The sequence below is a fragment of the Lepidochelys kempii genome, chromosome 11 (assembly GCF_965140265.1).
Source record: "Lepidochelys kempii isolate rLepKem1 chromosome 11, rLepKem1.hap2, whole genome shotgun sequence".
Taxonomy (NCBI): domain Eukaryota; kingdom Metazoa; phylum Chordata; order Testudines; family Cheloniidae; genus Lepidochelys; species Lepidochelys kempii.
This window is the reverse complement of record NC_133266.1, coordinates 4180961-4282023: the sequence shown is the minus strand read 5'-3', so window position 1 is coordinate 4282023 and position 101063 is coordinate 4180961. Positions and strand designations below refer to the sequence as shown.

At 45.7% G+C, this 101063-nt stretch overlaps 3 protein-coding genes across 8 annotated transcripts in view; all 3 read left to right on the top strand.

The window, feature by feature from the left end:
• Positions 1-3195: 3195 nt before the first annotated feature.
• Positions 3196-66660, top strand: SMARCAL1 (SNF2 related chromatin remodeling annealing helicase 1). Of its 5 annotated transcripts, none has more exons than XM_073305002.1 (17): positions 3196-3314; positions 4821-5813; positions 7926-7976; positions 10353-10613; positions 11689-11739; positions 16979-17162; positions 19511-19661; positions 23750-23908; positions 25900-25965; positions 36149-36289; positions 45961-46179; positions 47617-47687; positions 50035-50137; positions 51251-51433; positions 57733-57833; positions 65373-65469; positions 66360-66660. In XM_073305002.1, exons 2-17 carry the CDS (start codon positions 4910-4912, stop codon positions 66567-66569), a joined length of 2952 nt encoding a protein of 983 aa, XP_073161103.1. In that variant the 5' UTR covers positions 3196-3314; positions 4821-4909; the 3' UTR covers positions 66570-66660. The 5 variants fall into 5 exon arrangements, with proteins under 5 accessions (XP_073161103.1, XP_073161100.1, XP_073161104.1 ...); XM_073304999.1 differs by having other exon boundaries at positions 66336-66660; XM_073305000.1 differs by lacking the exon at positions 3196-3314 and adding an exon at positions 3323-3439 and having other exon boundaries at positions 66336-66660.
• Positions 66661-77180: 10520 nt separating this feature from the next.
• On the top strand, positions 77181-83887 carry RPL37A (ribosomal protein L37a). Its single transcript, XM_073305004.1, has 4 exons — positions 77181-77404; positions 78963-79091; positions 81867-81949; positions 83727-83887. The coding sequence occupies exons 1-4, from the start codon at positions 77402-77404 to the stop codon at positions 83788-83790; spliced, it is 279 nt and encodes a 92-aa protein (XP_073161105.1). The 5' UTR covers positions 77181-77401; the 3' UTR covers positions 83791-83887.
• An 8227-nt stretch (positions 83888-92114) lies between these two features.
• LOC140895247 (uncharacterized) overlaps positions 92115-101063 on the top strand; it is a 10066-nt gene continuing 1117 nt past the window's right edge. The window contains exons 1-5 of one of the 2 annotated variants that reach the window (XM_073304684.1): positions 92115-92450; positions 94384-94466; positions 95426-95526; positions 95867-96016; positions 99882-100051. In XM_073304684.1, coding sequence (XP_073160785.1) covers positions 94392-94466; positions 95426-95526; positions 95867-96016; positions 99882-100051 — 496 coding nt within the window. In that variant the 5' untranslated portion in view covers positions 92115-92450; positions 94384-94391. Of the gene's footprint in view, positions 92451-93440; positions 93670-94383; positions 94467-95425; positions 95527-95866; positions 96017-99881; positions 100052-101063 lie in introns of those variants that run through there. The other variant, XM_073304685.1, reaches the window with a different exon arrangement.

Genomic DNA, 101063 nt, shown 5'->3' with positions numbered 1-101063 from the left:
GCTCTATGCCCCCACCACAGCCCTGGGGAGAGACTTTTCCGGGGCCCCCAAATTGGTCAGGGCCCCTGGGCACGGGCTCCACTGGCCCATGCAGTAATCCGCCACTGAGTAACAAGGAGAACTGGCTTACACCAAGATGGCAGTCATTGTGGAGGCAGAGAGCAATGACCCGGCACACAAAGAATGTTCACAGAAAGCTGCAGACGAAGGCAGTACATTTCTTTATTTTTACACGGATAACCTTAAGGGTGCTGGAACTCATAAATCTCGAGTCTTGCATACAGTGCTGGGCATCTGGCCATGCTAGAGAGACAAAGCGGAGGGAATTCAGAGAAAGTGACTAAGGAACCCAAGGGAACAGAGTTAGGAAAGATGGATCTAAGCCACTAAGTTCAGATCCAAATCACAATCCTACCTTTCTCAACTGCACATGCAAACACAGTGGATCATGGGCCCCAAGCTCAGCATTGTGGGATAGGGCAGTGGGCATGGGGGGAAGGGGCTAAGACTCCATTTAGTGTAGTTCCCATGTTGTATGCCCATATTAGTCCTGCTAAGAGGACACAACACTGGCTATTCAGTATTGGCATCCCCACTCAATCCAGTCCTCCAACAGGAACTGCTTCACTGGGTTCTCATGTATAATTAATACAGTGAAATAATGTTTCTCTACTTTTTCACACCAGGGATCCTTTATTCAACATCCAATGTTTTTCCAACTTCCTTACATTTGCTTTCCATGGTTCTAAGGTCAGAAGGGACCGTTGTGATCATCTAGTCTGCCCTCCTGCATAGCACAGTCCATTAATTCCCTGAATTAATTCCTGTTTGAACTGCTTCAGCGCTTCACGCTGGGATACAGACTCCCTTATACTTTCTCTTCTCCAGTGTGAGTTTCTCTGTGTCCTTCCCTTCCCTTCCCTTCCCGCACTGTTCTCTCTCCTTACCATGCACCTTGGCAAATATGTCATTCAGCCTCAGGTATAGCCTCAGTGCTATAAAAGTAAGAGTTAAAAATGTGTCAGGGATCACAGTGCTAACACCAAATAACTTGTGTGTGTGTCCAGGCTGATTTCCCACTCTGGCACTTTGAGTGCAGAAGGTCGGGGTCCGCAAGGATTCTAAAAATTAATAAAAAGAAAAGGAGTACTTGTGGCACCTTAGAGACTAACCAATTTATTTGAGCATGAGCTTTCGTTTTCACTTCCTATGAAGTGAGCTGTAGCTCACGAAAGCTCATGCTCAAATAAATTGGTTAGTCTCTAAGGTGCCACAAGTACTCCTTTTCTTTTTGCGAATACAGACTAACACGGCTGTTACTCTGAAACCTAAAAATTAATACTGGCCACTCCAGGCTTGAATTAAATCCCAAGGTTACAGCTTTTCTCTGACCTTGGATGGATAAATGCTGCTATCACCCAAGGGCCAAACCCCCTTGAGAACCCAGGAAGGCGCACTTGGGAATTCCTTCGTGTGGGGTACCCTCAAGCCCTTTCACACACACACACGCCCCGGGGGAAGAGCTGAGAGAAAAAGACAAAGGAAATCAGCTGTTGCCACCAGCTAATTAAACAACGTGCACAAACCTCTTAGGACACAAATTCAATCCTGTTTTTAAAAAAGGTAAATTTTATTAAAAACAAAAAGAAAATACATCTGAAAACTCAGGCTATTGATAGATCTTTTTTTAAAAAAACACTTACAAGAATTAAGCACCAAAAATAACTTTCTTGAGGTCCAGCTTAAAAGTTACATGCAAAACAAAAGCACCTGGGGTTAGCACAAAGGAGTCCACAAGCCATAAAGAAATAAAAGGGATAAACCTAATTGCATCCGATGAAGTGAGCTGTAGCTCACGAAAGCTTATGCTCAAATAAATTGGTTAGTCTCTAAGGTGCCACAAGTACTCCTTTTCTTTTTGCGAATACAGACTAACACGGCTGTTACTCTGAAACCTGCTTCTTCCTAGACATTTTCTGATCTACTTACATATCTGGGGTTATAAATGAGTAATTTCTAGTATGATTCTGATGATTTTTGCATAGCTGGCTCCAAGCTTCTTACAGCATAGTCTTTGCCCTGTTTGCCTCTCCCCAGAGAACAACAACAGACAGACATAAGGGGAGTCTTTGTTTTAATTTAAAAAAAGTTCTAGCCTTCCCATTGGCTTTTTTTGGCCAGGTGCCCACTCACTTCCTTTTACCTATGCATAGCAACGAGACTTTTTAACCCTTTACAGGTAAAGCAAGTAGAGAACAGCTACTAAGAGGGATTTTATAGCTAATTGGCTGGCTGGGTGTCTGTAAAAGGGAGCTAGCTATCCCTCCACCTTTCATTTATCACAGTGTGTTTGGAGAGGCTGACAGAGGGTGCTTGACCTGGAAGTGCCAGGAGTGGGGGAGCGAGGTTTTCTTTGCTTTAGACTGTAATTTGCAGCGTTGTCCTAGCTGTGTTGGTCCTAGCATATGAGACAAGGTAGGTGAGGTAACATCTTTTACTGGATCAACTTCTGCTGGGTGAAAGAGACACGCTTTTGAGCTACACAGAGCTCTTCTTCAGGTCCTCTGGTGAGGCCTTGGATGAGGCTGGCTGCCAGAGAGCTGGGGGTGTGCTCCCGAAAAAAACCTGAGAAAAGCTCTGGGTGTAGCTTGAGAGCTTGCCTCTCTCACCAGCAGAAGCTGGTCCAATAAGAGAGATTACCTCCCCCACCTTGTCTCTTAGATTGTAACAATATTTCCAAAGCCTTGTGACCCACTGATTGCCTTTCCTTCCCCCTGCCCCCCCCCCCCCGAAATGTTGATACGATCTAAGAGACAAGGCGGGGGAGGTCAGATATTACTCTCATTTTTGCATTAGGGTGGGGTGGACATTACACACAATTCGCAGGGTGAGGAAGGCACCTCCCATGCTGTCATTACCAGCTACACACTATTCATGCTATTATTAATTATATTATATGGGTGAAACTGAGGCATGGAGGGAGATGATGCCACGTGGCCACACGGTCAATGGCAGAGCCAGCTGGAGAACCCAGGCGTCCTGCTGCCTCTCCCCCGCCCAGGGTGTAAACTTAACCACTAGACTACGGCTCGTGAGGTGGGCTTCGGGAGACTACATCTCCCGCGGTGCAACGGGACCACAATTCCCAGCATGCAGCGCGCGCGCTCCGCCGGCTAATCTCCCCCTCCCGGGGGGGGGGCGCTGCCTGCTGGGAGTTGTAGTCCGGACAGATGCGCACTCCTGCGGGGCGGGCTCCGCCTGTCGCCCTGCGTTGGGAGCGGGCGGGAGCGGCCCGCGGGGCTGCGTGCGCGCAGGTACCAGGGCGGCGGCCGCCGCCGGGGGGAGGGGGCGCGTGGCTCCCGTCGGCCACGTGACGCCGGGGCCCTCGAGGGAGCCCGGCTCCGGGAGGGGCGGCGCTGAGCCGAGCCCCCGTAGCTGGGTGAGCCCTAGTAGTTGGGGGGGGGGCGGAGGGGGTGAGCCCCAGTTGCTGGGGGGGCAGAGCCCCAGTTGCTGGGGGGGTGGAGGGGGGTGAGCCCCAGTACCTGGGGGGGCAGAGCCCCAGTTGCTTGGTGGGGGGGCGGAGGGGGTGAGCCCCAGTACCTGTGGGGGCAGAGCCCCAGTTGCTGGGGGGTGAGCCCCAGTACCTGGGGGGGTGAGCCCTAGTATCTGGGAGGGGCAGGGGGGAGCCCCGGTTTCTGGGGGGGTGAGCCACAGTACCTGGGGGGGCAGAGCCCCAGTTGCTTGGAGGGGGCGGAGGGGGTGAGCCCCAGTTGCTGGGGGGGCAGAGCCCCAGTTGTTGGGGGGGACAGAGGGGGGTGAGCCCCAGTTGCTGGGGGGACAGAGGGGGGTGAGCCCCAGTACCTGGGGGGGCAGAGCCCCAGTACCTGGGGGGGCAGAGCCCCAGTTGCTGGGGGGTGAGCCCCAGTACCTGGGGGGGCAGAGCCCCAGTATCTGGGAGGGGCAGGGGGGAGCCCCGGTTTCTGGGGGGGTGAGCCACAGTACCTAGGGAGGGCAGAGGGGGATGAGCCCCAGTAGCTGGGAGAGGTGGAGGGTGAGCCCCGGCATCCAGGAGGGGTGGGGGAGTGAGCCCCAGTATCTGGGAGAGGGTGGGGTGAATGAGCCGTCGTCACCTTTGAATTTCTCAGAGGAAGGGGCTGAATTGCTACCTGTAGCTATGGGAATGCCATTGGTGCTGGAAGTGTAAATTTCCCAAGGCAGGAGGTGAGCCCTTGCCGTGCGCCATGGATTATGGGGCTCAATTTGAGTTTGCCACTTGCTGCAAGAGACTGAGCCAGAAGGATAACGTTTGGTCATACAATACTTTCCCACCCCCACCCCCCTCTCCCTTAGGAGTCAAGGCCCTTGATTTCCAGGCTAGTTGCATGGATGAGGGATTTCTTCAGTCATTTTTTCTGACTGCATCCACGTCGGGCTGGCCTGATGTTGTTCAGAGCCCTATGGGAGGTCGTGTGCAAGGGCTCAGTTGTATTTCAGGATATGCACAAATCTTGGTGGGGTTGAGGGAAGACTTTGGTAGTTGGCGTATGTGGGGTGTTTTGTTCTTTTTTTTTTTTTTTTAAACAAGGAGGTGTAGGGTGCAGGGACCCCAAAGGCGAGTGTCTCTATGGTTGCCCACTTTGCATATGGCTTAAGTCTAGCCCTGAGTCCATGCTGTTGCCTTACTTTTATTTTAGGTATTTGTACTGCACCAGTCACTCTGGTGTCTAGGTGCCAGTGGCACCATTTCATCAATAAAAAACAAATGCCTTCCATGCATATGGTTAAAATTTACCAGAACCTTGGTCTTGTGTTTTATTTAGGTTCGCCTCCAGTCCTGTAAAAGGAACAGTTGGCTTCCTCACTAGTATTCAACACACAGGATTCAGGACTATCATTTTAATTGTGGAAGATGTCATCTGGCCTTACGGAAGAACAGAAAAGAAAAATTGAGGAGAACAGACAAAAGGCCTTGGCTAGAAGAGCAGAGAGACTAGCAGCCCAGCAAGGAGGGCCTGATGGGCTCACTAGCCAACAATCCAACCAGCAGAATCCAAGCTATCAAAGAAACCTGGAGCATCAGTGTATGAAACAAGAAAACAATCATGTTAGGTTCATTAACCAACACCAGCAGACACCCAACAGCCATGTGGCGCAGAAGAGCTATGTTCATAAAGGATATAATCACTTTAACGCACCCCAGCAGATGGCTGGTTCATGTGGCGTGCAACAGGAGAATTGTTCAGAGGGCTCAAAGCAAGATTCGTGGAGTCAAATGTGCAGCACTAAACAGTCCCTCTCGATACTCCAGAATTCTTTGAGTCCCCATCAACATTATTCAGGTTCTGAGCAACCCAAGTACCACGCAACATTCAAAAAACCTACAGAACCTTCTCATCCTAGATTAACTGCTAAGGAGCACCCTGATGATGTTAAACGTTTACAAAATCTGAACAGATCTGCCAGTGGACATGTTGGCATGAAATACATGCCATCACCGAGCAGTGCTACCTTGAGTGATTCTGAAATGTCAACAAATGCAGGGAAACCAACCTGTGGGCCCTTCCCCCAAAAGGATAGCATCTCACAGTTTTGTGGCACTATGCGGCCACCCACTCCGTTGAAGGAGGGTAAGATGCAAAAGGTGGCCAGTTCTAGTGGTGTAGGCTCTAACTTGGAAATATTTTGTCATAGAAAAGTACCCAGTGTTATCAAAGGAAGGTGCGTGAAGCACAGTGAAGACCGATTCCAGGTTGAAGTAGGCTACAATGCAGAACTCATCGCTGTGTTTAAGAGCATACCTAGCAAAAGATATGGTAAGAAAACGTATAACAATTTATAATAATTTCTTAAGGTTGGTTTATGCCCCTGTTCTTAAGAAAAATCAGTATATCAGTCTCTTTAAGGAACTGTACAAAAATCACCTTACCCGTCACGGAAATGCAGCTGTTTGCAGGGGTGGAATATGGCAATGATGTTGTATATAGCTTTTAGGGGTGATGTGAAAAGTAAGGCAGTTGAAACTGCAGAAGAATTCAGGGAATAAATAACTCAGACTGGAATTTAGCCAAGATAATCTCCATTAACCACCCCTCCCCTTGTATTGAAAGTGTCCTGAGATGTTTTGTGACTTCAGGCAGTCAGAACTAGAGTTGGTTGGAAGCTGGGTTTTCCACCTTGCAAAAAAATTTGAGCTTTTGGAAAAAAATAATCCTGATTTGTGAATTTTTTTTTAAATTTTTCACAAAATGAAATATTTTTAAAATTGAGTAAATCAAAATGTTTAATTTCAGTAAATTTTGAAATGTGTTGATGTTGATCTTTTTAAAAAAATATATTAAAAAAAGTACATTTTGTAATGAAAAATCACTTTGAAACAAAAAAAATCAAAGCTTTTCATTCTAAAAATGTCAAAACGTTTTTCCATTTGTTTCAAAATGAAATTTCATTTAATTTTCTATGATCGTGGAAAAAATGATTTTTGTCAAAATGGTACTTTTTTTTTGACAAAAAAAAAATTCCTGCCAGTTTTAGTCAGAACATTTGAGGGGGGGAAACAGTATTTGGAAATTGGTATTGGAGAAATGGTCAGTTAATTTCAGTTGCTCTTAGACAGTTGGTTGACTCATAGTCTTTAAGACCAGAAGAGACCATCATGATAATCTTGTCTGACCACCTTCACATCACAGACCACAAAACTTCAACCACCCACTCCTGAAATAGGCCCATAACTTCTGACTGAGGTACTGAAGACCTCAAATCTCAATGTCAAGACTTCAAGTTACAGAGAATTTACCATTTACTCTAGTTCAAACCAGTAAGTGACTCATGCCCTGTGCTGCAGTGGAGGGTGAAAATCCTCTGGGGTTTCTGGCAATCTGACTTGGTGAAAATTCCTTCCCGATCCCAAATATGGCAATCAGTCAGCCCTGAGCATTTGAGACCCACCAGCCAGACACCTGTGAAAGCATTCTCTGTAGTAATTCAGAGCCCTCCCCATCTAGTGCCACATCTCCGGCCACTGGAGATATTTGCTAATAGCAGTCACTCATGGACCATATGCCATTGTAGGCAACGTCATTATACTATCCCCTCCGTAAAGCTATCTAGCTCAGTCTTGAAACAAGTTAGTTTTTTTGCCCCCACTAGTCCTTTTGGAAAGCTGTTACAGAACTTCATTCCTCTGATGGTTAGAAACCTGCATCTAAGACTATGTCTACACTGCACTTTCGTCAGTAAAACTTTTGTCAATCGGGGGGTGAAAAAAATACCCGCCGACCGACAAAAGTGTTACCAACGAGTGCGGGTGTACACAGCGCATTGTTAGCAGGAGACACTCTCCTGCTGACAAAGTTACCTCCCCTTGTTGGGGTGTTTTTATTTTGTCAGCAGGAGACCTCTCTCCTGCCGACAAAGTGCAGCTACACCGCGTGCCTTACAGCAACACGGCCGTAGCAGCACACCTGTGTGGATGTAGACAGCCTAATTTGAAGCCTAAACTTGTTGATGGCCCATGTATATCCATTTGTTCTTGTGCTCACATTGGCCCTTAACTCAAGTCTGTAGTCAGCACCAGTTTAACCCTGTGGTCTCCAGCCATCCTAGTGTCCTCCAGGTTCTCCTTCTTAACATCCAAGGGCGTGCACAAATATTTGTACCACCATTATTTGCAAAATCCATTGTCCTTTTCAGCGCTGTGATTTACTTCCACACTCCTCTCATATTTGTGCGGATGTTTGTTTTACTATCCTACTGCTAAGTTTTTCTGTATTTCCAGCTGCCCTGCAGTTGTAATAACAATGCACAGTGCTTTTGACAGGTACTTCTGAAGTGTCTGCATAAACAGACCAGATTCTCTTTAATTACTAAGCCTTTAACAGCACTGTTTGTTTCTGTTCCCAAATGACTCAAATTCTGTCCAATTTCAGATCCTGCTATGAAGATTTGGAATTTTAGTTTAGAAGACTACAGAAGTCTCAGTAAGTAAGCAGACCTGTGGAGTGATATGCAGGATCAAAGTCTCTATCTCATCTTTGCATGATTATTGTTGGCTGTGTTATTGCTTGGAGTAACGACGGGGCAGCACTGTTCAAACAGAAAACCCATTCTTCAGGCATGGGGCATTTGAGGGTCTGCTGTGAATCTGTGAACTTAGTTAGATTTAACTGGGTTTCTAGGTGTAATCTAAATGCTAAGTATATGCTTTCTCCACTCACTAACTGCATGTTTCAGGGGCGAACAAACCACAGTATATGGCTGAGTTCATGCATGTAGTTCATATGGGTTCATGCAGAGAAAGTGAAAACATTCCAGAAGTGCAGGCTGGCTAATACTTTACTGAATGATTTACTCTGATGCCATCTTTTGAAACAGTAAACTGTGTGTAGGTTTCATGAAGCTGTTTCTTTTCCTCTTTTTTGGGAGTGTGGGAAGTGAAATGGCATGATCTTCTTGGCTTTGTGAGGTTGCTATTGTGGTTGCCTCAGAATTTGGAATATCAGGGGATGGTTTTCTTCATTGTGGACTGGAGAAAATTTGAGATGGTTGCAGCCATGCATTCCAGGTGGGCTTTTCAAAAGCACACAGTCTTGATCCAACTCTCCTTTCCTTGAAGTCAGTGGTAAAACTGCTGTTGATTTCAATGGGAGCAGATTTAGGCCAATGCTTTGGAAAAGTCCACCTTTCAGGCCTAATTTTAACCTCCCATGCAGATTGCTGTATATTTAAGCGCTGACAGGTGGCTCTCTTATAATCATAGAATATTAGGGTTGAAGGAACCTCAGGAGGTCATCTAGTCTAACCCCCTGCTCAAAGCAGGACCAATCCTCAACTAAATCATCCCAGCCAGGGCTTTGTCAAGCCTGACCTTAAAAACCTCTATGGATGGAGATTCCACCACCTCCCTAGGTAACCTGTTCCAGTGCTTCACCACCCTCCTAGTGAAAAAGATTTTCCTAATATCCAACCTCTTGTGTATCTTATACCGCGTAAGCAGAGTCCTAGCCCTGCACAGCTTACAGTCTAAATAGACCATTTTAAAATAGCATGTCATCTTTTTTTAAAATGTCTTGTCAAATTATCCTGAAGCGTGAGCTTATGGTAGAAGGCACCTAGTGAAAAGCAGCTGCTGGCATCCCTATCAGTAGATGGTTACCAAAGACAATCCTGAGTGTTTCATACACTATGATTAAATGGACTCTGTAGACTTGAAATCTAGGCAGTTTTTTAAAGACTAGTTCAAAAAATAGTGGCAGGTTCTGTACCTTTCCCTGCCAGTTTCTGTGGTTTTACAGTTACACTTTCCTGTACTTTTTTAAAAAAAGTTTCTATCTTTCATTGTTTGTGAAAGACCCTATCAAATAGGGGAAACAAAGTGTACACAAAATGAACAGAGAGGTTTTCCCCCCTAATTTCTTTAAAGCAGGGGCGGGTTATAGCTATATTAGATATAAAAAATCAGATAAAAATGAAAGTTTCCATACAGGCTTTAATTGAAAGACTTGCTTTTCATTTGTTAGATGCTTCTTCTGAAATTCTCCTTTTGGGATGAAATTTCACATGCTTGCATTCAGTTTGGAGGTGGCTTAGTATTATTTTATTTTTTAAAGTTAAATTGGATTAAAATCCATTTTGTCTGTTTGGAATTATTGGTGGGAGGAGGAGAGTCAGGGGGGCAAAATCTACTTTTCCAGCTTAAAAATGCCCTCAAACCTTAAGGCTTTTGTAGCTCGTCAATAGCTCAGAATGTCGGAGAAGGAAGCTTTACTGTTGTCATAATTCAACTCACACAGGGATGGCCTCCGAGTTTGTAAGATTGGGGCGGGGGGAACCTGCTGTAAGCAACAGAGATGTGGCGTCTGAGCATGCTCAGTGATCCTCCATCAAGAATTTAATGGTGCCTAAGGAAATTTTGCCCCCTACGTCAGGTAGTGACATTACACAGGAGGCAGAGAGATTTCAGATCACGCTCCCTGGCGGCTTAGAGGGAACCTGGGCAGGGCTGGTGCAGCTTGTGTGCTGGATTCTCTACCTCTCCATTGCCAGCTCTGCTGCTCTTCTGTTACCATTGTCTGCTCTAAGGTGGGAGAGTAGGTTCACCCTGCTGCTGCACCTCACCTCAGCTCCCTGATCCTTGCTCTGTACGGGAAACAGGGCTAGCTGTCCCCTTTTGCCCTCAAGAGGAATGAGGCCTGTTCTGCTGATCTCCTTTCCCTCCTCGTCCCAAAGAATCCTGCACCTTTTGTCTGGGTTCAGTTTGGCTCCTGCTCTTTCTGTCCTTCGGGGAATTGAAGTTTTCATGGTCTGCCCATTTTTCATTTATTCTTTCCCATAAAGCCATTATTTTCCCCCCGCAGTGGAAGCAGTGAAGCCGCTTTCCTCAGTGACTTTGGTACCATTTGAAGAGATGGATGCAGCTGGCCCAGCCACGTGTTCACAGTCTGTCGGCAGCGGGCCCAGCTTGAAATCCTTCTTAAAGACGTGCAGCGGCTGGAAGAAACCCTCTGCCACCGTCCGGGGGAAGTGTGTTCTGATCTCACGCTCCCGGTTTGAGGTTGAGATTGGGTATGCTGCAGAAATTATTGAGGTGTTTAAACAGATGAATTCCAGGAATTATGGTGAGTCTCTGGTTTAATTGCTGCATTAATGTGATGGCATTGTTGGTGCTGGCTATATTCATGAACGCTTATAAAGTGCTTTGGGATTGAAAGATAAAAGGTTTGAAAGACAAAAGCAAATATGCTCTGGACACACTGGAAGGAGAAGATCTGTATCAGGGAGGGTTTTGGTATATGTTGTAATAATGCTGGGCTGCTTAAACATTGTGCCCACTGCTTTGCTCTGTGGCAGCATGAATGACTCCCCATTTTGTTCAGAGACAAATTCCAAAGACCGTATTTCAGTGCTGGATGTGCTGAATTTGACCATTGGTGCCCAACCTCTGCATCTCCGCACCTAATTTGTCATAGAAAATGACAGACCAAGTCAATGTGGAAATGTACATGATCTTCCTAGGTAATGAACTAAAATTGGTTGAGTTCACCCAGCCATGCTAATGTTTAGGAGGAGTTCTTATAGCACTCTTAGAACTACAAAGGTAGTTAAATATGCCCATCTTCACTTTACAGACAGGCAAACTGAAGGACAAAGAGGTGAAGTGACTTGCCCAATGTCATGGCAGGCCAGTGACAGAGCAGGGAACAGAACCCAGGCCTCTTGACTCACAAGCCTGTGCCCAGTCTGCTGCATCATGCTGCCTGCTTGCAGCAGATCAGCTTTTTACTCACTCTTGACTTACAGGAAGATGCAACTGCTGTCAGAACAGAAGGCCGAGTTTGGCCTTAGTGTTGCACTTCGGGCACCCATGAATGAGGCAGCCCTGCAACTAGCTATTACTCTCTGAAAGTCAGCTGGGGTCTAATTGCCCATGTACTTTGCTGAGAACATATGCTCCCTTCCTCAAAACCATTTGGTTAGCATGAGATAGGAAGGTTTTAAAAAATAAATAAATAAATAAATAAAAGATGGCTGGCCAAGGTGGAAACTGTTTCAAAGCAGTTGTGAAATGGAGAGAATATTGAATGCTGCTGTCGCTGTTCGTTTATGGAAGAGTCAGGTGGTGCTGCGTTGTTTTTTTTTGTTAAACATCGTTTCTGACAACATTTGATTATTTTATTATTGTGACTGTTACAGACATGAAGACCAGAAAATGGAGTTTCCTACTGGAGGACTATGCAAGGCTAAGTGAGAAGCTGCATTTTCCTTGTGGGGTCTATTCTCTTGGGACGGTGACCCATTCAGGGCCCCATTGTACGAGGTGCTGCACAAAGGCATATGAAGATGTGATCTCTGCCAGGAGTAGAATTTCTATTGTTTTTATTTCATATATTTTTAGTGTGTGTGATGATAATTATGAAAGTGAATTAATAATGGCGGGGGGGGGGGTTTCTACAGTAACTTCTTCTCAGTTCTAGAGTGAACTAAACAGCGGAGGGAGAATGGCTTCTCTCACTGTCTCCCTCCTTCCCCTGATCTGTAGGCAAGCTCCAATAAGGGCTGCTGGCCCTTCATGTCCATCTCTGCAGAATTCTGGATCACTAGATCTGTACAGTTGCACTCTTGGATATGTTTCCACAGCAAAGTAAAACCTGCGGCTTGCCCGTGCCAGCCGAGTCGGGCTGCGGGGCTATTTTGTTAGTCTGTAGACTTCTGGGTTCAGGCTGGAGCCCAAGCTCTGGGACGCTCTCACCCCACAGGGTCCTAGAGCTTGGCTACCAGCCCAAGCCCAGAAGTCTGCACAGCAAAGAAACAGGCCCGTAGCCCGAGCCCAAGTCAGCTAGCACAGGCCAGCCGTGGGTGTCTAGTTGCTGTGTAGAAATACCTTAGTGTCTTCTACCCTGGCCTGTCCCTAGTTCCCCACCCTCCTCCCTTGTGCTGGCCTATTCTGCAGCTGGCACACAGTCACCCCCAACCTGTGGTGAACAAGGGATTTGCATGCATGAGTGCTCTGCCCACACCCCTGCCAGTAGTCCATTGCAGGACTTAAATATTGTGAAGAATATCATGCTGGTGACTTTCACCTTCTAAGTTTTTCAGATCAAGTTTGCTCAGTTTATAAGTGAACTGATGACTTTCCTAACTGCCAGCGTCAGAACCATAGTCTGTGTGTTGACTGTCAAGGTGGTTTTGTCCAGCTTAAGATGGTACGGCTAGAAATAAAGCCTCTGTAATCGGAACTCAGCCAACAGGTTTGTAGTTGATGTACAAGGCAGACTAGAGTCCAGGTTGCTCTCCTGTGGCTGTGTTGACTGCTGGGCAAATGAGTCCCGGCTTGTTTCAATAAAGTGATCAGACTGAGTCAGCAGGCTCCCACAGAGCTGTCACGTCCTGCATGTTTTCATATTCCTCTGAAAAGCCCAAATGCTAAGATGATGGGCACTTAAAATTTTTTGAGTAAAATATGTTGAGTGAGAGAGCATCATTCTTCTACTTATAAGTACGCTCCAGGCGTAGTCTATAGCCATAACATTCACTTCTGGGCACAATCAGACATGCAGTCTCCTCTCCCTTTGTACCCATGTGTGGTGTTGACAAAATTCTGACCCACACAGCAGGGTGTAAAATTGTATTTCTTTTAAAAGATGGATACGCTTTGCAAAAAGCGCTCTCACAGCAGTGTGCTCCCAGCACGTCTGCTTCTTAGTTCTGTGTGTTTCGTTAATGTCTGGAAAGTACTTTGAAGATGAAAAGCAGTGCAGAAGCACTCAGTGTTATAATTATTACTTATCATTCCATTCTACTTGCTTTGGGCCCTCATACTTCCTGAAATATGAGTTAGAGCAGGATAAGCTTTAGAAGGAAATTGGAAGATGCCCTATAATGGTGCTATAACACTGTTGTGGAGGATTGTACAGTCATGGTCCAAAATCCTGCAGCTTAATGCTAGTCCAGTACTGTACACCATTACTATGGGTTAATGGAGCATTTTTAATAATTGAGTGCCTTTATACTCTAGTGATGAGTGCGTTAGGAATACTAATAGTAATCAAGGAGCTGGAAGCCAGGACACCGGATGTAGCGTTAGAGGAGAGGCTGCTTTATGATGGTGAAGAGGCAAAAGATTTTTGGGTGAGCAAGCCTACATTCTGAAACAACAATATAAAGACCCTAACAGGACAGGAGAATGGAGTTACACAGTGGAGGCTAGTTGAGGATGCACAGCATCTTGCAGTATAGGGCCTGTGCAAAGGGCATGATCTTGTCGGGTGACGAGCAGTTCCTGCTCAATGCTGAGTTTGCTCAGTCTTTTCAGTTGGCTGGCTTTTCTGAGGGTTGAGGGCTTGCACTGCCTTGGAAGAAGCATTCCGTATCTTGCAGGGCCAGAACCAGGTCCAAGGAAAGGGATAAAGGGTCCTGTAGGTGGTGTCCTAGGAGGACACTTGTGAGGGGTTTGCAGCCCTCTCATATTGCACCTGTCGAGAAGCTCTGTCCCTCTTCACTTACCCCAGCAAAAAAATAAAATATGGCTTGGTGCCTGTGCCTTATCTTCTGCAATGATTTCCTTTTGTCAGGAACTGTTCCGAGGGGTTAATATCTATTTGCCCAGTTACTCAGTCATCTTTAGGTAAAAGGTCACTTCTGTAAAAAATGACTCTTGGATGAATCATGCTGGCTGCAGACGCATCCTAATGATTTTTCTAGCTTTTCTGTAGAACAATAGCGTCAGAATGATCATGTAGGAAATTGTAGCAATTATAGTAACACAATAAGTAAGTCTGTGAGTTTAATAACAGGCTTTTGATATACTTAGGGGGGAGAGATTTCCCACTATTGAAAGAGTATAGAGTAAACTGGAGAGCTGAGGAAATTCAGACCATCACACAAGCACAAACTGAAATCCTTTCAAGTAAGGGTTTTTTTACTTGTGTAGGAGGAATCCAGTTTGCTCCTCTGCTCTAGAGAGAACTGAAACTAAGATAAAAATCCACAGTCTGGAGGCCTGTTTGGTGCCCACACAGTTGTAATACATAAAATCAGTGAGCACAAATTTAAATTTGAGTAGCTCTGTATGTTTGTACAGCTGGAAGTGTTCTATATTCCCCCAATTTCCTATTTTAGTGGTTTAAAAATAGAGGTGCTTCCAGAAATAATGGGGGGCAGTGCGTGCATTGCATGCATGCTTGGTATAGCGCCGTGTGGGGGTATGCGCGCGTGTGTTGGGTATAATGCAGAAATGCGTTTTGATTTCTCTACGTAGTCAAAAAAAAAACAACTGTGAAGAAAAATCAGTTTAAAATGTGTGCTAGCCAGATTAGAGCAGGAAATCGTGTTAATATTATTAATTCTTAATCATTTTCTCTTGGAGTAAAAAGTGTTTTTCACTTTGCTTTTATGAGGGAAAGGGAATGGAGGGGTGTGAAATAAGGGTATCTGAAAATTGAATGTTATGAAATTTTGACCACCGACTTGTGACTTTAAAAGATTAAACCCCAGATTTTTTGCACCAGGGGTATGTGGGAACTTGTTACAGCATCGGATAAAGGCTTGTGCTGCATATCATTGCAAATTGATGTATGGATGAAGGATATAAATGTTCTGATGTTTAGTGATAGTTTCATAGCAGAGAGTAAAATCCGGTACAGCTTCCCTAAGGATATGGTATGTCCATGCATTAAAGGATGTTTTTAAAAGCCTTTGAATGTTGCTTGAACTAGGCTTCAAAGCACAGTCCTAGCCTAATGTAATTACCACGTCTTCCGTGAAGTAGTTACAAAACAAAGTCATGGGCAAGTTCAAAAAGTGTATAATTGGCAAATCTCTTTCCCCAATCCTGAAACCCGCCTAGAACCACCCATCCTTTGTTATATCAAGCCCTATCTTATTTGAAAACAGGATTACTATTTATTAATTATTATTTAATACATGCAGCGTGGTAGTACCCAGAGGCCCTAGTCAGATAGCCAATGTGCTTGGTGCTGTACAAACATATACAGTATGAAGACAGTTCCTGCCCCAGAAAAGTTAAGATGAGTGACGCACGATGGAGGGCAGACACAATCCCATTATATGCAGCTGTTATGCAGGGATACATTGACAAGGAAAGATTTTAGGCTGGGAATGTGACTCTGTTCAGACAATAGCGATTCAAACCAGTTCTGCTCAGATAATCGAGGAGGAACTTTCTGCAGAGGGACACACCGGGGGTCTGCTACTTCAGAGTTCTGAAGCAGAACGAGATCAAAACCTCAGTTCTACGGTGCTTACAGGGACTCTGCTAGTCAGTGTCAAGGTTCCTTCCCCACTCTGAACGCTAGAGTACAGATGTGAGGACCTGCATGAAAACCTCCTAAGCTTACTTTTACCAGCTTAGGTTAAAACTTCCCCAAGGTACAAGCTGTTTTACCCTTTGCCCTTGGACTTTCGCTGCCACCACCAAACGTCTAACACCAGTATTATTATTATTAGGAAAGAGTTTGTTTGGAAATGTCTTTCAACCCAAAATCCTCCCAAATCTTACCCCCTTTTTTCTGGGGAAGGTTTGATAAAAATCCCCACCAATTTGCATAGGTGACCACAGACCCAAACCCTTGGATCTTAAGAACAACTAAAAAAGCATTCAGTTTCTTAAAAGAAGAATTTTAATAGAAGAAAAAGTAAAAAAGAATCACCTCTGTAAAATCAGGATGGTAAATACCTTACAGGGTAATTAGATTCAAAACATAGAGAATCCCTCTAGGCAAAACCTTAAGTTACAAAAAGACACAAAGGCAGGAATATCCATTCCATTCAGCACAGCTTATTTTCTCAGCCATTTAAACAAACAGAATCTAACGCATATCTAGCTAGATTACTTACTAAGTTCTAAGACTCCATTCCTGTTCTGTCCCCAGCAAAAGCATCACACAGACAGACCCAGACCCTTTGTTTCTCCCCGCTCCAGCTTTGCAAGTATCTTGTCTCCTCATTGTTCATTGTGGTCAGGTGCCAGTGAGGTTATCCTAGCTTCTTAACCCTTTACAGATGAAAGGGTTTTTCCTCTGGCCAGGAGAGATTTTAAAGGTGTTTACCCTTCCCTTTATATTTATGACAGTCAGTAATAAAAATAAGGATTTGAACAAGGTGCTGTACGTTGCCTGTGGGGTAATCTGTGCCCTGGCTGATCAGATACATTATTAAAAACTTCCTGTTCACACGGGACCGGGGACCTGTGCTAGCAGCGGTTGTCATGGGAAAACAGGGTCAAGCAGCACTGTGCTTGGCAGCTATGTCTGCATGTGTGGGTAGCTAACAGCCCCGGGTTTGAAAACAGATTTTCGGTAACATAGTTGGGCCATCCCTATTGGATCAGGCAAGACTTTCTTGAGCTGTTTCAGGACAAGCGTAGTATCCTAATGCTGGTGGGACCAAAATGTCCCCCTGCTGCTAGTGTATATTCCACATGTGAACCCCATTCAGCTAACAGGTTGCTGTTTATTCTTTTCAGTGGAAGCTGTACAGCGCCTTTCGACGGTAGAGGTGGAACCGCTGCCCAAGCCAGTAATACAAGCCTTTGGTCCTCAGTTTGACGAGCCCGCCTTTCATGTCTCAGACATTCCCGAAGCTGACCTTTCAGCGGTGGATTCCAAAATTGTGATGAGCCTCATGCCCTTTCAGAGAGAAGGCGTGAAGTAGGTCCCATTCATATACCATGAAGAGCTTGGTCTGTGTCTATGGTTTGGCATTTCCCATCAGTGCGGTGTTTGCATTTTTTAATAAGACCCATCAGAGATGGGTTTGTATCCAAATTTCACCAAAGGGGTGCTGGGCTTTGGTACAGACTCAATTTGTCTTTGAATAGAAGGGTAATGAATCCCATTACACAGGTCTACCCAGTATGTATCCAGAATTTCTCAGGATGACTTGGGAAGGAAATCGCCTTTACCAGGGCACGTGATAGTGTGAAATATTTCCAAGTCATGTAAATCTGTCCCTTCGGTACATCTTTGGTTTTGCATCTCCCCGGGTATGTGCACATGCATCATTTGCTTTTCTCATAAATTCAGCTTGTGTGCCCAAGTGCATTAGCTGACGTTTCTTTCTTTTTTTTTTTTTTTTTTTTTTTTTACAAGCTGCAGACATGTGCAGGGCAGCAAAACTGAATCCAAGGAAGATTTAAAACAACTGATTATTTGTGGAGGGAGCAACTATATAAAAAAATTTTTTTTTCTCATTTGTGGTCACTATTTATTAGCAATCTCAAGCAGCAAAATGTCACAGCTAAATCCCCAGCCCCTGATATTAGCATGGGGCTATTAGTAATGGTTTTCTAGTCTGATCAGGGTAAACTCTGAAAGAACAGGTGAGTGTTTAGTAGTATCATGGAAAGAGCAGATTCAAACATCTCTAATGGTCTGATTCAACCCCAGCAAAATCAAAGTAATTCAGAAGCAGGGCTGAAATGGTTTCTTTAACCAGTCTGTTTTGTCACAGTACTGCAGTACCCTGGCATCTGTACATCCTAAGACTGCATATTTGTTGCTCAGTCTCATTAATGCCAATGGAAGTGACCCATACACACTGAATGGAGAATTTTCAGGTCAGCACCTTCTGTAATACCTAGTACAATCAAATGGCCCATGACCAAGGCTTCATTTTAATTTTTGGTTCGAGGTGTGGTGCAGTGATGGAATAAAATGAACATCTTAATCATTGCAAAAAGAAAAGGCGTACTTGTGGCACCTTAGAGACTAACCAATTTATTGGGGGCCAATAATTAGGCAGGCAAAAAAAGATTTTGAAGAACTACTAGCAAAAGACACACAAACTAACAGCAAAAAAAGTTTCAGTGTATCCGCAGCAGGAAGCCTGCCGAACAATCGGTGGGGCCACTGGATGAGCGAAGTGCTAAAGGAGCACTCAAAGAAGACAAAGCCATTGCAGAGAAGCCAAATGAATTCTTTGGCTGTTATCCAAGATGGTCAGGGATGCAACCCCATGCTCTGGGTGTTCCTAAGTTTCTGAGGGCCAGAAGCTGGGACTGGATTACAAGGGATGGATCGCTTGCTAAATTGCCCAGTTCTGTTTATTCCCTCTGAAGCATCTGGCACTGACCATTGTCGGATGGCAGGATAGTGGGCTAGATGGAGTGTTGGTCTGACCCTCTATGGCCATTCTTACGTTCAACATGATCTCAGTGTTTCCATAAAAGTGCAATTCTGAAGTGAAAAGCATTGATGTAAAAAACCTGTCTGTGTGTATTCAGAGCCCTGTCTACTGATTTTAGTGACAAAAATAAGTTTCTTACACCTGCAGACCCAGCACAGCTAGACTGTGTGAGTGGGATTTCATTCCGCCTTCTGCACCCTCAGTTACATTGCTTACTAAGTTCCAGTCAGTTAAACCTGTGGAAATCCATTGGAGACAATGGAACTGCCCGGCTGTCATTGGAAGTAGAATTAGAAGGCAGTGTGGCTGCACAGATGTTGCTGGAGGTCTCATTTGGACTGCAGAGCCTTTACTGCTGGTGGTGATGCTGGAGAAGGAGAAACCTCAGCTTGACTCAGACTGAGTTTTCAGGAGCTGGGTGGAATGAATTGGTTGGTCAGTCCAGTTCCCACTGCACAAATGTTGGGCTCACAAAAGTCACCATGACAGTTAGTCTCAACTGCCCCCCTTTGTTGTCTCAGCAGAGAGAGACAAAGGGTTGCACAGACTGGACTGGACTATCTGCTTGTCCTGGAGATGGTCCTTGCCAGTCAGGTAGAGGCATCTTGGCAGGACTGCACAGGGAAGCTTGTGCTGCATTGTCTGCACTGTGCCAGTTGAGGGGCTAAACAGAGGGCTTCTGTCTGCCGGATTGTCAGGTCGCCACTATAACGTACTTTAAAAATAAAACCAAAGGGGCTGCAAAGGAAGCCTTCTGCTGTTTCCCTTCCCTCTTCTTTGGAAATGAGCGTCTCAGACTGGGGAGGGATTGTGCTAACCTTGGCTGGGAAGATGGGGAAAGGAGTAACCCTTCTGCTTTGTGTCCTTTCAGTTTTGCCATCTCCAGAGAAGGCCGTTTGCTTCTTGCAGATGACATGGGCTTGGGGAAGACTATCCAGGCTATCTGTATTGCTGCATATTACCGAAAGGAGTGGCCGTTGCTGGTGGTAACACCTTCCTCAGTGAGATTTACCTGGGCAGAGGTATTGTATGTTTAAATAGAACTTTTAGGGGCTCACCTGTGAGGTTTTTTTGTATGGATTCTATGAGGGATAGCAAAACTGCCATCCAGTTAGAAAAATAAGGGGGAAAAATAGGAAGAGATGAGGTTCTCTTATCCCCTGTAATTGCAAAGAAGCTGATCATATGACACATGCTTGCCTGAGTCTAATGGATGATCCTCATTCCATGTTCCAGAGAAAGGTTAGGAAAAAAGATCTTTGACAAAAGGGCCTTGAAGGAAAAATTCCTCTCCGACCCCATATATGGTAGTTGGTTTAACCTTGTGCATGTGAACCAGAATCACTGTAGTTAAGCATCTTAATTTCATTAATGCCCAAAACACCATTGGTATCCATGCAATTGTCTGCTTCTTCTGAAACCTACCAAGATGGGTTCTGTCAGTGTATCAGCTGCTACAGAATTCCAGATACGGAAATTCTGCTCTGTATGTCTGCAGTTCCCACTGACCTCCGCAAGCATGGCCAGTGCCTTTTTCAGGGCAAAATTTGACCCATCAGCTTTAATCTACAAAACCCTCAAAATTCTTTATCATCATTTCCCTGCGCTGTTGTGTGGACACCCAGGAGTGATTCAAGGGCCGTGCGCTTGATTAGCAGAGCTGCACACATCTGGCAGCGTGTGTTCAGGTGTTCTTCCCCCCCGCCGCTTTGCAGCCACGTTGCTCCTGTAGCTGCTCCCAGGACCCTCCTGCTGGCTGTGCAGAGTTGGGGGAGCGGGGTGCTGATGTCAGGGTGTCCCCCCACCCACCCCACTGCCCCTGTACCTCCTCTCCACAGAGCAGGGAAGAGGGGACAAGGCTCAGGACTCGGAGCAGGAGAGAACTGCTGTGGTCTGAGGTCTGAACGAGCCGTCCGGGTGGTGAGTGAGTGCCTTAAAGAGACTTTCCCAGCAGCCAGCTCACACAGTCTCGCATTCGCACTCTGTCTCTCCGCCTTCCTCTTGCCCGTGTACCCCATCTCTGCAGAGTGGGGGAGGGGAGACAGGGCTCAGGGGCAGGAGAGCATTCAGTGAGCGCCTTAAAGAGACAGTGCACGGTGTCTCTCAGAAACTTCCCCAGCAGCGCCTGCCCCCCCCCGCCCACACACACGTTTTGTTGTTGTTACTTCTTGGTACTTCCTGCAATGCACATATATTCTCTGTAATTTTATTCTTTCAAAGTGTGCTGTTTTAGTTTTTTGATTAGTCTATGCATTTCAGAATTATTATTTCTCTCTTACACTTAAATTTAATTCTTGGAGTAGTGAGTTCGAAAACACCTAACCTGTCCTGGCTGGAGTAATTATCCCGATGATAACTTTTAAAAAATTTATATTTAGGTTTTTTGTTTCTACTGGCGGCACACGTCCGCACATTACCTCGGTGCACATAATGAAATTTATTGAGCACATGGATGGAAAAAATTAGAGGGAACATTGGTCAGGACCTGGAGATGGGTGCTCTCAGGGATTGGAAATACACATAATTGAAAGAAAGCAGGGCTGCAGGGCCTGTCCTCAGAGAGCAATTACTGTGCAATTAAACAGCCTGTGCTAGCAAGATGATTTTGTGGCATACTTTTCTTAACTGTGAAATGTTCATTAATGCTGGGAGAAAGTGAGGAGTAGAAGCGCTCATGCCTTTAGGCTAATAAGTTTCATGCCTGACTTGGTGGGGTTCTTTTCTCAGCAGTTCACTATGCTGACAGCTGTAGAGTAAATTGGTTGGATTTTGTTGTATGGTGGGACCTTCGTACCACAACAATTTGTTCTCTTTTTCCCCTGCCATTGGTATAACAAAGCACCGGGCACTCAGCCAAGCTACAGAAGACACATCTAGATTTTCACCTGGGTTGTGAATGAGGGAGTAAAATTACTTATATTTGGGATACGGAGGAGGAGACAGCAGTGGCATCCTTCAGAGGCTGGTGAAGATCTGGGCCAACATTTTAAAAAGTAGCTATTGATTTATCTCAAATTTTGGGTGCCCAGCTTGGAATGTTTTTGGTCCTGATTTTCAGTTGCACTTGCAACTCTAATCCTGTTCTGGATAGGCTCTTATGCTGCACGTGTCACCGGGGTATCTAAGCACCTTCTGGTCGTGTATTGACGTGTCACATGTTTTTTGCTTTCTCATCTATTCCTCAAAGGGAGAAGTGTGCGCCGTGGAACGTTTTATTATTGTAGATTTAAAAAAAAACAAAAATCCAGGTAGCTGTGTGTATATGTTAGAGACGGCAAGGTCAAAGAAATTCACCTTGCACTTTGAGTGGAAGGTGTTGAGTTTTGCGGTGGCCCTTAGTTCCTGTGGAAGTTTATTTCATAGTCTCAGACCAGCCCCCTAGCGAGCTCTGTCTGTGGCAAAGATCGCTTTACCCTTTATTATAGAGAGTTTCACTGTGCCAGAGAAGTGCAGTGGCTGACCATGGTCTTTGTCCCAGAGCTTTAGGCTCTTTTAGGTGGCACTCGATGGGCTGAATCCTTTGGAGTAAGGACTGAGACCTTGAATTTGAGTTGAAATTCTGTGGGGAAACCAGTGTAAGAACAGGTTTGATATGCTTGCAGAAGCCGGTGTTGCTGTGGAGACTGCTGCAGTGGTCTGTAATAGTTGCAACTTCCAGAGCGCCAAAAGCTTCATGCCCTAATCTGTCACATCACTGTAGTCCAGCTGAGAGGTGACAAAGGCGTAAATAACTGAGGCCAGGTTGGGACAGAGTTTCGTAGCCAACTAGAAATGATAAAAAGGGTTACTCATGGATGCTGCTATGAGAGTGCTCATTGTCTACAAGGAATCTAGGAGCCATCTAAACCACAGATTGAATTAACCAGTTGCGTGTTTGTGAACCTTCAACCAAAGGAAACTGCCCTGTGCCTACCATGCTTTCCCCTGCCCATCAGCATTACCCCTGTCTTGCTCAAGTTCAGCTTCAGGCAGCTGCTCTTCATCCATGGGCTGATCTCATCCAAGCACTAGGCTCTCTTGGTGGTAGTGGTGTGGTTATATGTGGTAAAGATAGGTAGAATTGTGTGTCATTCTCTTACCGTTGACACTAGAATCCATGTCATCTGCCCAGTTCACACAGTGGTTTTATGTAGCTGTGTAGTAGGACCCGTGAGAGAATTGATCCTTGTGGGACTGCACAAGTGAGGGGTCTAGAAACATGATTTTCCCATTGTTACTCTTTGGCTGCATCCCTGCAGGAAGGACTCAAACCATGTTAGCGCATCGCCCAGATCTCCGCCACTTCTTTCAGGAGAGGCAGCAGTATCTCGTGGTCAACAGTACTGAATGCTGCAGGGAGACTAAAGTAATTGAAATAAATGGGAACCTTCATTGCTCGGCACCCGAAAAAAAATCTCTCTCAAATTGGCCACCCAGAATCAGTGGCCCCTTTTTGAATATTTATCTGCTGGTTTTCATGATGAAATGTGAGCACACGTATTTCAGTTGCCACCATAGAGCAGCAGTCAGTAGCTCCGTTAGGCTGGTTCTTAGAAGGGAAAACAGACCTTTAAAAGACCTGGAGAAATTGTGCTTCGTCTGTATCATGGTGCAAAGTTTTATAAACCTTCCTGCGGTGTAAAATATTTTCTGCTTGTAAGTCCCTGGCTTTCACAGCTTCATGTTTACTGTTGGTGTGGGCGGAATAACAGTGAATCTCTCTACTAAGAGTGGCCATGCTACTCCGTTGCTGCTCTGGCTTTTGGGCACAACTAGGAACCTTGGGAGACAATCACGTTCATTTCTGATTGCAGCCAGAGTTCTTGCTGAGTAAGAAGCAAAGAGAAAGTAGGCTTAGATCTTTCTGGTGGAGGGAGTGTGGTGTAGTTCCCAGAGCATGGGACTCCACTTCTGATGCCTGCTCTTCCAGTTACTTGGTGCGTGGTCCTGGGCCAGTCACTTAAACATTATTAGGCCCATTCTCAAGTTGGTAAAACTGAAGCACAAACTGGTTATTTCCAAAGATGTGGTTATGAGGTTCCATTATAGCTTGAGAAGGTCTTTGGGATCCTCAGAGGAAAGAAACTAGAGATGTTCAGCATCCTATTAATCACTTCTTCTCCTTTCTCAGGCATTTCATAGGTGGCTTCCCTCCCTGAGCCCAGAGGGCACCAATGTCATACTGACAGGCAAAGACAACCTGTCAGCAAAACTGATAAACATAATCAGTTTCGACCTCCTCAGCAAGATGGATAAGCAGCTCAAAGACACTTTCCAAGTTGTCATTATTGTAAGTAGCACCCCTAGTTATTTAAATGGGATTAGGAGGCACATACATGCTGGATTCTCCTGGGTTGTTAACAGGCATTTCTTGTAGTGACTGGATGCTCTACACAGCAAGTTGTATATCCTTCTATATTCAACCATGTGTTGGCTCCAGGGCAATCTCCAACTGTCACTAGTACATGTAGATATATATGGGGAGGGTTCCTGAAACCTTTTCAGATAAGGTTTGCTGCTCCCCTGCTCTGTACTACTTATCCTCCTCTCCAGCTCCTGAGACCCTGATTCTTCCCTGCTGGATGTGAGCAGCTCTCATTGACTGTAAGGGGAAGATAGATGTTTCCTGTAGCTGGAGAATAGAGTTCCAGAAATGCTCTGTTGGCAGATCAATGGGATTGTGTTTTGCCCAAAGAATGCCATAGTGAAAGTGTTTTGAGGAAGGGCCATGCCTTTGACTGGTTTTCATAGAATTTTACCATTGGTGACATTATCTGCGTATCCAGTAAACCAAAAAAACCCTCTTGAAATAATGTTCAGAGTCTGGTCTAAAGCATCAAAATGCAGCATAATCAAAATCAAGGTTGACACTACACGCTTCAGTTGGACTGTTTCATTGCAAGTGTGTGTTTTGCTTTTTGTGTGTGTGCAATTTCTATGATCTCTTTACTTTCATTGATGGCTCTATAATCTGTAATTTTTAGATACCATAAGGATAACCATTATAGAAAACCCTTAGGTAGACTTCAGCTCTATTCCAGTTAATTAAAATAAATAAGTGTGTGTGTGTATATATATGTATATATATGTATGTTTAATGGGACCCTTTTAGAACTCATTGCTTCAAATCCAGCTTAGATCAATAGTAACCAAAAAGTCATTACACTTTGATGTCTGTTATCTTATGTGAAATTAAGTGTTCTCAGCCTGGTTTCCAGTGAACAAATGTTTCTGTCACAAACAGCATCATGACTGCTGTTGTTGGCAGTGTCAGCAGAGACGATGAGAACAGACTGGGTGCTGGAGACTGAACTTTTCTCTCACCTCTGTTGATTTCGTAAGGGTCCAGGCTGAGACATAGTGTCAGGATGGAGGAAACTCACATTGTCACTTCTTGTCTGGGGATAGAGGATCTCTGACTCTAGAGCAATCAGTCCGGTACCTTTCATCTGCACTAAATTGGCAGATATTTTATTTATGCATGTGTGTGTGCAGATTCAAATCCTGGCTATGTCCTGTGGATCAAAATGGCCCCACTGAGTGTTTAGCCTCCCTGCTTTTTTATTTCTAGTCCTCCTCTGCTGTCATAATAACATTACCTTATTGCTAACCAGGACTGTGAAGGCTGTGCCTTGCAAGCTAAGTGGTGTATCGTCCTCTCTACGCGTGGCTGCTCACTCATCCACACACGTCAAGATGAGAATGTACCCTTTGAGGGTGCCAATTTCCTCAGCGTCTTTAAGTTCTGCCTAACTACAACAAAGGAAAGGTAGCCTATTCTGCGAGTGATGTGTCTCAGTCGGGAGGTTATTATCCACCTGGAGAGCCCTAACAGCAAAACAGTTGGTTCCTAATTAGATTTCCGTACTTCTGGATGCTTTTCATTAACCCCTTCATTTTAGGGAGGAGGCACTGCATGGGGCTCCCCATGAGTTTTGCATTTAAAGAAAGGACACACAGTAGCAAATGAAGATCAGTGGTGGAAATTCTTTGCCTCTTTTCATTTCTTCTCTCCACTTGCTTGCTTGACTATGATCATTCATGATTCATGTCTTAATGTTTTTCCCCCCATTCCTGTTAATTTGCAGGCAGTCCTACCCGCTTTATGATGGTTTCACATTCAGAATATGATGTTGGCCAGCCCAGAGACTGAAATCTGCCTGGGGATGATAGGCTTGAAGTATTATGCAGCATGGGATGCTGGGAATTTGTTCTTTATCCCAGAGTTGAGCTATGACTTAGGGCTTAGCTCTATTCATTTTCTTGCCTGTTTTGTTTCAGGATGAATCTCATTTCCTAAAAAACACAAAAACTGCACGATGCCGAGCTGCAATGCCTCTTCTTAAGGTGTGTATTCTGTATGCCAAGCTTTCATCAACTTCCTCCTAGAGACTCCTAGCGGTATTGCTTTTGTATACCTGACGTAGGAACCAACAGCCAAGTTCTGTTACAGGGGCAGGATAAATCCAAGTAACTTCTTTGATCCCAAGGTAGTTACTTTGGGCTTATACCAGTGTAACTAAGAGCAGAATTTGTCCCCAGATCTCAACTGCATGTGTGCATGCACATGACTGGCAGCAGGGTCTAATGGAAAAAGCTCAGGAGTTCCCAATTTCTAATCCCAGTATTACTACTGACTTGCTTCGTGGCCTTGTCTCAGTTTCCCCATCTGGAAAATGGGGATAACAATATTTCATCCCCAGGGTGTAGTAAGAATGTATTAACATCTGTACTGTGTATTTAATGAGGCAAGCACCATGTAAGCACTTAACATTTATTACATGCAATAACTTGGGGCTCTTAAGTACTTCTATACTCCAATATTGTTTATTCTAGGCTCCTTCTTCCCTGGCTTTGTGCTAGGACCCTATGTCCCAACACTGCTTACTTCCCATCTGTTTGTGCAACTGGTGTTTGGAGCAGCCAAAGCTCCATTGCTGGTAGAATTTATATAATTGAATGGAGAAGTGGTGGGAACTGACTGGTACAGCCCAAGTTTTTGCCAAACAGGTACATTTGTTCAGAAAAGTTGAGAACTACTAGAGTATAGAATACCAATAGATACATGCACACACCAGATTTTTTTTAAAAAAGCCTTTTAACTATTTCAGGTTTTCCTAACGTACCACGTATGTAGAACCAAACCTACACTCAGCGTTGCATTCCTGGCGCCTGCTGTCTCATCAATGACAGACCACCGTGCCTGTGAAACAAAGGCACTTCGTAGTCTGCAGTAGAGAAGGGGCTCAGTATCTTTCCTATGAACAGTGGTTGGCAGTAGTTGAATTCATCTGTGGGTTTAGGAGACCTATGCTGCTTTTTTGCTGATTGTAGTGTTGACTAACCTTGTATTCTGGAGATTCGTAATGACATGTTCGCATGCTGAAGGTTTTTTCTTGTTGTTCTAATTATGTTATTCTCCATGAATATGTAGATGGAAAAAAGGTCAAAATCCTGTTTTCCTTTGGTTTTGAGACTTCAATTGGAAGTTGAGCACATGGTGCAACTTTCTGTGCAAACTGCAATAAGTAAACCAGGGCACTTTTCCCGTTGTAGCACTTCTATGTAAAGGACAACGCCAACTCCTGTGTGCACACCCCTCCCCTGTGCTGGTTGGAGCATCAGACTTGCTCAACTAAGTGTGTGTGAGAGAGAGCACGCTTGATTCTCTTACAACTAAAGGAGATTCTCCTTTAGCTCAAGTGACAGGGCCCTGTGCTGTTGGATGGATTTGAGTTCTGTCGCGGCTTACAGTTATGTAGTCCTGGGTGGACTACAGATGTGTTGTGATTTCATCAGATGGTTCAGTTCCCAGTAAAGTGTCGTCTTAACTATTTTGAACTGTGTGAGGATCAGCTTTCAAAACTTGTATCATGCATCCTGCAAATAAGGTAAAGAACCAAAGATTGGTCTCCTTTTAGAGTGCCCCATGACCTTTATTAACCTATTTATAGTTTACAATTTTACACTGATCACACATATTGGAGAGCTGATATTTCCAAACTTGTAAATTTCAGTCCTTTGAAGGTACATTGATTTTTGTAGTGTTCAACTTTCAACTGAAAATGGTATTAAGCAGGGAAATGGAGGCCAAAATATGGGGAAAAAAAACTTTATATCCGATGTCCAGGTGAATGCCATTTTGAGGCTTTAGTCTTTTGATTTATGGTGCAAATATTAAATATTTTCTCACTTAAAGGAACAAAAAAGTGAGGTTGTCTTTAGTTAAATGTTAATCTTTTTGCAGCTGTAATCCTAATATGCATCAAATAAGCACCAAAATTGCTAAATATAACAAAACCTCAGGATTCTAAATATTTAAAGTGCTTTGTGATTGTTGGATAAAAGGGTTAGATAAATACACATTTATTATTAAATGTTTTGGGACCTGGGGTGAAGGTCTCACTTCTGTTCCTGCCTGTTTAGGCCATGTGAAAGGATCAGAGCAGTGTGAAGTAGTCTGGTGCAGGAACTGCAGAAGAGGGGTCCTGACACCGTCTCTCAAGCCCTGGTGTAGGATCTGAATATGGGAATGCTGTGTATTGCAGCCCTGCTGCTGACACTGTGCTGTGGAGGCAATGGGAAGCCCTGGGATGCTGCTATAATTTAGAGAGGCCCCTAGAGCTGTCTGAAGCCTTTGTCTGCTCATAAGTTTTTTGCTGCTTTAACTATGCTGGCATGGTTTAAATCAGCAACCCCCGCAAACCTCAGATTATGGCTACATTTCGAGCTGCGGGGATGAAAACCAGCTTGAGGAGACATACCTGTACACTACCTCTGATTGAGTTGTTGCTAAAAATAGAGTTAGTGGCCAGCGGTAGGAGGGGCTAGTTGCCACGAGCACCTTTCTATAATCTGGGATGAGCATGTGCTTAAGAGAGCTAGCCCATCCCGCCACTCTGTTTTTAGCCCACTAGTTCAGAGCTAGCACAGGTATGTCTCAAGCTGGGAATCGCCCTCACTCCCAGCTCAAAGTGTAGATGATCCCTTACTTATTCTGTGGGCCTCTTTAGCCCCCTCAGGATCAGGAGTGCCTAATCTGCCTTTGCTCCCTTGGCTGTGAGTTCCGCACTGTGCCTCTTGGAGAGGCAGCACAGAATCTCATTCTGGGCGTTTAAGCCACTTTCTCGAATAACAAGTAGATGGACATCTTCCAAAGCATGAATGCTTAGATTTCAGCTGATTTATGGGAGAGGGAAAAAAACATCTAAGAAATGTGATCTCTGCTTCTTATTTGCTATAAATATTTATACGCCTTTAACCGCTACGGCCAGATTTAAATTGAAATGTTTCTGAGGCTGATAGCGTCCTTTCCATGGGTATTTAATAAGTCCTTTTTAGCGTACTAGAATCTGGTGCTGTAGCTTCCATATTACAGTGGCAAGTAAAATTTAGAAATTTGTTACGGTGGTTTAGACAAAACTGCACAATAATCAGATTAAATAAATAAAGATTTAAGCTTAGCATGAATTTGAAAATTACCTTGCTAGCAACAGGGCTGAATATCTGCTTCTGAAATGCTTCGCTGTGGATTTGTTTTAATCTTTAATATCTTGAGGTCATTGATCATTTTTCAGCATAAAGTGGTATTTTTTTCCATATCACTCATCTTTTTCTGCTCTGGTGTAAACGTTGCCATGGAGCTGGCACAGGACAGCGATGTATGGAGTTTTCCACTCTACCCACATATAAAACATGTGACTGAAGTCTCACTGTTGTGGATTGGGAGAAATAATCATTCATATAAATGACTATGTGTCTTGGTCTTCTGTATTGTACACCAGAGTCATGTAAGACAAATTTTGCTGCTTCTCTATCAAGTGCCGGGTAGGGAAGGGTTTTGTTCCCCACAGTTTGGCTGAAGAAAGGGGGCCTCCTGAGGCCCCTGAGGGCAGACTGCGTTTTAATATAGTACTTTAAGCAAACGGGATACACAGAATTGTAGGACTGGAAGGGACCTGCACTCATGGCAGGACTAAGTATTATCTAGTCCATCCCTGACAGGTGTTTGTCTAACCTGCTCTTAAAAATCTCCAGCGATGGAGATTCCACAACCTCCGCAGGCAGTTTATTCCAGTGCTTAACCACCCTGACAGTTATGAAGTTTTTCCTAATGTCCAGTCTAAACCTCCCTTGTTGCAATTTAAGCCCATTGCTTCTTGTCCTCCTTAACCTCTGAGGATAGAACAATTTTTCTCCCTCTTCCTTCTAACAACTTTTTATGTACTTGAAAACTGTTATGTCCCCTCTCAATCTTCTCTTTTCTAGACTAAACAAACCCAGTTTTTTTCAATCTTCCTCATAGGTCATGTTTTCTAGACTTTTAATCATTTTTGTTGCTCTTCTCTGGACTTTCTCCAATTTAGCTACATATTTCCTGAAATATGGCACCCAGAACTGGACACAATACTCCAGTTGAGGCCTAATCAGCATGCAGTAGAGCGAAAGAATTACTTCTCATGTCCTGCTGACAACATTCCTCTTAATAAATCCCAGAATGATATTTGCTTTTTTTGCAACAATGTTACACTGTTGACTCATATTTAGCTTGTGATCCAGTATGACCCCCTATATCCCTTTCTGCAGTATTCCTTCCTAAGCAGTCATTTCCCATTTTGTATGTGTGCAACAGATTTGTTCCTTCCTAAGTGGAGTATATTGCATTGTCCTTATTGAATTTCATCCTATTTACTTCAGACCATTTCTCCAGTTTGTCCAGATCATTTTGATCCTATCCTCCAAAGCACTTGCTCCCAGCTTGGTATTGTCCACAAACTTTATAAGTGTACTCTAGTCTATGCCATTATCTAAATCATTGATGAAGATATTGAACAGAACTGGACCCAGAACTGATACCTGCAAGACCCCACTTGATACTCCCTTCCAGCTTGACTGTGAACTGCTGATAATTACTCTCGGGGAACGGTAGGTCAACCAGATATGCACCCACCTTATAGTTGCTCCATCTAGATTGCATTTCCCTAATTTGTTTATGAGAAGGTCATGTGAGACAGTATCAAAAGCCTTACTAAAGTCAAGATATACCACATCTACTGCTTTCTCTCCCCGACCCCCCAATCCACAAGGCTTGTTACCCTGTCAAAGAAAGCTGTTAGGTTGAGTCTTGACAAATCCATGCTGACTGTTACTTTTCACCTTATTATCTTTTAGGTGTTTGCAAATTGATTGCTTAATTATTTGCTCCATTATCTTTCCGGGTACTGAAGTTAAGCTGACTGGTCTGTAATGCTGCGGGTTTATAGATGGGCACTATATTTGCCCTTTTCCAGTTCTCTGGAATCTCTCCCATCTTCCATGACTTTTCGAAGATAATTGCTAATGGCTCAGATATCTCCTCAATCAGCTCCTTGAGAATTCTAGGATGATTTTCATCAGGCCCTGGTGACTTGAAGACATGTAACTTGTCTAAGTAATTTTGTCTAAGTAACTTGTTCTTTCCCTATTTTAGCCTCTAATCCTACCTCATTTTCACTGTCATTCACTATATTAGACGTCCAATTGCTACTAACCTTTTTGGTGAAAACTAAAACAAAAAAGTCATGTAGAATTATGCCATTTCCACCTTTTCTGTTATGTTTCTTCCCCGCACCCCTTTGAGTAACAGGCCTACCCTGTCCTTTGTTGTCGTCTTGCTTAGCATGTTTTCTGGTTACCTTTTATGTCTCTAGCTAGTTTAATCTCATTTTGTGTCTTGACCGTTCTAATTTTGTCCCCACATCTTTGTATTATTTGTTTATATTCATCCTTTGTAATTTGACCTAGTTTCCGCTTTTTGTAGGACTCTCTTTTGAGCTTCAGATAATTGAAGATCTCCTGGTTAAGCCAGGGTGGTCTCTGGCCAGACTTCCTGTCTTTCCTACGCAGTGGGATAGTTTGCTCTTGTGCCCTTAATACTGTCTCTTTGAAAAATTGCCGGCTCTCTTCAACTGGTTTTCCCCTTAGACTTGCTTCCCAGGGGATCATAGAAGATTAGGGTTGGAGGAGACCTCAGGAGGTCATCTAGTCCAATCCCCGCCTGAAAGCAGGACCAACCCCAACTTAATCATCCCAGCCAAGGCTTTGTCAAGCTGGGTCTTAAAAACCTCTATGGATGGAGATTCCACCACCTCCCTAGGTAACCTATTCCAGTGCTTCACCACCCTCCTAGTGAAATAGTTTTCCCCTAATATCCAACCTAGACCTCCCCCACTGCAACTTGAGACCATTGCTCCTTGTTCTGTCATCTGCCATCACTGAGAACAGCCTAGCTCCATCCTCTTTGGAACCCCCCTTCAGGTAGTTGAAGGGTGCTATCAAATCCCCCCTAACGCGTCTCTTCTGCAGACTAAATAAGCCCAGTTTCCACAGCCTCTCCTCGTAAATCATGTACTCCAGCCCTCTAATAATTTTCGTTGCCCTCCGCTGGACTCTCTCCAATTTGTCCTCATCCCTTCTGTAGTGGGGGGACCAAAACAGGCCCCCATCTTGCAGACATCTGAAAATGTGCACCACCTTACTCACATGAGTGAGATCAGTGAGCCTATTCATGAGAGTAAAGCTACACATGTGCTCAACTTTGCAGGATCAGGGTTACAAGGGAGGAAGTGGAAGCAGACATCCGTTTTACACCATAGGAATCTTTGGCTAGATACGATTTTTTTAAAGTCTTATTTCTCAGTCTCTAACAGAGTTCTTCACTGATGACACACCGTGATGCTTCTGAAACCCGTTCATGTTCCATTGAGACCTTCCCCAGTTCCCACTGCCTTGTGATATCACATGCAATTACAGAAGAACAAAACATGTAACATTTTGACTTTTGGGAGGAAGTGGAATCATTTTCAGCAGGGGTCCTCAGGAGAATCCTCCGTGGACGAAGTGGCGGAGTTTCAGTCTGTCCCAGCAGTTTGTTTTCTCTCTGTTGTACATTTCCCCTGTATCTTCATAGTTTTAGACAATTTGATAGTATATGCATTGTTTATCAGTTATAAACCATGAAGAAAGAGGCTGGGGGTGGGCCTATAGGGTATTATGGAAGTCCTGAAGCTACATGTAGCTGTAACTGCAGTAATCTGTGTGTGCGCTCATTTCAAAAGGAATGTTTAGAAGAGAGAAATAGGTCAGAGTATATTAGCTAGTGCTGAAACTTGAAGGTAATGGAGAGCAAAAAAGCCCTCTTTCCAGTGGAGAACAGCTAGCTCCTTTCCCATAGGCATTCTGAATCCATGGGGATAGAATAAATTAAATTAAAAATCATCACACTCCTGTCTGCAGGAACCTTCAATCTCAGGGGCCGAGAGAGAGAGAACCTTGTTTTGGAATCACAGAAGACTTTGGCCCTCCAGGCTTATGCTAGATCTTCGGTTCTGGTTTCAAGAGCTTGTGATTTCCCCCCCACCCGCCCCCCGTCTTCCCATCCTACCACAGCCAAATTCAACCACTGCCATTAAAAAAAAATTCTCTTTATTTTGGTATCAATTATACGTACTAGGGGGAAAAAAATCACTTGCAATATTTATATTTGTGGGATTCTGACTTCAGGCTAGTCCTGATACAACCCAGGCACAATCCAGAGAACTGTCTGATTGGAATAGAGAAACCTATTCTCGAAAGCCGCTTCAGCCACTGCCCGTATCTTTCCCCTTCAACAAGTCTCATCTCTCTCAGGCGATTGTCTTCTGCATTAAAATTGTCATCAGATTCTTCATTTGCGTCAGGATAAGATTCTTTATATGTTAATCCGCTCAAGAGGACAGAGTAAGCAAGAACTGGGGACTTCAGTAACTGTACATCCAGCCCCAGCGTTGATGAAGGGAAAAGGTATCAGCCTGTTAGTGTATGGCAGGGCTCATTCTGTGAAATTCATTTAGCACACGGAGAACCATTGTATGCAAATGAGGCTCTTTGCATGTTCAGTTAGTTCTTCGTGGCATAACCTCCCCCTTTGTGCACTTGGAAGCAGTTGGGTGCTGTGTTTTGACCTCTAAGCTGAATACCTGGTGCAGGGTGGGAAACACTTCATAAATTAGTCCTGGTGAAGTAACTTTTGGAAATGTTGCCAAACCTATGGAACTCTTCTAATGACGTGTGGGGCATCCTTTGTAAAATACTTTGAGATCTACAGATAACAGAATATCAGGGTTGGAAGGGACCTCAGGAGGTCATCTAGTCCAGCCCCCTGCTCAAAGCAGGACCAATCCCCAACTAAATCATCCCAGCCAGGGCTTTGTCAAGCCTGACCTTAAAAACTTCTAAGGAAGGAGATTCCACCACCTCCCTAGGTAACGCATTCCACTGTTTCACCACCCTCCTAGGGAAAAAGTTTTTCCTAATATCCAACCTAAACCTCCCCCACTGCAACTTGAGACCATTACTCCTCGTTCTGTCGTCTGCTACCACTGAGAACAGTCTAGATCCATCCTCTTTGGAACCCCCTTTCAGGTAGTTGAAAGCAGCTATCAAATCCCCCCTCATTTTTCTCTTCCGCAGACTAAACGATGAAAGGCTAGATAAGATCTAGATATTATTATTATAAGCCTTATGACTACCTTCTTGGATAGATAAGGGCTTCAGGACAGGGTGCAGGTTCCCAATGAACAAGGCACCAAGTCTGGCTTCCCTTGCACAGTTTCCCAAGGACAGAGCTACAAGAATAGCAACAGAGAGTGTGGGGAGGAGAATGCCAGTCTGGAAGGTTAGGATCCAGATGCTGAGCGGCGTTTTATCTAAAGCTGTGTCAACCTGGCATGGGCAAGGACCCCCAGCGGGCCAGCCTTTACTTCACCGCGGTCTTCTGGGGATATTTAGTTGGTGGTTCCTTCATGGAGCTGTGAGCGCGGGCGTACGGCTGGCACAGTTCATGGATGTCCCAATGCCTGCCCTTTCTGCAGTGATTAGGAGACCCTGGCCCATGCCTGCCCCCAGTGTGACATGTTGCAGCCCCTCTTTCAGCTCCTTCAGAACCTCCTGCTTAGGGTGTGGTTGCACGTGACCTTGTCAACCTCCTGCTGGCACTGGCCAAGTTGGTCATCCATCAGTCCAGGAGAGGGAAGCTCAACGGAGAGGTTCTCTGTGAGTATGGGGCCTACTTTTGGCTCTCTGGGCAGAGTTCCTCTGGGGTGCGTCCACTGACTCCTTTGTCAGGGGTTCTTTACTTAGTGTCACCAACTGGTACTCTCGTTTTGAACCTTTGACCTCTACTCCTGTCTCTGTTTTATCGTTTGTTGTCCCACTGAATCAGATGTGCTCTGTGCCCCCTCCCTCAATTGAGGTGGCTGGCCTTCTGTTTATTCACTTTATTAAAAACCTGCTTTTTATGTTAGTGAGACTTTTCTGACCTTAGCTGTGACCACATCTCCCACTCGGATCTGCCTAATAAGGGAAAAAAATCCCACTTACTTCGACTTCAGCCTATAAATATCTGACAAAGAACTGCTGAATTAATTTCCGGTAACTGATAAGTGAGCCCTTCTTCCTCCAGACTTGGTCAGCGAGTGAATGAGTCAGTCCAGTAAATAGATTTGGGCGACTGGTAGATCTCGCTGAAACGATAAAAGAATTTCATTTTCTTTTTCATATCAGTGTGAACGAGCTTTCAGTATAGATGTCTTTCAAGGATCTCTTTGTATTTTAATGATCCTGCATTAAAGCATGCAGGAAATTGCAAGGCATGTGTAATTTAACTATTGTCTGTGAAATTATAGCAGTGGAAATTCATAGCTCTCTTGCAATAAGGGGATTAGCTGTTATTGGAGGTAAGAGGGCAAAAGTGCAACTTGAGGATTTTATGTTTATAAAATAGAATTTCTCTTCCCTTTGTGAATCTTTTTATTTTAAAGTACTGACTTTTCCCATTTGATTTATTGCATGCAATTTTCCTGCATGACTGTTGTTTATTAGCTATTAAGTTTTGACATCTAACAGGCTGCTAATAGAGCCACCAAGATTGGCAGGTTGGCCTCTTCTAGCCCTGAATCAGGCAGTATAATTTGCCTCTTACAGTTTTGTTTTTTGTTTTTTTTCAGTCAGAAACTTTTCTTGTCCCCCTGCCTCACTTTTGTGTGTGCAGGACAGAGTATATTTATGGCTTGTTGCGGCATGCTTCTTGCAACAGAATTTATTCTGAAAGCGAGGATGCGCCTTAGAGGTGTGTGAAGCCTTCCTGTGAGATCTGATGCTGATGGGAGTGTTGAGCCCGGGATAAGATTTGAACATGCATGGGGGCGAATGCCAGTTGCCAAAGTGCCGAAATAAAAATAGACTTCCCTTTACCTTTGAAACCAGGGCTGACAGTGCGTTGTACTCCCCGCTGTGGAGATCGGAAGCCCTTGTCCTCAGACCATCTTGACATAGCAAAGGCCAGGAGTGTTTTGAAGATGATGCACTCCTTCCTTAGGAGAGTTGGAACAATTGCACTTGACCTTTGTTTTGTGGGTGAGATTTATGGTTCGCAGAAGCTGCTTAAGTGATTTCCTAAACTCTGCTTGTGTTTTTATCTGTATAACAATCGTGTTCAATTTTGTTTTTGCAGGCTGCCAAAAGAGTGATCTTGCTGTCGGGAACTCCTGCCGTGTCACGCCCCGCGGAGCTTTATACGCAGATTGCGGCTGTCAGACCAACTTTCTTCCCTCAGTTCCATTCCTTCGGACTCCGCTACTGTGATGCCAAGAAGGTACTGGAGTGTATTATCTGTGAGATGCTAGCCTAGTGCATGTTCATGTGATCACAAACAGCTGTACAGATCTGGCAGGCTACTTATTTCTTTGCCAAAGTGGAGACCCTCACCCCACTTCTGCTTCTGCTGTGTGTAGCCTCTGCCTGTAATTTTAGGAAGAGTCTCTTCTCTTCCTCACAGCAGTGTTTTGAAAGCTCTCATACTGTGAAGCATTTTGTGCTGCGTGTAAACTGTGTACTTGGGCTGGGGGGAAGCAAAGCTACTCAATTAAAATCTGCCTCAGTGAGACCCTGCCTTAAAAGACCAAAAGGCAAATCAGTCATCACAGCAGTAAGCAAGTCTGATATGAGAGGCTCTGACCCTGTGGTGTCCGACTGTGATGAGCGGCTGCCGGTTTGGGCTGACCATCTGGAAACCAATTTCTAGTCCCATGTATGTTAATGCTAGTTTTTAACAGCCTGAGGAACTTTATGGTTTGAGCACTGGAGCCCTGCTTTTGCAAAGTCCAGAGGCAGGGGAGCAATGGAGACTATAAGCCCCCTTTGTGCTCCACCCTCTCCTGATCTTGGGACCGCCTGGCTGGGGCCTGGCATGTATTAGAATAGTCTAAAGGCTGCCTAAATTTATGCCAGCTGCCTCTGGCTCCCAAGGGCCATTATAGCAGCTATGGATCAATCAGTCACAGCCATGCTGGCAGCCAGGAGGGGTGTGGAGTAGGAGCCGCTACAGCAGCTCTATGCCACTTGCTATACAAGGGGAATTCTCTGGTGCCTGGATGCATAAGGTTCAGGGCTGCTGTGTGCTGGTGGAGCTGGTCTTTGTAGTAACCTGGTTATTTCTTTGGCTCATGAGATGACCAGGCCCTGATGATTTTTTTAATTGGTCTGGTAGGTGCAGAGACAGGAGCCAATGTCACTGCTAAATCCTGAAGCAGAATAAGAAAGTGAATTGAGTTGAGCAACAGGAGTCTTCTATGCCAGCGTATCTTTCATGTTAACTTTTTGCTTCCCCCAAAATATATATTTGTAATACTTAGCTCTTGGTATAGAGAATCATGGTTTAGTGGCGTGAACACAGGACTAGGGGCCAGGAACACCTGAGTTCTAATCCAGGCTTTTACATGGATTCCCTCTGGAGCCCTGGTCAAGTCACTTAACTTTTCTGTGCTGTGGCTTCTCTAAAATGGAGATAATAGCTTCTTCCCTCCCATAAGGGTTTGTGGAGATCAAACCGCTGCAGGAGCAGTAGAAGATAACCCGTGTGGGTGCTAAATGTCATCCCTATAAGTCATAATATGAACTATATTTGTTTTGCTTTACATGGTTTGGTATTTTGTCAGTCTTTGGAGTACCTAGCACTTAGTGGGTCCTCACCAGAGAGCTTTGTACCTGAATTCCATCCAAAGTGGCTACTGAGTCCGCATATCCTGATCATACATTTGAGAGCTATGTGTCTAATAATCAAAGCACCTACTCTCTCTTTGGGGAGAGCTTGGTGCCAGTAGGGATGCACAAGTGCCCTGCACTTGACTAGCCCATTGGCTTCAGTGGTAATGTATTGACACTGTTGATTTAACTTAAGGTCACACTACATGGGGAGTCAGGATAGCGGGCCTAGCCTCTGGTTTCTGTAAGATCCCTGCAGTAGTGTTAGCAAAGTGCAGCATACCTGGCAGAGAATGGAAACCTCCCATTTCCCCAGCCACACTAGGATCTCTCGACACACGTGTGATGGTTCTCGGGGTACCCAGGACTGAGTCACCTTGTTACCTTTAGCGAGAGGCAGTCTTTTTCTTGAGATAGTTTGGCATCGGCTCCCTGACACTGCCAGCCTTTCAGCCACTCAAGCACTCTCCTCCTGGGCTTATGCGAACCCTTCCTTTGCCTTGTAGGTTAACAGTAGGTGCACCCCAGTACCCTTGAATCATTCCCCTGTGATATCCACCCCTGATGCTGGCTACCCTCAAAAATACCAGGTCTGCTGTCCCAGAAGGAACAGTGTACACACTAGCTTGTAAGATTCATCTTTACTTAACACCACAGCCCTGAAATATATTGTTAGTGAAAACAAGAATAAGTTCATTATCAAAGTGTAGAGATTCTGGAGATGAGTGAGGATATTGGAAACAAATGGCTACATATAAAACAAAATCATAGCACAAATCTTTTTAGAGACTAAACTCAACTATCAGGTTAACCTCCTGTGTGAAGAAGTTTCTCACCCAAAGTCTTTTGCAGTGTTTTTCAACCAAGGTAAGCTCAGATCCCATTTTCGTGAATGTAAACACACTGCCCATTTAATTGATGAGGGGTGCTTTCTTTGCAATCTACATATACCCCCAAAGTTCATTCTCTGTCCTCCGAGACAGGATAACCACCTGTGGCTTGGTTTTCCTGTGTGCTGCTTCCCTGTTGACGTAACATCTCTTTGTTAATATCTGACTTTGTATGTAAATGGGCATTCATCATGTTAGTTTATGACACTTAATTTAAATCTGGACTGAGAGACACATTTCTTACTCCTATCTGGCTGAAAATCTGTTTTTCACTTCTGCCTTGACTTTCAAGCTGTATTTTCAGTATAGTGACATAACCCCTAGTGTAGTATCTGAACATACCGTTTGCAACAATATTAATGACCAGTGTAAACTCAGCTTTTATTTAAGTCTTCATGTGACAGTCTTTGGTGAGCCAGAATATACATATCAGAATTGGGATATTCTTGGCATTAAGGGGTTCTCGGGTTACAACGTGGAGCTCATTCAGAGGGGCACTATGCATTCAGAATATCTTTAATGTAGCTCCTTAATTCTTCCTTTCTGAGCAGCGTCAGTAGCTCTGCCAGGGGGGAAACAAGATGTGGCCTAATCTCTCTGGCTTTCTGCAGTGTGGAAAGGCTGAATGGTGGTGTGGTGTTCCATAGACCTTTGGGGTAGGGTTCCACATGACCAACTGTTGCTTCAGCTACAAGCCATTTGGATCTCAGGTTGGAGATGGAGTTGGACAAAGAAAACCGAGTTGAAGGAAATAAAATAGAGCTCCTCACCTACCTGCTAGGAGTTCAGTGGCAGGAAAATATTAAACTGGGTCTCATAAAGGTCAGTGCTTGAACCACTGTATAAATGAGCTTGCAACCTACAGTAAAACCAGCAGGAAGGGTCACCATTAATTTCAACTCCCTGTCTTAAACGGCTGCTGCCAAGCATCCCCAAGGTTTCCATTACAATTTTGTTTCATTGTGAAAGACCCACTTTTACTAGGCAGCTGAGTATTGCTGCTCCTTTAGACCGGTCGCTTGAGACAGGTGGTGCTGTCGTTAATGCTGGTGAATGATAGCAGCGACTGCAGTGAGCCTAGAAAGAATTCAGTCAGCCATTCTGCAAAGAACAAGAGGCGCTTTGTAACTGGAAAGCAATGTAGATGAGATGTGAGGGAACCGAATGAGATTTCTGCATGTTAGGATCGTAAGTAGTCCATGAAGATGGTGGGGGACAGGGCAGGAAACCTGGGGGAAGTTTGTTGATCTGATATAAAATGACATTGCGATTTTGATTGTTTGGTTGTTTTCTCTTGGTGTCAGGCTGGCTTTGGTGTAAATCTCTGTAGTGAGAATAATTCTGAAGGTGCTGAGGAGAGGAGGCAGAGCCTACAATCGGGAAGGGAAGCCTCTGAGGATGCAGGATTTTGGTAGTTCTGAGCTGACTTGCCCTCCTCAACCTGAACAGTGTGCCTGACCAGAAGGGGCCCTTCTCTTCAGTGTGCTCTGATCCCAGAGCACAGTAGGGCAAATTAAGAACAGATCAGTTTGACCTACTTTTAATGGGCGTGTTTTGTCTGTGAGAGTGGAACTTAATACATGGCCTGCGGCCACGCCTCCCTTACGGTACGTGCTCTTTGGACCTCACAAGGTCGGCACGGTCAGGCCTGGTTAGTACTTGGATGAGAAACCTCAAAGGAAAATAGCCAGATGTTGCAGGTCAGGACGGAGCCAGTCTCTCAGTATAGCACTGGGGATGCTATGCTGCAGGTATGGCCTTTTTAGCTGACTCAACCAAGGTCCTGGCCATTTTTGGTTCCTTTGCATTCCTCGCAATAGTAAGGCTTTTGGCCCGGTGTCCTGGCCAGATTCCAGTTTTGGTAACTGTTCTGCCTCCCTAAAAATTCCTCTTTTCAGTTTCGACTGGAAGTGGTGGGGGGGTTTACTAGTGGTGGGGTCCTAAGCTGCTGGTGTGGCGTTGCTGTGCACTGTTGAAACAGATGCTTCTTAAAACCGCAGAGGCAGCTAGGCTGTGGCGGTGAGTGGAATTAAACGGAGCAAGAGAGAGTTTGAAAAGTATCTTGAAACCCGTTGGAATGGAAGGTGCTATATAAATGAGTTGTTATTAATAAACCCTGTTGTAATGGTTACATTAAACAAAAATTGACAAACCTGAACCATTTAATTTAAAATAAAATCCTGGCAATTCAGGATTTAAAAAGAATTGATTTAGTTTCGTGACAGAAACTTACAAATCTCTGGCAGATGCAATAAGAAAAGATATAAAACAAGAGTTTTATTGGTTTATGATCCAGTTCCTTGGCACCTCTGCTTTTAAAACTGCAACAAATGAAATGTCATCTGTTTTGTTTACAAGCTCAACTCAACTCAGTTTCTTGAAGTAGAGGCTGTGAAGCCATTTTTCAAACTGTTTGAGGTTGGCAAATAACAAATAAAAAAATTAAATAATGTCTAGATCAGCATGTGCTCTGCATTTGTAAGAGTTTGGCAGCTTCTGTTAATGCGGTAATAAATTTACTAACTTGAGTGAGATGCTTTAACACTTTGATAAGAAATTCACAGTTGATGTATTTGTTCTGGGATATTATGGCCCAAAGCCAGATGTGTGTGTCGGCAGAATAAACTTGTATTCATTTTTTCCTCTGTCTTTCAGTAGAAGACATCAAAGTATGTTTTAATAATTCTACTAATAGACTAGTTTTATACACCATGTCCTATTAAACATATTACCATCATGTTCTCATGTTAACTTTATATTTTTTTAGAATGACTTTTTCAATTTTCAGTTTTCTAGAAATGACCCATCAGAACTCACTGCTAGGATTAGTTATTAAAATTCATGTATAGATATGATATAGCGATAAAGTTACATAGTCAAGGGGCCTTATTTGCTACTGTGTGACTCCAGTGTGATGCCGACGTAACACCATTGAAATCAGTTGTGCAACACTGGCATCTTCATTGGCTAACTGTCAACGGAGCAGGTACAATGTGATCAGTAGTAACGCGTGATGATTACGGCAGCATCCTTTTCTTCTACCCGAAGCAGCATCATCCACCTCCAGATGCCATAAAGGACTTCAGTGTTTATGGCCCACCTGATTCCATCCCATCCCATTCCAGATCTTATACCCCTCTTCTCTCATCATAGTATCTGTGTGTCTTCCAGTCATGCAGTAAGCAATATAACCTACATCTGTCATATGTGGTTCATTCTCTCTCTCTCCGTCTCTTCACACACACCCCCACCCACCTGGGGGAGAATTGTGTGTGGAGTGTTTTATTTTGGTAGGGTTTTTTTTAAACATGCTAGTCTCTGTGTGTGTTTAGAGAGGGTAGGTTGAAGTGTGCCTGACACTTGGGGCGGAAGATGTGGGGTTTGTGATGGACCTTAGTTTCTTAGCTTGTAAGCGCCTTGGGGCAGGGACTACCTTTCTATTCCGTTTGTACAGCACCCAGCACAATGGGGTCCATGACTGGGGCTCTTGAATGCTACAGTAATTATAATATAAATTTGTTATAGTCAGATAATAAGACAGAAAATTATCATATTGCCTCTATATAAATCCATGGTACGCCCACATCTTGAATACTGCGTTCAGATGTGGCCAACCGATCTCAAAAAAGATATATTGGAATTGGAAAAGGTTCAGAAAAGGGCAACAGAAATGTTTAGGGGTATGGAACGGCTGCCATATGAGGAGAGATTAATAAGACTGGGACTTTTCAGCTTGAAAAGAGATGATTAAGGGGGGATATGATAGAGGTCTATAAAATCATGACTGGTGTAGAGAAAGTAAATAAGGAAGTGTTATTTACTCCTCCTAACATAAGAACTAGGGGTCACCAAATGAAATTAATAGGCAGCAGGTTTAAAACAAACAAAAGGAAATATTTCTTCACACAACGCACAGTTAACCTGTGGAACTCCTTGCCAAAGGATGTTGTGAAGGCCAAGACTATAACAGGGTTCAAAAAATAACTAGATATGTTCCTGGAGGACAGGTCCATCAATGGCTATTGGCCAGGATGGGCAGGGATGGTGTCCCTAACCTCTGTTTGCCAGAAGCTGGGAATGGGTGACAGGGGATGGATCACTTGATGATTACCTGTTCTGTTCATTCCCTCTGGGGCACCTGGCATTGGCCACTGTAGGAAGACAGGATACTGGGCTAGATGGACCTTTGGCCTAACCCAGTAGAGCCATTCTTATTTTCTTAAGTTCTATGTTGTTACGTTCACAGACCAGCCTCTGAGGAAGCTGGAGTGGACCTCCATTCCTGAGGTTTAGGATCTTTTAGAGATGCTGGGCCTGGGTTACTGAGCACCTTGAAGGTAAGGACTCAGACCTTGAGTTGACTTCTTGGCTCCTCTCTAGAAACCACTGGCGAGAGTGAGAATTGGTGCTGATCACAGTCATGATTTTGTACAAACAGCTTTCAATATTTTTTAAATTGAAAGTAAATAAGTAACAAATAGAATATGGCTCCATTTGTGATCCGTTTCAACAGAAGTCTCTGCTCGCTGTCCCTGTAATAAATCCGCCCCAGTGCTAGAACAGCAGAGCAGAATTGTATGGGAGTTCTGCTGAGATAAAGCAACTCTCTGTTGAAATTCCATTTACAATGTTCTGTTTAATTTTGGTCACCACATTATGTAAAATTAAATGTTGTAGCGATTTAACATGATGCAAAGAAGGGCACCAAGGCTGATCCCAGAATGAAAGACTATAAGCCCTGAAGTAAGTTTAAAAAACCCTTTGCTTATGTAGCCTGAAAAAGGGAAAATGTTCTGAGGCATTTTAGTTGGAGAATATATCAATTTTAATGGTGTTGGTTGTCAACTTAGTTGTTCTCCACTGAAGCAGATAAGAGAACAATATGGTGTGACATTCAGGAAAGCACATCCAAAGCCGTCTTCAAAATCACATTTCCAAATACACCATGCTCCAGTCTGAGAAGAAATACTGATGATTGCACTGAGAGCTTTACATCTTCAGATCACTTCTCAAACATTAACTCTTTCACCTTCACACCCACACCCCCCGCCCAGAGAGGCAGGGAATTGCATTTGACATTATTGTTGGTGTGTGTTGTTTTAGTACAGTGCAATGGGAGTACATGCAGCTTTACAGACAAATAGACAGGACCCTACCCTGAGGATCCTACAACCTAAATTACATTTTATATGGTGAACGATGCTGATCAAGATTGGGAGGGGGAGTGAAAGGACAAAGGTTCTAGCAGAGATGAGCTTGATGTTAGGAATACAGCTTGTTCTTTTCTTGCTGTACACCAGATCTGGGAGGATATGCTAAGCATAGTGGTAGCTTCTACTGGGAGAAGAAAATAAAGGGAGCGTTAAGGCAAGCTGAATAGATGCCATGAGTGCAAGGTGCCTGGAGAATGAGCTGATTTATGCTGAGACATGACCAAATGTAATTGCACCTGCTTCCTGCAAGCTACATGGAGGCCTCTGAGCCAGACTTGGCAGTAGCAGAAGTAGGTGCGGTGGTGTACATCACACATCAGGTGTAAGCTGATCAGGAGAAAGGCAAAGTGGGGAGATGTGCTGATTCAGCATTCAGTGGGTGTGCAAGACAATTTACATGCTGAGGGTCTGGAATTAGGAGGAAAAACAAATGTGCCTCCACCCACCCCCCTGATACTGGACACAGGCGGAGGTGCCCAACCCCCCACCCCCTTCCCCCCCCAGCTTCTGCCCCCCAACCTGAGACCTCTACTACCACCAGTGATGCACGCAGAGTTGAGATGCACTGGCCTGGTGAAAGACGTTGCCCCTCTGGTGGTTGCTCAGTCTGGATTTCTGGCCTGGTGAGCAGTGGCAGATTTAGAGTTAGTGGGGCCTGTGCACAGCTTCGTTTTCACACACACCCCTCGGGACCCAGCCAAGAAAAAGAACATTCTCTCTTATCTATTCCCCCCCCCCCCCAATTGTACATTCTTTTTTTCTTCATCCTCCTATATTATCACTAATGGGAAGTAAATGAAAATAAAGTGAGGTACTTTGATTGGGGTAGGGGGTTGGGGTGCAGGAGGGGAGATGGGGGGCAGGCTCTGGGAGGACGTTTGGGGGCAGGCTCTGGGTTGGGGTGAGGGGTGCAGGCTCTGGTCTGGGGCAGAGGGTTGTGGTGTGGAAGGGCGGGAAGGGGGGCAGTGCTTACCTCAGGCGGTGCAACTCCCTAAACGACCGGCACACACACCTCTCCGACCGTGGCTCCTAGGCAGGGCGGGCCAGAGGGTCTCTGCGCGTCGCTGCCTGCAGGTGCTGCCCCTGCAGCTCCCGTTGGCCGCAGTTCCCGACCAATGGGAGCTGGGGAGTCAGCACTCAGGGCGGGGGCAGCGTGTGGAGACACCCCCCCCCCCCGAGGCCGCAGGGACATGCTGGCCGCTTCTGGGAGCGAAGCGGTGCAGAGGGAGGGAGGCAGAGCGGGCAGGGAGCCGCCTTAGCTCTGCTGCGTTGCTGCTGGCATGTCTCTGCACGCCCCTTTGGGGGAGTGGGGCAGCGGGTCTCCGTGCATTGCCTGGGGTGAGGCAGCGTGCAGAGCCACCTTCCCCCCGCCAGGGCGCACAGAGACGTGCCAGCAGACGGCCGCTTCTGGGAGCAGCGTGGGGTCACCAACCGTGGCATGCAGGCAGCCTGCCTGCCTGAACCCTGCTGCACCGTCAGCCCGGGACTGAGGGGCAGGTTGTCAATATTTGTCCTGCATTTTGGGGGCTCCCCTGTCGTTGAGGGCCCCATGCCACCGCACGGTTTGTTTCATGGTAAATCTGCTCCTGCTGGTGAGGTGCTGCTCCTCCAGCTACTTCACCTGCCCTTGGGACCCCCACAGTGTTCGCCTCAACTCGCAGGCTAGCAGGGTCCGTCACGATCCTGTTCCCGGGCTCTCTCTCACCTGCATCCAGTGCAACATAGTCCTTCTTCCTTCCACCAATGCCCCTTCATGCACTACAGCCAAGATGGTGCCCCTGCCTTCTACCTCCTCCTGACGGTCATGGAATCTCCTGGCTTCATGCCCCTCTCAACCACTGACCTTCTATTAGTCTCTGAGCACCTTCCATGTAAAAGCAATAGCCATGCCCCTAATGGACTTCATGGAGTCTCTGGTATTTTCAGGGGCAATAGGCTGCTTGGAGTAGGGCTTTCATGGTAAGAACTGGAGGGCAAATGGGCCTGTCAATGTTATGAGTGTCATTCTTACCGTGGAAAGGCTTTTTCAAAGGAGGAAGGCTTTGCAGCATTTCCTGAAGACAGGCAGACTCTGGATTCTCCTGTGGAAGTTTGTTCTCTAGCCAGATCCCCTTGACCGAGAATGACTTAAAGGCTCCTGTGGCTTTTGTTGCTGATGATCATGGTTTGCTTTTCCCCAGATGCCATGGGGCTGGGACTACTCCAGATCTTCCAACCTAGGAGAACTGAAGCTTTTGCTTGAAGAATCTGTCATGATCCGCCGCCTGAAATCAGACGTGCTCTCCCAGCTTCCAGCAAAGCAACGCAAAATGGTAGTGGTGGCTCCTGAAGGCATGAATGCAAAGACCAAGGCTGAGCTGGCTGCAGCTGCAAAGGACATGGTCAAAGGATACAGAACCGTGAGTCAGAAACTGTTAACATGATGGACTGTTGGTATTTCAGGTGCTCACTTAAAAAAAAAAAAAAAATCCGTGGAGAGCAATTCCCAGATTCTTAGATCAGCATCAAAATGTACAGCCGACGTTCTCAAGGGTACTGTTTTAAATGGTTCTCTTGAGTATCCAAGAATGCACAACATCAATAATCATAACAGGTCAGCTTCCTCTTTCTTTAGTTTCAGCTGCTTCATCTTCTTGTCATGCTGCATATCACTCTTTCGTTTCCCCCGCCATTCGCCTTTTATCTCCTCTTCGCTCTATTTACTGTCTTTCGCTCCTCTGTATTTACTCTCCTGTCTGGCCTCATAAGCCGCACTTACCTTACAAGTGTAACCGACAGGGTTGTGAATCACAGTTGTGGCCAACTGTTTTTGTGCCTCTGTGGACAGAAAAGGCATATTATAGCCGTGTTAGAGACCTGTGCTGTTTGTTTTATAGACCTTTCTATGGTGCTTATCATCTTAGTATCGAAGCTTCTGACAGACTTCAGTTCACCCTCACAACACCTCTGCTGCTAGTCCCATTTTACAGATGGGACTTTGAGGCCTAGAGAGCGTCGTGTTGTGTCTACACTGGAGCTGGAGGCTAGCTCTGATCAACCTCCGGCACTAACGGTAGCAGCACTGCCAGCGGCAGGATGGCCTGGCCATCCTGAGTGTGTAGCTAGGGTTTCGGTCGGGACTGTGCTCCGGCAGCTAGTCTGTACCATTGCTTGGGCCGCAGCAACCGTGCTGCTATTGTTTAGCATTCTAACGCGATCAAAACTAGTTACTTGAAATTACACTTCCAGCTCTGCTGTAGATGTACCTGAAATGACTTGCTCAAGGTCACGCAGAAAGTCTGTGGCAGAGCAGGGTCTCGCAAGTGCTCTGACGGCTGGACCCATCTAGTAGAGAGATCTTTGCTAAAACTTGGTTCTCTAACATGGTTATGACGCCTTTTTCTGTCCGCACCAGTAAGAAAAAAGCAAATTATGACGTGATTTGGCCACGACTGTGCTTAAATATGGCTCTGCTTGTAGTGCAGACAAAGCCCTCTACTCACAGCATCCCTTGGCGAAATAAAAAATACAATTAGCGTGAGAGAGTATTCCTTCAGTTTTCCGAACTTTAATTTTCAGATGGGGGCCAATCTACTTCTTCCCACGCTTGGGTGGTCCCCAGTCAGAGTAGAACAGGTGCAGTCCCACTGGGGTAAGCGGCAGGGGCAGGATTTTGATAGTGCATGGTGAAAGATATGCCCCTCCATGTACTACGTTTTGTAAATACCAGTGTTCAGGGAGAGCCTGCTTTTCCCCAGCACAGTGCCCAATGGCAGCAGCAGATACACTGAAGTGGATGAGACCCAGGAGGGAAGGCAGATTTGAAATTGACATTCAGTTTTTTCCCCTCTTCACAGAAACAACAGGAGAAGGAAGCTCTACTCCTCTTCTATAACAGAACCGCAGAAGCCAAAATCCGTTCAGTCATGTAAGTTGTGTGACAGTCATAGGATCAGAAGGGACCTCAAGAGGTGGTCCCCTGCGCTCAAAGCAGGACTAAGTATTATCTAGACCGTCCCTGACAGGTGTTTGTCTAACCTGTTCTTAAAAATCTCCAATGATGGAGATTCCACAACCTCCCTAGGCAACTTATTCCATTTGACTACTCTGTTTAACTACTACTCGGTGTTTAACTACTCTGACAGTTAGGAAGTTGTTCCTGATGTCCAACCTAAACCGCCCTTGCTGCAATTTAAGCCCATGGCTTCTACTCCTATCCTCAGAGGTTAATCCAGTGCCTCATTCTGACCTACCTAGTGAGAAGAGAGAAATTGAGCCTTTGAGATAAGATTGCAGCAAAATCAAGTGCAGCTAACAAAAAAATAATTAATTACAACACACAGCAGTCTCTTCTTCCAAGGTCTCTCTACCTGCCCAGCCTTCAGATTTAATTCCAGATAGGTCCAAATTGGGATGTTTAGTTCCATATCTAAAGCTACCCAATGTTTGGGGTTAAGATCAAGTCCTCTGGTTCGGGCCTTTCTTTAGTTTAAAAGGAACAAACCAGTGCAATCATCAGTGTAAAGAGAATTTTAAAAAACGAACACTGCAGTCTTGCTGCAGAAAGTATTGAGCCAACCTATTTGTCAACCAAATTTAGTCTTTAGTTTTATAGTGCTCACTAGAGGTGCGATGTTGACAGCCCTGAAGGTCTGGAATGCTCTACAGAGCCCACGTGGGATCATGTAACAATGTAAGCTTCCTCCATGAATGGGCTTTTAACTCTTTCCTCTGTAGAGGTAATCCCTTCGAGATGGGCTGCAGGCCCGTTCCTCCGTAGCTTTTTTTTTTTTTTTTTTTTTTGCTGAGACTCTCAACGGATCAGTTAGGATGTTGGTTTTTGTTTGTTTTTTATGGGGACATTTATAATTTGCCACTGATTTTTATTTCTCATAGCCCACTGACCGGCCATGCTATTGGAATGATCAGGGTCATGTGTACTGCATGACTTCACAGCCACAGCATTTGCTGCACAATCCAGCATTGCAGCCCAGAGGCTCTGCTTTTGTTTTAAAAAAGTGTTTCTTGTCTTTATGTTGGTGAAGAAAACCACGTGAACTGAATATACAACCGTACAGTGTTGTTCCCCCGTGTCTGCAGAGGTCTGAAAAAATAGCACTGAGAGGTGGGAACTGCCCCATTTACGCAGTGGCACCTATGAAATTCTAAAGATTAAAATTTAAATGCTAGCCTAAGCTGCTTGACTGGTTTAGCAGAGCTGCCTAGCTAATATTCAGAAGTAGCTCGAGCTAATGTCCTTATTCCACCATCCCAGTATGCCTCCCACAATATCTTGAGTGCCAAAATGTCCAACTTCCCCCTGACTACTTCTCCAATGCAGCAGTGTTGCAAAAAATCTGTTGCATGTTAAACTGAAAATGTCAGGACAGCATATCAAATAAATGTAATGACTTGAATATCATTCCACAGAGGGTCATTGAGCTGATCGTATTATTCGTTTTCAGCTTTGTTTCAGTGTAAACCTTCTCTTGAATTAAATTAAATTAAACTAAAATAGAATTTCCTATGATTCACCAGAACATCACAGAGTTCAGTGACTTGGCTGCAGAATTTAAGTCCATCTTGCCACGGAGTCGTTTGTTTTTTTCAGTCATAGCTGGCCTGGGCTGTGTTGAAAACAGTGACTTAATGGTGAAATACTTCACAGTCCTGATTTTAACACCAATCCATCAAGCCATCTATCCTCATTAGAAGCTAAAATTTGATTTACCTGTTCCCAACAATTTGTAAATAACTTGCAATGAGTTTCCTATGTAACAAGCGATTGTATGTCTTAGTGGACTGAAAAATAAGTTTCAAGATGTCCTGTTAAATTTGTTCTTCAGGGAAGTTTCCTTTTTAGAGTGACAACAGCATTAAATAAATGTATTATGGGTAATTGCCTCCTGGATAACATAACGTGTTCCACAAGATGCCTAGAGTTAGAAATATGAATGAATGAATGAATGGGATAGACAGATAAATGGAAATGACTTTAAGTTGGGTCACTCTGTTTCATCAAGTGTGACTCAGTGATGTACAAATAAAAATAGATACATTTGTCATGCAGTGGCCAGATGTCCAGAAAAATGAGTGATGTGTCCCTAGATCTTTTTTTATATGTGGATATTGATTATTGAAATGCTATTTTTTGCTGGCCAGTTTCCTGATTTCTGCCTATAGACGAACAATATCTCTTCGGATTTGAAGGTAATGTGTGCATGGGACAACAGAGACATCAGTAATATAACTTGGATTATTTGTTTTTAATACAGAGAATACATCCTGGATTTATTGGAAAGCGGGAGAGACAAATTCCTGGTGTTCGCTCATCACAGGATAGTACTGAATGCAATCAGCAAAGAGCTGGAGAACAAAGTAAGTTCTTAAATCAGGTTCCTGTTAATTTTATTATTGATCCAACTTCAAAGCTGCTGGAGACTTCTGGCAGGTCACCTACTTTATGAAAATTAGTGACACACACAATTCTCTTATTGAGATATCTCTAATGTCTCAGTAATGGCCATGATTACTGAGTCTCCAGAATGAGACTGCCTGGTGGGATGTACATTTTGTGTATGTGAGGGCTATTGCTGCAGAAGTTTCTTGGTGTTCACCACCACCTGGAGTGATGTGTGTACGGTGTTTTGAGAAGTGCTGTTTTACTACCATACATTGCCATTGCTGCTTTTCGTACCTCTTTGGAGAAGGTGGTGAGAAGGCAGTGACAAACCAGCCCCAGCTATATCTGCATGGCTTTTGTTTCTTGGGTCCCTGTTGCTCTGATTTTTGTGCCTGGCTATTGTATGGCGGCTCAAGTCTACTTAATAACTGTATAGCGATCTTTCTGCTGTTTCTAGTGATGAGTAGAGATCAAGTTTCTATGCCTGTTTCATCTGATCGATCAGATTTTGAAAGCTCATGAAATGGCTGTGAGACCTGGTCGTGGTAGATGGGAGGTGGTTTTGCTAATTTCTCACTGAGAAATCTCTGAGGGTAGTACTCGGCAATTGCTCATCATCCCTGACATTTATAAGGTACCCATCATATCACTGCTCCTCTTCGGTGACGAGACCATTGGAAAATTGTTAGCTTTGCAGCTGCAGCATCAATATGTGGGCAATACTCAGCGCTGCACTGAACCTTTTCATCTACGTCTCCTTTTCGCTGACCCGGACTCTGCAGGCAGCCCAGTGCCTAAGCATGATAGTGACCCGGATGAAGAGTAGCTGAGGGGATGGCGGCTGGTGATGCTGGTTCCTTATTGTGCGTTTATGCCCAAATCGAATGGCAGCATTAGAGAATGCTGAAATAAAATTTAATATATATATATTTTTCCCCTTGCCAATGCATTTAAAATATAGCAAAATGTTAAGGAGTAGTTCAGTGGGTTTTTTGATCTTCACAAGCACTGGTGGTGGTGGGGGAAATCCTCTAAAATTTGGGAAAATAAAGACCTGCCAATGATCTTTCTCCACTCCCTCCTTTCAGCATATTGGATATATTCGCATTGATGGCGCCACACCTTCAGCTGAGCGTCAGTCTCTGTGCCAGAAGTTCCAGTTCTCCGAGAAGCACTCTGTGGCTGTCTTATCCCTTACTGCTGCCAACACGGGGCTGACCCTCTCTTCTGCCGACTTGGTGGTGTTTGCAGAGTTATTCTGGAACCCAGGTGTAAGAAACCTACGTTACTACCATAACTTAACGAAGTGTGCGCCAGTGGAGAGAGCGCTGGACTGGGACTCCAGAGACCTGGGTTCTCTTCCCAGCTCTGCCACTGACCTGATGGGTAACCTTGGGGAAGTCACGTCCCCGCATGGTGCCTCAGTTTCCCCATCTGTAAAATGGGGCTAATGATGCTGACGTCCGCTGTAAAGTGCTTTGGGAGCTACTGAAAAAAGTGCTATATAAGAGCTAGGGGGTATTACTATTCTCATTACTGTACTGATCGGTCATATTGCCAAAAAAGGCAACTGTTTGTAGTGTTGAGGGGTGGAAATGGAAAAGTGTTATGGTGGTTCTTTGGAGGTGGGGAGAGGGATTTAAGGGAGCATCATCCAGGATTTGTTTCCTTCCTCACTTACTACTCTTCTACGTTCCCAGCCCCCCAAAAACCTTTACATGGCTGCAACCCCAGCTGACTGAACTGGCTGCTGCTGCCAGTGAAGTCAGTCAGTGGCCAGAGGGGATCACTCAAAAGCAATACAAACTTTTGTTCTCTGTCTTGGAATCACTCCAGTACTGGATCATGAGAACTGCCACTAGACCAGCTGGTCAGTTTGTGGATGTTTTGCTTTGAATAGGCCCATCATCAATACTGACCATCTGCTCCACTCTCTAGGACTAGGGAGTTCTGATTATCCATCACACCTCATTTTAAATGGCATTTTCCTTTTAATCCCAGCTACACGTGGGGGACTTTGCATCTAGCAGCAAATAGCTAAGGGATGAAGAGGTTATCTTGTTCAGTATTTTACTATGTATTAATTTGGACTCCTGGGACCTGATCCTAGGAGTAGCTTAACTCCTTTTGACTGCAGTGGGAGTAAAGGTGCGTACCGTCTTACAAGAGGCAGTCTTCACCTTCCAGGATTGGGCCCTGTGACAGGGTGTACCAGGTCTTCGTGGCCCCCCTGCTGGAGACCCGCTGCACTGCTACACCCTGCCGCAGAAAACTGCTCCCAGAGAGGTAAAGAGCAGTGAGTATTAGACCTCCAGTGTTGTAATTGTAGGGGTCCTGACCCACAAAGGAGTTTGGAGGGGGCTCATAAGGTTATTGTCTTGGAGGTGCCCTACGGCTACTCTTTCTTCTGCACTGCTGCTGGTGGCCGTGCTGCTGGACAGCGGTGGCTGCTGGCCGGGATCCCAGCTCTGAAGGCAGAGCCGCCCGCCAGCAGCAGCGCAGGAGTAAGGATGGCCTGGTCTGGTGTTGCCACCCTCACGTCTGCGCTGCTGCCTGCAGAGCTGGGCCCTCAGTCAGCTGCCGCCTCTCTCTGGCCACCCACCTTTGAAGGCAGCGCAGAAGTAAGAGTGGCAGTACCACGACCCCCTTAAAATAACCCACTGCAACTCCCTTTTGTGTCAGGACCCCCAGTTTGAGAAACGCTGGTCTCCCCCCTGAAATCTGTACAGTATGTGGTAAAAGCACACAGAAGACTAGATTTCAGGGGGGAGACCAGAATTACCGTCCGTGTCGTGTTTTTTCATGGCTGTGAATTTGGTAGGGGCCTACCCATGGTCTAGTAAGATAAAAGACTAAATGTCTGTATGGAGCCAGCTTGGCTGCTAGTGAGAAGTAACATTACTGGTTATTAATACCAGATCCGGCTAATGACGTAATCCACCAAAACAGAGAACAGGCTACTCCATATAGCCACCATACTGTGGTGTGGAAGGAACAGCACATTGTTTTTATGTTAGTAGAGAAACAGGGACGAACATTTACCAGAATGTTTTACCAGTTAAACACACATACCTCTGCTAGCTTTAATCTAGCTAGCGCATGGTATGGCCACATCCTGAATACTGTGTGCAGATCTGGTTGCCCTTTTTAAAAAAAAAAAGATATATTGGACTTGGAAAAGGTTCAGAAAAGGGCAACGCGAATTATTAGGAGTATGGAATGGCTGTCATATGAGGAGAGATTAGTAAGATTGGGACTTTTCAGCTTGGAAAAGAATGAGTGAGGGGGGATATGATAGAGGTCTATAAAATCATGACTGGTGTGGAGAAAGTAAATAAGGAAGTGTTATTTACTCCTTCTCATAACCCACGAACTGGGGGGGGGGTCACCAAATGAAATTAGTAGGCAGCAGGTGTAAAACAAACAAAAGGAAGTATTTCTTCATGTAGCACACAGTCAACCTGTGGAACTCTTTGCCATAGGATGTTGTGAAGGCCAAGACTATAACAGGGTTCAAAAAATAACTAGATGAGTTCATGGAGGATAGGTCCATCAGTGGCTATTAGCCAAGGCAGGGATGGCATCCCTAGTCTCTGTTTGCCAGAAGCAGGGAATGGGTGATAGGGGGTGGATTACTTGATGGTTACCTGTTCTGTTCATTCCCTCTGGGGCACCTGGCATTAGCCACTGTCGGATACTGGGCTAGATGGATCTTTGGTCTGACTCAGTTTGGCCGTTCTAATGTTCTTAATACTAGCAGTGACAATGTGGCAGGCTGAGTTTCAGCATGAGTGAGTTTCCCCAGTGCATGCCTGCTGGGGACAGCAGGGACACACGTGGGCTGCTGGCACATGCTGGGGTCCACACAGCCGCATCTGCACTGTTATTGTTACCTGCATTAGCTAGATCAAAGTCAGCACGGATATGCCTATCTGCTCTACAGTTACACCTTGGTCTGCGGTGTAGACGTGCCTTCAGTCTCTCTGGGCCTCAATTCCCCAGCTGTAAAATGGGAATGCAGCCCTTCCCTACTTCACAAAAGTGTGTTGAGGATAAATGCCTTGAAGATTGAGAGGGACTCAGATAGTACAGTAATGGGATGGGGGGCATATTAGCACCTTGTAAAGCTGCACTGTATTCTGTTCCCTCTACTGCTCTCTTTAATTATTTAAAGAAAATTAATCCTGTTGTTTTCAGCTGTCCATGCGCTCCAGTCCTCGTTCTCTGCATCCAGTTGGGGCAGTAGATAGGATCACAGCTTTGAACTGTTCTATATAACTAGGCAAATGTCTCAATTTAAACCAATTTCACCTCTGGCTCACAAAGATCTGTTATCTCTCTGATTCACTTGCACGATGACACCAGAAGTGCTGAGCTGTGAAAATGGAGGGGTGGAAAACACTCCTGCAGAGCATGTGTGCTTGGTACCGTTACTGATCAGTCAGTCTTAGCTAGCGCTTGGCTTGGAAACCTCCAAGGAAAGGCTGGGCAGTGCCTGAATTGGGATTAGTGCAAGTGAGCGGGGACGGTGAGCTATGCCATACCATTACGATATTTATTGCTGGTATGCCATACTGGAAGGACACATTTTCAGAATGGCAGGGCTCCTCCGAGAACTGCGGCGGCAAAAGGAGCAGAATGCGGGGCCGCTCTGGCATGGCTGTACCACCCCCAGCCCTTCCACGCAGCAGCGTCTCCTGTCTGGGGTGTGTACAGCCCTGCCGGAGGACAGGGCTTGGGACTGGAAGAGCTGCTGGCATGGGGCTGCCCAGTGGCCCCACATTCTGCTCCTTTCGCCACTGCAGTTCCCGGGAGAGCCCTGCAGTTCAGAAATCCATATCCGGCACAGCAGGAGGACAGAGTTCCCCCCCACCCGCCAGGTAATATGGGATGGGGAGAGCGCGGGGGGCCTGGGCTGGGGGCAGAGCGGGGAGGAGTCACTTGGGGAGGTCACCTGCCTCTCCTTTAGCTGGTGCTCCCCTTTGTGTCCCTCCCATGAGTTGCCTGTGTGTACTGGTAAGAGTTAAAATCTCCTTGCGCCACTGGATTGGTGACTCATGAGGTGGCCGTATTCTCTGGGTCAGTACTGAGCCAGTGTTCCAGCACAGCGTTGGCAGGGCTGCAAGTGCTGCCTTTCATTCTAAACATAAAACAAAGGGCCTGACCGCTTGTCATTAGAAATCCAAGTGTGCCGCCTTCAAGAGAATCATAGAATCACAGAATATCAGGGTTGGAAGGGACCTCAGGAGTCTAGTCCAACCCCCTGCTCAAAGCAGGACCAACCCCAACTAAATCATCCCAGCCAGGGCTTTGTCAAGCCTGACCTTAAAAACTTCTAAGGAAGGAGATTCCACCACCTCCCTAGGTAACACATTCCAGTGTTTCACCACCCTCCTAGTGAAAAATTTATTCCTAATTTCCAACCTAAATCTCCCCACTGCAACTTGAGACCATTACTCCTTGTCCTGTCCTCTTCTACCACTGAGAATAGTCTAGATCCATCCTCTTTGGGTAGTTGAAAGCAGCTATCAAATCCCCCCTCATTCTTCTCTTCTGTAGACTAAACAATCCCAGTTCCCTCAGCCTCTCCTCATAAGTCATGTGTTCCAGTCCCCTAATCATTTTTATTGCCCTCCGCTGTACTCTCTCCAATTTTTCCACATCCTTCTTGTAGTGTGGGGCCCAAAACTGGACACACTACTCCAGATGAGGCCTCACCAATGTCGAATAGAGGGGAACGATCACGTCCCTCGATCTGCTGGCAATGCCCCTACTTATACAGCCCAAAATGCCATTGGCCTTCTTGGCAACAAGGGCACACTATTGACTCATATCCAGCTTCGCATCCACTGTCACCCCTAGATCCTTTTCTGCAGAACTGCTGCCTAGCCATTCGGTCCCTAGTCTGTAGCGGTGTATGGGATTCTTCCGTGTTAAGTGCAGGACTCTGCACTTGTCCTTGTTGAACCTCATCAGATTTCTTTTGGCCCAATCCTCCAATTTGTCTAGGTCCCTCTGTATCCTATCCCTACCCTCCAGCATATCTACCTCTCCTCCCAGTTTAGTGTCGTCTGCAAACTTGCTGAGGGTGCAATCCACACCATCCTCCAGATCATTTATGAAGATATTGAACAAAACCGGCCCCAGGACCGACCCTTAGGGCACTACACTTGATACCGGCTGCCAACTAGACATGGAGCCATTGATCACTATCCGCTGAGCCCGACAATCTAGCCAGCTTTCTATCCACCGTATAGTCCATTCATCCAGCCCATACTTCTTTAACTTGCTGGCAAGAATACTGTGGGAGACCATGTCAAAAGCTTTGCTAAAGTCAAGGAACAACACATCCACTGCTTTCCCTTCATCCACAGAGCCAGTTATCTCGTCATAGAAGGCAATTAGATTAGTTAGGCATGACTTGCCCTTGGTGAATCCATGCTGACTGTTCCTGATCACTTTCCTCTCATCTAAGTGCTTCAGAATTGATTCCTTGAGGAATCAATCAATCAAGAGGGCGGGGTACTAAGCCTGGATCCCTGCCCAGATTCCATCCTGCCTGCCTACTATTCACCAGCTATTTGAGTTGGATAATAGTAATACCTCATTCTCCTAGCACTCTTCACCAGGTAGCTCTCGATGCATTTCACAAAGGAGGTCGTCAGTATCATTAGCCCCATATACAAATAGGGAAACTGAGGCACGGAGCAGCGAAGTGGCTAGCCCAGTATCACCCAGCAGGCCAGTTTCAGAGCTGGGAATAGAATCCAAGTCTCCTGAATCCCAGTCAGTGCTCGATCCACTGGGCCACGCCACATCTCATTCTATTTCACTTCTTGCTCTAAACTGCAGAGTAGCCCAGCTGTGCGCCATTAAGCAGCTGATGCATTCCTCCCCTAAGGCAGCGGCATTTCGGTAAATGATCTTTATATGTACAAATTGTGGAGCTGTTTGAGGGCCCTCTGAATACAGTGTGCCATTTGAATTATCAGTTACCGGCAGGACTGGAATTCCAACAGCCCCCATATGCCTCAGAAAAACTGTATGAGTATTTGTTTGTTCACGGTGTTAATTGCAAATCCCACACACATGCACAGGCTTTTGGTGATGCAGGAAACTGAGAAGCTTTCTCTAGGGAATTCTTTTAGCAGCTGGTTGTTTAGAGGACATCAGAGGAAAATGTGTGAGAGGAAGCTTGATCTTTGGGGTTCAGGTGCTGGCCAGGGACTAGGATCTGAACTCAGATCTCTGCTCTGCCACATTTCCTGGGTGACCTGGGGCAAGTTGATTCATCTCTCTGTGCCTCAGTTCCTCACGTGTGAAAGGGGGAAATAACCCTTCTGTCCTCCCGCCCATTTTGCAGCTTGGCTGTTCAGGTTATAAATTCTTGGTGGGCAGGGCTGGCTCTCTGCTAGGCCCTGATCTCAGCTGGGGACTCTTGGTGCTAATAGGGTACAAATCGGAGTAGTTAAGCATCAGGAAAGATAGGTCTCTATTTCCTGGGGCCGGTTTCGTAAATTCTTGTGTGTTATACTGTTTCACTGTGCTTTCTCTGTTTATTTAAATACAGGTTTTGATCCAAGCAGAAGATCGGGCACATCGAATTGGACAAACCAGTTCTGTTAATGTTCATTACCTGGTGGCTAAAGGCACAGCAGATGACTACTTATGGTAGGGAGTGGAAAGGACTCAGTCTAACTCTTCATCTATCTCTTTGGGACTTGGGATATGTTACTTAACCTCTCTGTGCTTGACTCCTTCTCTGTACCATGGGGGTGGCAGTAACGTGCTCTCAGGGTACTGGGAGGAGTGATATTTGTCTTGGGGTAAGGCTTTCTAGAAGGGCAAAGTCTTGTTAACAGTCTGGCCTCCTCACTGAGGGTGACAAACCAATAAAACAGACCTATTTATCAGGCAAAGAGTGGTTGTTGAGATGTTTGAGAGGAAGTTTGACTGCTTCTTGGTTGCAACACGGAGTATTACAGGTGCTGAGCGCTTCCCGAGAAGTGAAGTTAGCGGGGACTGAGGGTGTTCAGCAGAGATAAGGCCCATACGACTTTCTGGGTCCTGAGTTCTTGGGCACACAGAGGAAGCCTGCTCTGCTTCCTCTCATGTCGCTCATCAGCAAAGCCGTCTGACCAGCTCACGAAGGGACATTGACGTGCCCCAGTGGGAACTCAATCCATCCTTCTTTGGCTTGTGGGAAGGTTGGTGGGATGTGGGGCTATGGGAGTATAATGTGATGGGGAGGGACTCTAGGAAATCCTCTGTGTTTTGAGGGAAAGGGCCTGCAATTGATGAAGGAAAATGATTCACCAGATGGTACGTTGACTGTCCGAAATTATATCTTTCCATTACCTCATCTGAAAGCGCAAATGAGTTGAAGTGAACTTATACAGTTCCCAGAATATCATGATTGCAAATAATTATGGCCTTGCATCATGAGGAACTGGAAACTGACATGTCGCCCACATTTCAAGGAAAGCTAATGACAGTAATTTTCCTTTTTATTTGTGAAATGTGGTCCATGCAACCACTGGTGCTTGACTGAAAGGAAATATGCTTTTCAGAAGAGGACATACTTATCCTTTCATCCGCCCACCCACCCATGCCAACTCCAGGAGAGATGAGGGCATTTTATTAATGAAGGGTCATTAATTGCGCTAGGTGATGTTCACTTCTTTATAGTTTCTTGTCATGTGCTGCAAATCCTAGGAATTGGAGGTGGGAATGGAACCTGTTGCTCCCAGTACCACCCTGTGGAACCACTTTCCCACCTTGATCTTTACACCTTCCAAATATTTGTAGACTGCAATCACATCCTCTTATTTGTCAGTTAATTACACTGCACACATTTAGCTCTCAACCTTTACATCCAGATCAGTCCATTTAGCCCCTCTAATCCTTTCTACTGCTTTTTTCTGAATGCCTCTATTTAATATCTCTGGTCCTGAGGTGCCCAAAACTTAACACAGCATTCTAGGTGTGTGCATACAAACAGAAGGCAACATAGTGAAATTGACTTTGGTTACTAGAACTGGCTCTGCAAGGATGGGGTCTATCCTAAGATGAAAGGGCTGGTGCATTTCAATACTCCGAAGACAATGCTTTTTCATTGGCCCATGGTAAATGACACCACAAAACCAATGATATACCTGAGATACATCAGTGATGTTTTCATCCTCTGGACAGATGACCTAAACTCCCTCATATATTTCCACCACAAGTTCAACAACCACCACCCATTGTGATGTTCCCCTGGTGTTATCTGGACCGGTGATCTGCTAGGTCACTCCAAATCATGACTCTGGGAGCCAGCCTTACGCGGCTCTGCTGTGAAAACCCCCACTCCCGGGCTGTTCATGCACAGCCTCTGGCACATAAGCTGCTCCCAGTAATGTGAGTGAGCACTTTTGGCCAGCTGCTGCTTGGATTGTGCAACCGAATGACAATAGCCAATATCTCCGGTCCCAGTCACAATCCTAGGAACCTGTTTTGCAGTGTCCAGTTATGCCCACTGCAAGCTTATATGAGTATGTCAATTTAACAAAGATATTGTTATGTACCAGGCTTATTATCCCAAGGGGAGTCTCTGACATGCTTCAAACCAAACGCGCTGGTTCAGGTAGGATAAACAAATTTTTTAACTACAAAAGATGGATTTTAAGTGATTATAAGTCAAACTACGACAAGTCAGATTTGGTCAAATGACATACAAGCAAAATGCATTCTAAACTGATCTTAACACTTACAGTGCCCTTACAAACTTAGATGCCTCTCACCACAGCTGTCTGGTTGCCCTTCAGCCAGGCTCTCCCCTTTGATCAGCGCTTCAGTCACTTGGTGGTGGTGTCTGTAGATGGAGGTGGAAGAGAGAGGAAGAGCATGGCAAACGTCTCTCCCTTTTGTCATGTTCTTTCTTCCCTTTTGGCTGTGCCCCCCCAATCCCGGGTCAGGTGAGCATTACCTCATCGTAGTCCCAAACTGACCAAGGGAAGTGGGGTGATTCATTCATTCGAGAGTCCAACAGATCCTTTGTTACTGCCTAGGCCAGTGTCCTTTGTTCCTGTGAGGCTGGGCTGGGTTTGTCCCATACATGCCCTGATGAGGTATGAACTGCCCATCTGTTCCTGGAGAGTTTTGCCTGGGCTTGTTTTAAGCCATGAGGACACATTTTCAGCCTCATAACTATATACATGAAATTACAACCTATAAAATTACTAGAACATTACTGTAACAACAATTACTATAACATTACAATAACAACAATGCTCAGTGTATCATGAGCCTTCTGAAGACACCCGACATGACAAACTTTGCATTGGATACCACACAACCATATTATAAGGATGAACATGGGGGTGCAGGATGTTCCCCCGAGGCACAGAGCGTCACGCCCATCCATCAAACTGTCTCTAGAACATTTCCACATGAGCATCAATTTCCTGAACACCATGATCAGCTTCAACAATGGAACCCTACAAACAACTATATACAAGAAACCCACAGAACCAGTAACTACCCCCAGTATACCAAGAAATCTATAGCCAGGCAGTCAGATACCACAGAATTTGCTCCAAGGAGAAAGTCTGAGACACACACCTTTACACACTTAAAATCGCCTTTACTAAGCAAGGAAACTCCACCAGAAAAGTAGATCACATCATGGAACTGGCCACTCAAACACTCAGAGAGAACCTGCTTCAGTATTGGTGGAGGGGCGGGGGGAACCCTCCCAACTGCAAATCCCTAGTTGTCACCTACCACCCCACACTGGAACCCATACAAGGCATCATTAAACAATTACAACTCATCCTCAATGGGGACCACATGCTGAAAGAAATCTTTCCCGAACTCGCTATGCTGGCCTTCAGCCAATACCCTAATGTCACCAAACTCATCATCAGAAGCAAGCTCCCCACAGATCAGGACACGCCAACTCATAGCGGCAACAGCACCTGCCATAACAACAGATGCAAAACCTGCAGACATATCTCCACTGCTACAATGATTGACACCCCTGACACACACCTTTCAAGCTCCAGGGGTCCTACACATGCCTATCACAACATGTTGTGTACTTCATCCAGTGCACTAAATGACCCAATAGCAACTATGTGGGTGAAACCAGACAATCACTGTGCTCTTAAGTGAATTTGCACAGGAAAATGATAAAAGGCAAAAACGCCATATCACCCAGGGGCAAACACTTTTCTTCACAAAACGATCACTCCATATCAGACCTCTCAGTCCCCATCCTCAAAGGATGCACAACACCTTCAGAGGACAAGCCTGGGAGCTTAAATTGATAACTCTGCTATACACCAAAAATCACAGACTTAATAGACACTGGATTTATGTCTAATACAACAATCTGCAACCCACGAATTCTCCTTTGTCGTATTCCTGCAGAGGTGTTAACTGCCCACTTCACCTTGGAAATGGTCTCTTGCAACATGGGTTAACTCCCTTGTATTTAGCTGTGACACTTGGTACCTTTCCCAGACCAGACTAATGTAAGCTCGAAAGCTTGTCTCTTTCACCAGTAAAAGTTGGTCCGATGAAAGAGATTCCCTCACCCACCTTGCCTTTCATGGTAAATGATTGGTAAATGCCTTTCATGGTAAATGAGGCGGGTGGTGGGGACTCTCTCCTCCGGGGGACTGAGTCATCTATCTGCCGCCCTGACCGGGAAAACCGAGAAGTCTGCTGCTTGCCAGGGGCTAAGATTCGCGATGTGACGGAGAGACTGCCGAGACTCATCAAGCCCTCGGATCGCTACCCCTTCCTGCTTCTCCACGTGGGCACCAATGATACTGCCAAGAATGACCTTGAGCGGATCACTGCGGACTATGTGGCTCTAGGAAGAAGGATAAAGGAGTTTGAGGCGCAGGTGGTGTTCTCGTCCATCCTCCCCGTGGAAGGAAAAGGCCTAGGTAGGGAGCGTCGAATCGTGGAAGTCAACAAATGGCTACGCAGGTGGTGTCGGAGAGAAGGCTTTGGTTTCTTTGACCATGGGATGGTGTTCCATGAAGGAGGAGTGCTGGGCAGAGACGGGCTCCATCTTACGAAGAGAGGGAAGAGCATCTTTGCCAGCAGGCTGGCTAACCTAGTGAGGAGGGCTTTAAACTAGGTTCACCGGGGGAAGGAGACCAAAGCCCTGAGGTAAGTGGGAAAGCGGGATACCGGGAGGAAGCACAGGCAGGAATGTCTGTGAGGGGAGGGCTCCTGCCTCATACTGGGAATGAGGGGTGATCAACAGGTTATCTCAAGTGCTTATATACAAATGCACAAAGCCTTGGAAACAAGCAGGGAGAACTGGAGGTCCTGGTGATGTCAAGGAACTATGACGTGATCGGAATAACAGAGACTTGGTGGGATAACTCACATGACTGGAGTACTGTCATGGATGGTTATAAACTGTTCAGGAAGGACAGGCAGGGCAGAAAAGGTGGGGGAGTAGCACTGTATGTAAGGCAGCAGTATGACTGCTCAGAGCTCCGGTACGAAACTGCAGAAAAACCTGAGTGTCTCTGGATTAAGTTTAGAAGTGTGTGCAACAAGAGTGATGTAGTGGTGGGAGTCTGCTATAGACCACCGGACCAGGGGGATGAGGTAGATGAGGCTTTCTTCCGGCAGCTCGCGGAAGCTACTAGATCGCACGCCCTGGTTCTCATGGGTGACTTTAATTTTCCTGATATCTGCTGGGAGAGCAATACAGCGGTGCATAGACAATCCAGGAAGTTTTTGGAAAGCGTAGGGGACAATTTCCTGGCGCAAGTGCTAGAGGAGCCAACTAAGGGGGGCGCTTTTCTTGACCTGCTGCTCACAAACCAGGTAGAATTAGTGGGGGAAGCAAAAGTGGATGGGAATCTGGGAGGCAGTGACCATGAGTTCGTTGAGTTCAGGATCCTGACGCAGGGAAGAAAGGTAAGCAGCAGGATACGGACCCTGGACTTCAGGAAAGCAGACTTCGACTTCCTCAGGGAACGGATGGCCAGGATCCCCTGGGGGACTAACTTGAAGGGGAAAGGAGTCCAGGAGAGCTGGCTGTATTTCGAGGAATCCCTGTTGAGGTTACAGGGACAAACCATCCCGATGAGTCGAAAGAATAGTAAATATGGCAGGCGACCAGCTTGGCTTAATGGTGAAATCCTAGCGGATCTTAAACATAAAAAAGAAGCTTACAAGAAGTGGAAGGTTGGACATATGACCAGGGAAGAGTATAAAAATATTGCTCGGGCATGTAGGAATGTTATCAGGAGGGCCAAATCGCACCTGGAGCTGCAGCTAGCCAGAGATGTTAAGAGTAACAAGAAGGGTTTCTTCAGGTATGTTGGCAACAAGAAGAAAGCCAAGGAATGTGTGGGCCCCTTACTGAATGAGGGAGGCAACCTAGTGACAGAGGATGTGGAAAAAGCTAATGTACTCAATGCTTTTTTTGCCTCTGTTTTCACTAACAAGGTCAGCTCCCAGACTGCTGCGCTGGGCATCACAAAATGGGGAAGAGATGGCCCGCCCTCTGTGGAGATAGAGGTGGTTAGGGACTATTTAGAAAAGCTGGACGTGCACAAGTCCATGGGGCCGGACGAGTTGCATCCGAGAGTGCTGAAGGAATTGGCGGCTGTGATTGCAGAGCCATTGGCCATTATCTTTGAAAACTCGTGGCGAACCGGGGAAGTCCCGGATGACTGGAAAAAGGCTAATGTAGTGCCAATCTTTAAAAAAGGGAAGAAGGAGGATCCTGGGAACTACAGGACAGTCAGCCTCACTTCAGTCCCTGGAAAAATCATGGAGCAGGTCCTCAAAGAATCAATCCTGAAGCACTTGCATGAGAGGAAAGTGATCAGGAACAGCCAGCATGGATTCACCAAGGGAAGGTCATGCCTGACTAATCTAATCGCCTTTTATGATGAGATTACTGGTTCTGTGGATGAAGGGAAAGCAGTGGATGTATTGTTTCTTGACTTTAGCAAAGCTTTTGACACGGTCTCCCACAGTATTCTTGTCAGCAAGTTAAGGAAGTATGGGCTGGATGAATGCACTACAAGGTGGGTGGAAAGCTGGCTAGATTGTCGGGCTCAACGGGTAGTGATCAATGGCTCCATATCTAGTTGGCAGCCGGTATCAAGTGGAGTACCCCAAGGGTCGGTCCTGGGGCCAGTTTTGTTCAATATCTTCATAAATGATCTGGAGGATGGTGTGGATTGCACTCTCAGCAAATTTGCGGATGATACTAAACTGGGAGGAGTGGTAGATACGCTGGAGGGGAGGGATAGGATACAGAAAGACCTAGACAAATTGGAGGATTGGGCCAAAAGAAATCTGATGAGGTTCAATAAGGATAAGTGCAGGGTCCTGCACTTGGGACGGAAGAACCCAATGCACAGCTACAGACTAGGGACCGAATGGCTAGGCAGCAGTTCTGCGGAAAAGGACCTAGGGGTGACAGTGGACGAGAAGCTGGATATGAGTCAGCAGTGTGCCCTTGTTGCCAAGAAGGCCAACGGCATTTTGGGATGTATAAGTAGGGGCATAGCGAGCAGATCGAGGGACGTGATCGTTCCCCTCTATTCGACATTGGTGAGGCCTCATCTGGAGTACTGTGTCCAGTTTTGGGCCCCACACTTCAAGAAGGATGTGGATAAATTGGAGAGAGTCCAGCGAAGGGCAACAAAAATGATTAGGGGACTGGAACACATGAGTTATGAGGAGAGGCTGAGGGAGCTGGGATTGTTTAGCCTGCAGAAGAGAAGAATGAGGGGGGATTTGATAGCTGCTTTCAACTACCTGAAAGGGGGTTCCAAAGAGGATGGCTCTAGACTGTTTTCAATGGTAGCAGATGACAGAACGAGGAGTAATGGTCTCAAGTTGCAGTGGGGGAGGTTTAGATTGGATATTAGGAAAAACTTTTTCACTAAGAGGGTGGTGAAACACTGGAATGCGTTACCTAGGGAGGTGGTAGAATCTCCTTCCTTAGAGGTTTTTAAGGTCAGGCTTGACAAAGCCCTGGCTGGGATGATTTAACTGGGAATTGGTCCTGCTTTGAGCAGGGGGTTGGACTAGATGACCTTCTGGGGTCCCTTCCAACCCTGATATTCTATGATTCTATGATTCTGTGCTCCTCTGCCTGGAAAGGAGCCCTGGGGACATCTTAAATGCTACCGCTTTCCTTTCTAGCAATATTTGGTGCTTGTTATCTTCCCATAGGCCTATGATTCAAGAGAAGATCAAAGTGCTGGGTGAAGCCGGTCTTTCTGAAGCCAGTTTCTCTGAAACAGCTGAAGCCACTGATTACTTCTACAAGGTAAGTGCTGTGACTGTGAGACATCAGCCCGAGTCATTCCTGGGAGGAGTTAAGCTGACTTGGGCTTTGTATGTCTCTAGAGTGACGGGTTAACAGAAGAGAAGATCTGAGCTCGCACCAGTTCTGCTTTAAATGCCATAGGCTGGGTCATCCACCTTCCTCCCCGATCCATGCTGGAGTGGACCCTCCACACAATGATCCCAATCTTGTTGTGTGGAAGGAGACTCTGGTGCCTCTGCAGGACCATTTCCTAACCCCCTTAGGCCCTGTGGAGGTTTCTCCATGTGGTAGGGACCCACATGGGAAAGAGGATGGGGTCAGGGCAGGCAGTGGGCAGCTGGTAATGCAAATACAGCTCCAGGATCTATTAATTTTTCTGCTGAGCCCCCATCCCCTGGGAGACCTAGGTAGCGTGGCCAGGGAGCTACCAGGGACCAGAACTGGCAGGGAGCACAGGACCTCCATGTGTGTATTTCATTGGCCTCTTGCAGCTCCCCCAGATCATAAGGATCCATGGGAGCAGCCCCCTTGCCTTCACTGTGAGGGAATCTCCATGAGGAAATTCTTCTAGAAGTTTCGCTGGGAAAAGCTCCCTCTAGTAGCTTTTCCTTGCTCCGCAAGGGACCACAAAATTTTGCCAATCAACCCCTTCCTCTTTCTCCACCTCTGAGAAAACGGTGATGTGTGGCTTCATTGCAGAGGGCACAACGGCAGAGCTGAGTTCAGGCTGGCCGTTCTCTCATGGGTACCTCACGTACTGGAATTCCATTCTCCATTGGTCAGGGGAGCCGTGAAGGAAATGGGAGCTGTGACCGAATTATAATCGCTGGCTGTTTGGCTTGTTTGTTAATATCCTGTGTGTGCAGAACCTCTCTGCTCTACCTCCACAGCGAGACCCGAAGCAGCAGACCATTTACAGCCTTTTCCAGAGGACCTTCTCTGAGCAGGGAGACAACCTCGACGAAGCTTTGCTCATGGAGGCGGCTGACGCTTGCCAGCGGTCTGACTCCAGGAGTGCCTCTCAGGATGCAGGAGCAGACACCTGCTCAGCGAGTCCATGTAAGAAACAGCGTCTTGAAGATTATTTTCACAGACAGTAACTAGAAAGGAAGAGACACTTTTAAAAAAAAAAAAAAAACTCACAGAATCATTGTATTGTTTGAGTTTCCAAAAATAAAACACATGAATGGGTTTTGGAGAAGATTCCCTGCCTTACTTCTATAGTGTTTTCCCCCCAAAGGATGGAAGGAGAAGGCAAGGTGCTTATCTGGGTCACTGAAACAGGGTTGGGTGTCAGCAGATTCCGAGTTCTAATCCTGTTTTTGCCAATGACACAGAAGTGGCCTTGGGCAAGGCATCTCCCTTCTGGGCCTCAGTTTGCACACCTGTTTTATTTTAAATAATGCTCACCTGTTTACATCACAGGAGTGTCACAAGGAGGAACTAGTGAATGGCTACAGACTGCCTTGAAGAGGCAGAGCGCCATATAAATGCAAACTATTATCACCCCAAAGAACTTTACACACTGTATACGTAGTGTGACATGGTCAGGCCAGATGGCTACAGGAGAGTGATAGAAGGTAGATATACTAGCCTCAGATTAAGCAGATCCCTTTTCCCTGAGTAAGATAATGGGCTGTTCCAGAACAATCAGGAAGTTGCTGGAACCAATTAAGGCAGGCTAATTAGGACACCTGGAGCCTATTAAGAAGCTACCAGAATCAGTTAGGACTGGCAGGCTAATCAGGGCATGTGGTTTTAAAAAGGACCTCACTTCAGTTAGTGAGGTGTGTGCGAGGAGCTGGGAGCAAGAGGTGCGCAAGAAGCTGGAGGACTGAGAGGTACAAGCGTTATCAGACATCAGGAGGAACGTCCGGTGGTCAGGACAAAGAAGGTGTTGGGAGGAGGCCATGGGGAAGTAGCCCAGGGAGTTACAGGAGACACTATAGACAGCTGCAATCCCCAAGGCCCTGGGCTGGAACCCAGAGTAGAGGGCGGGCCTGGGTTCCCCCCATCCCCCCAACTCCCTATTTGATATAAGAGGAGTTGATCTGGACCGTGGGTCCCACCAGAGGGGAAGGTCTCTGGCCTGTCCCTGACCCATTAGGTGGGCCAGCAGAAACTGTGGGGATTGTTCTCCTTTCCCCCATGCTGGCCAGTGATGAGGTTAGCCGACTGAATGGCAGGTTTGTGCCACTAACAAAAGGAGCCAAACTGAGGACTGCCGTAAACCTCTGAGGCAAGCAAATCTGCCAGAAAGCTCAGAAGCCACCAAAGCAGAGGAGGAACTTTGTCACAGTAGTTCACCACTGACATGCAGCCACTGCTGAGATGTGAGGGTGGCAGCTTAGCAGCAGTCTGGGGCGCAGCACAGCAGAAGTGAGAGGAGGAATTTTGGCCACTGGGGCAGATCTCTAGAACTGCAACAAGTGCATAGGATCTTTATTATCTGTGCAGAGCAGTCAGGACCTTGCACCCAGGTTTTCAGAATTGCCTAGGCTAACATGCAATGACCATCTATTTGCAATTACTGCAGACCGCAGTTATTAAATCTCATCCTGAAGACCCACATACAATAAATTGCTTAGAACTCAATATATCTATCTTGGAATGGTGAAGGGCTGATGTGATCCTGTCGTTGTCCAATGCTGCTCTGATTTAGAGTTGAATGGGCTGGTGGTAAAAACGTCTTGCTCCACTCTGTGCTACACCCTCCATGGTTGCTATTGTGCCGCAACGGCGGTGAACTACCTTTCAGACCCTGAAATGGGCCAGCGTAGACGCAGCCTGACAGGGTGCAGCGCTGTTCTTTCATTCCTTTCTAGTGGCGTTTGTGACATAACCCCTGACAACCGATTGGAACCGGTTTCTTTCACAAGGGCACTGAACAGCCAGCAGATGACTAGAACTATAGGTCGCTACCACCCTGGGCAAAACTTGAACATGCAATCAAGGGATGAGGGCTCTTTATCTCGTTACTAATCTCCTGAGGAATCCAGGCTCCTGATATTTGCCTAATTATCTTTCTTTATTTGTATTGCAGTAGTGTGTAGTCACTACAGCTTGTTCCTTTCTTCTCCGCCTCCTTTTTTAGAACTAGAAGATGCCCAGGAATTGGCTGGGCATGTATAATTGATGATGGCATGGGCAATGTAAGAATGAATAGGGGTCAATTTTATGAATTTGCCAAGATGCCAGTTAGATACATGTCCCAGTTACCATATGTGGAGAAGGTGGAGGGGAACACACACAGTTCTTACACTTTGCCTCTCACTTCCAGGGGTTAACATCCCTGTTCAGACAGGGTGCTTAGCTGCAGATGGTTACCAGACAATAGTAAAAGCATTCTGTTGCTTGAGTCTTCTGCCAAGTGAACAAAGTGACAATGCTTTCCTTAATTAAGGTTTTATTGGATCATTGACTGCAAATACCATCACATAAGCATGGAAATGGCCTACAAGATTCATATACAACGGGTACAATGTCTAAGTGATTCATTTATGACTGTGCAAAAGAGGTTTTCAGTTGGTAGGCAGTAGATTTAAAGGTTTGCAGGTGGTAAGCAAGAGGGAAGAAGAGTCCAACGGTGGACATTGGATCAAAAGTACCAAATGTCGTTCCTACTGTAGGAGACTCTGACCACTGCCCAGCCAGCCGTTTGTGCCTAGCTACTCTCCCCACTAGATTACATTGTTGGGCATCTCTCCCTAATTGTTCTCGACATCTTGCATCTAACCCTTTACACCAGGCGCTTGCCCACAGGACCCCATTTGAAACAGGGTTGTTATCAGTAGGCTGCAGGAAGTGGTGAGAAGGCTGGGGAGATTCTTCATGCACAAATCTTGTCATCTTCTCAGAAGAACAATTCTCTAACTCTCATACGTGAGAGGAGCAGCAAATAGCATTTTTCAGAAATCTGCTGAAAGTGTCTTTGGAGAATTCTGCCTCCCATAAAATCTCAATTTATTTTTATCTACACACTGATAAATCTCCAGTCCCATTAAAGGATGTGAGGTGTACTCTCTCTCTGTAATGGGACTCATAAAATCTCAGCTTGATCTTTGCAGAGTTGCTGAGACTCTTCATGAACACTTGAAATTCACTTTACCCTTTCTATATTAAAAAGAAAAGAAAATCTAGCCCTGGAGAAAAGTGTTTTTAGCCAGTAGGTCAAGGGAGCTCATTGCTGGTACACAGCCTATTATACCCTCCAGGTTATCAGAAAAGGTCTGTTTACAGTGGGAGCTGGGGTGAGAGTCCCAGCTCCAGGACAAATACCTGTGCAAGTTCTCAATGAGCTAGTGCATTACAAATAGAGTGTAGCCACCGAGTATGTGCCTAAGATCTCCAATGAGGACATTCTCAGGCAGTTAGCCCATCCCGCCGCTCATGTTGCCATGGCTACATTCTATTTTTAGCACTGCCGCTGGATGAGAGCTACTGCGGGTACGTCTCCTCAAGCCGGGAATTGAACCCCAAGCTCCAAGTCTAGATATACCCACAGATGGTACGCCTGGTTGTGGATGGAGACTGGCAGCAGGGCATTCCAGAAAGCCCAGGCCTCAGTTCTTGGTTGTGTCCAGTTGCTTCCCTTTTATTTAAAGAGGAATCCTCATTCGCTAAACCACAATAAACCGAACAGGAGAGAAAAAAAGGCAAAAAGCCAGAAAATGCAAGAATTGGAGAAGAGAAACTTTTTTGAAGTAGGAGGAGGAGGATGTTTGTATGGGGATGGTACTGTCCTAGGTCTCAGGGTTCAGCTCCCTGTGGGACCTTGAGCACAAGCCACTTAGGGTCTAGTCCAAAACCCAATGAGGTCAATGGAAAATCCCAGTGAAAAGCCACTGCCTTATCGGGACCCTTAATCACTCTGGTCCTCAATTCTTCATCTGTAAAATGGGGATGACATTGAATAATTTCCTTTCTCCCGCTCTTGGTTTTGTCTTTTTTTCTAGTTAGACTGTAAGCTCTTCAGTTAGGACTGTCTCTTGCCACGTGTCTGTACTCCACAGATCCTGGTTGGGGCATTTAGGTGCAACTGTGATATAAATAATAAAGTATAAAACGTACCCCAGAATAGCTCATTATATAAGAAAAAGTATTTAAACAACAACAAAAATATTTCTAATGAGTTTAAATTCAGAGAATATTGAAATTACTAAACCTGAAATCGGGATTGCACCCAGGAACAGCATCTCATTATTATTACTCTTTACCTGCTGATACACATCTGCATTCCCTTCATGGCCCCTCAGAAGAAATGCCATTTCAAGATCCCAACTCCGGTCCTATTGCTATATCTCTTTTAAGTCTGTTCTGTTCCAGGCTCCTGTTGAATTCTTGTTGGGTGTTAAATATGTGTTTGGGTCCATACATCGTCCAGGTTTTAGGACAAAATGTCAAATTACACAAGGTTCTTATGAAAGGAGGAAAAAACCCTTTCTCTTCTATGAAAATGTCATTGGAGGGTTAGGGGAGGTGTCCCAAGCTCCATCTCTTGTGTATGTTGGGAAGTTAGTGTTATTACTACATATTTGCCATGTGTATTAATAAAGCGGAGTTTGTGGAAGTTTGGCTAGACTTTCTTCCCTCTAAGTACTTTCAGAAATTATGAGCAGTTGATGGCTTTGAATATAAAAACTTTTAAGAATTCTGTATTGCATATTGTCATCAAACTAATGCGATTATATAGAATCATAGATTATAAAACCAAATCACATAGATTTGTAGATTATAAAGGGACTACTGTGGTCATCTAGTGTGACGCTGTAGCTCACAAAGCTTATGCTCAAATAAATTGGTTAGTCTCTAAGGTGCCACAAGTACTCCTTTTCTTTTTGCGAATACAGACTAACACGGCTGCTACTCTGAAACCAGATCATAGGGTTTCTCTGAATTCCTGTTTGAACTTCAGCATCTCTTTTAGAAAAATATCCAAACTCAACTGAAAAACTTCCAATGATGGAGACTCCACCACAAACCTTGGTAAATTGTCTAACTTCAGCTTTCAGCCATTGAACCTTGTTATACTTTTTGTCTGCTAGATTGAAGAGCCCATTATTATCAAATTTGTGTTCCCCATGTAGGTACATAGTAGGGATGTAAAATATTAACCGGTTAACCAATAAGTTAATATATTGCAGTTAACGTTTAAAACAGATTGGTAAAATAATTTTGTGACATTTTCCATCCCTATTTGCGCTGTCATTCCCCCAACCCCACATCTGAGCACACCACGTGCACTAACAAATCTGCCTCTTCCCTATCCACATCCCACTCCCCCCTCAGCGGCAGCACCCAGGGCAGGATGAGCTGAGCTGCCCTTGCACGGCGATGGCTCGGGAGCCTGGAACAGTGGTGACCGGGGGCGGACGGAACACGGTGTGCTCTCAGGCTATCAACGCTGGCTCCCAGGGCTGGGTGCCTCGCTCCCCACCAGGAGCCTGCACAGATACCCCCACCAGGCACATCCCCTTCCCCACAGATACGAACCCACTGCCTGGGGAGCAGTCACTGCCCCCCACTGCCTTGGCCCCCTGTGAGACCCCTTGCCCCACCAGGAGACTCTACTGAGCTCCGGACATTGTCCAGACTCCTACCATGCGGGCAGCTGCTCAGGGTCCAGGTGGTCCCTGACTGCTGCTGCTGGGTGCAGGCATGGTGGGCTGAGGGGGCGGGTGGTGCTGAGCACTAAGTCCGGCTGCTACTAGGTGGGTCTCACCGCCTCCTGGACCTTGGGGTGGCCAGGGAGCTGGGCAGCAAGGGGGATGTGACCAGAACTAGCCAAAGTCTCGCGATGCACCGAGGGAGACTGGATCACGTGACAGAGGAGACTGGTGTCCCCATGACACCTCCTAGCCCCAGACAGGTTCTCCCCTTCACCTTAACACTCCCAGATCACATGATGGTCTCTCCCTCCCCCACCACCTCCCATCGCCATGACAGTGCGCAGAACGGGGTGTTGACAGGGTACCAACTAGGGATGTAAAATATTTAACAGTTAACTGATATTTTAATAGTTTCAATAGGTACCTTCAGTGGGTACATCCCTAATACACATAGACTGTGATTAAGTCACCCTTTAGGCTTCTCTTTGTTAAACTAACAGGTTGAGCTCTTGGAGTCTATCACTATAGGGCATGTCTTCTAATCTTTTAATCATTCTCATGGCTCTTCTCTGACCCCTCTCCAATGTATCAACATCCTTCTTGAATTGTGGAAACCAGAACTGGACACAGTATTCCTGCAATGGTTGCTCTAGTGTCAAATACTGAGGTAATATAATCCTGACTCCTACTTGAGATTCCCCTGTTTATGCATCCAAGGACCACATTAGTCCTTTTGCCAACAGCTTTGCACTGGGAACTCTTGCTCATCTGATTATCCACCCGGATGCCCAAGTCCTTTTCAGAGTCACTGCTTCCTAGGATAGAGTCCCCCAGCCTGTAAACATGGCCTGTGTGTTTTTTTGGGGGGGGAGAGGGTGGTTGGTGAGGGGGGAGAAGAGGGAGGCTAGCAGGGGAGAAAACTCATTGTTTGCTTGCACCCAGTTTATGAGATGATCCAGATCACTATCATTACTTAATTAAAACAAATAGGATTATCCTATTATGAGTATTGACAGAACTCAAGGGCGCTGGTGTTGGTTTTTTTCTTTTGTTGCTGATTTTTATGTTAGAGAGAAATTCCATGTTAATTTCCCAGTTATTTGTGGGGTGCTTTCTGAGCTGCAGGGACTCATTTTTGATCAGAGCGAGGGACACTGGGGTCTTATGCCTGTTTGCCTTTATACAGATTTGATGATCAATGGGTGCAAAGAATGTTTTTTAATAATCTGGTTTTGAGGAAAAGGGAGGGGTAAGATGAGTTGTTATAAATTATCATTGACTTTTTGTCTCTTAAAACTGCAAGTTTGCTGTTCCCTTTTTATTGTTCTAGTATCTACTGTGTTCTTTGATTTTCTTAAAAATAAAACTAGCTAACCACTCTATCCATTTTCTTTTTATGGGCTCTTCGGATATGAAGTCAGAAATCTGCATTCTGTGGCTAAATCTCCAATCCAATAAAATCCATGGTGATATAGATCAATTTTACTGCCTGGATATTTGCTGTATCCCTGCATGAATACATTTCTACAGTATTTTCCAAATGATGGATCGTTCCAACTCAAGCTGAAAATAAATTCCGTTTTGTGAGTTGGAAGGCTTTAGATAACCCTATTATCACAGGACAGATTTACAGAATTAAGCTGCGTAAGACTAAAAAGAATGACGGAATGCTTTGTGTGGGACTCAAACTCAGTGAGGGAAGGTAATTCTGAAAGAGTGTCATAGGTAGCTTTGCAGCAATTGAACCCTGTGATTGTCGGCGGGGTAGCATGGAAGCAGAACTTCACTTCTGTGATACTAGTTGCATATACTTATTTTTTTTTCCCCTTACCTTTTGTTAGGTTAAGAAAGAGAATATTTAAACATCTTTTCATCAACTATACTTGCTGTAAATGTTATATCCTGTACTCTGAACTCCACCTAGATTTAGATTATAGTTGTATAATTAGGCTAAATTTATTCACGATGTAACATCATTGCTGGAATGAACCCATCTCCTGTCTTATGAAAGGAGACTCAGGGAGCTTGGCTTGTTTAGCCTAACTAAAAGAAGGTTGAGGGGAGATATGATTGCTCTCTATAAATATATCAGAGGGATAAATACCAGAGAGGGAGAGGAATTATTTAAACTCAGTACCAATGTGGACACAAGAACAAATGGATATAAACTGGCCACTAGGAAATTTAGATTAGAAATTAGACGAAGGTTTCTAACCATCAGAGGAGTGAAGTTTTGGAATAGCCTTCCGAGGGAAGTAGTGGGGGCAAAAGATCTATCTTGCTTTAAGATTAAACTCGATAAGTTTATGGAGGAGATGGTATGATGGGATAACATGTTTTTGGTAATTAAATATTCATGGTAAATAGGCCCAATGGCCTGTGATGGGTTTTTAGATGGGTAAGATCCAAGTTACCCGGGAAAGAATTTTCTGTAGTAGCTGGCTGATGAATCTTGCCCATATGCTCAGGGTTTAGCTGATCGCCATATTTGGGGTCGGGAAGGAATTTTCCTCCAGGGCAGATTGGAAGGCCCTGGAGGTTTTTCGCCTTCCTCTGTAGCATGGGGCACGGGTCACTTGCTGGAGGATTCTCTGCTCCTTGAGGTCTTCAAACTACAATTTGGGGACTTCAATAACACAGATATAGGTGTGAGGTATTTTTTAGGAGTGGTGGGTGAAATTCTGTGGCCTGCATTGTGCAGGAGGTCAGACTAGATGATCATAATGGTCCCTTCTGGCCTAAATATCTATGAATCTATGAATCTGTTGAATGGTCTTATTTGAAGTCTATTGTTCACCTTTTCCTTTTGTTCTTTCTTAATAGCCTATCATCCATCCTCTTGTTTTCCATGCATATAGCTAATCTCCTGTATAAATAGGATCTGATGCATCAGAGGAGCCTCAGACCTGCTGGCTGCACAGGTTAACCCATACATCATACAGCTAATCCTGCACTTGTGTGGAAGGAGGCTGATAGCCTTAGGTTTGGTGTTGGATCACCCCTTATTTTTTCTTGCATAAATATTATTGGTCATAAAATTATTCAGCCCTTTTTAAAAAGCCAGTTGTAGTCTTTGACCCTTTCGCTTCTATGATAGTGAGGGCCACAGCTTGCCTGCATGTGAAGCAATACAGGAGGATCTAAGCCCTCCTGTTTCAGGGCATAAGCTAACCTCGAACTAATAGGAGTAGGTTATTTCATCGTTGTCCATTGTGGGTGTTCTTGTACTTTCCTCTGCAACATTGGATATTGGCCACAGTCAATTAAAATATGAGATTAGGTGGATAAGTGGCATGCTCTACTATTGTAATTCCCCTCTTCCTAGAACTGAAGGGCACAATTAGATCTGGTATATTGTTGCACATTACTGTACTATTACTATATTCTTTCTGAGTTTTCCTTCTACTGGTCTTTGCCTTGAATTTCTCAAAATTCCCTGCTTCCTCACGACTGATATTGCTACTGTTTTGTAGGAGCAGAGAAGCTGGCTAGATACGTGTACCTAACGCTTGGCTTCTATGGAGGACGCTAGTGCTCACGTGTCCTTCCCCCATCCACCCCATTCCCCCAGTGTGCTGTTATTAAACCATCACAGGTGGGCCTCCCCCACTATAGAACCACAATATTCAGCAATGGATTCTACATAGGGACTTTCTTTGTAAATAAATACAGTTCCAGTGATTCCACCAAATATTGTATTTTTGTTGCTTGCCTAGTGTGTGTAGGTGAGGTAGGGTTGTCAGGTGTCTGGTTTTCGACCAGAATGCCCAGTCAAAAAGGGACGCTGGTGGTTCCGACCGCTAAAAGTCCGGTCGCCAGTGCAGCGGGACTAAGGCAGACTCCCTGCCTCCAAGTGGCTCCTGGAAGCAGCCAGCATGTTCGGCTCATAGGTGCAGGAGCGGCCACAGGGACTCTGCCTGCTGCCCCTGCCCCGACTCCACAGCTCCCATTGGCCGGGAACCATGGCCAACGGGAGCTGCAGGGGTGGCGCCTATGGGCAGCGGGCAGAGCCCCCTGGCCCTTCCGCCTAGGAGCTGGACATGCTGGCCACTTCTAGGAGCTGCCTGAAGTAACAGGCCCCCGGCTGGAGCCTGCACCCCCAAGAAACTACCCCAGCCCTAAGCCCCCTCCCACACCCTGAATCCCTCATTTGTGGCCCCACCCCAGAGCCTGCACCACCTCCCATACCGCAACCCCCTGCACAAGCCCTGAGCCCCCTCCTGCACCCTGAACCCCTCATTTCTGCCCCCCCCAGAGCCCGCACCCCCTCCCGCACCCTGAGCCCCCTCCCGCACCCTGAGCCCCTCATTTCTGCCCCCCAGAGCCCGCACCCCCCAACCCCCCTGCACAAGCCCTGAGCCCCCTCCTGCACCCTGAACCCCTCATTTCTGCCCCCCCAGAGCCCGCACCCCCTCCCACACCAGCCCTGAGCCCCCTCCCGCACCCTGAGCCCCTCATTTCTGCCCCCCAGAGCCCGCACCCCCCAACCCCCCTGCACAAGCCCTGAGCCCCCTCCCGCACCCTGAACCCCTCATTTCTGCCCCCCCAGAGCCCGCACCCCCCAACCCCCCTGCACAAGCCCTGAGCCCCCTCCTGCACCCTGAACCCCTCATTTCTGCCCCCCAGAGCCCGCACCCCCTCCCACACCCCAACCCCCCTGCACAAGCCCTGAGCCCCCTCCCGCACCCTGAACCCCTCATTTCTGCCCCCCAGAGCCCGCACCCCCTCCCACACCCCAACCCCCCTGCACAAGCCCTGAGCCCCCTCCCGCACCCTGAACCCCTCATTTCTGCCCCCCAGAGCCCGCACCCCCTCCCACACCCCAACCCCCCTGCACAAGCCCTGAGCCCCCTCCCGCACCCTGAACCCCTCATTTCTGCCCCCCCAGAGCCCGCACCCCCTCCCACACCCCAACCCCCCTGCACAAGCCCTGAGCCCCCTCCCGCACCCTGAACCCCTCATTTCTGCCCCCCCAGAGCCCGCACCCCCTCCCACACCCCAACCCCCCTGCACAAGCCCTGAGCCCCCTCCCGCACCCTGAGCCCCTCATTTCTGCCCCCCCCAGAGCCCGCACCCCCTCCCGCACCCTGAGCCCCTCATTTCTGGCCCCACCGTCCCTCATCCTCTCCCAGGCGCTATCTCTGCTGCAGAGACTCACAGGGTGCAGCAAAGGCGACGATAGAGTCCCACCTCCCGAGTGCAGACTGTCCCGCTCCGAGTCCCGTCCTCTCTGTGGTTTGAGCCCTCCTTCCTTCCGGCGAGGGCCATGCTATCGCGCATGCGCAGGAACTAGCTCCTTCTCTGCGTCCAGGCCCGGCGGGAAGATGGTGAGTGTCGCTGAGCGGCCCGCCGGCTTCCTTCTCCCCGCTCAATCCGCCGCCATCCGCCCTGCTGGCCGCCTGGCCCGCGCCGGCGGAGGCCGGAGCTGGTGCCGCGGGGCCTGCGCTCCCCGGGCCGCTGGCTATTGGCGGGGGGCAGCTCGAGCCTGATTACCCTGGGTGGGAGCGGGCGGTGGGACAGAGCCGGGGGCCTTGCAGGGAGCGGGCCTCTAGTCGGGGCTGGCGGGGGGGCAGCCGGGCCTTGAAGGGGGAGGGGCAGGGGTGAGACCCGGGCGGGGGGGGAGGGGAGAGCAAGTCTTGGAAGGGGGTGGGGCGGGTGCTTTCCTTTAACTGCAGGCCCATGCGGGGCTGGGGGTGTTCCCTGTCCCCCCACCCCATTGCTAGGCGGTTCCCCTCTGCTGGAATCGGGGTGGCGGGTGGTTAAGCCTGCAGCGGTGTGTTTCTCCAAGCCTGGCTGGCCGGTGAAAAGGGTGGCCTGGGGGGGGACGGGGACGACGGGACGCGACGCTGAGAGCCGGGAAACAGGGGGTGCTGCTTCCCGCTTTGCTGTTGGCTCATTTGTATTGCGCTCTGGCCGTGAGCTTCCCAAGGTACAAGGCACTGCTCTCGAGGCTGTTCCCTTTCTGTGGGGTTTAGGGTCTGGAAGAGGGGCAGAAATAGGTAGCCTTGGGAGAGCTAGGGGAGAGAATAACATTCCTCTCTCCATATTCTGATTTCCACCCATGTTCTGTGGGCCTCGTAGAGGAAAAGAGGGTCGGTCTCCAGGAGAGATTTGAATGAGAGAGCTTGGGGCCTGATGTACTAAGGTTTGGGATGTCATGCTGAGCCCAGGGGCAGTAAAAATGGCATAAGACTGTTGCAGAAGGAAATAACGTGGGAATCAAAGCTAGCATGATTGCATTGATGAGGAATGGGTGTAGAGAGAGAGGAGACCTCAGATGTGGGTAAGGGCTTGAAGTTTAAACTTGAGATGATGGGTAGTGGTAAGGCTAGTCAACCCTCACTTGCTATGTGAATTTGAGCAAGTCATTTAATCTTTGTCTCGTTTTCTCCCTGTTTCTGACTTGGGGATAAAAGTACTTAGTTTTGCAAGACTTGATTTGTTTGTCAGTGTGATCCTGAGAATATCTGGTGAAAGGCCCTGTAGATATGCAATGATGAAATCCTCATTTAGGCCGCAGTCCTGTCTATGACTGCATTCAAGTACACTGATGTGCCTGTACGCAGTCATTGCACATTTGTGATCCTGAAAACACTATAAACCAGAGCAGTACTCATGGAGCTGTGGCTATGGAATAATTTGTATAGGCTTGAATTTCCAAAATATTGGACAAATTTTAATTAGCTGCAGTGCAGTGCAACTTTATTTTATACAGGATTTTGGTGGAAACTATAGTTTAAAAAATACTGTTACATAATTAATGAAAATAGATTCAAGCGGTATGCAAATAACTTCGCTTTAATTCTTTGGCTGCTGTTAAGTAAACTGCTAAACGGTCTCTGATTTTAATTAAGCGAATGTATATGGTGATTTATATCCTGACAGGCTAAGCGCACCAAGAAAGTTGGGATTGTGGGTAAATATGGTACCCGTTATGGTGCTTCCCTCAGGAAAATGGTAAAGAAAATTGAAATTAGCCAGCATGCCAAGTATACCTGCTCCTTCTGTGGCAAGGTAAGAGCCCTCTCTGATTCACCCCCAGCAAGTTCTCAAAGTCTTACAGTGAATGAAATTTACAAATGGGACTGCTGCTTCGAATTAGGAAGTAGAGAAATATATAACAGGTTAATTACTGTCTGCCTAAGCATGGTTTGAATAATCCACAACTTTCAGAGGTGTGAGGTTATACCTTGCAAAATCCCTCCCTCTCCTTCTTTTTCATATTACCTCAAAATAAAAGATTTACCACATTTCAAGTTACATATTTTGCTGGTAATTCAGTTAATGTGGTCTCAAGTGGTTTTCACTACACTAAATGGTGATGCTAATGGGCAGAAAATGTTAGGCATCAAATAAAGGGTCATAAGGTAAAATTATACGCTTTTCATGTATCACTGGTTATTAAAACATGGTATTAATTTGTTTTGCCCAATAATTGTCAAGTTTTTCCAATCTGGATCTCTTGAGTGAGACTGCCAGTTGTGTGCATTATATATTTTGGGGAGGAGGCATGAAACCATCTAACTGATCTTTACTGCTTGGGGAATTCTGCTCCAAAAAATTAAAAGTTCTGCACAGATTATATTGTGTTATTTTGACAATAAAATATGCAGAATTTTGTAGAATTTGAAAATAATCACACTAGTTCCAGTTACTTTTGGTCGTTTATTTCAAAATACCTGTCAGCAAGTATGTCTGTAACAATACAAACAACAAAAAATATTCAGGAAATGTTTTCTAACAAATAGATTCCTTACTAGGCATTTTAATACAGAACTCTGAGTAATAATTCATTTAAACTACAATACAGAACCAAATTTCCCGCACCCCTCGGAAGCAGTGCAAAGACTTGGGGGATTCAGGGTAATGGAGGAGCTGAGGGACAGGGAAGTAATTGCTGGGAAGGAGTTTGGGTGTGAACATGGAGGGTTGTTGGGTATGGGTGGGAAAAGTATGGAACAGGTGTTTTGCAGGGAGAGGGGAGGGATTGTTAGGGAGCTTCCACCATGCAGACCCTGGCTGACCCCTAGCCTTTCCCATTCAGTCAGGCACATGTGTCCCTGCACCCATGTGTCCCTTCACCCCCAATCAGATACCCCTCCCCCCATCCACAGGTGGCCCTGCACCCCCTCCCCCCATCCCCATGTGTCTCTGTGTCCCCACTCAGCCACCCCCCATCCATATGTGGTCCAGCTCCCCCATCCCCATGTGTCTCTGTGTCCCCACTCAGCCACCCCCCATCCATATGTGGTCCAGCTCCCCCATCCCCATGTGGCCCTGCACCTCCTTCTCCCCTTTGGTCCTGTGCCTCCTCACCCATTCGGCCCTTGGCCCAGCATGCCCTCCCCCACTAGCCCTTATGAGCCCCTGACTGACTCCCCCTCACCCTCCCAGCAGCCCCATGCTGTTTGTCTCATCATGTCTCCTGACCTGGCCCAACAGGCGCTGTGAAGAAGACTGGCTCTTTCTCATCCCTAGCTGCTGGGAGCTGCTGCTCTGTTCCAGTGCCAAAGCGCCCTCCAGTTAGCAAAAGGCGTAACTGCATCAACTTTCCAGCAGAAGCTTTTTTCTGTGCAAAAAAATTAAAAATATGCACGGCTCATTAATTATGCACGTGCAATGGCATAGAATTACCCCCAGGAGTAGATCTTGTATGTGACAAAAAAGTTTTGAATTCAGGTCTCAGAAATTTGAAAGGCCACTCACTCTTTGACCTAGTAATTTAGCCAGAATTTTCAGATTCAGATGCCTGCAGTTAAAGTGGCCTCATATTCAGATGTGCTGAGCACCCATGCTTACTAATGATTTCTACCTTTAATGGCTGACTATGGATTTAGGTACTGAGCTATAGGTACCCAAGCTTAAGTGTTGGACTTTAAAAGCTAATAGAAAGCTGAGGTCATTCTTTGTGTGAACTTAGTGCTTATGAAATGTGCCCGTTTGATAGCTTTGAAGGCATTGAATAGATACCGCATGGGAGCTGCAAGCTGTCCCACCAATACGTTTCAGAATTCACCTGGAGGAAGCAGTTCTAAGAGCGAGAGCAGTTTAGTATCCCAGACCCATTCAATCTTGGTTTTTTTTTGTTGAGACTCCAATAAAGGTTCCAGTTACAGTAGTGGCTTTTTATGATGTAGGTATCTGTCCATTCAGAGTTGGATTGATACTGGAGCACTTTTCCTACATTGTAGGCTTGTATATCAGTTAAAGCTAAAATAGTTTTACAACCATATGAGCAGAACACAATATTAGAACAGCTTTCTTAAGCTAAAACAACTTGTAGAGTAAATGACTAGCTATAGGTTTCAGAGTAACAGCCGTGTTAGTCTGTATTCGCAAAAAGAAAAGAGTATTTGTGGCACCTTAGAGACTAACCAATTTATTTGAGCATGAGCTTTCGTGAGCTACAGCTCACTTCATCGGATGCTATAGATATAGTTATCACTGTTATAAATACTATATAAAAAAAACCCCTGCAGCTGTTTTTTTCCCCCAAACAGAGAAATAAAGCAGAGGAGCTGAACTGGCTTTAGTTTCTATCTGCCTGAGTAAATGCCATTACCGAAGTTCTTTGGCCTTTGTCAAGAGACCTGTGGAAAGTCTGATGTCTTCATGTTTCTTCTGGCCCTGGTTGCAGATGTTGCTGTTGTGAAAACCTTGACGTTTATATCGTAGTTCCATTGTGGTGTTTTTGGAGCAATGTTCAAAGGTCATGTGTTTTTACTGAACACAGATGTCTAGATTTCTTGGTTTCTTCAACTGAAAGTATATAAATACTTTGTGTTACAGACCAAGATGAAGAGGAAAGCTGTAGGTATCTGGCATTGTGGATCCTGTATGAAGACAGTAGCTGGTGGTGCCTGGACCTATAAGTAAGGAAACAAATAATAACTGGCTCTGTTGTCTGGTAGTTGAAGCAAAGTTCAACATTTTTGTTGCTTTTCTGATGACTGCCGCTTATTTAAGCAGGTCTCTTCCTTGAGCTAGCTATACTGGAACCCAGGCTTTTCCCCTGCGTGGTTACAGTTAGTTCAGAGTATGAGAAGTTCATATTCTGTTCAGCATGTAATTAGCTCGCTTTTGTGACTATTGAATCTTGTCTGTTGTGCTGCTCTTTCCCCACTTTTGTTAAGTCCCCCTGGAGTTCCTCACGGTCTTCTCTGGTCTTAACAAAACAAAGTTATTTGAGTCTAGTTAGTTAAAAAATATTGGAAGCCCTGGAATTTCAATTAAGTTTAAACTTAAAAGAAATCCTAACATCTGAAAGTATGATAATACATAGTTTAAGGTCCCCATACCATCTTAATTCTGCCCCAGTCTTAACACCAGCCTTTCATATGGAGGTCCTAAGAATTTCGGACTGGCTGTCTCTGGCATAGTGTTCATATCACTGCCATCCTTCCTTCCCTTCATTATCTGCAGCCATGGGAGCAAAAGATTTAAATACTGAGAATGTTGCAGTATGTTGTACGTATATGTATGTTTGACACCAGTTATAAGTAGGATCTAAATGTTCATGAACAGGGCCTTTTATTCACTGAGAGTTGTATAAATGATGGCAAACAGTCTCAATGATGTAGGATGATGCCTTCCTCATGGTATTTCTTCAATCAGGATTTTTAAATTAGGAACCTTCTGGGGCTGTGCGTACTGCCTGAGTTTTGAGTTCCCCAACCACTGTATGATCAAGGCTTTGTCTACATACAGGTTTTATACCAGTATTTAACTATTGGTAGAAATATCACACCATTAATCAAAATAATAAATTGTCACAGCCTGTGCAGTGGAGGTGCCTTACCCATATGGCTTATACTCCTTCCCTACAAAGATAGCTGTACAGTTCTCGGGTATAAAGCACATTTGCACCGTTACAACTGCATACACACTTGTGATGTTTTACTGCTTTAACTATAACAGTATAGTTAAAGTGGTTCAACTTTTGTGTAGACATGACCTTAATACAGAGGTCCCCAAACTGTGGGGCGCAACCCCTAATGGGATGTGGAGGAATGTTTGGCTGGGCGAGGAGGGAGCACCATCCAGCTCCGCTCTGACCCAGCTGCCAACCCATCCCCAGCTGTGGCCCCAGCCTCAGTGCCCTTACCCTGTCTATGTCCCCCTCTCCCAGAGCCACAGTCCTTGCTTTGGGGCAAGGGCAGGAGAGCAGACAGAAGTAAGGGAGGGATGCAAGGTAAAAAGTTTGGAGACCACTGCCTTAGAACAAAATATTAGGTTTCTTACTTTTTCCCTTTTTGGCATCGCTGCAGGGCAGAGTTCAGATTATTTGGTTGTTTTAACTGTACACTTCATACCTGAACATGTTTGGATTTTTTAAATTTAAACTCAGACTCCTCAAATTCAGAATTATTAGTGCTTTGGGGGAGCTAGGACCACCGATGCTAAAATGCGATAATTCTTTAGTTATTGTATGATGTCTCCAGAGCACAGTTCATGTTGAGATACAAGAAATATAGGTGCGTACACCTCAGACTCGGATCTGCGTTCTCAGGTTCATGAGATACTAAAGTGGATTTGGACTAAGATATAACCGCTTCACTTCAGCTGATAAACCGAGTGCACAGGGACTGCAATTGATGAGCGTTGCTGGTTGCTTCAGTGTAGGAGTCACACTGTGGTTTTTTCTTCCAGCACCACCTCTGCAGTGACAGTCAAATCTGCCATCAGAAGACTGAAGGAATTGAAAGACCAGTAGAAGCTTCTGCCTGTTACCATGATTCATACCTTCCTTCTCCAGTGTCTGAAAATCTCTACCATTCCTTTGTCAATAAAAAGGGTGTAGTGGAATGGAATCCTTTTTTCTCTTCTGTACAAAATCATATCTGGCTTGCCACGCTATGAATGTGAATCTGCTTAGCTGTAGACTATATTATGGAGGCACTAATAGCAAATGCTGTATCTATTTGTTATGGTCATGGATAGGTCATTCTTAGGTTTCAGAGTAACAGCCGTGTTAGTCTGTATTCGCAAAAAGAAAAGGAGTACTTGTGGCACTTTAGAGACTAACCAATTTATTTGATCATAAGCTTTCGTGAGCTACAGCTCTCTTCATCGGATGCATACTGTGGAAAGTGTAGAAGATCTTTTTATACACACAAAGCATGAAAAAATGGGTGTTTACCACTACAAAAGGTTTTCTCTCCCCCCACCCCACTCTCCTGCTGGTAATAGCTTATCTAAAGTGATCACTCTCCTTACAATGTGTATGATAATCAAGTTGGGCCATTTCCAGATTAGCTGTTACCAGCAGGAGAGTGGGGTGGGGGGAGAGAAAACCTTTTGTAGTGGTAAATACCCATTTTTTCATGGTTTGTGTGTATAAAAAGATCTTCTACACTTTCCACAGTATGCATCCGATGAAGTGAGCTGTAGCTCACGAAAGCTTATGCTCAAATAAATTGGTTAGTTTCTAAGGTGCTACAGGTACTCCTTTTTAGGTCATTCTTAATGACACTAACATCAGAAGTAGCTCAATCAATCAGCACCATTCCACTCCGGTTAATTTGCGTGCTGCAGTTCTATTAGTTGAACGAATCAGTGTGTTGTACATCTTTTTATAAGAGGTCTAAAGAAAAGCCTAGGCAGGTTCTAATGGGATACTATGGCAGTTGTGACATAGCAGTAATCAGTAACTTGTCTCTCTGGGGAAATCTTAAATGGGAGGGGAGAGAAGGGGCAGATCTCAAATGCTGTGGGCATCTGAATGTAGGTTCTGTGTCTCCGCCCCCACCCAGCTGTTGCTTTTTTTAGCAGGGGCAGGGGGAGGCTCATTCCATAGCACAGAGGGGGAACGAGCCCTGTTGACAGAATCCTTCTGGAGTTCGAGTGGGGATTGAAATCGTGACGAGCAGCTGTCCTCCCTCTGGATCCCACTGACAGTGGGCTACTGCTGCTCATGCTGTGTCCTTTTCTATGTGAATGTCTCCAGTATTGGCCACCTGGTGCCTTTCTATTTGGGCTGCCGTTCCTGGTTGACAGTAGGTCCCTGTGAGCTGCTGTACTCAGATGTCAAAATGTTAGTCAAATCTTCCCAAATCCTATAAATAGCTATAATGAAAATTAAATACAAAAAGTTTCATGCTAAGCCAGTTCAAAGATCCATCTTCCTAGCAAGGAAAATAAAGTTCTGGTTTCTAGAGCCAAGAAGAGTCACTTCAAAATGATTTCTTTCTGGATTATCAGACTTTAACGTTTTGGTACCTGGGGCCAGCTGTCACGTGTTTGAACCATCTTTCAGTCACCACTAATAGACTGGATACCTGCACCATCCCTCTATTTCTGTGGGCATACAAATAAGGAAATGATTATCTGATGAAACCAAGGTGCTTCTAGTCACACAGGACAATCACTCTACTGTTTTTGTGTAATTTTGAAGAGGTGTTTCTTTCCCAGTGTGAGGTTACCTTGTGAACGTAGTCCCAAAGACTTCATTGTGTAACCGTGACTGCTGGGGCTGCAGTTCAGGAGTCTGAGACAGCCAGTCTCCTTACAGAGCAGTGGTCCAGATGGAGACAGTGCCCCAAGGGTTTGGAGAATTAAATTCAGATACAGTGGAACCTCAGAGTTACAAACTGACTGGTCAAATACACACTGCATTTAGAACTGGAAGTATGCAACCAGGCTGCAGCAGAGGCCTCCAAAAAGCAACGGCGGATGGGGGGAAGGAAAGTGTAAAAAAAGATTTGACAAACTGTTTCGGTGCTTGTTTCATTTAAATTAAGATGGTTAAAAGAGGCATTTTTCTTCTGCATAATAAAGTTTAAAAGCTGTATTAAATCAATGTTAAGTTGCAAAGTTTTGAAGGAACAACCATAACGTTTTGTTCAGAGTTACAAACAACCTCTGTTCCCCAGTGCTTTGTAATTCTGAAGTTCTACTGTACTTTTAATAGATTTTTAACACCCAAAGAAATATGTATGATGGGGGCTAATTTAGCTACAACTAATCAGGAAAGAGATCTTGGAGTCATCATGGATAGTTCTCTGAAGACTTCCACGCAGTGTGCAGCGGCAGTCAAAAAAGCAAACAGGATGTTAGGAATCAAAAAAGGGATAGAGAATAAGATGGAGAATATCTTATTGCCCTTATTTAAATCCATGGTTGGCCCACATCTTGAATACTGCATACAGATGTCTCATCTCAAAAAAGATATACTGGCATTAGAAAAGGTTCAGAAGGCAACTAAAATGATTAGGGGTTTGGAACGGGTACCCTATGAGGAGAGATTAAAGAGACTAGGACTTTTCAGCTTGGAAAAGAGGAGACAAAGGGAATATGATAGAGGTAAAAAAGTGAATAAGGAAAAGTTATTTACTTGTTCCCATAATATAAGAACTAGGGGCCACCAAATGAAATTAATAGGCAGCAGGTTTAAAACAAAAGGAAGTTCTTCACACAGTGCACCTTCAACCTGTGGAACTCCTTGCCTGACGAGGTTGTGAAGGCTAGGACTATAACCGGGTTTAAAAGAGAACTAGATAAATTCATATAGGTTAAGTCCATTAATGGCTGTTAACCAGGATGGATAAGGAATGGTGTCACTAGCCTTTGTTTGTCAAAGGGTGGAGATGGATTGCAGGAGAGAGATCACTTGATCATTACCTGTTAGGTTCACTCCCTCTGGGGCACCTGGCATTGGCCTCTGTCGGGAGACAGGATACTTGGGCTGGATGGACCTTTGGTCTGACCTAGTATGGCCGTTCTTATATTATGATTAGGTATGCTGGAGTTCAGCATAACAGGCCAGAGAATGGCACCCAGTAACTCCTGCATCAAGCCTGTAACTTTTTGTTGAGCTAGAGCATATCTCATAGAAAGATAGCTTTAGAAAAAGTTGCTTACGAAACACCTAATGCTGCCTGGTATCGTCAGAGTCAGACAACCTCTTCTGTTGTTTACCTGCCTCAGAAAAATGTTGCACAAGGATTTCCTTTCAAGTTTTGCCTGACTTGTTTTCAGCAATCCAGATGAACCGATGGATATCTATTGCTGTATGTGTAACCTTTAAATTAGTCTATAGTGTCTACAGAGTGTATAATTTAAACTAACCACAAAGCTTACATCTTCATTTTGACTGTTCTGTAGCAGAATAAAGCACTTGAAAGGAGAAGAAGGAAAAAAAACAACAAAAAAACCTCTTTTCCCCTGTGCCCCCCCCCTTATAGCTCATGCCCCCATTGAGAAATGCAAACCCTGTCACAATTTAGGCCCCAGCAAAGATTCTTGGATGAGTCTGTCAGCTTAGCCCTGACGTGCTCTCTGATAACAAGGTAGCTTAAACCCCACTATCTTATCTATGTATTTCTGAGGTACAGAGATCAAGTCCAAGGTCCCACAGGGAGTCTGGCTGAGCTGGGATATGAACTGAGGTCTTCTGAGCCCTAGTCCAGTGTTTTAACTACAAGATCAACTGTTTTAACAGAGCATAGGAATTGCTACCTGGAACAGGGTGGAGGTCCATCTTGTCCTGAACCCCATCTCTGGTCGTGGCCAGTACCAACTGCTTCAGAGGAAGAAGCAAGAGACACTGCAGCAGCCTGCTCATAGGGAAATTTCTTCCCAGGCAGTTAGAGCCCTAGGTGTTGAACTATTGATTTCAATAGGAGGTAGGTGCTTAAATACTTTTTGATGATCTGGGCCTTCGTGCTTGGTTTATGCCCTTAAATAGGAGGGTTTTTACCCCTTCTTTTATCCTGTCCAGTGTAATAAGATGGTGCCCCTAGCCATATACACACATAATCCTTTTCTAAATCTTCCTGTGTTCTTGCCCTGAACAATATATTGTGTCAGTGAGTTCCACAGGCTAGTTATACATTGTGTAAAAAGTATTTCCTTTATTATTGACATATGTTTTTCAATTTCATTGAACGCTTCTATTATGAGATGGCGAATGACAGTGCCTGACTTACACAAAATATTGACTGATATAAAGAAGGTATCCCTAACATGTTCCTTCAACTAAACAATCCCAGTGTTTTCACTCTCCTCATATGGAAGTCTCTCCAGGCTTCTAATCATTCTCTTCACCTGTCTCTCTACCCCCTATGATTCTGCTATATCCTATAGGTGCTAGATCCTGCAGCTGATTCCGAGTGTGTTGCCTGAATAAGGTTCAGATATGAAAAAGCCGTTGGCTCTGTTCTCTAAGGACAGTTGCTCAGCAAGCAGCAGGAGGAGACAATTCAGCCAAAGCTGGCAACTATCAGTCTTTGCACTGCTGCTCATAAGCATAAAATTAAGCGCACAAAAGCTACTACCCCTGAAGAAAACCAGCTAAGCCTTTGCCGAGAACCGAGGGCTTGATTCTGTGCCTTTTGAAGTTGATGGCAAAGCTCCCACTGACTACAAAGGTGCAGGATTAGGCATTATGCCTGGTTGTTTCCTGCTTGCATCCTTTTCCCTGGCCAGTGCAGTTGCTGTATTACTCCTAAGTGTGTATGATCTTAGTCTCAGGGCCAGAATTGTAAAGGTATTTAGGCACCTAACGATGTAAGGAATGAAATTAAACAGCCATGGGATAAGAGGGAAGCTCCTCTCCTGGATCAGTAACTGGTTAAAGGACAGGAAAGAAATGGTAGGAATAAATGGTCACTTTTTAGAATGGAGAGAGGTAAATAGCAGTGTCCCCAAGGGATCTGTACTGGGACCAGTGCTGTTCAATATATTCATAAATAATCTGGAAAAAGGAGTGAACAGTGAGGAGGGAAAGTTTGCAGATGATACAAAATTACTCAAAATAGTTAAGTCCAAAGCAGACTGCAAAGATCTACAAAAGGAGCTCACAAAACTGGGTGACTGGGCAAGAAAATGGCAGATGAAATTCAAAGTTGATAAATTCAAAGTAATGCCCATTGGGAAACATAATCCCAACTATACGTATAAAATGATGGGGGTCTAAATTAGCTGTTACCACTCCAGGAAGAAATTTTGGAGTCATTGTGGATAGTTCTCTGAAAACATCCACTCAATTTGCAGTGCCAGTCAAAAAACCTAACAATGATAGGAACCATTAGGAAAAGAATAGATCACATGACATTGAATATCATAATGCCACTATATAAATCCGTGGTATGGCCACACCTTGAATAGTGCATGCAGTTGTAATCACCCCATCTTAAAAAATATATTAGAAATGGGAAAGGTACAGAGAAGGGCTATAAAAATGATTAAAGGTATGAAACAGCTTCCATATGAGGAGAGATTAAAAAGACTGGGACTGTTCAGATGGGAAATGAGACGACGAGCGGGGATATGATAGAGCAGTGATTTTCAACCTTTTTTCATTTGTGAACCCCTAAAAATTTTTGAAGGGAGGCGTGGACCTCTTTGGAAATCTTAGATATAATCTGCAGACCCTCAGGGCTCTGAGGACCACAGTTTGAAAACCACTGTTCTGTGGTAATGACAACCTTTCATGGATCCCTTAGATATAGTCTGCCAACCTGGAGGAGTCCGTGGACCATAGGTTGAAAACCACTGTGATAGAAGTCTATAAAATCATGAACGGTGTGTGTAACATATTAGGGTACAATCCAGACTAATGAGTAGCTGTGTCACCCCTGCCCTCCAACCTGGGATACCCTTTACAATGCTTTGCTGCAGTATCTTCCAGCCTGGACTGCTCACAGACAACCTGCAGCATGCAAGTCACTCCCAGCTATGTCCGTGTAGTACGTGCTGCAGCCAGTCAGAACATGGCTCTTACCAGCCTTGGTTATACTGCAAAGTGACCTCAACACACTCCCAGTTTTAGATTTCCCCCCAGAAATGTATGTCCTATAGTACCCAGCCCTCTCCTCGACAACAAAAGTTTATATAAAGTCCATTATTTCTTTAAAAGAAATAATATGCACACAACTTGTCACTCATAGAATATCAGGGTTAGAAGGGACCCTCAGGAGGTCATTTAGTCCAACCCCCTGCTCAAAGCAGGACTAATCCCCAATTTTTACCCCAGATCTCTAAATGGCCCCCTCAAGGATTGAGCTCGCAACCCTGGGTTTTACAGGCCAGTGCTCAAACCACTGAGCTATCCCTCTATATACAAGAAAGAAGTAGTTTTTCAGCCCAGATAGGACTTGACCCCACAACCGCTGGTTAAGGAAGCCAATGCCTTATCCATTAGGCCAAATGGAGTTTCCCAAGCACCTTAATTAAACACACTGCATTAGATAAAACAATAACACAAGTTTATTGACCAGAAGAGGATAGATTTTAAGTGAGTACAAGTAATGAGGCATAAAAATCAGAAATGGTTACAAGAAAATAAAATTAAAATACTACTGGTGCCTTACTTAACAATCTCAGATTCAAGCAAAATTTCTCTCCATATACTTTCAGCAGTCTTACTGACCAAACGTCTTAGGTCAGAACCTTTTTTTGCTTCTGGTGCTAATAATGCGATGGGCAGGGAGAGAGAAAGAGGGGATCCCTTGGCGCGTTTGTCCCTCCTTTTTATGGTGTCAGTCAGTGTTCCCTCTAATTTTTTTGCATCCATGTGTGGAATGAATTTTGTTATGTGAACCATATCAAGATAATGTGTGGATGTGCGCCACCAGTAGAAACCAAAAACCTAGCTATAATATATATTTTTTAAAAGTTACCATAAGGATAATTACTCCAACCAGGATAGGTTCAGCATTTTAAACCTCACTACTCAAAGAATTAAATTTAAGTGTAAGAGAGAAATAAAAATTATGAAATGCATAGACCAGCCAAAAAACTAAAATAACACACTTTGAAAGAAGTATCAAGAAGTAACAACAACAATATAAGTATGTGTTGGGAGGTGAGTGTATGTGTCTGTGACAGAGACATGTGTTGCCCCTTTAAGTACGCTGACTGCACTTTAAGTACACTGCCCTTTTAAGTTGATCAGCAAGTTCAGACAGCAGCAGCTGCCAGCAAGCTCCCTCCCTCCTGAGCCTGTCATGTCCCGCCCTGCTCTGTGGAGATGGGGTACAGGGGCAGGGGAAGAGGAACACCCTGACATCAGTGCCCCTTTCTCCCCCGCCCTCTGCACAGCAAGCGGGAGGTTCCTGGGAGCAGCTCACGGCAATGTGGGGAGGGACACCTGAACTGCGTGGCACTTGATAGCCTGCTGGGCAGCCGTGCAGCTTACAAGGAACTTAGTTCAGTCCTCCTCTTGAAAAAACATTTCCAGCTGGTACTAGGAGACAAAAGATCTATGGAGAAAGATGTTCCCTGCTTTCCCTCACCTGTTTGAGCTTTCTTTATCTCCCCTTTCTGCTTGATGACTCTGTTTACTGCTTAAATGCAAATTAAGCAGAGCACACTTTCTTTTGTTTAGGACAGACCTGTTTGCCACCCTCAGTTTGGAACATGTGTTGATAACACCATGCAGGGGAATCTTATAACTTCAAATACAATCTGGCCATGCATATTTTACCAGGGCAAGAGCCAGCAAATTATGAGTTTTCAAATGATACCTCACAAGACGTACACTGTACAAAGATTATTACAATAGTGTGTGAGTACAGGGGTACCTCCTGTCACCGTATGGAGAAAGTTAATAAGGAAGTGTTATTTACCTTTTCACATAACACAAGAACCAGGGGTCACCCAAGGAAATGTATAGGCAGCAGGTTTAAAACAAACAGAAGGCACTACCTCTTCACACAACCTGTGGAACTCCTTGCCAGGGGATGTTGTGAAGGCCAAAAGTATAACTGGGTTAAAAAAAAGAAGAACTGGATAAGTTCCTGGCGGATAGGTCCAGCAGTGGCTATGAGCCAGGATGGGCAGGGATGCAACCCCACCTGGTGGGTGTTGCTAAGCCTCTGATGGTCAGTGCTGGGAGTGGACGGCAGAGGATGGATCACGCCCCACAAATTGCCCTGTGCTGATCATTGCCCGGTCGCTGTCAGGGACAGGCCACTGGGCTAGATGGACCATGGATCTCACCCAGGATGGCTGTTGCTCTGTTCAGTGGCCACCTGGCTCTGGCTTGGGGTTTTGAGGCTGCTCCTTGGGGCACTCGCCAGGGCTAGCCCCTGCCCGCGAGCCGCGCTCGCCCACGATCGCAGGACTCCTGGAGCTGGGGTTTCAGCAGGCGGCATCTTGCTGTCCCTCCGCCCAGCAGGGGGCGTGCGTGCCACCGGAACGAACGCCTTCGCGGGAGGGAACCATAGAGCGGCCGAGGCGCCCCAGCTCTATGGTTGCGGCCGCGGCGCAGGGTGATGAGGTCACTGCAAGCGGCAGGTTTGAAAGGGTGGGAGGGGAGGCGGCGCGCGCGGAGGGAGGCTCCGGGGAGCTGCCCGCGGGAGCGGAGCGATGGGCGAATATGCAAATTAGGCCGTGTGATCATTTGCATGTGGTGATTGACAGCAGTGCGAGGTCAGTGCAGCCCGCGCCCTCCCGCGGGGCTGAGTGGGAGCCGTTGGGGTCCGGGGCCGAAGGAGGGCGGTGGAGGGAGGAGGGGCCGAAGTGGGGGAGGGTTGGGGCAGAGGGACTGAAGTGTGGGGGGGCTGGGGCAGAGGGGCCGAAGCCGGGGAGGGCTGGGGCAGAGGGGCTGAAGTGGGGGATGGCTGGGGGCGGTTGGGGGGCTGGGGCACAGGGGCTGAAGTGGGGGAGGGCTGGGGGCGGTTGGGGGGCTGGGGCACAGGGGCTGAAGTGGGGGATGGCTGGGGGCGGTTGGGGGGCTGGGGCAGAGGGGCTGAAGTGGGGGAGGGCTGGGGCAGAGGGGCTGAAGTGGGGGAGGGCTGGGGGCGGTTGGGGGGCTGGGGCACAGGGGCTGAAGTGGGGGAGGGCTGGGGGCGGTTGGGGGGCTGGGGCAGAGGGGCTGAAGTGGGGGATGGCTGGGGGCGGTTGGGGGGCTGGGGCAGAGGGGCTGAAGTGGGGGAGGGCTGGGGCAGAGGGGCTGAAGTGGGGGAGGGCTGGGGGCGGTTGGGGGGCTGGGGCACAGGGGCTGAAGTGGGGGAGGGTTGGGGGGCTGGGGCACAGGGGCTGAAGTGGGGGAGGGCTGGGGCGGTTGGGGGGCTGGGGCACAGGGGCCGAAGTGGGGGAGGGCTGGGGGCGGTTGGGGGGCTGGGGCACAGGGGCCGAAGTGGGGGAGGGCTGGGGGCGGTTGGGGGGCTGGGGCACAGGGGCCGAAGTGGGAGTGGCGGGGGGCGTGTGTGGAGGGGAAAAGGGGGGGCTGTGACAAAGGGGATGAAAGAATGGTGGTTGGGGGTGGAGGGGCTGAACTGGAGGAGGGCAGAGGCGGTTGCGGGTGAAGATGGGGGGAGGTTTAGGGGGCTGGATGGAGGGGCTTTGGGGGGCCAGGAAGTAGCTAAGGGAAGCTGGGGTTGTGGGGGTGGCTGAGGTTGGGGAAGCTTTGGGGTTGCTGGAGGAAGATGGGTTACAGCTGGTGGGGTGGGCTGGGGACTCCAACTTCTGTCCCTCCCTGCCACTTACTCCTCTTTCGAGCGTCCCACTTTGCCATGCTCTGACCCAGCGGGGGCACAGTGGGACAGCTGCTGCTTGGCTGACAGATTTTGAAGAGATTGGTAGTAGACTAGAGACCAAGCTGAGCCTGGCCTGCTCATTTTACTGGTGACTTAAGAAGGATTTGCAGGCAGGTTTATAGAGGAGAGATGACAATGTGCTCTCTACAGAGGTTCTTGACAAAAGGCCTTGCTCCCCTTGAAATCAGTAGCAACGTTCTAGTCAGTTCAATAGGAGCAGGCCTTAAAAGCTCAGTGTTGTCTGAAATGGACTGCATTTACTCAGTGATGTGCCACCACTACGTTACCAAGGGGTTCTGACAAATTCTCTCCCTTAGCCTGGAATAAACTCCTTGACTAGGGGACTTTGCACGTGCAAAAGAGAGGCTGAGGAATCTATCCATTTACAGTATTTTCCTGTTTGAACACCAAAACTTTCTTATCACAGTAACTGAGTGAAGAGAGGCCATGCCACCTGGTGAACACTTTGCCAAAAATGCATAGACTTTACTACTGGAAAATATGCAGAGTATATTGAGGACATGGCTAAGTGGGATCCTTGTGGGTGAAGACCGCTCTTGCTGTATCCTTCCATGGGAATTATTTTAAATATCTGACACTTGGTGCAATCTGGTTAATTTCAAAAGCAAAAAAATCTGCTCTTCAGAAGTTCTTTCTGTGAGCTGCAGGGATAAGTCATTTCTGGCAGGGATGATTTGATAGGACCCAGAGGTTTGAGCTCCCTTGAAGCCAGGAGAAATCAGCCCAACTTACCTTTCATTGACGTGGCTGAAATGTCGTTAGCGGCTCCTCTTGCACACCATTGAATTTATCTCTTTTTACAGTGTCAAAGATGGAAAAGGTGCAGTCCTATTTAACGTTGGATGAAGATGACTTGTTCTCTGACCTAAGCAGTGGGGACCTAGAGGTAAACTTCTGTGCATGAGGAGATGTATTTCATTATGGTCGCTGTGTATGTGGCTTTCATTATAAATCTATTTTTAGTGGTTTAGCCTCTTGACTGTTGAAGTAGCATCAGGCTGATGAGTATGCTTAAAAACTAGTGTCACCCCAGCTTGCCTTTGGCCATGTTGGTGTGACCTGAGTTTGCTTAGTGGTCTCATGGTTCCTTGCTCCCAGGCCTATGCTAATTCCAATAGATAGACTTCTCCTGGTCTAGTGACAGTTAATGTTATCATAAAAATATTAATTGAAGTAAAACATCACAGGACTAATGAGGGTGTAGACCACAACACCCACTCACTGTGATGCTCTGTCCCCCTTTGGTGTTGGTTCGGTCACATGTAGAGGTTGATGAGCCTGCTATAGCTTTGGCTAACAGAGTTAGGTCTTCTATCTCAGGCACCAGAGGCTTTCAGAAACAGAGTTGGAAGGTTGAATCCCTGCTGCTGGCAACCCACCCAGAGTCATAGTGTTATATCTGTTTTAAAAATAAATCTTCTCATATCACCATGGTGTTTTTGTCGAGTAGGAGACCATTATCCCCTGGCAAAGTTCTGTTTTGCTGATGTCTCATTTTTAATTGATAGTGAGAATATTAAGGTTCATTTTAACCAGCACAGCTTTGGAAAAGGAAAAATAGAGGATTTTTTTTTTAATTATGACTTGAGACTATCACCAGGGTTACGTCCCTCTGCTTTGCCACCATGCATGTGTTCCAAATGGACCAGTTTTTTATTGTCTTGGCTTAGCGAGGTGCAAGTCTTTCAAAATGTATAAACCTTCCATATCAGGAGCTGCAGGCTGCTGTGGCCCTGGGTGAAAATGAACCAGGAACACTGAACTGACTTGAGCTTTCAAACTCCACCTATCAACTCGGCTTGTTTTGTGTTTACTTGAATTTCTTTCCCTATTTTGCCTTTCCAGATGTTGCTATCATTGCTGCTGGGTAAGGTACATGAAAGCGAAGTGAGAGTGAGCACAGAGAAGGATGAGATCATGAGACTTGAGACAGAAATAGCACAATAGTAAGTCTCCTAATAAATCTTTTAACATTGCTAATTAATTAGTATCATGTTTAGCTTTGTTTTAATCACGACTACATTTTAATAGTACTTACAGAGTGCACTATTAAGTCCAAAACCTATGTATGTGGATTTAATATCAGTGCCATATCACAAGGTCTTTGGTTGGCAGGAAACTTTCTGTAAAGGAACATGAAAGGGCTTTTTACAGACAACTCAATGGTTGAATTTTGGTGCTGGCATGTTGTATAAAGAAGTTCTGCTGTATATAACTAACACAAATTGTAGTCACTAGAACAGTGACTGGGAAGAGAAATAATGCTTTTGTACTCTGATTTTGTAGTGTCACAGAAAGAGAGAACTGTCTGTCACTGGCAGCACAGATTGTGCATTTGCATCCAGTATTGGAAGAGGAATTCAAGACTCGAGAACAACTTCAAACTGTTGCAGCTGAACTGAAAAGGCTGAAAAAGGATATTGCTCAAGATACCAGGTATGATCCTTCCAGTTAGAGCAGAGGATGTTTGAAGAAAAAATATATGGCTTGCAATATACTTCTAATTATGATCTTGGGGTAATTAGCAGGGTGCTACCAGGGCCTCTTCAAAGAAACTGATTAAACAGGCACATGTACCACAACAGTACGGTTTACATTATTGATACAGAGACTGTACATGTGTTGTATGCTTAAGATTGTTCATTATGTGAAATCAAATAGTAGCATTTGAGCAGTTAGTTTCCTGGGAGTAATAGAGAATAATCAGAGGGGTGGGCTGGCTGGTGAACTGCCAGGAGCCCACAGGCTGCCTCTTTTGTGCCTGATTGAATCAAATTGTGGGATGGGGTTGAAGCTGCAGGTATGTGATCTGCTCTCTGCTCGGGTAGGGAGGTGACATTGCCAGGTGGACTCGGTGGGGCCTATTGCTTGTCCTTCTGCATTAAATACCAGCTGTCCCTTGATCCGGACTAGGAGACTGCTGAGAGGTTTGATTCCTTTGGCTAGGTGTGTCTTTCACTACCCACAGTATAAGCAAAGCAAGCCCACATGGGTTAGCATAAGCAAATGGCTGCCAATAATGCAATGTCCCTTAAAAATCTTCCATTCACTAACAGTTTTAAAGCATGTTGTGTGGCAGCAATCAGATTCACTTAGACCTCAGTGATTCTTTGTTGATTCATGTATCAAAATACTACAGTGATGGGCATGTTAGAAATGTCTGAGACAGAGCACTCATGTGCTATTCCACTTGCAGCAACGGTAACAAGCGTTCATCTAAGACCAGGAAATCCCTCCCTTTTACTCTCCCTCAAATGCAGAGGGAGTCTGCCTGCTGGGTTGATTGCCATTTCAAACAAGGGAGCTTGTACAGCATATTTTGGAGGCAACATTTTTGGCTCCCTATATTACTTCTAAAAGATGCTGCATTTGATCCTTGTTTCCTAGTGTATCAGCTTTGTCCTGCTAACAAAGTGGCAGGAAAGCTGTCCCAAAGCGTCAGTCAAGGATTTCCCCCCCAGTGCAGGGGAATCTTCCAGTGGCATAAAGCAGGTGCCAGCTGGCTGTACACAACCCACTTCTCTCCCACCCTCCCCCAACACGTGAAGGAGGTATGTCAGGATGCAGAGATGTGGGCTGAGGGCGTGGCAGGTGGTGGAAGAGCTAGGGCTGGAGCACAGGTTTCTCTGTCTGCACAGTGGTCCCTAAGAGATCACTACTGCCAGCGTGATTTGGAGCAGGCTCTAAGTTATGCTGGGGGCCATTTTGTATACCTGTAATTTGGGAGATGGAAAGATGGTTTAGAGCGACCTTCCCATCCTCTCTGCCCAGCTGTGCCAGCTCAGCTGGGGGTTCAACCCGTTAGGTTAATACTACTTCACTCTCTTGTTCAATCAGGTGTCAAAGGCAAAGGCAACCTGGAGAGTCTGTAACCTATTGTCTTCTGAAAAGTGACTGTACAAATGGCACGTTCCCATTGCTCACATCTGTTCCTTGCGTGTTTACAGAAATATCTTTGCTCAGATGAGTGACAAAAATAAGTCTTAATTCCTCTTAGTTTTGCCAAGTCAGCACATGTAAGAGAGGGAGAGCTGGATTCTTCCATCTTATTCATCATCAGAATTGTTTATGAAGTTGCACTCAGTTACACCTGAGCAGCCCCATTGAATGCAGTGAGTGGCATAGGTGTCACCGATGGCCTAGTTTGGCCTATGGAACCTCTTTTACCAGACATGATGTTTGGGGTGAAAAGACCCCAACCATGACTGTCAGAGCCCAGGCTGAGTATGTTGGGCTGACAGGAAAAAAAAAAATCCTTTAACTTATAACCTGAGTGCATTTGATCTGCTGTCCATTAGCAACAATACACACAGAGCCCCACAGTGCTATTTTTGCAGTCATATTTTAGAGTAAAATTGCCCATTCAGATGATCACGTCCATGATAGACATTCCTAATGTGATGTGTGGCACCCTGTGCCTTTAATGTATTCTGGTTATATACAAAATGTCCAGATGTCCAGCATGATGCTATTCACATGAAAATGTGATTGTACTTGTATTGTAAGCTCTGTGGGGCTGGGACTGCCTTTTGGGGGGGAGGGGGTGTCCAATGAGTAGGTCTGACCCTGATCTTGACTGGCCTTGTAGGCACTACTGCAATATAAATAATCTGTTTGATACATATCTGCCCCTGCTGCCTTTAGTGTAGTATCTGAACACTTCTCTTTACTGTATTTATCCTCAAAATTTCCCTTTGAAGTGCTGTTATACCTATGCTACAGACGGAGGGAGGAAACTGAGGCACAGAGGTTAAGTAACTTGCCTCAGGTCACACACGGAGTTTGGCGAAATAGAGATTGAATATGGTACTTCTGAGTCCCAGGCGAGCACCCTAACCACTGGACCATTCTTCCTCTGAGTATGGAAGTCCTCTTAATTTTCCCTCGCTACTTTAACTATGCTACATCTGACTCTCAAGGGCGATGGCAAGCCTTCCTGGAGTGCATTAGAAAAACAGCTGTATGTGAAATGATCCCTTTAAAAGTTGCCTCCAACCAATGAAATTGCCTTCCAGATGAGTGAGACCTGCCCAGTCCTGCTTACCTCAGAACCCATTCCTAGGACAGGCCCATTAGTCAACTTCTCCCACAAGCACCTCCATGCTTTCTCCCATGCTGTCCCTTGCATACCCACCAGAAATTCTCAAGGTCATTCTCTTGTTCTCCTTCACATCCCTCTTAGAGACTCATGTCTGCTGTGATGTCTGCAGAATGTTGCCAGTTTGCCACATCTTGCTGTTACCATCTGAATGTAAGCCAGCATATTATTATTATTGTAGCACCTAGGAGCCCCAGGCATGAACCAGGACCCCATTGTGCTCGGTGCTGTACAAACACAGCACAAAAAGATTGTTGTCGCTCCACCACCACCACCTGTTAGTTTCATCCATCTGATGCATCTCGTCATTAATCGGGAAGCTCTTCAACTCAGGAACTGTCATTTTCCTATTTGTTTGTACAGCCCCTAGCACAATGGGGCTCTGAGCCCTGACTGGAGACTCCAAGGATGCTACTGTAATGAAAATAACTTCTTCTGAAATATCTCCCCTCACCTATAGGAGGCTCCTCCTGGGTAAAGTTGAGACGTACTGGCTCTGTGGCTGCATAGAGGACTTCAGGCTTTAGCTAGTTAATGTTTGTAAAGAGCTTTGAAGTGGGAAGTGCTATATATGAGCTACATGTTGTTGATAGTCAGTGTATAGGGGCTGTCTTCCATCACATCTCACAAGCATTAAATTCACACAGAAAAAAATGGAAAAGAACATGAATGGAACTTTTGTGAGAGCTGTTAATCTTATTCTTGCTGCTGTTGTGGCATGAACTTTATGCTGCAGTATTGCAAATGGCCTATTGGGGGAGTTGCAGCTCCACTAATCCTATGATTTACCTTTACATTGAGACTTTTGCTCTAGAAAAACCGGCTAGATACTTTGGATTGGACACTTACAGGTATCAAGAATATCCACAGTTGTAATTATTGACAACAAATTTTCTGGAAGGGACATTAGACCACATACTTCAAGGGCTTGAGATAATCTCTTAACTATGACAGATCAGGATGAGATCTACATGTGGGGCAGATTATCCCACATCATCTACTGTGGGATTCTTAGACCTTCCTCTGATGAATCTGGACTGGCCACTATTGGAGACAGGATACTGAGCTAGAAGGATCCAGCCTGGCAATTCCTATGTTTTTGTTTTACTACTAGGATTTTTATAGTGTCTAATTGAAATACTAGGGTCAATGGAGACTTTAAGCGCCAACTTAAGATCATTCTATTTCTGGTTACCTTTTTAGTGAGCAGCCAGATGCAGCCAAATTAGAACAGTTGATAGCTGAATCAGAAACCATGATAACCTCTCTCCATCAGAAACAGCGTATGGTTAAAAGCGAGAAAGTCCATCTGACTAAGGTACTGGAGACCACCCAAAATACCCTTTCCGAGGCACAGGCAGAAAGCCATGCAGGTAATTGACTTTGATCTTTGCTTGGATAAATTAAAGCAGATGTGCTGTCTTGAAGTCTAGGTATTTCTGAAACAGACACTGTCACCTTGAAACCTAGTCACTTTCAAAAAATGAGTTGAAAGTAGGTTCAAGCATGGTGCCTGTCCCTGAGTCCCTCTGTCAGTTTCTGTGATTTCACAATACCATTTTCTTTTAAAAAATTTCTCTCCTTTGTTGCTGGCTGAAGGACTCCCACAAGCGGACTCTTGGAGATTGCTGGTAACAACAGATAAAAGAATACTTAGAAGTGATTTTTTTTAAATAACTTGAAGTGTCCCCTTACCATCTTAACTTCTGTGGATAATAATAAAGATGCACAGAGTTTGGATCCACATCAAAACTTCCCCAAAGATCTGAGGAGTTTGGGTGTGATTAATAATCTTCTATATTGAGCCTCTATAGAAGAATCCTGTATGGATCCTTTCCTGATAGAACTTGAGAGCGATTCCTCCAAGGATCTCAACGTACTTTGGAATAACAATAAAATGGTTTTAGGGTCTCCTTGAGATAGTAGATTTAGCCAGGTCCAGACTGGAAGGCCCAGTCAGGTTCTGCGTTTGGGTGTTAGACTTGATGGCAGACTACACTAGAACTGGCTGTTAGTGGCCATCGGAGAAAAATCCAAAGATCAAGCTATTTCTGGGAGGATAATACACCTCATCCAATCTTATTATCAATTTAGGGCATGTTCATTTAGGGAGATACTTGCTATCAAAGCAGCTACCCGTGGTGTGCAGCCTCCTGTGACTTCATTAGGGCTGCTGCATGGGGTTCAGCTCACACCTTCATGAGTTGCTATTTTGTAATCTCAGCAGGGGTGTGTGTGGAGCTCTTGCCATTCCTTGAATGGCTGTGGCAGTTGTCCTTCAACCTCTTGCCAGAAAGGGTACCCAAGCCATGATGATTTCCAGCTCTGTGCACTCTCCCATATTGCCTCAGTAAACATTCCCCTACCCTAATTACTGTGATAGTT

Excerpts from the sequence above, each read along its gene's own strand:
- RPL37A (XM_073305004.1), top strand. Across the intron at positions 79,092-81,866 it reads CCTGCTCCTTCTGTGGCAAG|ACCAAGATGAAGAGGAAAGC; the intron begins GTAAGAGCCCTC and ends TTTGTGTTACAG. Across the intron at positions 81,950-83,726 it reads GGTGGTGCCTGGACCTATAA|CACCACCTCTGCAGTGACAG; the intron begins GTAAGGAAACAA and ends TTTTTCTTCCAG.
- SMARCAL1 (XM_073304999.1), top strand. The coding sequence starts at position 4,910 with ATGTCATCTGGCCTTACGGAAGAACAGAAAAGAAAAATTGAGGAGAAC. Across the intron at positions 19,662-23,749 it reads TGAGATTTACCTGGGCAGAG|GCATTTCATAGGTGGCTTCC; the intron begins GTATTGTATGTT and ends CTCCTTTCTCAG. Across the intron at positions 36,290-45,960 it reads GCTACTGTGATGCCAAGAAG|ATGCCATGGGGCTGGGACTA; the intron begins GTACTGGAGTGT and ends GCTTTTCCCCAG.